Here is a 117,051-nt window from a genome sequence, read left to right as displayed (position 1 = left end):
TTTTCCTAGGAGACGATTCATAAATGTTGAATTTTATTGATTCCTGCCTGACTTCCACCGACTCTTTGGTAGGCGGGTTAATTAATAGCATGTTCAGGAAACAGTTTCTACCATGGAAACATAATTCTTAATTTTGCTTAGTCAGTTTTTTTCAATTGCTTTGATTCTGACATCTGACCTACTGGAGGCATTAGGAAAGGCAGTAGATTTGTTGACTACCTATCTGCAACAGAAAGGGTGGACCATAAACCCACAGAAGGCATGAGGACCAGGCCTATCGGTGAAATTCCTGGGTGCATTTTGGTCAGGAAAGACCAACATACTACCCTGTGCAATAACAGGCAAAGTTTAAGCATTCCCAATCCCTACTGTGCCAGGGCGGCAGCAAGAATTTTGGGGCATATAGGGATACTGGTGTTCCTTTATACTTCACTTAGCGCAGTGGCTGAGGCCTTCATACTGACTCCAAGGAAGGCCAAAAGTGGGACTGGGACTGGGGAAGAACAGAACAAGAGGCCTTCTAGAAAGCAAAACTAGCTGTTAAACAGGCCCAGGCACCCTTCCAGCCAAACTAAATCTCCATGTGCCTCAGGACAAGTTAGGCTGGGGCCTACAGAAGTGCTAGAATTCCATTCGAACCCCAGTTGGGTTCTGGTCTCAGGTCTGGCCGGAGCAGAAAAGAGGTATAATATGATTGAAAAGAGTTACTGGCTGCCTACCGTGCATTACAGACAGTAGAGCCAGTAACCCAAGCAGATGAAGTTACAGTTAAGACAACCTTGCCAGTTCGGAGGTGGGTGAAAGGTCTGACCCATGTTGGTAATACAGGGGTGACCCAAGCACAGTGACATGATGGGTTGCCTGTCACAGCCAGAGGAGTAGCCTGTCTTCATCACTGTTGATGGAAGAGTTTCAGAAGATCCTGTCTCAAAACTTGCTGTTGGGCAACTTCAACAGATGGACAGATCCATCTGGACAGAAGTCTTCAGTCTGAAGACATGAAGGCCGGGGACAAAGAGAGATAAGCACCTACTAGATATAAGCAGCTTCTGAATGGCCGATGGGCAGCCTTTTGAGGGCACATTTCTAGAGAGAGAACCAGCCAGAGAACCTGCATGCCCACGCAGGCACTGTTTGTGACTTGTGTCTCAGTCGTATTCCAGGTATAGCGAAGGATCTCCCTTCTCTGATAATGGAAATGAGACAGCCCTGCTAGGGGCTCCAGGTGGGCCACATCTTGTGGGGCTGAGGGGTGCCCTGGGTGCTATGGGCCCTTCTCTTTGTGGGGCACCGGGGCTCCCCAGCTGTGCTTTTCCTGCCTCAGCTGAGGCCCTGCTCAGAGGGAACAAATGCCTCCTCTCCCCACTTCTAGGTCTGGGTACAGTGGGGAGCTTGCCAGCACCCCCACCGAGGGCTCCACTGGATGTGCCGGGGAGCTCCTCCACATCCGTACCATGCGGTGCTGGGGCCAAAAGTCCCCTGGTGGGTGGCAGTGGGACTGAACAGAGCTGTGGGGCCACCCTCCTGTTTGTGGCAGCACTGGGGTCTTCAAGGCCCAGCAGCCTCCAGGCCTCCCGGCCACACAGTCTCCAGGTGGCTTCGATGACGATGTCAGTGAATGGTGATGGATCCCAGCACACCCTAAGATCTGCACCAGGGCATCCCTGACCAGCCCAGTGTGGCACAGGTGTAACACTAACTAACGTGTACTGCAGCCAGTTGATTTGGCACCAGTGCAGCACCTGGATGTTGGACAATTTCTGCAGCCAGAGCAGCACCGAGTCGAGGATGTCTTGTCTTTCCCTGAAAAGCGCTGCCCGCTCCTCTGGCAGGAGGCCACCACTCTCTCCGTCTCTGCAGCCATCAGCTCAGGGGATGGTAATGGAGTGTGTGCAAAAGATTCTTCAGCACTGTCAGGGTCAGTGGCAGTGGTGGTGGCAAAGCCAACGGGCACTATCAATGCAGGTGGGGAGATGAGGCACTCCATGTACTCGTCGCCTCCCTGCACACAGACCCGGATGGTCTGCGTGGCCGTCCTGCACAGCTCACAGCTGTCCCTCAGCCTTGCCCACCGCTGGATGCAGCCAAGGCAGAACGTGATTGCATGGAATCACGTAGGTGACGTCGTGTCGCACATGGCGGCAGATGGAACATGTCCATGCCTCTTCTGCAGCCATGGTCTTCTCACTGCAGGGACAGGGAGAACTGAGGATGAGTTGTTCTCCTTCACTGGAACTGCAGTAGCGGTATTTCACTCTGCGAGAGGAGGAGAGGTCATGTCAGCACCCAGTCGCTCAGTCTTCCCAATGAGCTCTTCGGCTTTCTTATATCAGAATGGTAGCCAAAGCTTTGCTCGACCTCCAAGCCTCACACACACACAATGTCACCCGGTGATGTCACAGCCCATTGCTTGGTGACACCATATGGATTGGGAAAGACCTCTGAAGTCATCAAGGACAACCTTTAATGTAGTGCTGCTGGGTGTACCACCAAAACAGCTGTGTTGTTGATCCTGCTGCCTGTGGGCTGCATTCAGCCCAGGACAGCTAGTAGCACAGCCCCACTTGTTCATAAACTTTCAACAATATCATGTGATTCTTGGGAGTATTTTTCAGGAGTTGACTGCATGCAGCTCTAACACTGACTGCACATGTGGCAACAGAACACTGCAGAGGATAAGGCATTTAACACTGCCACTGGGCAAGGGAATGTGTTGTCCCCTCTGCTCTGCGCTATGAAGCTTCACCTCTTGCACAATGTAAGAGGGGCATGAAGTTATTTAGTAGCATCCGAAGGGCAAGACATACTAGAGTCTGTAGTCCCTGGGTGTGTGCTCAGTGCAGAGGAGCTGAGGGGAGCCATCATGGCGGCTGCAGCTCCTCACAGGGAGTGGAGGGCAGCACTGAGCTCTGCTCTGTGTGACGGCGACAGGGCCCGAGGGAATGGCATGGAGCTGTGCCAGGGGGGGGGCAGCTGGTGATGGGGTCTGCACCAGAGGGCGGTGGGCATGGAACGGGCTGCACCAGGGGCACCAAAGGGCTGGAGCACCTCTCCTGTGAGGAACAGTTGAGGGAAATGGAGAAGAGAAGGCTCTGGGGAAACCTCATTGTGGTCTTCCAGTACTTGAAGGGAGCGTTTAAACAGGAGGGGGAACGCCTGTTTATGAGGGTGGATAGTGATAGAAGGGGGAATGGTTTTAAACTAAGATAGGGGAGGTTTAGGTTAGAGATTAGGAAGAAGTTTTTCACACAGAGGGTGGTGACACACTGGAACAGGCTGCCCAGGGAGGTTGTGGATGCCCCATCCCTGGTGGCACTCAAGGCCAGGCTGGATGTGGCTCTGGGCAGCCTGCTCTGGTGGATGGTGACCCTGCGTATGGCGGGGGGGTTGCAAATGGATGACCATTGTGGTCCTTTTCAACCCAGGCCATTCTATGATTCTGTGATTCTATGAATTAAATTTCTGTTTGAACCGTTAGAAAAGCTCAGTGGTTTAAAATCCAAAGTCAGCCTTGCTGCTCTGCAAAGATAACATTGTTCCCCATTCAATTTAAGAGCCATCCTAAGGAAAAAAGGAACAAAACAACAATTTTCCATCTTTCATTAGAAACTTTATTATGTCAACCTACAAATATGTGAAGTGAAATAAATGGTAGTGAAGGGCAAAATGATGAACATCAGTCATCTTTGGAAAATAGATATATTTTAACAACAAAACACTTCTTTTGTTGTTGTTGTTACAACTAAGAAAAAGAAGCCAGACATACTCAATAGGTATTCTTTAAAAATATATTACAGTTCAGTCTTCTCAAAGTGAAGTCTTGTGGGCTAAAAAACTGAAAATAGAAGAGTTAGGATCAGTGCTCTAGCACTACTTTAAATGTACCAAAAACGGAAAGATTTTCTATACAGTAATTAAGAAACATGCACACATTTGTTTTCAGTCATTTAAACTACTATATATACAATCTTTAATATAAAGCATTTTTGTCAAAATTAGCTCTGTATTCGTCAGTCTGGATTTTAGAGCTTCAGTGTAAGAATTACAATTTGGAAATACCTAATTAAAATATCCAGTTATGTTCACAGTACTTTGATAATTCGATGTATTTTGAGTAGTGCATCCCCACTTCTAATTTTTTACTTAATTTCAGTATGAACTTGATTTTGCAGATTGTCTCAGCAGAAAGTACAACAATATCTTTGTTCCTCTGTAATCTGCATATGCATTTCCAATTAAAACTAATGAGAATTCTCTGGGTAGAGAAAGATGAGGACAACATTTGTGTGTAACAGTGTGTTGAGACTAAAAGTTTTTGATGAAGTAAAAAGCCATTGAGGTTCACTGTGTTTCTAAGTGACTAGAATTAACACACCTATACTACTTAAAACCTAATGTTTATACTTCTACACGCTTTAAAATCAGCTGTTAACCTTGTGCGGAACTTTGCGCATTATTCAACCAGTAAATCAGTTTGTAGAGATGAGCTACCTCCATTTTCAGTGCTGTAGTTCTCACTCTTACAATGTGAACATGTAGAGATAACGCATCTCTTTCCAATCTTACCTGTGGTTGAAGCCAATTCTCTGTGTAGTCAGTATTTGCAAAATTATTATATCAACTTCCTCATTGAGTTCCCACCAGAATACAGTATAGGTGTTGAAATGCATTTAGGTTTTTTAAAGAGTGCAGCTGAGTCTGAAAAAGGGACCATGATAATCAGAAGGACTGAGTTGTGAATCCCCATTACATTGACAGCAGCATGCACTCTGGAGCAAGCCTCCCTAACACTAATAAAGGAGACAGGACTGTTAACATAAGTTGCATGCGTTTCCTTGTGTTTTTTTTGTTTTTGTTTTCCTTTCAAATGAATGCTATATAGATAGCAACTTAGTAGAAATGTATTACCCTTGCTGGTAATTCACTTTTCTGCATCTGCCAAGTGTCATCTGATGAATTAAATTAATGAGTCATTTACCTGATCTAAAGTCACTGCAAATACAGCTCCATCAGCTTAAGCTGATGCCACAGCAGGAGTTTTACCTGCATACAGAAAGGCTGATTTTGACTATGTGTATATTTAGAACATACACCAATGCCAGTATTAGCAGAAAATCATCTCTTCTCATGAATGTTTGGCTCAATATATCACTTGGGGATATGTGACATACTGGAAATTTTCAAACATCAAAAAACATGTATTGAGCTATCCACTGTTGCGCATGAAGAAAACTAACTGTTTATATGATGAGGATTTATTTATCTAGGGGTCTCCAAATTATTACACAGAGTAAGAAAATTAATTTTTGTGAGCTCACAGTCGCCAAATACAGAATTTTCTATTCATGGCTTCAAAATCATTCTATTTTAAAGTCTGTTTCCAACAGTACAAACACGTGTATGTACCAGTAGTGCCACACGTGCTGACATGCACACAAATCCAGTCAATATGGAGGGATTAAATGTTGACTGGCTTTTGAAACCTTTCATTTAATCTTTGTGCTGGCAAAGACTAGCAATGTGCAAGGAGTTGAAAACAGTGCTTACAGTCAGTAAGAAGCAGAACCATTAAGGGGCACTGCAAACAGGCATATACTTTCTCAGTCTGGAGAACACTTGCAACATCTTGAATGCAGAGTTTTCAATTATCAATACTTTGATGACTGACAACAAATACAAGGACTGGTGAGATAAAAGAATAAAAGAAATGTTTTTTCCACTTCAAGTCTGGGGGTCTTTTTAAAAAAATATTTCCAAAAGTTGTTTTTGCTCTTAATCTATCAACTCCTGTTCACATCACAGGTCTCACATGCCAAAATGTGGCCCCAGTGCAGAAAGAAGACTAGAAGGACTTTATGCTTCCCACTGTATGTCATATGATGCAACCACCTACATCCTTCCCCCAAGGGAAGCACCAATCCATGGAGAAAAATTCTTACAACAAACTGCAGAACTGCAGAAGCAAGGGAGGGTGGAGACTGCTGGGGTTATGTGACCAGCACATTAGCTGATGGTATCACTGCAAACTAGAAAATAATACTGGCTAGAAATAATACTGCTATGGCTGAGAATATGATTTTTAGGTTTCTAAAGCTATCTTTCCACTGAAAGAAAATGTCTAGTCTGTATCAACCATTTTATTTTCAAGCTGCCTAAAAATGTTAAGAGTTTTTGTTTCAGTGGATGGATACACTGGCAAATCTGATGAATTGTGTAGGTCACAGAGAAAGGAGTCTTCTGGAAGGTTGGCCTCCATCCACATAGTCAACAGAATAATCTAAACTTCAAAGAGAGAAGTCTGATTTTTCACTTTTTTTGCATTCTTATAATTATCCCCAATGAAAGCACCTTGATATTTTATTTTTCCAATGAAATCAATTCTTAATCTATTACATAATTGCTAACTGCCTCTTGGAGTATCAGCATGACATTATCCTTACTTTATCCTCTTTCTCTGCCCAGAGGACTCTTTAACCAGACAAAATAAAGGCCACTTGGCAAAAATGCGAGAAAAAAAAAAAAAAAAGAATGGACACACAGTAGAATACTTTTGGAATTACAAGCTAGATCACTAGGAACACATACATACAGCTTAAAAATAGAGACAGAAGTTAATGAAGAATGAGGGTACATGTGTCATGTTATTAGCGATGCAAAAGACCAGCTTAAGCATGTTTTTTCCGTACATCAGCTATAAAAAAAAGGTGCCTTTTAACAAGTATGCACAGAGATTGCTTAGTTATTTCTAAGAAAGAAAAAAAAAATCACAACATTTTACTGTTTTTACCCTACTATATTACAGTAATTATTACTACCTGTTTATAAAACGTAAACCTTTCCTTGCAAGTCAGGTTTACATAAATCATCACCTTTTTCCACTCCTTACACACTCAGTCCACACTGACAAAAATAAACTGATTTAATTTACATATTTTATGAAATAATTTCTGATATGTTATGGATTATTAATTGTGTTTGGCAGAAATAGTGGTCAGAACAGCGACATATGGAGATGAAGTGTAGCAAATATTTTTTGAGGACTGGTGCTGGGTCTGGAGTACCCAGTGATCTTGAGGCATTATATAATATTGATGTATGCAATGCTCTTATCATCTTGAAAGCTTCAAACAAGGTATTCCCACCAACATTAATGGACAAAAAAGTCCAATGATGGACTTCCCAAACAACTGCAGCGTTGTGCTTTCTTTTTCTGGTCTCGTTTCTTAATATCTATGTCTTGACTAAAGAGCAGAATGAAAGGTAGAATTTGGCAATATGGTTTTTGTTCCACATAACTAATAACCTGTATGAAGTGGCATCTGGTAAATTATGCTGTCCTAGGAGTATTTGAAACATAACAAATATGAAGTCCGCATTCAAAGTAGCTGAAGTGGGATCTGTTATCAAAACTGATCTACAAACTAAGATTTTCACGCCTGTGTATTACAGTATAAATGTGTTGCATACTTGTTTCTGTAAAATTAACTGCCACCAAAAGAAGAACAATCAGGGTCTCCCAAGTGTGGCATCTGTCCATGTGCCACTTCTATACGCGATACAAACCTCATGTTGAGATTCCTTTTTGATGTACGGCAATTTTCTGCTGGACAGATTAGGAACCAAATATGTTTGTAAACTAAGGAAGGAGCACAACTATACCACTTGTCCCACTGAGAGTCCCACTGTGCTACACTTCAGCATTTGGAGTCATTCACTGCTAACCTCCTTTGTAGAGGACGTGGGGCTGTCTCGAACTGGTAGCAAGTCATAGTGACACGGAATGTGGCTGTTTTTTGGAAGGTCGTAGGGATCCTGGCTGAAACGCCCACTGCTGCTGAATGCTCCTTGGACAACACTCACTGTTGGTTCTGTGATAAAAGAGAGCACACATGCACAGTGTGAGAAATGGCAAACAGAAGGCACTGCACTTCATTTTAGGTTGTGTTACTAAATGCTCTCTTCTCTCTGCTTCAGTGTAAAGATTCCTTGTCATGCTGTGTGCTGAACTGAAGGTACAAAAACAAAAGTTGGTATTAAAATTGTTTAGGTTTGCACTAAACATCTCCAAGCTTGCATCACAGCCCTACTATGAGTATATTTACGACTACATCTGATATTTGTGTACAGACAAACTAAAAAACAAAACCAAAATACAGGGATTATAATCCAGATGTTATAAAAAATCCTTATCAGTGCAGTGCAGATGTTGCTGGATTTCAGAGTAATTTCTAGCTGGGGACAGAAATGGTCAGTGGTGTCTTGTAGTTTGTGACATACACATTGTTCCAGTTGCAAGGTCATTATAATAACAACTGTTTCACAAAACTCCAAAATTTTCTTTAGCATCAGTAACACAGCAACTACCTGGAATCCATATTAGTAAAATACCACTTCTGTGGATGAATACACTTTATTTTTCTTACCAAGAGCATGAAACAGACCTTTTCCTCCCTCCCTTACGCTTAACCAAGCTGTATTCAGTATTTACCAGCCTAATCCAGGGCTGAATTATATTGCAGTTAAATGCTAAGCGTATGTTTTGCTGTTCTTTACAGAAAGGCGTTCAAACTAAGAAAAATCAGATGTAGCTCTAGGTCATAGAACAGAGCTGAAGATACTTCAAATGGTGGTCATGTGAATTACATCACTTACGAGTTTGTTGTTACAGCTTTGGAGCAGAAAACAGAATTGGATAGCCATATTTTTTTTTGTGTGTTTTCTCATATGTCTCCCTTAAGCTCACTGGAAGGAAAAGTGTCCTGTGCTCCCTATTTTAAACCTTCAGAATCTGAAAGCAGATTTTCTACTTACCAACTTCATAAACGTTCTTATTGGCTGAAGCAGAGCTGGCGATCTCAGCATACGGGGAGTCCCTGCGCGCTGGTGACTTCATTTCAACGTATCCACATTCTGAACTTTTTGGTACAAGAGCTGGTGGGTCTTTTATAGTAGCATATGGGTTTTCAGAGCTACTTAAGGAGCAATTGCTTAAATTGTATTCTGAATTCTTAACTAGATCTGAAAGAAGAAAAACATACTATACTCACAAACGCTCTACATGGGATAGATTTTGCTGTTAAGCAGAGCAAAATGCATTTTCACTGTTACACAGATCTGCCACTGTACAGATGTTCTTCAATTCTGAGTTTTAAAAAGTTACTTATAAACAAGTATTTAAATTGAAACCAGACAGAACACTCTAAAATCTTTATAAAGCAATTAGAGAAAATATCTCTACGGTTCCACTCTTTCATGGACTTAATCTTGCTATCAGCAAAATGTCTGAGCAACTTCAATATAAAGCTAAGCCTGTCAGATGATATGTGCTCTTTAACTTGTGCCTCATTTACGTGAAGTTAAATTTGGCTTCCCTGAGTCCTGCAAAACAACAGAATATGTGTAACATCTGTATATCACAACAATGTTTAATAAAGCACTCCTTGAGCTTATTTGTCCTGTAAGATGCTCTTTTCTGCATGTTTATTTGGTTACACTTTTTTCCTTGTTTGGATATCTAGTCACTCTTGTCACATCTTAACCATGTAACAAGAAGTGATGCAAACTAATATATTCCCACTTAAAATCTGAAGAGAAAACTGGATAACTTGAAAGATGAAAATAATAATTATAGTTCTGCATTTACTAAGCTTTTAATTCCCCTCTGTGCTGTGCTTTGATAAGCTTTCCAAATGCCTGCAGTAAGCATGAAGACTATGGTACTGCAGACTTGTAGCCAAAGACAATTTAGAAGAGTTAACTGAATATCAATGACATTTCATCTAAAAGCATCAGAAAAAAACCTCACCTTTCAGAGATTTTCCCAAATACCCCCTGTCAAGTCCAAAAGCACCTGGGGAAAATGATATAAAAAACATAACAGATTTAACGTAAAATAAAAGTGATTATATAACAGCTTCTACAGCTTTAAAATTAGCTTGGAGATTAATTTCTATTTTAACAGAAATATTCTCTTACAAGCACTGTGAAAGTGCCCAGTCATAGGGTTACAAAAGCTTTGTTACAAAGCATGCTTGCATGCTTTCAGTAGTTCCCTGAATAAGGAAGGTCATAAGAGATGTTTAAATTATTTACTCTGACATCACGTATGACACAGACCATGACATTTTGTGCAGCTACTCCTCAGTGAACCTAATAATTACTTTTTGATTAAAGCTTATCTTTTGTCTTGGTATACCATATCTACTGCAGTTAACACTTAATCTTGACCTGAAACCCTCAGAGCATAGAAGTTCTTAGTATTGTGCATCCAGCTGTTAGTATTGTGATTCCAAGGTCCACTGCATTGTCCAAGGTCACCTTGCTACAGTTCCTTGACCTGTGGGAATGGCCTGAACTTGTAGTGTCTAGGTCTGGACCTGACAACCAGTTGTTAATCCATTCAGAGACTTCTGAATGAAGTTCACACGTACCAAATCACTTACAGAGTATCTCTATAAGCAAAACTAATAATTTTGAAGAATGGAATTACACTGTTTGAGAAATCTTTAAACCACAAATTGTATTTCTATCCCATATTTTACTAACTAGTTCTCATTTTAGCTGTTTTTGCTAAGACTAATGTTCTACATCAAAGGAAATTTCTGCTTTCTATCTCATACCAACATTTTCTCTTCTTTTTTTTTTTTTTCTTACCAAGTTCATTGAGGTAGCCACCGTGTTTCCAGTCAGCAGGCAGTGTACCAGTATAGTCCATGACGGTGCCTCGCTTTCCAGGTTCCACATTTTTAAGGTTCACAAAGAGCTGATTGTTTTTCGCCTATTTCAAAGAAAGATAGATGATGGAACCTGAAACTAACATGAGGGATGCTGAATCCCACCAGGTGATAATCAAAGAAAGCAAAATAAATCCAATGAGAGACAGAAGAAATACAGTAACATAATTGAGAGACTAACCTACAAAGAAGCATTTAGATTTTTCTGCTTTACCTTTGCCAGGGTCAGCCTGTCCATGTTGTTGACATGAGGTGGTGTAGTGCACTGTGTTAGAGTATGATAACTGGGGTTAGAGAAATAGTGACTGTTAGCATTTCCACCATTGCTATGAGGGATGGTTTCTGAAAAGGAAAAGAAAGAAAAATGAACAACTTAAAATAACGCATCATAACTTTCTTCTTTTTCATTGGCATGCCTGCCAATTTCCTTTACAGTTGTTTGCAAAAGACAGCACTGCCTGCATTTTCATTTGCCTATTTAATGCCAACTTACATGGATTTTGATAGCTTGAAAACAACTGCTCTGTTTCAGAAGCATTGCTCCTTCCCTTCATCTGTCTCGAACTTGAGTATTCTGTTCTCTGCCTCTCTAGAGAACCACAGCTAGCTACAGCAGTCTTTCCATATTTCTAGCTGTTGGCATCAAATTTAATGTATTAGCAGAAACCATGTTTTGCCACACCTTCCAAGGCAGTTAAAATCTATGCACAGAGAAGCAGTAAAAACTAGACAGAGGCAAAAGCCTATTTCAAATTTCACTTACCTGAAATGGTGTAATCTGCATTGATGACCCTCATCGCAGGAGTATAAGTCACAGCAGGCATGTTTGTTTCTTTCCCTTTTTGCTTCTGTCTGTAAATGATGAACAGCACTAGCAGGAACAGCACAATCAGGACAAGAATGATGATGCCTGCGATAGCCCCAATCTGGTAAGAGTCAGCAGGGATGGCAGTACTGGTACGGCTTAAACTGTTCAGGTTTCCCACTATAATTACGCCAGCTGAAATACAAAAAGAAATGAAAATATATTGCATAAATTCGGAGGGTTACGTGTCAGGAGCAGAAGATGGTATTTCACTTCTGTATCTGATAATTTTAACTGCATTTTGTAATGCCAAAGAACCACATCCAAAAACAATGCAGAAGCAACCTTAGCCTTCAGGAAAAGCATTAATCTTCTTTTTGGAGAGGATCCAGAGGAGGACCACAGAGATGATCCAAGGGTGGGAATACCTATCCTTTGAAGACAGGGCGAATGAACTGGGCTTTTTCAGCCTAGAGAAGTTTGTGGGGAGATTTTATTTTAGCCTTCAAATACTTAAAGGGAGTTTATAAACATGAGGGAAGTCAGCTTTTTACATGGGTTGATACTGATAGGACAAGGGGGAATGGTTTTAAACTAAAGGAAGGGAGGATTAGATCAGATATCAGGGAGAAGTTTATTACTGAGAGAGTGGTGTGGTGCTGGAACAGGCTGTCCAGACAGGCTGGGGATGCCCCATCCCTGGAAATGTTTAAGGCCAGGTTGGATGGGGCCCAGGTCAGCCTTGTCTAGTAGATGATACAGCAGCTGTCAATCCTGCCTATGACAGAGGAGCTGGAACTCAAGGATCCTTGAGATCCCATCCAACCCAAGTCATTGCTATAACTGATTCATACAGAGAGCTGAAAAAGTGAGAGCATCTAGTAGGCAAAGGTACAGAGTAAATATATGTTCTATCAGCAGCTTTGGACAGTGCAGCACTGTAAAACATTTCATGCAATCTGCACCTGAGTGCTTTGATCCAATAAACTAGCACTGAGGCACCTAATACAAATCTATTGAATACACATATCATTCAATAGCAGGCTATATATTAAACACATATAAATAATTTAATGGCTGATACATAAATGACATGTAATAAGTTGACTATGTTTTACAACAAACACTTATAGTAATTTGACTTCATCTAGGCTCTACCTTGATCACACCGGGCCCCTTTCCAGCCTGGGCTACAATAACACGTTCCTGTGATGTGGTCGCAGGTTGAGTTGTTCAGACAGTCACATATCTGCCGACATCCATACCCGTAGGTACCTTGAGGGCATTCTGTACAAAAGGAGACAACACAAGTGAAAAGAAGAAGCAGATGTAGTTAGTGCTTCTGAAATGTTTCAGTATCACAGACCTACAGCACCATACCTGCTACCGATTGCTTCTGTCTGACCATGTATGTTTGTGTACGTGGCCAGCAGATGGCAATGTCTTATTATTTAGTATATGTGGTACACATACACTAAAACGATTTTCTTAAGAGGACCTGTCTGCATATCTGAGGGCATGTGTACATATGCACACATTTAGCGGGAGAAGGAAACTGCATTTAAATTATCTTACACTGGTAATGATTACTTCTGCCCATCTCTGTTATAGGGCAGACTGTTGTATTAGTGTAGTACTGATGGTTTGAGGAAGGTGGTATTCTTCCTCCTGAGAAGCAGGAGTCTCTCAGGAATCTTTTAAATGCATTAATTCATTTGTCTTTTTAAGACAATCTAACTCATCTTTTACGTATTACTGGTTTATAATAATTCATGGGGATAACATGCCAGATAACCATCTTGCAGTCTTGATAAAGGCAGATAAAAGTGTAATTTCATGTTCAACATACCTCTTCTTTCACTTGGTTACATTCCAAAAAACAAGAGTAGAACTTCACCTATCAAAAAGCCCTGTGCACAGTGCTGATGCCAAGCACAAGTTTAAACCTTCGAAACAGTAATTAAGTGTATGTAGGACCTTGTGTTGAATGTGTTGCTTTTCACTGCAGTAATGCATGTAATATGGGAGCACCACTCACCCTGTATCATTTGCTAGAGTTAGACTGATAGAGTTCTGTGCTTATGAGCTCAATAATTCTTTCAATGTTGCATGACATTATACCACCACTAATGTCAGCGGTGTTACTCTTAATTTTCTCAGGTAAAGAATCACACATGTAAGAAAATAAACCACCATTTATTATGCTTTTATAATCCATTTGAGTGTAAAAACACAGTGCAGAGATTAATTGTATCCACTAGGATTGATGCGGTACTACTTATCTTTTGTTTTCTATCTAATAATTTTCATTGTGCTTCACGCTAATAACTGTTAATCACATTCATGTGTTATTTTTACATTCAGAACCGTGGGGTTTTTTAAGCATTATGTCCAATGCACTGAAAATGTAGTACAAATACCTCTCAAATACTGCTACAAATTGAAGGAAACAAGCACCACTATCATATTCAGTCTTCATAGTTACCAGTTCTGTGGGTATTTATCTATTTGGAAAAAGCCTTGGTCTGACTCCTGAAGCTCCTGCCCAGTTAAAATGCCCACTGAAGCCAAACGACTGCATCACAACACCAGCAAAACAACAGAAGTTCAGCTGCAGGGTTTGGTATTTTTTATCAAGACAACCAGGGCTCCTACTCACTCTGCTCACAGTGCTTCCCCATGAATCCTGTGCGGCAGGTACACTGCCCACTGATGTGGTCGCAGTCAGCTCCATTCTTACACTGGCATGTCAGTGCACAGTCCTTCCCATAAAATCCAAGGGGACATCCTGCAATACAAGGAGAGGAGAGAAAAAAGGAGTGATAGGCGCTCCAGAAATAAAATTTAAATATTCTGATTAATTATATTATTGAAAAGTCATTTCAATGTGACACTCTGTCAGCACAACAGATGATGACCTACCCTGTTATAAGGGATTTGGAATACTAGTTGGGCAGCAAGTACATTAAAATGAGATTGTTTATTGTAAAAATAGCAGACAATCAGAAAAGGTAGCATGAAGGACTTCATGCTTTAAGGAGAAAGAGGGCACTCTGTCAGGGAGTCTGTTTAGCGATGGATGAACCTTTGGACGTGTTATCCAATGTTCACAGCTGATGCTGAAGCATACAAGAATAAAAATAATAACATATTGTAACACAGCTCCTCACAAAGATATCATTTCAATGTGACAAAGACATATCACTGTAAAGAGATCATAATTCACCAGCAGGAAGCAAAATAACCACGATAGCTGACAACAGAACCAAGACTGAATGTCTTCCAGAGCTGCATCCCCATGGCGCTGTAATGTATGTGTTACTTCCTGCCACTGTGAAATTATTCTGCAGAAAAAGGTAAGTTCTGATTTAATGAAAAACATGCATTTAGACACTAAATGGAAAACAGTCCCTAGCTTAAAAATGATGGTTTTGCCTAGATTGCAGAAAGTTGGGGTACCTGTATTGAAGATAAATCCAACTGAAGCCATACATATAACTATTAATGATAAAGAAACTGAGTTTAGTGATATCTAATGTTTCGCTCTCAAATACCAGACAGATAGTCTGTGCCACTCACCTGGGCTCAGTGACTGCACTGCTTCTAACTGGAATCAGCAGACACCTATCACAGCCACAGATAAGCCAGAAGCTAATCTCATGGCTTCTGCCAGCAATTGTGCTATGTTAGTATGTTAACTGCCGTGTCTCAATAGTCAAAATATTTATTAGGGAGGTTATGGAGAGGGAAACGATTAACACAGCACCATCACCCTGCATGATGAGGAACACCTGTATAGCTAACACTAACCATGCTATGGTCTGCAGCCATAACCATGTATATGCAGTGGTAGCACCTGAATGTCAGCCATTCATTCTGCATGTGCACATGACAGACAATTCCACTGGGATATCTGCCTGTGGCCAAATACTGTTTCCTCTGAAGAAGGCTCTAAAGGGAGCCCAAATGCAATGGCACTCTGCCAGTGCTTTTACAGGGGCTTCCCCTGCAACTGCAGAGATTATGTCTTGCATTTCTGGATGAAAAAGGTTCAGCAGGTAGAGAAAATGAGGAACAAAGTATGAAAGTACCGAAGGAAAATTCTGCCACTGATTTGTAGCCCTGTAAGACTGTGAACAGACAATTAGGATCACTTACGTTGTGTACAGTAAAGGCCAGTCCATCCTGGGGTACATTTGCACTCTCCATCGTAGGCACTGCAGTAAGCTCCATTATGGCAGTTGCAAGTGTGGATGCAGTTTGGTCCCCAGTGAGAAGGTGGGCATGCTGAAAAAACACAGAGCAAGTAATCAGTCTCAAGTGACAATAATCTTTGGTACTCATGGCTGGAGAGCTGCTTATATATTTCCATCAACCAATACAGGTTTACTGGTTGTTTTGAAAATGTTATGATGAATGAATTTTATATCAGATGCTGCCATTAAAACAGTGAAGTGTCTAAAAAATGCTAAGGACTATTGAGATGGCAGAGAAGAAAATGGAGAATGTTTAGTTATTTAACAACGTAGCTCAATGAAGAATAAGAAAATTAGGGCCCAGCCATTCTTTTCAAGTAGGTAACTAAGTCTTCACTGATTTTACCATAACAAGACTATATCCGGATAGAGACAAATAGAACTACACTAGAAATGCCTATGTGTTATGCTGGAAGAGACCTCTGGCACCACCTAGTCCAATATCATACTCTAACAACTTTCAGCAATAAGAATTTCACAGCCTCGTCCAGGGTGAGAACTTTGGAGACTCTCTGGGCAGTTGCTGTGTTTAACCACTCAAACCAAGGAATTTTCTTCACAAATCCAGTTAGAGTTGCCCTTGCTACAACCTGCGAGCATTGCCACTTTTCACAGTGCCTTTCTGAGACAATTCTGGTATATTTTTTCTACAGCTCCTCTTTGGGCAGTGGAAGGCAGCAAGTGGATTCTCCAGTTGCATGCAAATGGAATGTAGAAAACTTCAGGATCTCTTCCTAATACACCATGGAGCCCTAATTTCTGGCTTACACAGTATCTGTTTACCAACAAATAGAGAACTTACACAGATAAACCATTAATTAATTTACACAGATAAACCTTTAATTAAAAATAAAGAAAAAAAATGCTGATCCTTACGCTGAGAGCAGTCACTACCAATCCACCCAGGATAACACTGACAGGATCTGTCGATAGGATTGCATGTTCCATTATTGGTGCAGGTGCATATTCCAATGCAGTTCTTGCCAAATCTGCCACTAGGACATACTAAGAACAAATTTCAGTATTAGAATTCCTTAATAATCAACATAATATATTTTTTATTAGTTCAAGAATAATCAATTTATACTTGGATTAAGAAAAGTTATTCTTAGTATAACAGAACAGTGACACATAATGAATTCTGATAAGCCCATTACATGTACTTGTTATTCAAGTACTGTATATAAGAATATGGTAGTGTTCTGGAGAAAGGTATTTTTTTGTACTTAAGGATCAAATTTTAAAGAGCTTAGAAACTTCTTAAGATTCTACATTTATAAACAGAATTAGAATTATTACAGTGCTTGGTCTCTGCATCCCACAGAGTCTTTACTATAGCTTGTACCTTCATTACACAGGGCTCCAGTAAATCCAGGTAAACAGTCACATAATCCAGTAATATGGTGGCAGGGGCCACTGCTGTGTACACATTGTGGACATGTCTGGCTGCACCGGTGTCCATAAAACCCAGGGGAACAAACTGGAATCAGAAAGGACAAACTATCATTGATTCCTGCGTTTTCTACAGGAGTTCTTCAGTGCATTTGTTCCTAACTACCAATTAGCTCTGCTTCCTAAATATGCAAGGGTTGCAACAGTGGTTGTTAGTATTCACACAGCTCAGCGCTGTGCCCTCATGTAAGATTTTCTCATCTTTCTCAGGAGCTTACTGTGCTCTACTCAGTGACTACGTATTTGACATTCTGTAACTTGTCAGGCCACATTTCACTTGTGTTATGTTTGCAATGCATGTATATTTCATATATTATACATATCTGGCCATATGTGATATGTTCTCTACATACATGAACGTGAATATCCTTTAATGTGTATTCTAAGAACAGTACCTTAAAAACATATTTCAACAGATGAGTACAATCAAATTAAACCCTGACTTCCACATTTCCTAACTTGAAAGACAAATTGCCATCACTTCACTGAGAACAATGTACAAATGTTTTCTGGTCATCGTTTCACTTAGTCATTCATTGTACTCATTACAGGGTACATACAAACTCCACATCAGCTAATTCTAATAGAGCTTGATATTAGAAATACAGAGTTCTATTAATTCTCTAGCCAAAAGCAGTCTAAAAAATACTTTTAAAAAAGAAAAATAAAACAACTTTTACATGAAATTGTTTCCTCTGTTTCCCTCCTTTTCACCTTTTTTTTTTTTTTTTTTTTTCCCTGGTAAATTATATTATTATGTGATGCAACAAGAGAAATAATTGTCTCACAGCAGCAATCAGCACTGACAAAAACTCACTCAGAATCTTTTCAGTATTTCAGATTCATTGAAGTCTTTCAGTTGCACACTTGGTACAACTTATGTGGCCAGATCTCTCCAGAGAGGCTAACTTTTCCAAATGAACCAGAGCCAAAAGGTCTTCCTGTTTACTGAAAAGGCACTTTCTGATTGGAGTCCAAATTATTCATATGACCTTTGTCTTCCCAGCCTCCAGACCATGCATCAGAGAAGGGCTCTGGAAGCCCCTGGCATGGAAGCTGTTTGTCCTGGTTTTAGGCGTAGTTCCAAAACACAAGGAATACTTTTACAAGTAATCTTATATTTACCTTTGGGTTATCCGATTAACTGTAAGGTCTCTACAGATTAGATAGTGAGAATAATTACTGAGCTTACTTAGAAATGCTTAAGGAATACTAATGCTCTACTGATGTGGGATTTGGTAGTAAAAGAGGCAAACACATTCTTCAGCATGAAATCTTTCCATTTGTGGACTGTTCATCTTCTGGTTTTCCTAACTTTTGGTAATAGAATCGTAGAGTTACCCAGGTTGGAAAAGACCTCAAAGATCACCAAGTCCAACCACAGCGTAACCATAGTACCCTAATTCTTAACAACCTTCTGCTAAATCATATCTCTGTGAACACAATCCCCCACTACCACAAATGATGCAGTCGAGTTTCCCACATCTGAGGAAATGGCAGGGGTCAGCACACCCAGAGTGCAGGGGATGAGCCTCGCCCTGGGAAAACCACCTGCCTGGTCATGGTGTCTCACCTGCCAGGTAAGTATAATACTAACTTATTACATAATATAACTTATTTAAAAGTACTTATTATTGCTTACATATTTATACTTAATACATCTTATTACGTAAAATAACTTACGTAATATATAATACTAACTTCATGACACCTTCTGTCTTTTCCAGCTCTTTTGGAGAGGACCTCGTAGCATCACTGCTTGGCCTTATTTCCCCCACTTCTTGACCATGTGAAAGTAGGGCTATCTCCATTTACAGAGGATTTGCATTTCTCTGCTCTGAGCACCTCTGACACAGAACTACAACTATGTAAACTGAAGAAAAGCTAAGCTGCTAGAAAACTGTCACAGATTTTCTTGTTTGTAGATACTTGTATGTCATATTTTTGCCTCCCTGTTTCTGGTATGTATTGCCTCATTATATCTGCATCTCTTCTCTTGGAGCATTTAAATTCTATAGGAGCATATTTTTTCAAATGCAAATATGCATTCCTATGATGCTATGATCTTTACTTATGCTTGATGCTATTGGCTATTTACCACTGCTTCAAATGGAAGCTTAAAAAAAGCAGTAGTTAAGCTAATGATTCCTACCAGATTAAGTGGGAAGATAAAGTTTTGTGCTTTTGAAATTCATAGATGTTTTATTTACCTGCCAAAATATGCATTATAAAATTAATAACTGAAAATCACATTTGAAATTGCTGACCTTAGAACTGAGGCTCCTACCTTGTTTGTTTCTCAAAAAGTCATGCACATAACAAAATGTGAATAAAAGTAAATTTATCGCAGAATCACATAATTCTAAGTGTTGGTAGGGACCTCTGGAGATCATCAGGTCCAGTCCCCTAATAGAGCAGGCTCCCTGCAGCAGGCTACACAGGAAAGCATCCAGGCAGGTCTTGAATTTCTTCAGAGAAGGAGAAATACCTCCCTGGGCAGCCTGTTCCAGTGCTCTGTCACCCTCACAGGAAAGAAGTTCTTCCATGTTTGTATGAAACCTCTTATGTTCCAGTAAGTACCTATTTCCCCTTGTTCTATTTTCTCACTTCACTGAAAAGAGCTTGGCCCCATCCACTTGACAACTGCCCATCATATATATATATAAATCGATATATTCCCTTTCAGCGCTCTCCAGGCTGAACAGCCACAGGGCTCTCAGCCTTTCCTCATATGGGAGATGCATCAAGCCCATACCCATCTTTGTGGCCCTCCACTGAATTCTCTCTAGAATTTTCCTGTCTGTCTTGAACTGAGGAGCCCAGAACTGGACACAGCACTCCAGATTTGGCCTCACCAGGGCAGAGCATCATCATCTCCCCACCAGGAGAAGGATCATCTCCCTTGACCTGCTGGCCATGCTCTTTTTAATGTAGCCCAGGATACCATCAACCTTCTTGGCTACAAAGGCACATTGCTGGCTCATGACCAACTTGTAATACATCAAGGTCCTCTTGAACAGAACACTTTTTCAGCAGGTCAGACCTGAGTCAATACAGATGTGTGAGGTTATTCATCCACATGTGCAGGACCCCACACTTGCTCTTGATGAACCTCCTCAGGCTCCTGTCTGCCTAACTGTCCAGATTTTGTTAAATGGCAGCACAGTCTTCTGGTATGTCAGTTATACCAAAAAACAAAGAGTGCTACTAATTGGAATGATTTGTTTATTTCAGATAACCCTTCTGTTCATTCATACACTTTTCCAACTGAAAGATCCCATTGAGGACTGTTGTATTTCCTAGTGCAATTAACAAAGCTAATGAGGTATTATATCTTACTTATTCCACGTGAGAGAGAAAGAAACAGAAGTTGCAATGCAGTTTTAGTTATAGAAAGTTTTACTTTGTCCTTACTTCTCTGACAGGTGGTGCCTCGGTATCCTGGTGCACACTCGCAGATTCCATCATCTGGAGAGCATGACGCCCCGTTTTTGCAGTAACAAGACAGTGAGCAATTTGGTCCCCACTGTCCCTCAGCACAAACGCTGTCACAGTGTATACCTGCAACCATAAGCAAGATTGTCAGCACGTAAATATAAAGAGCTTTTCTGCACAGTTATGTTAAACTTTTGGATCTCCGATGACTCATTTTCCAAAATACTGATAACAAAAACCGTTTATGAAAATATCACCAACATCAGGAGAATAGAACAAAAACAAGGAAAACCTGCATCTCTGTGCCTGCATTCCCAGGCCCCTGAGTAGTGAGTTTCTTTTATATTCTAGTAGTAGTGCATTCTAGATGTACTTAGAAGCTGATCCTGAGCTCTGTAACAAGTACTTCCGTAGCCAATTCACATGGAACATAAGAGCTCCATGGGATGCTACCTTCAGGCTTCCTTCCCACTAGCACTTTAAGATCTATTACAAAGACAAATGCAAATCCCTTGGTATTATAAAGAGCTCCATCATTTTCTGGGATAAGAATTCTTTTTTTTCCCCTCACTTTCACCAATTGTATCAATAAAGAGAAATGAAAGTAGAAAGTAATTTAAATGCAACAAAATAATGGCTTTTGCTTCCTCCATAATGGCTGCTCTAAAACAGCAAATTCTTATTTTCAAATTTAATGTTAGGGAAATACACAACAAAAGGCACTGCAGCAGCTTTTCCCCCTGAATGTAAAAATTCTTAGGGTCTGAGATAATTTGGTGTAATAATGCAGCGCAGAACACAGAATGATTTCTAATTAGTAGTGAGCTGATTACCGCTAAGCCTCATACCAAATGGAAAAGAGTTTCAAAACACAACACATGAGCATTCCAAAATGCTTAGCTGCAGCTTTGTTAAGGATGCTGGTCAGTCAGTTTTGTCTAACCATTTCTGGCATAAAATTGATCAGAAGTGGTGAACCCCCATACATAAGCTGTAACGCAAACATCTCATTATAATCACACTTCATCACATGTTTGGTGTTTTTTTTTTCTGTTGCAGCACAGAAACATTAAGTATAACTTTCCTAGTTCCTTTTAATGCTATTGGCCTTCAGAAAGCAAGCTGCACGCTACATGCCAGCAGGCACCACCGCCGTGGGACTCAGACTGTATTGTGTCTACAGTACTTTGCATTAACAATTAAGTATTATTGTAGCCCCTCTACTGAACAAACCCTTTGCTAAGGAAAAAGTGGACGGCATCCAACCACAAGTATGTCTTGCTTTGTAAGTATTTCCAGAAAAATATGTCACAGGTTTGTGGGCTGCCAGAGTTCTAATAAAGCAAAGCAGTTTCACATGTGACAAGAAAAAATCTGAAGAGCAAACTGCAGTGTTCATAGCAACACTGAAAAATAATTACAGTGTTTGTTTATGTACAGATCAGACACAGAGGTAATTCCCCAACCCCCATGGCATGGGCTGGGTAACACTGCCTACATCCAAAGACCAACTCTCTAATTGAAGGAAAGGTGAAACTGCAGGTGCTTAAATTGTTTCTTTGCAAGACAATCAATAGTCTGGATAATCAAATCTGTGGTTCAACAGATTGCACCAACTACCAACTACCAACTAGCAGGAGAGAAAACACCTGATTTTTAGAAACTAATCACCATGAGACAGCACACCAGCACCTGAGAGCCCAATGATCATTTGGTGAGTACCCGCCTGACAAATGAAAGGAACCCCCCGAAATGAAAGCCTTCTTCCACCACGACTAACTATTTCGTTTTTGCTTGCACAAGCAATGCCATTCTGCTGGTTTTATCTACTACATTTGAGAGGCAGAGAGCATAAGCTGACTTCTCAGCATCTGGGTCAACTTTTTCATAAAGTCTCTACTTGTGCGTGAACAGATATAAAAGAGGGGCTTGATTCTGAGGGATGCTGATGCACACAAGCAGGATGAGATCACTGCATTTTTTAGAAACAAGCCCACTTATTTCAGGCGCTTCGGACTTCTCTGCTTGAGGCTCCGAAATCTGAAAAGTTGGGTTTGTGTCTGTGAAAGCACAAGCAGACACATGCAGGGGCTTTCAGCACTGAGCTTGACATTCTGTTCACTTGAGTGTTATCTGTCATATCATACAGAGCTCTGCTCAGCAAACCCCGATACAGAAAAGACATTTTTCACAGAGTCTTAATGGGTTTCAGTGGTGTTCAGTATACAATGCTCACTGTTAACAAGTCAGTGGTTGCCAAGAGTTACCACAGTGCATTATGTGCGGTTATGTAGACCAGTGACATACAATAACACCACGCTCAATTATATCGTCTTGATCGGTGCACAGAGGATGCTTTATGACAGCATGGTGTCAAAGGGTGATACTGGACATACTGGGACAGAAAAGAGGAGGGACACATACAACACAGATCCACCAGATGTACAAGAGCAAAGCAGCACAATTAAAAATAAAAAAGAAACAAGTTCCTCCAGTGCACATCAGGGAAAACGATCTATTTGGGAAATGAAAATTTACTCATTGTTCCTTCTTTTCAGCACATACAAGAAGGTGGTCGGAATGATATCCCCCCTACTCAGCAAAAGGAGATCACTGAATAATAGTTATGACAATTTAATGTACTGAAAGTGCTGATTATGACATCTGTTTCACTATAAAAGCAATTTTATTGTATTTGCTGCTGATCAGAAACAAAATCAATTGCACTTCTGTGTCTGAGAGTGTTAAGAATGACTGCAGCAGAGAAGAAATAGAAATTGATTCACTGACTTACTACCCCTCTGTTAGTAAAAATATTTTTAAGCCTTTCTCAATAGCTCATAATTAGGTAAGAAAGATAAATGAGAAACTGAGCTTCAAATTATTACAAAATTAAATATACATATTTCTGAGAAAGAAAAGGAAAATAAGAATTTCACAACATCTGATGCTTTCTGTGCTATGCTCTTATAGAAAAGCTAGAAATGAAGGAGAAGAAAACAACACTTTTGCTAGAAGCTGGAAACATGACTACCCTCAGTTTTCACAACATTGGTATCAGCAGGCTTACAATTGCTGCAAACTTAAGTGAGCATTACCTTCGTATGCAACAAAATTGGTTTTGATCAGTTTTTGTGCTGATCTTAATACTGATAAGGATATCTGTGAGGAAATGTTTTTGCCAGAACAACGGACAAAGAACTCTTTGATGGCCTTCACAAGTTGCTAGGCAATAGCTGAATGGTCATGATAAACTTCAGCTAAGCTGCTCTGAAGAAATGCTCATGCATTTTATATCCAGTGCTTTATGTCGGGGGCCCCACATTTAAATCAGCACTCCCCCAGCATTTGTAATTGCATGAATAAAGAAAACAATTATTTAAGGATAGGAATGTTTCTGCCCATGCTAGCAGTGTGTTTACATACTCTCCATACTGTACTTTTAATATTCTGAAACTCGATGATCCATCCAGATCAGTTCAACATAGAACACAGAGTTTATTTGTTTTACCACTTAAAGGGGAAAATTCCAACAATTATTTCTTATGATCTTTCAAGGTAAAGTAATTATTGGACTAAGCACTTTTTCTCAGCTTATTTTGTTTCAATTAGTCTGATAAAAGTTTTCCAAATATTAATAAGTAACTATACAGTTTATCATTACAACAAGTGGAATTTTCAAGCATAGGCTCAGAATTAAACCTTATTTGGATGGTCTTTACTTTCCATTGTTCAGAACTAAGCTTAAAGTACAGTATAAACAGGACTGAGCTTTCAAAATGTCAGGAAATCTTGGTTCTATCAAGGCTAATGATAAACTTTCATTATGGTGCAAAATATCACCTTTCATATTTAATTATTTGAGAAAACCTGTTAAATTACTGCTGTTTAAGCAATCTGAGACTTACGATGTGAGAAAACTGGGTCAGAATTGCTGCCCTGCTTCTCTGTCAAATGGATGTGCAGCCCAAACAAGGAAGCAACAACACAGGAAAATGATGGAAAATTTCAGAGACACTGCTTAGAGGTGCCCTCATTGTCCCTAATAGAAAGGAAGGCCTTGATCAATAGCCGAAGGAAGTGCCTCCTTAAGCAGCTATGGAAAGGATTACAGATTTTTCTCTAGAAGTTACTACTGCTTCTTCACAGAAGTTTGTGACTGGGAGTTCTGGTAGGAAGCCAGGTACAAAAGCTTCTGTACAGCAGTTCTGTATCAAACTGAAAGCAAATACCAGTAACTGTAATTTTTAGTGGAAGAACCGCTTCCGAGATAACCCTGGTATCTTTCTCAAACCCATATTGTTGCTGCACTATGTCACCCAACCTAGTGATGCTTCTCTTGTCTTCCACAGCATTTTTGGTAGCCACAGGAAAGTAACAGAAAACATCACTTCTCCCTTTGTGACCATCTCAGCAGGTAGTAAATGAATGTACTAAATGTACTGATCTAAAGTTCTTCTTTTAAAATAGTGATATTTATTTCATACAACAACTCACTGCAGTGCAGATGCAAAAGAGATGCAGGCACAATGACACAATTAGGGTGGGACTAATCCCTTAACTGAGGTTTGGAGAGTACAGTACACTGTTTGTCATGACATCATGCACACATACAACTTCAGTTTGTGCTGCACAGAATATTTGCAACAACAGACGCTTGCACTTCAGAATCAGAGAGAAGTTGGCCGGTATGGAGGAAAAACTGTCTTGGAAGAGGCTCCTGGCTGGGGTGCACCAGGGCGCCAGCACTACACACACTCCCAGTAGCATCTCATTTCTCAGTCTGAATGTGAGAAAGGGCTATGACAGTACTCTTTTATATCTTTTTCTTCTATGCAGTAGAAAAAATTAAACTCTGTACACACTTAAAGCTAAGGAGCACGGGAGAGGTCTAGCTGATGCTTCCCTGGGGACCTAGTTATTTGCATCAGTGAAGAGGGTGTCAGATGACAACCCTGTCTGCTCTAATCCAGGAACAAATGTGCCTCTTAATAGCAACATCGCGAGCACATGGAAAAGACACAGCACTTCCTCACAGCAACAACACATCTGGTGATGGACAATCTGACTAGCGTCAGCAGGTGTCCAGCACAGCAAAGTCACCAATATCCTATCTGACACAGCATGTGAATAAACACCAGGCATGCTGGTAGAATGTAGGCTGATATTTCTGCATCTGTCTTTTCCATAAACCCATGCTATTGTTTTGGTTCAGATAGCAGACTACTGGTATTGCACAATCCCTGGCACAACACAGTCTTCAAACTGATTTTTAAAACAACAACTGTGGTATGAGTATGACACGACATTTCTTCAAAAACAGAGAGGTCCACGAGAACTACATCCAGAGAGCACAACAGCAGTGCTTTGCGACTGACACCCACACTGTACTGCTGTAACCAGACTGTCTGGAAGAAAACCTTAGCCTCTTTTATAAACCTCTAATGAAAAAATTCAGTTTGCAAGAAAACGGATTATTTTAGGCAATTGGGAACATCTGTGTTCTTGGCAACGGCTTGTAAGACAGGTTAATTTTAAAGAATGAAATTAACAGGCACCATGGTGCTTGCTGGATTGTGCGGTTATTCAGGGAAGTGGTAGAAGTGGCTTTTTCACAGAAGTTAACTTTGGGATTTGGTATAAATTATTAGGCGGCTCAATGATCATTACCTGTTGAGGAGGTATGTTTTCTTTGTCTTTACCTTTTGGCTTTTTATTTTAACGCTTCTTACCCTTTTCCCCTGTCTAGCTATTGCACTCTCTCCAGATGAAGGAAGGTTATTTATAAGTCACAGTGAAAATGTCAAGGGATGAGAGTGTTTGGGGCAGACATCATCTTCAGTGTGGGCGGATGTTTCTCATTTGTACCATCATGTCATGTGGCTCCTGGAATGTGAGGGAATGGCAAGAGTGCCTGGAAAAAAACATCACCCTTAACTCTTGCTTCTCTCAACAGAATTAATCTGCTATAGACCAAGCACTTAAGCAGTGCAATCTCTTACAGGAGTCCTATGTAGAAAGGGACTTTTGTTTAGAACTCAAAATCTATCAGCAAAGATAAAAGAAATTAAAAACATAACGATTATTTAAACGATTTCAATTATTTCTAGAGTTTTGCCACAACTCCTGACACTGCAGTAGTCAAAAACAGAACTCACTGATTCACTCATAGCTACCATTTCCAGATTATACAACAGGCGTGTTCAAAAATAAAGCTTATTCAAGAAACTAAGCTATCTAGCATCTTACGGCTGACAGAATGCTCAGCTACAGTTCTGTCTTGGGACCAAAGCACAGGAAGCATGTGAGCAAGACTGCCCTGGCTGTCCAAGGTGCATGCATCCCACAGTGTCTCTGACTGTCTCCAGGGCAGTGCGCTTCCTCTGCCCCAGTGCTATGGCACAACTGTGTCATCCAGCAAGGGAAAAATCTTCCAGCCCTGATTTGTTTCTGCAGAGTTATATAAACTCTTTTCTCTTTCCCTGGGGAAACTGTAGAAAAATGCTCTGTTTGGAGGGATGGGAAAAAGAGTGCACTTAAAGTATCTTCTCTGAAGCTTTACATAAATTTGGAGGCATCAGAACATTCTCAGAAATTTGACTTGGATTCATTGATTTATTAAAAAAAAAGATAATTAATGAAAAAACAACTTATTTCATATTCATAAGCTTGTTTAAATGTGCTTTTTTAACACTCCCCTCAATGTTTGTTCAACAGCAATAACCATCATTTGTTTTACCATCAGACTGATCCCAATTTGGTTTCCTGTTTGAGTTTTGGGTTGCTTTTGTTGGTGGTGGTGGTTTTGTTTTTCTGTTTTTCTTTTTTTTTTTACAAATTCTCCACCTGTTTCTTCACCTATTACGCACATATGTATACAACAACCCTTCTTAATCCTGAGGTCTAATGCTACTCCCTGCAATGTAACACGACATTACAGCTGAGAACCTTTTTCTAAAACATTCTCTCCTTTTTTTAATTATGCTAAATATAAATGTCTACACAAAGAACAGATTCCTTCTGGGTACAGCTCTAACATGTGAAGTGTGGGAGGAGGATTTTTCCAGACACTGAGTATGAAGCAAGCTATCCCATTTATGTCATGTTGTATGTCTAGACATCACCAACTTGTTGAAACTAGTCTTACACACACTACTGAGATGACATCATCCAGGGATGGATACCCAGTTATATCTACAATCACGCATGAAATCTAACTGTGCAGAAGCAGCAAGTTTTTTCTGAAGGCAAAAACATTTTGTCCTTTTCAGTACTTGAATTCCAGCACTGTTAAGATTTGTATTGTGCTTGAAGTTCTTGCCACTTCCTAGGTTGGTTATATCCCACTGATTGTTATTTATTATTTTTTAAAATTTGTTAAAGAAAGTTATGATTTTTGCTACAGCCTTTCAGGACTACTAGTTCTAACTTGGCTTTATTCATTTACATACTTTTGGTCTCTGATGATTTAAAAACCTCCTAACACTTAATTTGGATGGTACGCCCAGAGATTGTGAATATTTCTACCTGTCCGCTCTGAAGTCATTCAAGATCTGCAACTGTTCGTATATCTTTCAGTGTCTGTATGCTTTTGTAGATTTATTAACATACCATATTTTGAACAGTTCAAATAAGTTTTGAGAAAGAATATTCAAAGACATAAATGCAATTCTGAGGCTAATCTGCAAATAAGAACATCAGAGGCTATTAATATAACCCATAACACAAAGCAGCATCTCTAGAAATAAACGGAGTGATATTTGTTTGTTCGTATTGGGTTGGGTTGTCTTTTTTGTTTTGTTTTTTTGTTTGTATCCTTCCTTGCTTGTTTTGTTTGTTTAATTTGTGGTTTTTGTTTTAACAGCCCCCTCAAATCACTTCTGTTGTTTTTGCATTCTTGTGGTAGTCATTTCCCAGGGGTATCTGAGTGGCTGACAGCAAGTTACACTGCAGCTTGTGGGAGAATAAATTCAGTGAAAGCCGAGCACAAAGGTAAGGGCTGGCTCTGGAAACCTGTGTCTTTCACACTGAAACCAGTTGCAGGACAGTACAATAAGGAAAAAGCCTCTCCAAAGAACTTGGCAGAAGCCTTCAGACAAATTGCACAAATAAGTGGGTAAGCTGTACTCAACTGCAACTAATCAACCTGAACCACAGACAGAGACTTTTGCATAAAATGGCTGTGATCCACCTACAGAGCTGAAAGAAATAAACAAGCATAAAATTTGGGAGAAAAATGAACAGAGATTGTATCTGAGAGGTCATACACTCTACACAAACTTTTATGAGCAGAATTATTTGCTAACCATTTCAAATCTCTTACTTGTTGCAGATTACCCAGTCACCTCCATCTAGTATGCCTAGAAGCACCAGAGAAAAAGACAACTGTATAATGGTCAAGTAGGAAAAATATTAACTTATGAATGGGTGAGGTGATATTAAACAATACTATACTACATCTGAAATCACAACAGCAGAAGTTAAAAGGTATGTTTTTCTTGATAGCTTTTCATTATAAAGTGGATTGAGTCCATACTTGAAATCAGATCCTTGCAATGCAGCAGCAGTGAGTATCTCACAGTGAGACACAAAATGCAAGACATTCTGCAAGACAAACTCATGCCAACTAATCATAATTGAAGATGAATGAGCTTTTCCAACATTTACAGCATAAAGATCTGTGTGAGAAATAAATCTCATAAAGGAAACATTAATTTCATGATGGTTTAACTTTCTCCATAGTTTCATCCTGTTTTCAAATACCCTGCTTTCCATAAACAACAGAAACAACAGTTGACAATACATGAAACACAGTTCTGATGAATAATTATATATTTTCCCTAACGCCACAACAACAAAGATAAAGGAAAAAAAAACACAAAAACAAACAATAAAAAAGTGCTACTCTTTTAACTCAGGACAAAACATATACAGAGAACCTGTTTTGTTTTGTTTTTTCCCCCAAAGTATGAGAAACTCCACTGGCAATACAGCTTCTGCACAACTTATATCAAAACTGCTAGCACAAGGTCAACAGCTGTTAACCAGTTTTATGAGGAGTCATAGTGTGGAGCTACACATGTTCTAAGATTCAATCTTCTATTCCCAGTTTTCTTAAAAACCACAGCCAACCAAGTTTCCATGCCTGTGAATCACAGGAAGGGACACAGCAGCCACAGAACTAGCCCCTGATCCTTCCAAGCCCACATACATTAAAAAAAGACCAACTCTCTTCATACAGGAAACACTCAGTGTATTTTGTAATGGTCTCTTTTGTACCTGACCATCCTGGTAGACAGCGGCAGTAACCCGTGGTAGGATGACAACCATCTGCATGGCTGCAGTCACAGCGTTCAGCACAATCCATGCCATATGTGCCATCCTGTGGCCAGGAAAACAAAACAAAACAGAGATGATGAGAACTGAGAGTTAGACAAGAACAAGTTCTGGTCAGTCCTGCCTCAGAAAAAAAAGGAAACCTCAGATCTCTTCTAAGCCTGTAATCAGCTTGCTTAGTATAAAATGCTTTTGGCTTTTGGAAAATGTTGATGTTCTACATTTCCATTCTTTTATTTGAGTGGGGAAGAGAAAGCATTAAACAGTCTGGATAAATACTCAGAAGCATACCCTATGAGTGGTAGCAATGGAAGTTTCTTGTACTGTCCCTTTAATTTCTCTTATAGCTGAGTCCCTTGTCTAGGACCCAGGAATCCTGGAGATGGGGAATTAATTCAGTTTCCTTCATGTCTCAGACCTTATTTTCATGTATTTGTCCAAATAAATAAATAAATAAATAAAAATTAAAAAAAAAAGATGCCATTTACACAATTTCTAAAGAAAAGAATCAAATAGGAGTGAAACACTGTATTAATATACGTTTGTTGTAAAGTTTATTTCATAAACAGTGCATGCTGTATCACTTTGTTTCAACTGATAATGTTTTCCTCTGCATAACAGCACAGAATATATTAGAAAGGAAGCCTTCTGGCTATTACACATTACACAAAGTTCTGCATTGGCTGTTGAACATTTTTGAACCAACAAATAAGGTTATCAAAAGGTTAACATTACAAGTTGAATAACCTTCTCAGTGTGTTCAACTGTGCCAAAAAGACACAGCTGATTTTCATGGAACCATGTCAGAATATGTGAATTTTGACTTCCTGTTTCTTTGGTAGAAGGTGGCACGTACTTTTAGACAGTAATTTCATATAAGGCCAAATAATATTTTTACAATGGCTTCCTCAAAAGAAGGTTAAAATACATCAGCAAATAGGAAATGTGGATACAGCATCAAAAACAAGGAAAAAGAAATGATAATTTTAAGTAATACTTCTACCTTCACACCAAAGGAAATTAAATAAACATATGTCAGGTTTAAAAGACAGTCATTTACACTCAAGCTTAAAAATTAGTCAAAGTTACGTTAAAAACTGGAATAAAACATATATCAGAATTCATCTGGTTGTTTTTTGTTTGTTTGTTTTTCTGTAGTTTCACAGGAAATGGATATTTAATTCCCAGTCTTTCAAGTCTGAAGTAGAAAAAATGACGCATTACTTGAGAATAAGGAGTGTTTTGCTTATCTTAAGAATCCATTTTTATTGAGAGAAAAGGAAAAAAATAAGGCACTTCCTTTGCATGTAATCAGATTTGGATATAAAGGAAATTCTAAAATATATTGCTGAAAAAAGGATAATTTTAGTCTGCTCTGTGTTTTGTCCAGACTTCATTCAATTCTGATTAACATTCTGAACAGTGGCATTGATTTTCTCAATCTAATGAAGAAAAAGAAAAAAAAAAAAAGAAAAGAAATTCACTGATAAGTATTTGCATATGGAAATGATTCTGGACAGTATTTGACACAGAAGTAAAAGGAGGTGTGTGGAGAGTGACACAGTACATGGCTGTAAGTTGGTTGGGAACTGTAAATTTGAGAATTGCTCTTGAGCACTTTACTTGCTATATTTGAAACAATGGAGCAAATGGCATGGAACAGTACTGGTCTTTTTTAATTAGTCACTTTTAGAAGTGCTGATGGAACTTAGGAGATACTTAGCAACATCTTTCAGAATTAGACAGTAAGTGATAAGCAAAGCTTCTTCAGAAAAGCAAAAATGAGTCTTCTTATTGAGATGCATTTGTTGGAAATGTTGCATAAACACACAAAGGAAGCACTCTAATCAGCTTTCCAGGATATTTTAGAATTCATGTGTCACTTTATTTACTATCTTGAATCCGGGTAAATATGGGATGACTGTTAGATGCAGTGCTTCTTAAGGATTTATTTCCATGAAGTGAGAAGAATTATAGCAGTGTGCCCCTGCCTGACATTAACACAATGCCATATTAAGCAAAATGATTGAACTACCTGGCAAGGGAGTTCACACTTTTCTCCTCTCCAGCCCGGGGCGCAGGTACAGGTTCCATCCAGAGCATTGCAAGCCCCTCCATTAAGACACTGGCAAGTTAAGTTACAGCCAAGTCCCCAGGTACCGCTGGGACAATTGATTGAACAGTCTACACCATGCCAACCTACCATAAACAAGAATTAAAAGGAGAAATTAGTCAGGTTTTCCTCCAACTCATCACAGAGCATGCATTTCCCTCCACCTCCCATCTGCAATCTCTGAGATGCAAAAAATTGCTATAGGATGGTATTACTACTTTAGCTGAGAATTTGTCTGGATTTGAACAAAGACGAAGAAGGGCACCTTGTAACATCTGTGCTCAACATACACTTTGCAGGCAGTGCCAACATACAGGAGCTATTGATGAGAGATTTGAAAGGAAAATACAGACACCTTGAAATTTTGCTGAGAAGCACCAACTATATTGAACGTTCTAAGGGATACCCTGTAAAAAAAAAATCATAATCTTTTCTCTTAAGCTGCTGCTTTCACAGTTCTTACACCAAAACTAAATACAGATAGTTCTGCAATGCGGTTTTAACAGAAATCTTGGATTCTCCTCCTGAATGCACCTCCTCTTTCACCGCCTCCCCCAAGAAAAAGAAAAAGTAGAGAAAGCACAGCAGTAAAGTAGTGCAAAAGTTGGATTTCTCCACAGATACACAGAAGACCTTGTAGATGATTTCTGCACTTCAAACACAAAACAGAGTGTAATGGAAAGTGCCTCTGAAATGCAGCATTCACCACTGATTATGTCTGATAGCAATGATTCAGATTGTGCACTGGGTAAACAGAAATGTACATAGGTTTTCAAAAATGTGATCAACTATTGGGTATGACAGAAACCGAGTGAGCCAGTCATATGTTATCATCAGCAATGACACAAGCCAAGTTTCTAATTTTGTACCTTGTTTACAGTAAGTGAAGGGAAAAATAATTCAGCAGAGAGTACAATCAATAGACTATGCAAAACAAATGTATTGAAATAGAGCTGCCTCGTGCCCTTGATTGTTAACTTCAGAGTTTAGGGGTCATTTCAGGAAAAAAATGTTACACTGTAATAGCCAGAAAATTGAGACCCTTTCTCTCTAGTGATTTTCAAGGCTTTTTATAGTTTCCTTCTCTGTCTCCTTAAAGAGCTTCCCATAGCACAAGCACAGTTAAAAGTGGCAAATAATGTCAGATTTGGAATCTTTCAATGGCAGACAGGTTACATTTTCCAAATGCATGCTGATCCACCCACACGAACCTTCTTTCCTCAGAGCTACAGAGCTGCCTCGTTTCTAAACATCATGACTGGAAAGAAACATGACTACTAATTCAAAAAGTAGAAGAATTCTCATAGAATGAGCAAAGCAGGGAAGTTGTATGTGAAAACTGGAAGGTATTCTCATTTCATTGAAATCTATGGGATTTTCATCATTTTCTTGTCTCAAACCAGACTCCAAAGCAATGGGCACTTGAGTTATGAAACTTGTAAAAAATGTCTTCAGTTAAAAGGGAAAGGATGTTAAGAGACTTGATCAGAAATCTGGAGCACCTCTCCAGAAAAGAGGTGGAGGGAGCTGGCCTTGTTCAGCCTGGGGAACGCCCTGGGGAGACCTCATAATGTCCTTCCAGCACTTAAAGGAGGCTTAAAAATAGAGACGAGAGTGACTTTTAAGACAGTATGATAGCAATGGGAAAGGAGTTAGGCAAAGTTTTCTAAGGGAGATGCTGAGAAAAATAACATTCCAATGAAAAACTTACTGGGAAATACCAAGATCCGTGTTAAAAAGGCAGAAAAATAATTGTGTCTCTGTGGTGCAAAGAGTTTGGTGCTCATCCAGATGGAGCAAAAATAGGGCTGCACATAAACTGCATACCAGGAGTCATTCTAGCAAATCTTAGCCCTGCTATAAAGTGACAAGTGGCAACTCATCATAAATATCAGTATCACAATATCCGGATCTTTCAGATGAATACAAAGTATGTGTCCTCTTCTCTGAGAAGATGCTCTCCCATTTTTCACCTTCTACTGCAGCAGAAGCACAGAGAATAAAATATATGCCCTTACAGTTGTTCTACAGTTTATTAAATACATCGCTTCGTCTCAGCTTCAAAAACTCAACTTGATTTTATCGACTATAGAATATTAATCTGAAGACACACTTACCTGCTTTGCAGGTACAAGAACCATCTACTGGTGAACAGATGGCTTCATTTTTACAGTTGCAGACAGAAGAACAATTTACTCCGTATGTACCCGGAAGACAAGGAGTTCCACAATCAGCACCCTGAAAAATCAGAAACAGAGTCTAAAATCTCTTACAGAAAGTTCAGACAATACAACTGTACCTGAAACAAACTACCTGGACATGGAATTGCCTGATTCTGATGACTGAATCAGGTGCCACACAAGTCAGAGAACACACAAGCCATGACTTCTTGTCACTAATTTATTCTGAGTGTAAGAGGAAAGGAATCTTTTGCACTGAGTTTTTTATGAGTTTTAGGTCTACAATAAGCATTAGTTTTCTATTAGTTGCAATGAGGGCTCATGTCACATAGCTAATGAACAAGCACATGGTGAGATCAATAGATGGTGTTTTTAGTAACAAAGAAGTCCTTTGCAAAACCAAAACACAGTCAGATAGTAGTTTAATGGAAAATACTGTGGATATGTAAAATATTCTTTTAAGAATTAATTTAGTTGAAACGTTACTCCTAGAACAGTCATACTGTAAAAAGTTTTCTATGTTAGATTATTAACATCCAGTGCACAAAGAACAGCAAATGTGTAAAAGCTACTGAATAATGTACCTTAAACTGTAAAAACAAATGTCTTTGTCTAGAGTTTATCTGAATGGAGCACAAGGAATCAATACAGTAAGATAACAACTGAAGCCCATAGTTAATTCCTTCATTTACATCTCAGGAGTACTTCCTCATTTGTATATCAATGTCTTATGAAGAAGTGAACTTTTCTTTCTTAAAATGGTTACAATCCAGTACTTAGAGCTAATCACAAGTTCTGTCTTTCCAGGGTCTTATTCTGAAACGCACCCTGTGATAGCCGAATATTCTTACCTCTCATTTATATGGTAGAGATAGGGCACTCTGGCATCTTTAACCTTTGTGTACTTCAATAAGAAAGTGAAACTTACTTACCTTAAATCCAGAGGCACAGCTGCATTTTCCAGTCACGCTGTCGCAGTCAGCACCATTTTGGCAGCTGCAAATCTGCTGACAAGACTTGCCATAGAACCCCGGAGAACATGTCTCGTTGCAGTAGAGCCCAGACCAGCCAGGCTTGCAGGAGCATTCTCCAGACATAGGGTGACAGCTGCCAAGAGGGGATGAAAGGATAAATAATTCAGGGCTAAATGTGACACCAGTTTGTTTTTTTTTTTCAGAGAACAAAATGCTGTTATAGATAGGTTGTTTAAAACATCTTGCATTCTACACATAGAGATGGGTTTCCTAACCAAACCACAGAGCAAAGGGCTCTGTCTCTACTTGTATAAATGCATGCCAATTAAGATAAGAAAAATTATATATCACATATATCACATATATATCACATTGATATTTTCAGAGGACATGAAGAGAAAAGAAGATGCATCATTTTTCTGCGTCTTGCTGAAGACAAACTTCTCTCCTAAAACATAGTTTTTACTATTAAATAAATATCAATGGTTACAGATATTAAAGTAATGAAAGCATTAAAATCACCAAAATTTATCAGTCGATGTTTGTTTTAACTAGAATAGGATCCTTTTCATAAGGCTGACCAAATTCAGCAGCAATTTGTCTGAGAAATGATGCTACACTAAAATACAACAACTAAACCTAAACAGTAACAAAACACTGAATGAGTCACAGCCATGCTCTTTTCAAACCTCTGGTTTAAAAGAGAACAACAGGCATCTTTCCAGGAATGCTACAAAATCATTTGCATTGAGCAGAAGTCAGATATACCACCAGATCAGGAATCTTTTGGAGAATATCTCCCCTGTGTTGGCCATACCTGGTGGCAGACCATCTGTCCCTACCTGGAACAGCAGTTCCATTGAAGAGCCAGTCAGACAGCTGTTGCCTCATAACAAATGGACATCATCAGCTGTGCTAAGATGTATGTGCTGGAAAAGTGGACACAATGGGGTACTCTGTAGGACTCTGGCAGACAAAGCACTTGCTTAATTCTCACCAAAAAGAAAGCCTTAAAGTCCAAATCCAATATATTTACAATGGGAAGACTGTTTAAAGATATTTGTTTGCCTCTGATTGAACTTATTTTAAGTGTGCTGGAAAAATGTGCCTTTGTCCAGGCACATTAAATTACCCATGACAAGAGACTGATTCTGCGAGATTTGCTGACAATTTGTGTGGGGGTGTATGAAATAAAGTATTTTCCTAACCACCGGAAAGTTTAAAAAAACACCTACTACACTTTTAAGTACTATAACATAGGTAATAATCGTGTTCTTTGAAAAAGTTGCGTAACAAGGAAAAGGGGTATTAATTGTTCTTAGTCTCAAGATACATTCTTTCAAAACATAAGTTTCCTAATGCAAAACAGAATGTCGTGCCATTCAAGGAAAGAATGAATTGTAAAGGCAGTCAGTTCTGTATATACAGTTGTATTCACTGTAACACTGCAAGAATTTGAGGGTCATAAAGAATTAAAATCTCTTTTTAAAAGTATTAAGCTGGCTTACATACAGCCAAGAGGAAAAGTTGTTTTAGTTAAATGATGCATGCAAAATTGATTCAAATTCATGTTATTCATAGTTAACACTTCCGGTTATTTATTCAGTTATAAGTATACTTACCAATGAAATTATTTGGAACAGAACTATTCTCATGGAAAACAAAATGCTAGACTAAGAAAACACATGATGGGAGAACCAGATTTGCACCCTATTCTTAACTCTTTCCTGTAGGCTCCCAGTGGCATTTTGGATCCAGTTCCCAGGTTTATTACCCAGGACAGGGAATATGGAAGGGTTGTTTTGTCCATAACTGAATAGCCATTAAAATATGAATTAGAATATTTTAAATGTAAAATTAATAATACTGTCATTTTAAGACATATGAGTAAATTTTAGCTTTATTTGTTGTTGGTTCTTTTCCTTTCAGAAGAGAGGGAGACTACATGCATGAGCAAGCATTAGGTATGAAGCAGAGGCATCGATATTCTGTGCCCCCTAGTGAGTGTTACAAGGCACACTTGCACATATATTGATTGACACCAAAATTAGTATTCCATAATTTGTAATTAGATGTAGGAAGCTAGATCTGTTCTAAAGCTTTTTGATGGGTCCTCATGCAGTTAGCTTAATTGCCAGTAAGATTTATGTTAAGATTGGGAAATAAAGAGATGTTGAGAAATGCTGCAAGTACAGTCACTCTTATTTGCAGTCTTTTGTTCACACTTTCAAGAACTACAACCTTACACTGACATAAAATATATCTGTGATAATATATATTATAGCAATTTAGATGAATGTCTTGATTTTCAGCCAGCTGACTCACTCTGGATTTATCCTTGGCGATCTACTAAAAAGGGGTATATTGATAGTGTCACTTAATCAGGGAACGGAAATCTGTGTCTGATTTTCACTCTCATACCTATGAAAACATGTAACAGGGAAGAACCATCACTTGACTGAAGAACGTTGTTATCTGCTGCCGTCCAAATAGAACAAAACGTCTGCAATACATCCATATCTAACCCTGTATAGAGTGTATGGCTATTTTGGCTGCTACTGTTCATAGCTACAACAATGTGCGTGCCTTTCACACTCAGAAGCTCCATTAACCAACAGCAGCAGTGAAATACCTTTAGCTAAGCCTACCCCACATGTACATTTATTTCATCAAATAAATAAATAAATAAAAGGAGTTATTGGAAAAGTTGTTTTGATGCAATTTCCTCATTCATAATATAGCAATAGAAATGAGTAAACGAAATTTTTAAACTATAACACATCACAGTGTTGTTTTTTTTTTTATCTTTAAGCATTTGAAGGAGGCTAGATACCTTCTTATATATTGCAACTTACCTACAAATCACAAATACTCATATGTAAAAAGAAGCATTCAATTGGCTGATTTTCTGTTTTTTCATGGTTATTTTTAACCTTTTTAACCTCCACATGACAAATTGATAGGGACTCTACAGCACTGTAGGGTTGGGAGCATGTTTGCAAGAGCATAACAACCAATGAGGAAAACATAAATATTCAAGACTTCACAATTTTTCACACTTAGGTGAAAACTTAAGTTTCATCTGAGATCAGGAATATTATTTTTTTTTCTGCTGAATACTTATTTTAATTAACCTTTAGTTCATTTTCTTATCTGTGAATGCGAGAATGTAAATAATTACATGGAGCTCAGGGCCTACCGCCAACTACTCTTTGACAAATCTGTATCAGTGGCCACACATAAATGAAAGATCCCTGGAAGTCCCCTCAAAATCCTAGATACAGAGACACACAGAGTTTATTCAAATAGGAGATACATCATTTTTTTAGTGCCCTGGGATTGCTGGCTGATTTGCTGCTGTTAAATGGGTTAACGCTATTAAGATCCATTGGCAACAAGACCAAATATTACTTGTGGTAACAAAGTATGAAATGAGGATATTCCCTAATATGTTAAGAAAGTCGTATTCCGGATAGCTGATATTTATTTGTCTCCTGGATGACTGGCTTCTCAAAAAATTGCCAAAAGTGTAAGGAAACATGTCAGCAGGGGAGTTCTCACTTCTGAACTATTTGTTTCAGTATTTATTTGGAGCTTAGTCTGGAGGAAGACCAATGCAGGCAGACAGTCACAAGAAAAAGGGAAAGACTTTAAAGTAAAAGAGGGGAAATAAGGTTTGATATTAGGAATAAAATCTTTACTCAGAGGGCAATGAGGCCCTGACACGGCTGCCCAGAGAAGCTGTGGTGCCCCATTCCTGGAGGTACTAAAGGTCAGGCTGGATGGGGCCCTGGGCAGCCTGAGCTGGTGGGGGCAGCCCTGCCATGGCATGGGGTTGGGGCTGGGTGGGCTTTGATTTGTCTTTCAACCCAATCCCTTCCAATGATTACTCAAATAGCCTTTTAGCCTTTGATTTCTGTTATTTGGTGGTATTATACACCTCCTGATCTCAAGGGATGAAACCTAAGAATGACTAATACACATTGAAAGTCATGAAAATTTTTATTTTCCTCACTGGTTACTATGCCCTTGCAAATATGCTCCCACACCTACAATGCTATAGTCTTCTTATTTGTCATGTGGAGGTGAAAATGTTCAAAAGACCAGTCAACCATATGTTACTGTTTACATGTGAACATTTGTGATCTGAATTGACGACAAGCTGTCCTGTACAGTATAAATGAAGAAGCAGCTGTTGTTGAACATGAACCAGAAATAATCCCTGTAATATCAGAAACACTACACACTGTAATACATTCCTGTCAAACAAAGCTCCTGCAACAGTCTACAGACAAATCTGCAGGAAAGTAGCTAGCATAATTCATAATGCAATAGTATGGGGTCTCCTAACATAATCTTGAGAGCTAAACAGGTCAGCATTATGATTTCACTTACTTTTGAATGCATTGCCCAAAGTGGCTTGATTTTATGTCAAAAACACAGTAGTTTTTTTCAAAAGACATCTCAAGTAAATGGGATAAACAGAAGTGCAAGTACATGACTGTGCAAGCACATGAATGGAAGGTAAATTCAGCTTGCTGTCACACTGCTTGCCAATGAATGGTATGTTCCACAACTCAGGCAATCCGCAAAACTATTTTTCACAGAGCTCTAACAGGTCATTTCCACGTAAGTGCTTGAGTGCTTTAACATCTCTTCTAAATTCTGACTAAAGGCCTTTTTTTTCTTTTTCTTTTTAAAATCTGTATACAAAATACAACAGCATAATAATTTATCCATATTTCTCTGACTACAGTTTTCAACAGCTAAATTCATCATATACTCACAAAAGTTATATAAGATACCGTAACTACTAACAAAGGTACATGTAAGTAAATGCACACCAACCAAAGTATTTCATCAAAATAACAGTTTTGTAATATGAACTATTGTCTAAATACACTGACTTGCTCCAGCTGACATTCCTCCTTCACAGCTGATAGACTGTCTCCAAATAGTTAAGCCTACAGATTTTCATAACAATTATGTTCGGAGAGGAGCCCACAAAGACAAACAAAACTCAAAGAATAAGACTATGTCTGAAAAAGGAGAGATGGGAAAAGGTAAGACAAGTGAAAATCTGCTTTTAGTTGATTTATAGGGATAAGATTTTAAGAGCTCTCTGGTGTTTAAGTGACAATTAAAAGAAAAAAGAAATCTAGATTTACGATTGGTAGGGCTTCAGAAATTTTGGATTAGAATACTCACCTGCTCTAATTCTTATATAAATACAGAGGGGAGGGTGAGGAGAGAGAAGAGAGAAAAATGGATTTGCCTCTCTTTCCAGACTCAAGACTATATATCCATTGATTTCAATTGGGTTCACATTTAAGTATCCCATAGAATGGCCTTCATGCAGAGGGGAATATAAAGATTTACTCATGTGGTAAATATAGTAATAGTTCACACTTTGTCATAACATTTATATCATGTATCAGTGACTGAATGTAGAGGTTAATATTAAGAATAAATACATATACAAGTACTAACAATAAGAAGCTCTCTAGAGTTAGCACTTTCTTTCTTCTTATGGCTAGAAAGTGTTAAATACTCCCAGAAATCTTTAGTTGCTTCCATCTGCATGAAAGTATATCAGAAAGTCCTTCTGTATCAGTAATTATTTCTTTTCTGATTATATTCTGATTTCTATGCCCTACACAGAAAAAGAGAACAGGCTATAGGGTGTAAAGCCTACCTCCAGGTATTATGCACATGGCAGGGACACTTTCTGTCACATTTGAGACCATAAACTCCCTCAGGGCAAAGCCTTGTTTCACAGTGCTCTCCAGTATATCCTGGTTCACAGAGGCAAGCACCACTGATATGGTAGCATTTCCCACCATTCATACACTGGCAGGTCTCAGCACACCGTACTCCGTAAGTGCCCACTGGACACTCGTCTTGACATCTGTGAGAAAAACAAAGGAGAAAGCCATTAGTTTTACTTTACGTAAAATACAGCTATTGGGGGCTTTGATGAAAGTACTATTTATGAGGAATCTCTGCCTCAGGTCTTAAATTTGCCATAAGGAGACCAAGAATTTATGTACCCATATATTTAAAAATGCCTCTCTCTCTCTGGATTCTTTTGCTAACAAGGCAGGCTTAAAAACACTGCAGATTCCTCTGGAAAAGGTCTCTCCACTCCAACAGAGAAGACAACATGCATACACTGATCACTGCATTTCACATTCAACAACCAGAACAGAAATGAATCCTCTTAAATCAGAAGTTAGGGATGAAAAGCAATAAATTTGCAAGAATTTTGTTTCAAAAGATGTTCATCCATAATTTTCATCAGTTAGTTTTGGTTTGCGATCTGGATACTTCACTTAGCAATACTGTGAACTGCCAGCAGACATCTGTGCCACTGCAGACACTGAGGCAGAAGATGCTTTGCAATTGCTCTCAGCTCACTCCAGAGAGAGAATGTTCTAATTATGTTTCCAAACATATGTTGTTTTTACAATGACTTTATTAACTGAATTTCATTCTGAACTTTCTATTGATTTCTTTACCCTTAGTAGATTCATAATAATGACCTAGGAAAATCATCAAGAATCCCAGACTCTTTATTTAATCTGACTTTGTCATCTTGTTTTGTATTCATGTGTTAGAGAAGACTAGAGTTGAACCCATATGGGGATATATAGCAATAACTATATATTGTTTGTTGCTCCATAAGGAGAATGTCTCCTAAAATTATAGCTTATCATCGAAGTCTTCCCTTTCATTTGCAGAGTGTTTAGAAGATAACTGATGCAAATTTGCATAGATCATTCCAAAAGTAACGCCTCCTATTTATTCCAATGGAATCTACAGCAGATACAAGTAGTAAAATAACGTTATTTGATGGAGCAAATTCTCAGTTAGAAAACACTCTTTTTCAACGAAGTCAACACTATTAGCTATGCATTTTTGCCAGTGATTAACTAAGAGCATGCAAAAAGTTGCACCAGCAGAGGTGACCCACTCTTTCGCAGCTCCATGGCACAAGCTTTCATAGAATCACAGAATAGCTTGAGTTGGAAGCAACCTCAAGAATCATCGTGCTCCAACTCCCATGCCACAGGTAGGGTTGCCAGCCACTAGATTAAGTATTAGATCTGGCTGCCCAGGCCCCCATCCAACCTGGCCTTGAACGCCTCCAGGGACAGGGCATCCACAACCTCTCTGGACAATCTGTTTCTGCACCTTACCACCTTCTCAGAGGAAATTTCCCCCCTGACATCTAAATCTTCCATCCTTTAGTTTAAAACCACACTCCCTTGTCCTATCACTATCTACCCATGTGAAAAGTTAATTTCCCTCATGTCTTTAATCTCCCTTTCAATACTGGAAGGCCACAGTGATGTTTGCTCATAGCCTTCTCTTCTCCAAACTGAACCATCCCAGTACATCTGTATAGTAGAGGTGCTCCTACCCTTGGATCACCTTCATGGCTCTCCTCCAGACCCTCTCCAAAAGCTTGACATCCTTCCTGTATTTGTCCCAGACACAGACACAGCACTTCAGCTGGGGCCTCACCAGGGCAGAATAGAGAAGGGACAATCACCCCCTTTGCCCTATCAGCCACACCTCTATTGTGCAGCCCAGGATACTTCTGGCCTTCTAGGCTGCAAGCACACATTGCTGGCTCATGTTAAGTTTTCATCAACCAGGGCCACTAAGTCTTCTCAACAGGGCTACTCTAAAGAAATTCTGTGCCAAAATAATAAAATAGGAGGTATTTCTTTCAGAGCAGCCCTCATAATATTTGCAGGCAAATGGCTCTGAACTAACTGTGCCCATTCTTCATATCTTTTTTTTCCCCCTAATGCCTGACACAGCTTTCTCTATGTCCTGTGAAGCTTGTGTGGGAAGAGCATATGGTTATAATACTTACTATTGTTGGCAGAGATCCCCTGTACTGACCACAGTGATTAAGACACTGCTGACTTCAGCAATTGAGTTGTGTGCTGTTTAGAATGTATGCAGGAAAGCATTTCTTTCACCACTTTACCCTGCCTCAAAATTTGACATTTTCTTTCCTCTGAAATCTACCAAGGAAAAATTTTTTTACAACAAATTAAAAAATGCCAAATTTTCACTTCTTTGTTTGAATGGAATACTTTAGGAGACAACTCCCCGACCCCCACACTTTGAAGAGGAGCTGGTGGAGCCTTCTTTGCTACAGCCACTGCCAAACATCTGGAGAAAACCAAGTACTTCTCTCCTTACCCCACAGCTCTATCTACATCATTCTGTGCAGCACACAAATGAAGACCAACACAACACTGGCAGTGTGTGGGCCACAGCATAAAAATCCTGAAACCAAGCAACTCTTCAGAGAATAGTGATCACTTTTAACTTGAGATTCAATATCAGATAAGTGACATGGAAAACACAGAATTTTTATTGATATCATGGGCATTCTCTTTTCATTATGGTTTTTCTATCACTTCTCTACTTTCTCTGTTGTAGTAGATCTCTCACAGGTTCAGCAGTCTGGCAAAAATATTTTTTTTCTTACCTTTCCCCTGTGTATCCTGGGCTGCAATTGCATTGACCAGTGGCTGCGTCGCAGATCCCTCCATTGTGGCACTGACACTCCTGGGAACAGTTTTTCCCATAACGACCCTCAGGACAAGGCTGACCACAGACCATGCCCTGTGTATGCAGGAAAAAAAAGTGATCTTACATTTTGATTTCAGATTGAATGGATAAGGAAGAAATGTTTGTAATGAAGATCAAGATCATGTCACTCATCTAGTGCAGATCCTGGAAATGAAAGGCTCATCTCCATCTCACACTCTATGCTTCAGCGGTAAATGGCAAACAGCCCTCCGGGAAAATACTACTTCTAAGCAACACTGAAAATTAAAAAACATTTAAGACTAATTGATGCCAAACTCTTCCCAATTTCTTTATCAGCAGTCATATATTTCAAGATGTCTAGAAAAGCCCTCTAGCGAGTCAGAGCACAGAAATACACAATTGCTGTAATGTCCCAATTATATAACAACTTCATGATCTCTTGCTGATATTTCTGATGAAAGGAAAAGTTCCTTAATTTCACTGAAAGCAGTGAAATACCTTAAAAAGCTTCTTTTCTACAGTATTTCAATATCTGCATTGCTAATTACATATTTGGAATTTACTGCAGTTATGCACTGACAGAAGTATCAGACCTTAAGACCTTCAAGAAGCCAATTCAAGAGGAGCAGATTTACAAGTATCTCACCAGGCAAAAGATACACAGGAATCTTAGCTAACCTGAGACACTTTAGTGGTTGTATTTGACAACTTTATGCCAACTTTACACAGAAAGAAAAAAAGGTTAACAAAACTGTGACACACAAAATTGAAAAATCTAAAACTAATATCAAATTATGCTTAAATAACTATTTGGAATGGATAATTAATCTAAAAGCTAAATAGTAAGTTATTAGTTAAGATACACACTAGCACAAACTTTTCACTACTTCATCATATATGTCTTTAGATTAGTGGCATTGAGGCCAATAGAGGATGTAAAGATGAAATGCAAACAATTGTATCCTGTGATCAATAATTTAAGCTCTTCCATCATAAAACAGAATAAATGTTAAAATTACCATAATCTAAGTTAGGTTGACAGGTGAGCAATGCTCACACAGTGAGACACCATTTCCTCACAGTGATGTACTCTACCTGGTGAAGAGCTCATGTGACCACTGAACTCCTCATGTATCATGAGATAATTAGAAGTTCAATTAATGTGGATTTTCACCCATCATGGGCATCGAAAAAAAACTGAATAAATATGATTGTAAATATTATCTACAGATGTTTTCTAAGGAAACTTTTGGGCTTTGATCACTTTCAATCCTTTTGATCACTTTCCCACTTCCTAACTCCACCATCCCTGGATGTGTTTAAGAGCCGTTTGGATGAGGTGCTCAGGGATATGATTTAGCAGAGGGTTGTTAGAGTTAGGGTACTATGGTTAGGCTGTGGTTGGACTTGATGATCTTCAAAGTCTTTTCCAACCTGGGTAATTCTATGATTCTAACTCAGAACTGGCAGTCTGGTAAGGGAGCCTACAAGTAAATGACGAATTTCATTTGTAGCTTCTTTCCCTACTCACTGACCAGAGGGCAGAAAGTCAAAAGATAATGGTCAAGTTCTGATGTCTTGTTTCTGTTAGCATCACTTAACAAAAACCTCAAAGTTTGGGCTTTATTTATTTATTTATTTATTTAAATGCATACTATAAATTTGAAAATAGATGCAAAGTCCTCCATGAAAAATACACAATGTCTCTCTAAGGAGGTATCAGCACCCTAGACTATTAATTTCTATCTGGAAATGAATGCTTTCTAGGCAAAATTTAAAGGATATTGCTTGTATAATTCACATCCTTTGCTTCCCAGGACCTTACATGGTTAAAACAGTAGTGCAGAACTGGAGGATTTTCAGCAACAGATGGTTTTTCAAGTATTTGATTCCAGTTCTTTATGCTGAAATACACTTCTTTTTACTCCTGGCTACAGGCTGACTGCATTTTATATTCTAATTCACTGCTCTTTTCTGATGCTGCCTGAAATCTAGAAATCTGGAAATTCTGCAGGGCACTGTTGATTTCAGAAAGTGTTTTTACCATCCATCCTGGTGGACATGCACACTCCCCAGTCACGTGGTGGCAGATGCCTCCATTCTGGCAGGGACATCTCTCCTCACACTGCGGTCCGTGCTTCCCCGGGGGGCAGAGATCCTCGCAGCTGCAGAGGTGGTACACAGTACACACAACTGTTACTTTGGCACAAAGCTCGCTCTCTGGCTACTGCTATGTTGCTAGTGCTATCATTTGTTTGTGGTCAAAAGTAGGCAACAGAAAGTAGTTGACAATAGAAACAAAATGAATTTTTTATAGCATCCATGCAACACACCTAAGGGAACAGACCTAGAAGGTAACAGAAGGTGACACACCTAAGGGAACAGACCAACAGAACCAACAGAAGTTAATCCAAACTTAATTTCCCCTGTTGGCACTCTTTTTCCTCTGCATTTCCCCCCTGTATACCACATGCCCTCTACTTACAAGGCTCCAGTGTAACCAGGAGGACATCTGCACTCTCCAGTTACATGGTCACAGGTGGCTCCATTCTGACACTGACATTTCTGATGGCAGTCATTTCCATACGTCCCTTGGTCACAGCGCTCCTCGCAGCGCCAGCCTTTGAAACCAGATGAACAGTGACAAGCTCCAGTGATGGGGTTGCACAAGGCTCCATTTTTGCACTGACAGCGGCTGCTGCAGTGAGGTCCCCAGTGGTCACTGTCACAAGCTGGAAAGGCAGAAGGAAAAATGTAAACCACTTTCAAAATAGCTCATGCTAGAGAACTGATGAAACTATGAGTCAATCGTAAGATAAAAGAAAGAAAAAGCTACACATCAAAGTTGTTATTGGGCACATCCTCAGTTCCTTAATATATTTAGAGGTAAAACATTACCTGGATGTAACAGATTTGGTTATACAGTGTGTCTTCACAATCACTCAAGTGAATCTTTTCTTGTTTGTGCCAATGTAGTCCATTAAAACCCCATAAGTAACCACTACGCATGTCTCAGAATCAAAAGAAAAAACCTACAGCTTAGGAGGAAATTTTTCTTAAGTGAGAAACATGGGAATTCTGTAAAGAGCCGGAAGGTTAAGGTCACTTAGAGTTCAACAGGAATGTGCTAATCATATGGTCAAATGACCTGGTTTTATTTTTGTGTTCTATCAGTAACAGCACTGCAACAGAAAAGCGTCAGTTGCAGCTACTAGAAGTCTGGGCTCCCCTCAGTGACTGACAACCATTGTTCTCTCAGTCTTCTCCTGGGGCAAAAAAGGCAGGCAGAGAACAGGCACACTTTCCTGAAGTACAGCAAAGTAATTCAGAACACATCCTCAGGGTAGGAATTGTTCTGCTATCGGAGCTGTTCACTTAGGCTACACAAATGAAAAGGGATTAGAGCCTTTTAAGATTTTTTTTCCCAATAAAGATCACAAGAACACTTACACACAGCAAAATGCAGAGCAACAGAAAATACTGTATGCATTAAAAATGCCTAGCAATACTGTCAAACTGACAGAATGACTACCCACCTTATTGTTACTGTGGCTTCCCCATTTATCTACTTGATGATGTTTATTTTCTGCTCAGGACTACACACACAGCACTGTACACATGGCCTATGGCATACAGCTCATCACAGGATGTCTTTAGCCATGGTAACACATATTCATTCTCAATTTCTACCTACTTATTTTCAGCACACTCACATGTAATCTGGTTACTGAGGAGGTGATTGTCCTCAGACAGCTAGATATTTTGGGATACATATATACATTATACATGTAAGACCAGCAGAACTTGTGAGACAGATGTAGTTATCTCATGACTGAACAGACACCTCTACACTTGTTTTTTATTCCCTTAACACATCAGTATGGATTCAGTGTAAACTCATTCTTCTGCTCCCAGATAAAATATACAATTTCAATTTCAGTTATTCCTCATGGAATAATAATTAAAACCAAAAAGAAGTTAGGGACATCTGATAAGCAGAAGAACCCAGAATGACCAACAGAACATGTCTGTTCCAGTGCAAAACTCAGTCAAGGATGAATATGGCCTAAACGCACCCTTAGATATAAAAACATGGCAGACTATGTTTGGTTCACAAGTTCCAGTTTGTACTCTTTTCCCATTAGCTGATAAGTGGTGTGCAACAACAATCATGCGCCTGCTTGGAGAACTCGTTTAATTAGTTTCAGAGCCATGAAGACCAAACCCGCACACCTCACATCTACCATTGCACAGACACCCAGGCACAGAGACTACGTTGCTACTCACTTGTGAAGCAGCAGAGCCTTGCACTCCCTCTGCTCCTTTTACAGACCCATTCCCAGTCTGCTGCCTCTCCCTGGGATGCATTTTGCTGACTCCTGGGGATTTACTGACGTATGGGATGAATGTGCTGTGCTGATGAACTTGAACCTTTCTAGACTATTTTACTGCAAGAGCATGCACTGAGTAGAACGAAATAATTTATTAGCTTCCTGACGTGATCTTCACATTATATTTGCAGGAAATCATTAAAAAGCAACATATGGCTGCTAATAGGATTTCCAGTCTCATGACCATTCTTCTGGCAGTGGCCAGGTAGGTAACAAATATTGAGTACGTGATTCTTCATTACAGCACAACAGTGAAGTATCCCACCAGGACAGTGATGGCTGTACTGTAGTATGGATGCACAGTCCATTATGCAAGGCCTGTCACCAGTGTAGCATCTAACTGTGAGTTATGGGCAAAGCTGTGGAGAAATCTGCAGAATTAATGGGAAAAAAAAACAACCTAATATTTTTAGAATGAGATATGTAAATAGTGTATTTTACCTCTACATCTAACGTCTGCTAATCAACAATATTCCTCATAGGAAATTAGAATGGTTTGTCAGAAACTGATACTCCATTTACCACTAAAGACATAAAAAGGCAAAGGGTAAAACTGTTTTCTATGGTGAGTTTATTTTTAATTAGCTTTGAAAGCTGAATTTACCAACTATTACATCAGTCTGCTTCTGAAGCTTCCTAGCATTCAGAAACTGAGAAAGCTGAGCTGGAAGTTGCACAGCTGCTGATCTGGTGGAATGGATACTCTTTGCATTAATAGCTACCGTCAGATTACAGACTGTCAGCTGGAGTTTAATCAGAATAGCTGCTCTGCTGTCCTGACTGCACCAAGGTCACAGACACATGCACATATGCTAACACTACATGTGCACACACACCAGAGTGCCAGCTACTGGCTGCTGAACAGAGCTGAGGTTGTACATCATCTGTCTCAGCAAAGGATGTGCATGAAAGAGAAGCAGAGAAACAAGAGTCCTGTGTTCAGAAAAAACGCAGTCTGTGCACAATTTTCTGTATTTATCATAAAGGAATAGACAAATACTGCTGTTGTTTTGGTTTTTTTTTGTATGTTTGTTTTGGTTTTTTAGCATATATATTGTATTCATCGCCAGTTGTTTGACTGTTTTATTTGTTTTAAGCAGACGTTATCTAACTGCACTGGAGAGCTCACTATCAGCTTTCATAAGAGACTCCTGAGGTCCTTCCTACTTTCATCTTACACTGCTGGGAAAAAAGAGATTTCAAAGGAAACACTTAACAACATGGCGGTGTTGATGTCCTATCTTGTTGCCATGTTTGCTTTTATACTTTTATACACACAATGCTACAAATATCAGGTGGGAAACTTATCTTTCAAAAACCTGCTTAGTGAAAGCAGAAGCCGCTGGGAAAAAGGGATAGCACATTGTATAAATGCTCAATTAAATGAGCAGGTATGCCACAAAACTCCAAGACAGTACAAGTCTACCAACACACCAAAATGCTCTGTGAAACTGAGTGCCGAATGTTGATTTTAGGAACATGCAGAATCTCAAGGCTTCAAGCGTGAAGAAAACACTTCCAAGAAAATAAATAAATAAATAAATAAAATAAAATAAAATAAAATAAAATAAAATAAAATAAAATAAAATAAAATAAAATAAAATAAAATAAATCCATGATGTAAATTGCCATCATTTTTTCTTTTTGGTTTTGATTTTTGGTTTTTTGGGGTTTTTTTTGGTCTTTTGCAGCATTTATCAAAGTTTAATGTACTGCATTTCCCATAGCTTCGATGCATACTGTCATTATGTGACTCTATATGTGTTTTTATGCTAATGGTTTTTTGAACAGCTGGTAGTTTGCAAACTGAAGCATAGGGAAACTTATATAGCACAAAATATTGATTTCTATAATGATTTAGAAGTCTTTTCGAAGGATTTGGTAACTTTTTTCTTATTCTGTATAAACAAATGTATTTTTTAACAAAATGACCTTGCTTATTTGGTGGGTTTATTTTTTGGGTTTTTTTTTTTTTTTTTTTTTTTTTTGGCTTTTTTTAGTTGATTATATTGAAAGGCAAAAAAAAAAAAAAAGTTTATTCTTGACAAACCCATCTTGATCACCTGCAATTCTATACTTCTGTAAAGAATGGCCTATAATGAGAACAAAATAAGGCTATCAAATCAGGTCAAAGAACATTTCAGCAAAATTATACTTAGAAACTCTGACAACTGCCTTGTAAGAATGCTACAGTTCACTTTATTCAAGACAGATGGTGATTTTTTGTGTGTGTGTATTTTTTTTTTATTATTGGTTGGTTGGTTTACTTTTTTAAGATCTGACTTCTTTCTCTTTCTGTGGCATGTGGAAGCAAAAAATCATGGCAAAACTAAGATTTACTATTTTTACCATTGTTATTTGAAGCTGTCCTCCATGCATCACCAAGATAACAGAATGGGATTTTATTTTGGCATGTCTTTCTGCCGTTTTATGTGAAAACACTGTTTTATAACTTCTGGAATTATATAACGTCACCAAAAGAGAGGATACTCTTATTGGAGTACTGGGCTATAGTACTGTTATGGATTTTTAAAACAACTGTGAACAAAATCTCCATCTCCAAAAAGCAGATAAAAGTGAAACACTTCCTCTGGAATGCATTATAAATAAACAGTAGCAAATACGCAGAATTCTTCTCAGTCTCTTCAAAACTTCAACATAATTTCCTTAGGTACGTCACAGCCAATATTAAGTGAAAGACAATTCTTTGCTCCAGCATGTAAAATAAATTGAAGCTGCTTGTAACTTCAGCATTAGCTCACATCATCCTTTCTTTGTTTCTAAGTTGTCATGTCAAGGATAACTCTAAATCTTTGCCCCTTCCTTGGCACCATTTCTTTGACTCTCAGATGTCTATTGGTTTGTCCTTACTTTCACGGCCTTCGTCTAGCCCTCATCTATCATTTCTCATTCTGTGTACAAATATCAACCATCACACTTACACTGTCCATGACATTAGGCCCCTTGTTATATTTTGAGACTGTCGTCTTCCTTGCTTCTCCTCAAGTAGCCCCTACAACCTGGCACAGCTCTCCAAACCACAAGCTATAAAATTGCCACATTGTCCTTCTCTATGCCTCTACCTTTCTGTGAAGTCTACAAAAAGTTAACACAAACTCTGTGGCAAATATACTGAAATCACTACCTGCCAGTATTGTTTGTTTCTTCCCTCATCTCTTACGTGTTTTGAACATTGTTTTTCTGTTGTTTGCCATCAATTATAGGCTCTCTAGGAAAGAGGCAACTTTCCATTCTATATTTTTACTTGCAGAAGGTCAACCATATCCCAGCCTGCAACATAAGTATTAACATCAGATTCAGGGAAGTGATTGTCATCCTCTACTCCACTTTCAATAGGACCTGGGATACTGAGTTCAGGCTCTTCAGCACAAGAAAAGCATAGAGCTATTGGATCAGGTCCAGAGCAGGGCCACGAAGATGCTCAGAGGGCTGGAGCACTCCTCCTATGAAGAAAGGTTGAGGGAGCTGTTTTGTTCAGTCTGAAAAAGAGAAGGCTCTGGGGAAACTGCACTGCAATCTTTAAGTTTTAAAGAGGGCATGTTGCAGGAAAGGAACATTTTATCGGGGAGTGTAGTGCTGGACAAGGTATCATGTCCTCAAACTGAAAGCGGGTAGATTTAGATTAGATATCAGGAAGAAATTCTTCACTCAGGGGGCAGTGAGGCCCTGGCACAGCTGCCCAGAGAAGCTGTGGTGCCCCATCTCTTGAGGCGTTCAAGGCCAGCCAGGCTGGATGGAGCTCTGGGTAACTGAGTTGGTAGGGTGAGCTTCTGTCCATAACAAAACAGATGGGACTAGCTGACTCCTAAGATCCCTTCCAATTCAAATAATTCTGTAATGCATGATTATCAGGGAACAACAACTACTAATAGCTAAGTAGAGCCAATGCTAGAAAATACTGAGAAAATACTAATTTATCCAAAGGAATAACCCACTAACAAGCTTGCTATGATAAAATGCCCTAAGGCTATCTGTATTTTAGAATTTGGATCTCTTCTCACAGCTCCAGAAGTCAGAAACCTGCCTAGAATGAATCCACACTAATAGAACTAGCATTTTAGATATCCAGTAGTAAGTAGACAAAACATACATCATGCTTCAGATCAAAATCTTATCAGAACATTGGATCAATATCCTTCTTGACAGGAAAGAGGATATTTCAGTTACATAACAAGAGTCACCTAGATCCCATTTTACATAAATGCATTATGTACATCAGTCTGTACAAAACTAAATGTGAATGTTACTTCATGGGTTCTCGGTTACTCTTTGCTGAGATGGGCAGGAAAAGTCATAGCCACACAGATGCTACTCTTAGTAATCCTAATTTCTAAGCTTGTCCCAGTTTAAAACATTTATTAATTCACTAAGAAAAGGCCATAATAAAAATACAGAACTTGTCACAAATCTAATTCCAGGTCATCCTTACACTGGAAAGTCTGCAGTTCTCTGATACTACAATATGGTTAGTTATTTGTCTAAATTCATGGCATTTGTTTCCCTTAAGATACTCCTGCAGGGTAGGGAACTGATAATTATTTTACGAAGTGACATTAAAACCAAGTAAAAGTCAAGTCCTTCAGATTCTGAAATTAATAAATACTCAGAATTTAACAAAAGGCATAAACCCCTACTGCTGTTGACCAGTGTGTCAGCCCAGATTTCAAGACAGTAAATGTGGAACAGAGCAAACAAAAAATTCAGAGATGGGTCTAAAAAGCCAGAAAACAATGAAAAAAAGAATTTATTTATTTATTTATTTATTCTAATGTATGTATTAGAATTAAAATATCCTTCAGGAAAAAAAAAAATCAGAACCTTATTTAATAAAAATGTGAGATTGTTCTCCATACACTGTTGAATATCGTTACCTTGAGATATTATGAAAATTCATGCACATACATAACAGAACACAAATCTTTTCCTGCAGACAGTAACTTGTGGTAATTATTAACTACCAGTGCATTTTAGTAAAAGACATTTCACCTACATCCCAGACACAGCAATGCACAGTGCTGGCTTCTTTTTTTTCCAAAATACACTTCTGTTCAGTCTGGATTTCCTTTGGATTTCCTTTGAGTCTGTTGCTTCTATCTGATTTCACTTGTTATACTGAAGGCTTTTTACCCTGTGGCATATTTTTCATTCTTGCTTTTTGTTTTGTGTAAAAGAAAGGGTTTTATTCAAAATGCTAAGCTTTAATTTAATTTAGGGATTTTTATTATTTATTTTTTTTTTCCAATTTTTACTTTGTAAAAGCTTTCTGACCCGTGAAGTGGAAGAACAATAAAAATGTGTTTTTCAGATCCTATGAAAGGCTGGAACTATATGCCTTTCACATGCCATAAATTTCAGAAGACTCTTTAAAGTGCTTTAGACACTGGAACACAAGGCTGGATAATTGCTAAGGAAAACACATACAGATGGCTCTTGGTGTTCAGTTTATCTTGGTACTAAGATAGAATGTGTTAAAAATAATCACTATTACTGGAAAAGTTATGAAATTATTACTATGTCTGATTGTATTTTTAAAAATTGACTGTTCTACACGATCTCCTTGCAGAATATTAGTTTTTATCCTTTCTTCTTTTTGTAATACTTTCTAACATCCTAAAGGTGACCTTAATTTTTGAATTAGTCAAAAACATCATCCCGTGTATTTAGCCAGAGACTAAATACATAAGACAGACTAAAACAAAACCAATACTGAAAACATGTTTGCATTGTTACTGGGGGAAAAGAAAAAGCAAGATTACACAGAGCTTATCCAACTGATCAACTTGGGTAACCACAAATACACTGAGCTCAATAAAATGATCAAAGACAAAAAATGATGTGTTTCTCTGATACAGAAAATTTTTGCAAAGAAATAAAATTACTACCATTAACGGCAATGCCTTCCTTCAGTAAATCTCAGCTTGAAATAAATTCTGCAACCGATAACTGAGTTTTGCAGAAAATATATTTATTTTTACTCATAATTTCCTGTAGTGACTACACTGACAATGAAGGTGATAGCAACTTCCAGTAATGTCTCTTGTCCCTCTTAGCACCTGATTTGATTTGTTATTGGGTTAGTTTCTGAGACCAAAGATACTAGTCTTTTTTGGGGTGAAAATAGATGTTCAGCTGGGTAAACTGGTAAGTGAGTCAGGAGAACCACAGACGTTCCAGCGAAGGACATGGGAGTGTTATGTGTAATAGGAAAAGTTTAAATTTAAACTGCTTATGGTGTGTAGTCACTTTTGCTAACAGGATTTATTTGCACATGTGGCCATTCGGAAGTTGGATAGAAAAGTTCTACATTACTTGAATGAGCTATTTCTCTATATCCCATAAAAGCAAACAGCTCTGTATCAAGACACTGCAGTTTCACTAGTGTGTTTAGCATTTTCTAAGTTCTGTGAATTAAACTTCTGCAGTTTGAGCATGTGTTTGAAGTCAGAATCTAAGACCGCTACAGCTTAGTAAACTTAAGCAAGAGCTAGTTCTTTGAGCATATCTTGTAAGCTCTCATTCAGAATGCTTTTGAGAAACAAAATCAGAAAGCAGTGCCAGCGTTTGAGATTCACAAGCTGTGCTATTGAACATATGAGATGCTCCTGGGCACCTCGCCAGGTGCCTGCACTTAAGGGGCTGTTTCGTTTGGGGTGCAAAGGTGCCTGCAGAAAACATTCATGCATCCACTTCATAAGGGTTAATGGATATTACAAGCTCCACTGAGAAACTGGCAGCGCCTGCAGCTCACGTGAGTGTCTCACACAAGCTGTGCCAAGTGATCCAGTTTCTGCCATATTCTGCATCTGCCAAGTATCATGAAGAAAACAGTGAGATTTGAAAACTTAACGAACCTCTGCAACAGTAAGTAAAATCTATCTGTAGCAGAGCTACTGTACCTTAGAAGTTTCCTTGACAAGTATATTTACAGGTTAAAAGACCATTTTCTGAGATTCTGGCTTTAAAAACACTGCTTGAAATATTAAAGAAAAAGTCAATGATTCTCTTCTTATGGTTTATAAAACCATGGAGCCAAATTATGCCTTAATGCCACTTGTCCCACCTCCATGCCCTTAGACTATAGTCCTAATGATTTACTCTTAATCACCATCAGAATTAAATTACAGGTGAAACTACAGCAATTCACACAAATCTGAGATTAAATAATCAAATACAAAGTGCCTATTCATGTTTCCACAGGCAGTTCTAGCATACTTATCATAAAGCTGAACAGAACACATGTCATTCCCTTTTTCCTTTATTACTTAGGCCAGCTGGGGACCAGGAATGCTATATCTTTTGCAGTCAAGCCAGTGTAATATTGATTTGGCCTTTTGCCCCTGCTACAAGCTTATGCAGAAACTGTCCTATTGATTCTGATGGATTTATTTGTGGACTACTAGGCAAGAGAAGAAAAACAAAGGGAATGTCCTGATTGTTTACTGGGGCCCACATTAGACTGCATGTGTACCTAAAAAAACTGACAATCAGGTCCATATTTTATGTTTTACAGCAAATTCTGTTCTATTGCTGAGAATAGAAAATGGGCAGAAAACGTGATTTACAAATGAAAAAGACAGTCTGATCAGCACTAGGCATCTAGATAGCCAGTTATCATTGTATACAGCAGCTTCTATAGAAGACTGCTTTATACACAGCCAGCTGTCAAAATGTTCTCACACAACAACCAGCTTGACACATGCAATTTAAAAATCTGATAGAAAAAAATAATCTAAAATAGGTGGGTTTGGTTGATTTGTTGGTTTGCTGTCATATTTTATTGATAAAATCTATTTGTTCACGTTTTTATCACACAAGCAAGGCTATCTGTACCACTTTATCCTTTCTAAAGTTTTCCCCTCTCCTCAGACTAGAATTAATTAACTTGTGCCCCTGAAGTTCATAAACATTTCTTCAAGGTGTTGCTGACAATGTGCAAGTTATGCTGACTTACTTGATCAATGGTACAGACAGGTTCAGCACGTCTTCTGCCCACTCATTTGTCATTCACCTACTGTGCTTACTACTCAATAAATTATTATTAGAATAACTTGTCTTGCATGAGCTTCGTTCTTTGTACTAGAATGGAAGGGTTCTGTAAACGAGTGACCACCCAATCCAACTCATTTTTCCCTTCAGATATATGCATGTTAGCATCATCTCCTTCATCATTTCCCACCAAAACTCACTGCAAGCAAACACTGAGTAATAGACTGCAGTACTTTTAACTAAAATGAAAAGGCCTGAAGAAAAATTACATTTCACACAGACAACATTCTCCGGGGAGATATTATTTAATGAGTCAAATTTGGAAAACACATCTCAGTTTTTACTCATAGAAGAAAACATCCATTCAAATTTTCCTCTCAAATAGGATGCATGGTTTTCAGAAAGGCAGAGAATGTGAACCAGGGAAAAGTTAAAGAGTTGGTTTAGAAATAGGCACTGAATAAGGACAGTCCCAGAGAAAGAATACTGTTTGAGTACTCTGCTTAAATCTTCATCCTTTTCCCCTCAATTGAAAGCAATCACTGACCTGGGCTATTAGGAAGTAATGGTTGCCACAAAAAGAAATGAGTCTCCTAGAAGTTTAGTCCCTGAAAAGGTGATTAGACCATGGCACACATTGGTATGCAAAGATCAGGAGGAAGCTTGCTTATTCAGCTTTTACTGTACAGTGCACCAATTAGTCCATGCAATCACTTTTAGAGAGAACATTAAAGTGTTAATTAACTGCAATTACCTCCCAGGAATCCACTGCACCAAGGAAGGCACAGCATATGGTTTAAAAAAATATTTTAAGCAATGTGGGTAAATAGAACTGGGAAACAACAGGTAAAATTAATTGTGGCATGTGTGGTTTGGCAGATGGACAGAAACTGCTACAGGCCTTAATGCTGTACTCAGATACTTACAGACGAAAAGACAGTGTAAGGAGAATAATCAAAACTAATAGAGAAAGGATTGTATTTTTGGGAGAGGGGAGGAGGATGGGGGAAGTTCAGGAGTTTAGTTCTGCAGTTCTATGAAAAGTTTCCTTGCAAATGTAGAACAGTTGCTTCCAGTGTATTTGTGTCCATGGAAATGAGTCAACAACTCCAGTCTGAGTGTTTGTTTCATACCACAAACCCTGAGAATAATCTACCCCTTTTTATCACAGTATCTTATTTGGTCATCAGTAAACAACTACATCCCTGAACATCTGCCCTACAAAAGTACTAACATGCCGTAATCATTATTCCTTCTCTATTATTCAGTTGAGTAGTCAAGTGTTTATATAATACATATAAACACACTATGGCAATTTGCATGAATTTTGCATTTAATTAATAACTTACTGTATCAAGGGAAATGATTATAAAAATAAAGTGGCTCTTTATGTTACCTTATTGTGCTTTTGTGTTACTAAAATTAATCAAGTCAAAGATCAGGCAAAAAATACAGTTACAAGCAAAATGTAAAAATCTCCTACATAGGACAAGCAACAAAATTCAGTGCCAGAGATCCAAAGACTTGCTCTCTTTCCAAGAGTACTCTCTGTTCTTCAAGCTGATGTGATCTGCACTGTAGCTCTCGGACACACAGACAAGGAAATTACACATGGCTCGCAACAAAGAGCAGCACTCAGAAGGACAATATAGTGAAACCAACATCTTACTTAAATTTGTCAATATGGAACAGGACAAATACCAAGCCAAATCTCCCAGCAACATATGAACAAAACCCTTTCATCTCATTAGAACTTCTTCTTGGGCTAAGCCAGCAATCTGAAATAAATATCTGCAGTTCCAGTTAGCATTAGTATACTGCAGAAGTCTTCAGAGGATCGCAAAACTCTCCAGAGATTGCACTGTTCAAAGGTGTGTGAAGGCTCTTTCAGTTTCAACCTGTTATGTATTCACATGAGAAACTGGTTTTGGTATTGAGACTGCCATGACCAGCAGTCAAAAGCAGTGAACTGATGCAAAAGCATGGGAAAATAGCTGTACGTGTATTCAAAATGAATTATAACAGGCAGGTAAGGGAAATGGACTCTAGCAAATCCTGAGAGAGAAAGAATTATTTCCAGAGAGAGATTTAGAGATTTCCAACTCACCTAAATTGCCTTTTCAGTGAGTTTCAGATTTGGAAATCTCAATAAAGAATGGTATCTCCTCATTCTATGTTGCGTAGCAATGCTCGCTTTTGTAAATCTCCGTAGTTACAGAGAATCTCAATTCATAAGGCTTAAAGTTAAAGGCATAAAGTTCACATGCAATAAGGTTATCATTTTTCAAGAATTTCCTTTGACAATTCTGCACACTAGATCAAGATCTGCGTACTGTGTTGCCAACTATTTTATGCCTGGAGCAAAATGGTGTTTCTTTGTTTATGAAAATAATAACTTGTGTTTACAAAGACAAAACACCAAATAATCTTACAATGACCAGTTACAACAAGTTCTTTTTCATGTAATTCATTAATTTTCTTTCTCACCCCGTATTTTACAAAATAAACTGCCTTCAAAACAAATCAGTTCTAGACAGAGTAGCATTAGCATCCTGCCTGAAAAGAGGAACGAAACACATTTCCCTATTTTTATTAAGTGGGGAAAAAAGGAGAGTGAAAATATATCCAAAATTGCTTTTGACTCACTTTAGATCCAGGTTTTTCCACACTTACTGTTTTCACAAGAATCTCCTACTAAGTAAACTCGTAGCATAATATCTTTGCAAGACATTAACACTGTTTTATAAATAAGATTTTCATGTCTGTGAAATTTAAATTATAAACATTTATTAATCTCTTATTAATGACTAAAACTATATGTTCCTTTCAAGTGGATAGTTAATAATAGTGACCTTCCTTGAACGTGTCTGTAATGAAGGAAATGGCTGTAGTGTCAGCCTGAACATGACATTTCCTAGCACCTTATAAAGGGAGAGGAAAGAAGGAATACATACCTACTATAATGAGTAAAAATCCAGAATTACTCTGAGAACCTCTGTTTTGGGTAAAGTGAAGGAAAAAACAAAATAATTCATGGTCTGCACAAATTATTGCCTTTGACAGAGGAAGAGACAGCACACAAAGATGCCACTCCTGCTGTGGAGGACTTTCTGTCTTCTGTCAGCACTCTGTCTTAATGCAGCCTGGCTCCTTGACTGCAGCACATGGCTTTACAGTCAGGGGGTACAGAAAGTGGTAGTGACTAAAAGGGTCATCAGATGCTATTACTTCAGTACTTTGTGGATTTGTTATTTTGCTGTATGTATTATCAAATATGTGACAGTCTCTACCTTCATAACTTTGTATTAAGAATGACCACCAGCTGATTGGTGTGTGCCCTGCTAGGCAGGGGGGTTGGAACTACATGATCCTTGAGGTCCCTTCCAACCCGGGTAATTCTGTGATTCTGTGATTCTGTGATTCTGTGTGAGTACAGTCATATACCAAGCAATGATGGTGCTGCTCTGCCTTCCTCCCATATGTGTCCCTGATACTCTTTTGCTGCCCTTCTCTTCTGTACACACTCTTAAGGCAAAGGGGAAGAAGAAAAGAACTGGAGAAGGATCACTGAAGTGAGAAAAATGGAAAGAGACTGAGCAAACAGGGTGGATCTATTAATGCAAGAGGGGAACACAGCTTGGTTTAAAAAGCTGTGGTTTAAAAGCTCAGAGCTTTTGAATGTGACCTTGCCCCATCATTCTTCATTCCTCAAGAAAATTTAAAAAATGGAGACTTTATCATTCAAATATCATGTTATTTACCTACTGCAAAAACTAAATTCTATACTATTTGGCATATTTCTGAGCATTAAATATCCAGTGACATTTAGTGTTGATAGAGGGAAAAGTCTGAAAGTAAACGGAGAAATATCAGACTGCACATAGTAACTTGATAGCTCAAAACAAACACCCTGACCAGAAAGCAGGAAACCAAGCACAGGATCAGTGATAATCTGCCCCAAAGAGGGGACAATACAGTGAAAAGAACACAAGATAGGCAGAAGCAGGTGAAAACTCACCACTGGAGCAGTTGGGTCCTCCCCAGCCAGGCTCACACTGACAGGTGTTTGGAGCAATACAACGACCATGGACACATTTGTCAGCACAGTGAGCTGTCAGTGAAGGAAACAGAAAAATAATAATTATAAATTACAGCTCCTGGTACTAGGGAAAATATTCAAAACTTACCCCCAGTCAAGATGTTTTATGCCTCCAACATTGTTTAAAAGCAAAATAAATAATAACATATTAATGTTTGATGGACTCCCTTAAAAATACATTTCCTGACTTCTGTCTCTTCTATTTTTTCATGTTTTGAAGGCTCCAGCTAAACTATGTTGGTATCATTCAAATATGTCTACATGTAGAAAAGAGAAAATCCTCCATATCTAGTCAAAAAAATAGTTATATCATAACACAGGTTGGAAAGCTGTCTGGCCATGGTAAAGGGCAGTTTGCTTTAAGTGTCTCTTCTTGAGCAGATTGTTGGATCAGAAGTACTGCCAATCTCAGCCCAATCTGTTATTTTGTGAACCCAGCTCTTATGCCAGGAGAGACAGAAACCTCTGCAAGCAAAAACAGTGTGGTTAAATATGATTTGCAGCATATCAAGATCTTAATATTGATTTTTAAAAATTGTTTCACAGTTCAAAACATGATGACAATTAAGGTAAGCCATAAGGTATATATTTTATGAATCACTGCAACCTTTATGATAAGTGCTAAGTGGAGCTGCTTGAAACTTTTCACTGTCATTACTCGTTATGGTTTGCAAGCACATATGTGTGTGTTTCTAGTTATGGCTTATTTTGAAATAAGGCTTTCCTTTGAAAATTAAACAAAACTTGAAATGGCTCCAATACCCAGCACACCAATATAACTCACTCAGAGTACAAGACACTAAAGAATTGGCAATCGGCAAGTTGCTGGCATCATACTTATAAAGAAATGCTCTCAGCTTTCCAAAGTATATACAGTGTAATAGCTTCCATCCAGTTCAAACAGCAATAAAACTTCAAAAATGTGCAAAGCATGAGAATTTTCTTATACCTTAATTTCCAGGAAATCTATGACCGGAATCTGACTGGTGTGCTGATGAATACAAAGTGAACAGTACAAAAGAACAAGGCGTTGGTGTTTACAAGAAGATTAATGAGATTAGATGCAAATTATTTACATTCTGAAAGGATTGAAAACACTACACAGTAACTAGGAAAAGTACCTGCAAAACGTTCTGTGATCTTTTTTTTTTCCCTAATTCAACATTATAAAGCAGGATATTCATATTTATATTTTTATATCACTAAAATAATTGGCTATTTGGGGTCCCAGACATTAACTACATACAACAACCTTTAAGTTTCCTTCTTAACCTGTATGCCTTACAAGCCACTTTTAGGATATGCATTAAAATGATCTTCACTAGAAATTAACAAGGTAAATATTTGTAACTGTACAGTAACATAAAGCACAAAACTATTTCATTGTTCTCTATCTATTATGGAAATAGTCACTAAATAATGCATCACACATTTCCATCTTTTACAACTAGACACGAATTCCATCTTTGAAGATTCTTGCATAATAAGTGCTGCCTTTGGCGCTGAAGATTTCTCAAAGCCAATTGTGTGAAAAATCTTCCCAGTAAACCATAAGACAGTATGAGGTACCACAGCAAACATATGTCTCTCTCTGTGAACATGTATGAAAATCTTTATGAATATCAACACACAAAACCCAACATCATTACTAATATGCACATTAGTCTGCTGACTCTAGGAATAAGAACATGTGGATAAGGAACACTGATGAACCTTATAAAATGTTGCTTCCAAACAAACTCAAAAACACTTGAAATACGTGGCATACAAATGCATGAACTTCATTTTCAAAGTAAAGTAGCATGTAATTCTTTACTTCGAAGAGGTTGAACTAAAGCCAAGAATGTCACAAACATGCTAAAAGCATATGTATTTTTAAAATCCTGGTTTTCTTTTTTAAGTTTCTTAATGCCAAAAAATATATCCAAACAAGGAACAATTTCCCTCTATATTCCAGACATACATAAAAACCTGTTCTGTAACCAAAAGTATTATTCTGTATATGCTAACTAGTCTAACTTATTCTTGTTAACAGAACTATAGATTACATTCCTAAAAGATTGTCTATACCACAATTTTTGCAATGAATATGGTGAAAAGAGAACTACAATTTACTGCATGATCTAAAAAACACGCAAGGTGCAAGCAATGGGAGGACTACTAGCAAACAAGCTGAAAAGGCCTAAACGACATCAGGAACAGAGAGAAATTTCTGATTCCTCTCACACAAGTTGTAAAAAAACACGTGCAAAAGCTAATGAAAAACTTCTTCTGAAATCTCTTTGATACTGAGCAGTGCAAAGAACCAAAAATTAACTGACAGCAGTAAATTGCCCAAGTCATACCTTATTCTTTTCTAAGCAAAAATCAGTTATCATATGAAAAGCAATCAGATTGCAGTTGCTTATTTGCCTTTTCATCTTATTTTCCCCATTCTTCTATGTCTTACTGTTTCCTTCAAAATCGTCCCTAAAATTTTGATTTTGTCCAACTCGTATCTATATTTCAGCAGATCACATCCTTGAATTTTCTTAAGCACAGGAGGAGGACTTGCTTTTCCTGACTATATAGTATCATCAGCCAACTTAAAGCATCCATAAAATATCCTGCCCAGTTCCCCAGACAGAGGGTCACCTGGCTTGTCAAGTTCTCTTCCTGACTCACTTGTGTTTCTGCCACCAGCCAAATAAAAGTGCTCTGTTGAGGAAACTCAGGAACATGAATCAAATTGGAAAGATTTGTCTTAAGTACAAAGACCATCAACATCACTATTACAGCAAGATGAAAATGAAATGAGGCGAGGGCTTCTCAAAAAACTCAAAAAAACCTCAAAAAACTCAAAAAACTTCTCAAAAAACTGCATCACCACAGTTTTGGAAGGGGGCCTTATACCAAGAGAGCTAATACTGATCACAAGGCTCAGACTGATACCAAAGAGAGGAGGGAGATAGTGTTCAGCTCAAGAGAAGACTGCAATTCAAACATCTACATATATGCTGATGGGCTCCAGCGTACAGCCTGCAGTGGAGATGCAGACTGCTCCTACTACTACTTAAGTGCCACAGCTAAGAGGAGTAACTCTGGTGTCTTGTACCACTTCTGAGTTGGAGCATATATGAAGAGTGGAACATAAAACTTCAAATTTATGAATAGCATTTTATGAATCTGTTCTCTATGATTAAGAAAGTGCTATGTAATTATTTAATCAAAAGTCACCACTGACAACATTTAGACAGCTGTGCATTGCATTACCTAATGTAAAAAGATAGAAAAGTATTTCCAAATAATAAGATGTGAAAAAGACTATTCTTGCCTTTAATTAAAGTTCATGTATGCATTTTTATATCTGTCATTTATTCCCTTTAAAAAGACAGATATAAATCAATTAAAATGAACAAAAGCTTGAAATATTTTGATTGCAGTTGTGCACATCAGTAAATGAGCAGGAGAATCCACTACAGCTCCCAGATTAGACTTCCAGCTTTTAAACAAATGAGTCATAATCAAATAAACAGTTCTCTGAAGTCATACCTGATTTCACAACTGAAATCTCCTATTAAGAGAAATTCTGATCAACTTCAAGGAGAATTAATGTTAGGACAAACAGAGTGATAATTGAGTGAGGTCTACTTTAGGTGTTAAGTACATCTGCATATTATTTATTTACAGAAATGATTTCCAACACAAGAAGCCATAACAAATGCATGACTCCATGCTTTGCCATTTCTGCTAATACCGTTCTAACTATATTTGGATACCTACAGTGTTCAGAAAGAATAATTTGAAGAGTTACATCCCATCTTTTGGGAGAAAATAAGCTTCTTTACCTGTTAAAGTTCTCAAAATTTTGGGAGTGATGTTTGAGTGCATAAATAATTTATACTCAAAATGGAAAAGAACTCTTAGATATTGCACAAAAATTAGCTTTGACTTCCTTTACCTTAATTAAAGTGTGGTCCCTCAGCACTTTCTGTGCAAGATGAAACACCTGTACCTTTTAAACTGCATTACAAATGTGCTTTTTCAAATGAAGTCTTCCCTTCTACACTGCATGCTGGAACATACCCTTTGGTCAACCCTTTTTTTCCTCTGCTTGATGTCTGCTTTTTTTGTTAAGGTAAGTGGCATTCAGCTACATACATCAAGATAGATTTTTTCTTAATTCTCCCCATTTTCCATATCCCAATGTGGAGCCCAGACTAGCATCCATATGACAAATCTCCTTGAGAGGGTGTAATATGAGGAAAAAAGCAACAGTAAATTATTTGGAATAAATAAAAGACAGTCTTTTCACTGCCTAGTATGGAGTTTTTAAGTCTAAGAGTGAATTGCTTTATAGAACTTAATAAAATGAATCTACCTTTGAATCTGCCTGCAGAGCTCAGATCACCTCAGGAAGTCCAATAGGTCTACCCATGAACTACTTTCATGCTATATCTGAAGGAAACTTATAAAAATATACTGAAAAATGCACTGCAATCATTAAGAGAAAATAAATAAACAAAGGGGGAGAAAAAAACAACAGTTGGCCTGCCCTTTTGCAGCTGTCAATAGTGAAGCCAGAAATCAGAAACTCCATCTCCTTTTTTAACAGAAGTTATGCAACGAGTTCACAGAGCAGTGTAACAGCAGAAGTACTGATATCCTCCTGCTCATAGACATTCTAGTACTGATGCCTAACACACTGCCAGAATTTAAGTAAAAATACTGGACTTCTATCCACCTGAAAGCACACTCAGGTGGCACAACTACTAAAGGGTGGCAAATTTTCTGTTCAGAATGACTGAATACTCATTGCTGTTATAATCTTAGTCTGTAAAAGGATCTCTCTACTGACCAAATGTTACGTAGAAAAATCACTGTTTTGTGACATTTGTTAACGTAATTTAGAATACTGAGCTTTCTCAAGAGGTTCCAAAAAAGCTTCCACAGGTTACAGATGGAGGTTGACTTTTGGCGTTACTTTACTGCTTCATAATAGTGTTGTGAATATCTTACCATTTCCACAAACTTGGAAACAACAGAAGAATGGGTATCTGAGCTGCTTACCAGACTTCAACCTAAGATTAATTCAACTTAATCTATTCAGTCTGGACTCAGAAAGAGTCTGAATATGTACATATAACACATAAAATTCAGACTGTTCTTTTGTCTGACTATTGGTCAGTCTTTTCCTATGTGAATACAACATCTAGAGCCTTCAGCAATGTAGACTACCACATTTTTATAATGGCTTTATACAGTGATAAGCAATTTTCTTCCCATAATAAGCAGCACAGTAGCACTGCCATTAGTAAGCAGTTACTCTAGGGGAATAGCAAATCATGGGTGTTCATGCTGTAAATTCCCAATTAGTATTTCTAAGAGGAAGTCACAGGATTTCAGTTCATCACTGTATGCAGTGAAGTGTTGACTAATACCCAAATCATCTACCAGTAGAATTTTCTAATTGAGCTTTTTAATTTGAGAAGTCAAATAAAGGAGCAAATACAGAACTATTTATCAACAGCACATTTTACCATTTTACAAATGCACCCTAAATCCTCACAAAGTAAAAAAATAATCCAAGCTATAGAAACAATTCTAACAGAGATCCTGTCTGCATTGTGGGACAGCAGTGACAGGAGATACTTACAACACTTGTGTCTTATTCTCTTTTGTCTTTACATACAAAAAAGAGAAGTGCGTGTGTGTTTTTCAATATGGTCATCATTTTCTTCTGGAGAAACAACTGATGTTGGTTTTTCGACAGTGATATTTCTGCTTCAGTGACACGGGAGAAGAATCCTCCTCATGTGACTACATGTTTTCCCTTACAGGCTGATTCCAGTTAGAAACACTGCGCGTATTTTCCAAGTTAAAATGAACAACTGGCCATATCACACTGTATACAGGTAACATCTAATCCAGAACATGCAAATGAAAAAAGCTAGTTGAAACAATGTAAAGCACAAAATGTTTGCCTTACTCTTTTAAATACTGAATTCCTCCATTTTCCCTGAGTTCTCACTCCAACTGGTGATCAAGAGGAGTGGAGGACCCTCATGCTTATTCATGGTCAATGATTGCAGAATCAAATAAATGCAAAGTTAGCTCCACAGGAGAATTTTAATTCTTATATAATTTTAAATATAAATCAGACAGAACAAATTAAGAAACTAACATTTATGTTGAATAAATAAATTCAGTGTACATACTGATAACTAATTTTCAGACTAAAGACTTATCTGCTGCACTGTGTTCTCCTAAGCTTGGTGGCAAAATCCAGTGGCAAAGACAAATCTCTCATCATCCATGATTTTGCAGGTTTTGCTGGAGGAGGCTTTGCTCCTCCAAACACTGGAGGAGGTTCACCACTGTCATTGTAGCAGTAAGTGAGATGACAAAGCAATGAACGAGTCTCCATTTCTCACAATTTCAAGATATAAGCACTAGATAAAGCAGCATAATGCAGGGGGTTAGGCTGGAGGTGATGGACACAGTGGTGACCTTGGCCAGGGCCTTGTTCAGGGCTGTGTAGGCCAGCCAGTCCAGGTCTTGGCAGGAGGAGGCGCTACTAGGAACAGCTGGAAACTAAGGAATGGAGTTAGCTGTTTTCCCATACAGTGCCTTCCCATTCTGTTCCCTAAGATAAACAGAAGTATAGGCACATACACAATATAGCAAATGACAGCTTTATTCACCAGACTGTCTCTGAATAACTGATGCTCTGATACCTCACCTCCAATAAGTCACCCACCAAATGGGAGCGAGCAAGGCAATAAACACACAGAATATCAAAGCAAATAAAAAAGTTAGACTTACGGACACACATTTCCCGGCTTTCATAAAATCCAGGGCAGCACTGGGATTTACGCCTGTACATTGTTTTTTCACCATGTCTGTAGGCAGTACGGTAACTGATTCTAAAAGAAAGAATGAATGGTTGTTGCATACATTTCAGTCTGAAAACTGAACAATTTATAGTGTTGTTTATCTTCGAAAATCTACAGCCTTTAGTAAAAGGAAAAGAAAAAAACCCTCTAAGTATTTACCTGCTGTTCAAGAGTCTTTGTGGTTTCCCAGAAAAACTTATTTCCATGGATGGCCAGACAACAGTTTTCTAGTAGCATTCTAGCTACTTAAGCAATGCACAAACAGTAGTATCACTACCTTCACTACTAGCATCCCCAAAGAAGATTAAAGACTAGCAAAGCAAATCCATTTGCTGTATCACTAACAGAATCAGTTCCCAAGGTAAAGACTTTTGGGGTTTGTCTTTACAAGAGTGAGTTGATTTCTACAGGGACAGAGAAATTGCGCTAGTTAAGTACAGGTTAATGCACTTTAAGGTATCTTGAATTGCTTCTTAGAGATATTCAAAAGCCATCAGGATGTAGTGCAGGACAACCTGTTCTAGGTGGCTCTGCTTGAGCAGAAGGATTGGGCCAGATAACTTCTAGGTATCATTGCATGATACTTTTACTTCCCTTTCAAGTAACATACATTTTCCCCAGAAAATAAGTTTCAAAGCAGCAAGGTGCCACAAGACATTTTGGAACAAATACATCTGGCAGGATCTGGAGAAATTAATTTAACGTACTGCATACTTCTTTTTTCTATCTGTTCTTTTTCTATTAGATATCTACGGGATGCTATACCCCGTCCTGCTAATAAAATTTATGTGACTTTGCTTGGACTAGGCATTTTCCAGTTGTCAGATACCTTATATATTACACGAATAAGTCACTATAGATAATATGTATATTAACTATATATATGTCATGCTTTATTTCAACAGACATATGATCTCTTCAAATACACACAATACCAACATTTTGACATATTAGCAATATTATACATCACCTGTGTCGTGTGCACTTAAACCAGTTTAGGATGTCAGTACAACTGGTGTAGTAAATTTGATCAAAAGGATGTGGATATGACTCTTGCACTGTAACTGAATAACTGTGGAGAGACAGAGAGAAGGCAGACATTATTGAGCAAGTGTTTTCCAGTACAGACTGATTTAATACTTTTATAAAGTCCTGACAAGTAGCTGTAAATAATAATTACTGAAACAGATAAAACAATTGTGCCAACCAAGTCTGTTCAGAAATTATATTTAAGTCCACAATTTTCGTTTGCTTGTTTTCTGTTTAATTTTGAACAGAGAAACTTTTTTTCAGAAGCATTATACTGGAGTTCTTGTACTGTTTTCTGCCAAACTGTGAGTGTGGTGTTTTACAAATGAATCTGTGCTCTGAAATCCAGACCCTCCAGAGCTGTCAGTGGGGCCAGAGGAAGAGACTTCTGCTGCAGAAGTGAAAAATATTGAATCACCCCAGAAAACTCTTGTGCAGACTGTTTGTGCTGGCAGCCTGTCAGTCCCTGGTTGCGTAAAAGGGTTAGAAAATATGGGAATGCGTGGTCTCTCCCTCTTGCAGCACTGGTTCCCAGGAGCAGTCAAAACACTTGCTGAGTGAACAGCCCATCTGGATTTCACTCACACCACCTTTGACCCCTCAGCACCTACTACAGGGTAACAACCGCAATCTCCTCCTACTGCTGTCATCACCTATACTGAGAGAAAACACATCCAGATCCATTCACTCCTCACTGCCCAGAACTTGCTCCCTGTTTTTGCTATGCCCTAAAAAGGCAAGCATCTCTAATTCGTCCAGCTGTAAGACAGAGCCTGACAAAACGTCTGTGCCTGCTTGTTGCTGAGCGCCACATCCAGCTCATCCATTCTTGGTGCGATCAGAGCTCATTTGTGAAGACTGTTTTAGAACAGGGCTGATAGATTTATTGCACTGCCAGTGACAGCAGCAGCAACAAACTTGCTGCAAAAATCTGGGGGCTTTACTCTGCTGTAGCTGTATTCATTCAAAAGCTGGATGTGCTTGATGGATATTTCTTCTTCTGCAGACTTTCATCATTTTAAAACATGTTATTCTCTGTAAACATTATTGGTTTTTGCCATTTTGTTTTCCCTATTATATATGTTCACTGAAAACCTCTTTTATGAATATAAGTAGAAAGTAAAGGAGTGGAGTAGCATCAAGTAACAACCTCAACTTGTGTCTGAATGCTGTAAACAGACATGATAACTGCTTCATAAACTAAATTTTGTATACACCAAATCTCATGCAAAGTATCTGCTCCTAACGTTGCTTAACACAAGCTGAGATTAATTGCTGAGTAAAGTCGTTAAGTGCATTTTTTTATATACAGACTTTATAAAAAATTAAATACAAGTTTCAACTTTCTCTGCAAAGATTTAGCCATATCACTTTGCACATAGATGTACAGTGGCTCGGCAGCATTTCCAGCATAAAAAACAACTTACTTCCAATGAAGACAATACTTATGTTTTGAAATGAACACTTGCACTATCTCAGGAAATAGCCGATCAGTCATGGCCTTAATAAAGTAATAGCAGTGAGACATTCAGGCCTGGTTTCACTACTATAATCTTCACTCAAGAAAAGTACAACAAATGCTTGCAGTTCAACCTCTCCTACCCACTGTGAGCATTCTACTTGCAATTAACGTGAAATTGGTGAACAAATTGATTAACTAAATGGATGAATTTATAGCTGTATGTTACAAATTTATGAACCTCATCAAAAAAATTAAACAACAAATCTTAATTTAGATTCCAAGAATGTTGAAAAGGAAAGAATCAGCATAATCAAATTTGGCCAAACTCCAATATGGCTAATTACATTTTGCATATGTAAAAGCTTCTTTTCACTTAAATCAAAGAAAGATTTTTCTTGATTCCTTTCTTGTCCCTGGATGGTTCTGTAATATTGCCTGTGCAACTGTCATGGTTTTAGCATTCAAACTACTACCACAAAGATGGCTGCATTTCACCCCAGCATGAAAGCCTTTTACTTACCCTGAACTTATTGGGCCCACGTGTTAGCATAAAATTTTATTCCGAGTTCATTATTTGATTGAAAGCTTTAAATCATTTAAAATGTGTTACATAAAAAACACTAGCATTATTAGAATCAGCATTTGTATCAAGTTTTCTGTTAAAGAAACTATTACCTTTCCCAGTGGCTACACACATTTGGATCTTCAAGATTCAAAGATGAAGTTGTCCCCAGCCAATGGTACAGGAGTATAACAGGGAATCCAAAAAAGGAGTTCAAATGAAGAACCATCTTTTCGAAAAAGTAGCCTGTAAAAATGTATACGTATTTATGATTTATGAAGAATATTGTAGAAATGAGAAAAGAGACAGAACTAATTATTCATTTTACTAGGAAATACATAATCAAGCCAATGTATGAACCAGTGGGTACTTCAAGACACATGTGATGCCTGCCCAGCAGCAGTAAATACATGTCCAATTTGGTAGAAGACAAATGGAGTAGTTTCTGCAAGTGGTTGGGCAACCAGCTGGCAAGCAGTACTAAGCCATCACCAGATTGCAGTCAGTGAGGCTCAGACCATTTCATGGTGGTTGTCCCTGCCAGATAACAGATACAGATAGCTGTAATTTAAAGGAAAGACTAGAGCCTCCTGAAGACCAAAAAATAAAAAAACCCTCATTAAAGGTTTGGCTGACAACATGTCTTCAAAAAGCCTAAACTTGACTTACTCAAAAAAGTGGCTATCCATTGATGGATAGCAGCACCAACCTTCTAAAAATCACAGATAAAGCACCTTAAGCAGCTTCAGTCAGTGTGACATTTCCTATTAAAACCATATCCCCAACATTATGAACCAGTTTCACAATACAGCTTCTCTAAGGATGCCTAAGCACTGAGAACCTGGGGGGAAGTGCCCAGTGTCTGCTCAAGAAAGTCTGCATCTCAATACCTGGTGATACTTTGATTTGGGCTCATCCACAAAACAACTCCACACAGGGCATAGGGAAAGGTGTCATATGTTTTTTTATTAGTTTTTCAAGATGTTAGACGACACTATGAATAAGTGCCATGTTAGTTCATGATTTGCAAAAAATATTACAGTGCCTTTTACTGACTAACCAACAGTGCCTATGCAAGCAAATTAATTAACCACAGGAAGAGGTTCAATCACTTTGCTTTAAATTATTAAAAGACAGCATCACATTTTATTCTAGTGTTACTGCATAGTCTGCATAAATATCCTCTTCATTACCAGTTGTACAGTTTCCAAATAGAAAAAGCATTCTGCTCAAAAATGAATTACCCTTATAACATAAAAACCTAAAAGATTATCCCAGTACTTTCACTGAGTCTATCTTAGATTTCAAGCAAGCAGTTTTAATTTGCATACCAAAACACTTAGAATTTCATTTACCTTGAATTCATAAATGACAGAATGAAAGCTGACAGAAGGTAATCTGTAGCAGCTCTAACTACCCTGCTTCCCCTTATGGGAAACATTTGACCTTACGCCTTAATTTCTGAACAAATTTTAACACTATATTGTGCCTGAGATCATACTAAATAAATAAATAAATAAATGAATAAATAAATAAATAAAAAGATATAATTGAGTCTATTGTGCAGGATAATAAAATAAGAAAGTAACTTCTGGTTGATGTACTTCTTTTCAAATATTACAGATACTACTAACAAAGTAAAATAATTGAAAATAGACAATTATTATTCTAAGTATCATGGAACAGGTAAGAGCAAAACGCACCAGTAACTTATGTTAAGAGAAAAAAAAGGCTACAAATCCATGAAAAAGGAGGAGATGAAATAGTCTTACTTTACAGGACCCTGTTCTGAAGTCAACACAAAAAAAAACTCACAGAAAGAAAATAATATATTTAAGATATTTGAGAAAACAGAGATGATCCCATTTTGCTAAACCTCTCTTGAAAAATCATGGCTGCTGAAGGGCATTTCATAGTCTACAACATAGACTATTAAACTACTTTCTCTACATAGCAGAGTAGCCAATGCGCAGTTGTTTAAGAAGGAATAAAAGCAGCTGTATTTTCAGTTAATAATTTCAACGAAGTGGTGATTTCCCTCATTAGAAATAGTCACTTTGATTATGCAGATTATAAACTGTATTTCTTTTATTTTATTTTTTCTTCTTCTCAACTTCAGTAATTTTCCTTTTGGATACATTTAACAAAATATAAAATTAATAAAATAAAATTTAAAAAAAAAAAAGAAAAAAATTTGCATGAACCCCCTAGTGTAAAACTTGATTGCATTCCCAATCTTTTGCTTAATTATTAAGGAAAATCAAAACAGAAAATCAGCACCACTGATTAGCATTGCTAAAGTGTTTATATTAGCAATAAAAAACGCAGATGACTGATTTAACTCTTGGTGTCTGCAGTCAGCACTGAGATGCCCTTTTCAGAAATTCACTTCTTACATTTTGCTTAAGCCATCTCACCCAATAATTCATCAGTGTGCTCACTATCCATATACAAAATACCTTGATTTAAGTAATAAAAATGTTCCTGCTGCAAGATGCCTTGACTCTGTAAATCACTGATTAGTAGAAGTGAGAGGGAAATAATAACAAACACTAAAACTGAAAGCTCCTCTGGCCTACTACATAATATTGTGTAATTCATGTCCCCAGACCATAAACACTTCCCACCAGGCATCTACTGAAAACTTTAAGATCTGATTATCCTAAAACTTGGAGTAAAAGCCAACTTCACTTGCATTTGAGAAGAATCTTTAAGGTAAGTTCTGTGCAATGAGGTCACAGTCTGTTTAGATCAGATATACCTCTGTTTCCATGGGCTTTAATACAATCACACAGTTTTAAAATGTGAACTAGAAAGCAAGGGAGCTGCATGAAGCATCCATAGATTACTCCTATATGTTTCTGTACTCCTATTAAATAAATAACTTTAAAATAAGTTTAGCTCATGATATGTCTACTATATCAAATCAAGATATTAACAGCCACCGGTAATAGTCATGTTAATGAATTGAACGTCACAAGGCATACTGTCACTTCTAACAAGGTCATTTTTAAGATGGAATAACAGGTGTATCTTAAAAATATACTCCCCAAAATTATAGATTCTCACCTGAAACACTTTTAATGTGAGCAACTACATGAACTACTTTAATCCCACCAGCAGGCAGATGAAAAAGCCTGTATACATATGGCATAACAAAGTTAACAAGTGCAGTCATCTGAGATATTTAGACACTTTCTCTGTGAATACCAGCAGTGTTGATACTTTGCACACATTCTGTTTTATTAATCTTTTTCCTATACAATCCAGGATCAAAAACAGAATAAGTAACAACAAAAAAAAAGAAAAACAAATTATTTTCTTCTGACTACTGAAAGCTGAGGTGTGATTTCAGATGAGTTTCTTTGTCTTCTCCAAGCAGAGCCACAAGCATAACACAGAGGACACAGTGATCCCTTAGACTGGTCTGCACGAAAGGTAAATGGGCAGAACTGGGGGAGAAGGGGAAGATAAAGCAGTGCAAAGCAAAAACTGAAGGTTGCTCAAGGCTGTTAACAAATTTTATATGGTCAGCAAAATCAAACACTGCTGGTGAATCAAGCAGGATTAGAACTGCATTGGCAACAAAGAATATGATGACACAGTTGCTAACATGACATAATGGATCCAAGACTGAGGGAAATGCTGAGGTAGCTTTCTCATTAGCGTTGCAAAAGCATTGTTACCACTGCAATATAAAAAATGCAATTTATTTAGTGGATGAACTTCAGGACATTAAGATCTTTCTATACTTTCTCATGATATCTGTAGAATTTTCCAACACATATTTCTGTCTTCACAGTGGCACAGAATGAGTATGTTAAACAGTGTTCTTGCACTTCAGTGTGTTGCTTTAAATTGCACTTACTCTGCATTATCCTGTGTGTACAGCAAATCCTATTTTGAAACATTTTCATTCTGTCCATCATAGATCAACTCTCAGACTGAATTTGTAAACTACACAGATTCTGTTGCTGATAGCTCTGTCCTTATGATCTCCGGGCCGTGAAAAAGCAAGAGGCCCATAACAGACTGCTACCAGCATGTAGCAATTGCATCTCCAAATGAGATAAATACATTTTGTAAAGACCCTCTTGTGAATTTTTTGGTTCTTCGGTTCCTACTTAGTGTTTCTGATACCCTTATGTTATTCTCACTCCCAAGTTTCAGATCCTCTATGAGATCCACAATTTGTTTATAAAGTCATCTCTTATACAACTGATGTCACGTGATGCAAAATCGAGCCTGACCTAATCTTGTCAATAATGATTAGTCTCATGTTAACTTCTATGAAGAAAATCTGATTGCTTTCATTGATTGCCTTAGAAAATTAATAGATGGAAGAGCAGAAAGCGGTTATCCTTTGGAAATCAGTTGGATAGTGTCACATGAAACCTCACTCATAAAATAAATACGAACTAACCTGAACAGCAACATTATCACATCAACCCTACATGGCTGGGAAAAGAAAACTTAAAGAAACAACACAACAATCCCACCATCTCACTCTAAGTGACCATTTCTTCTTGAATGCTCAAAATATGTCACTCCAAAGACATCATTGCTAGTTAGGGGAGCACAGAAGAAACCAAACTACCATTCATCTTCAAAGCTGAAATTTTTCTCGACAGTACATGTGGAATTCGGACACTTTGCTAAATGATAATTCAAGAAGGGCCTAAACTGAATGGCTCTTTCACACCCTGATGTTTAGAGATGACAAGGCCCTGTCTTGGTGCAGGTTAAAAAATATAACCCTCTCACCTTGTGCTTCTTTAAAATGTTAATGCACAGCCAAATGTGTTCTTCAAGCTACTTCAGCAATACACCAACTAACAACTTGCTTGCTGAATATGCCAAGTATATGAGGAGCTATAAAATGCAGTAATCCAATCACTAAGCTCACTCCACAAGAGAAGATATTAATTTTCTGATTTCACATCTTAGTACACCAATGCAACAGTCCCTCCAGGTTTCAACTTCATACTCATTTACTTATCTGCAAGCTCTTTCACAACAGAAGTCCCTCAGGATGGTAGTCATTTATGACAATTGCCTACAAGGCAATGAACAATATCCCATAGTTCTCTTTCAATGAAGAACAGGGTATCCTTAAGACATTTAAGGAAACCTATACCTCAGACAGACACTCGAACCTCAGTTAATATATTTAAGATTCAAAGTGAAAAAAAAACCTGAAAACTCTGAAGTGTCCAAGGCTTTTTTTAAGACAGATTGCGAGCAGTTAAATGAAAAAATGATGACTTCAGACTGATATCTGAGAAACATATTAAAAGCTGACTGTGCTGGAACAGGTCTCATTACAAGCATTTTGCTACTTTTTTCAAAGACTAAAAAAAATAAGGTTCTCTTTGGACCACCAAATTCACTTAAAATTATGCAGCATTTTCACTATACAGACAAAAGGACCACAAGAACTAAACTGTTAAGGATGACATATCCATTTATCAGTCCCCCTCTCCTCCCACATACCAGTGTTAAAAGGAGAGGAAAATAAAGTTCAGTGGAAGTCAAGTTTGCATGGGGCAAGGAGGCACAGAAAAGAACAAATGCCATCATGCCAGATCCTTTGCAGATGGACTCATTATTATTCCTATGGGGCAGGCTGCCAAACATCACAAGCATGGAGTCCTTTCACTGTATATCATTGTGCACTAAACTAGAGCACTGTTGACGTTAAAGTATTTTACATTATTTTCAGAAAGATAACAAATATAGACCTTGAACATGCAAGGCTGTGATCATTAAGGTTACCTGTTGCACCTGTCTGATTGGCATATGGAGCATGTCTGAAGATTATTCACACAGGAAGCAGCACAGATGAACTGTTAACAAATAAATCTCTCAGCTAAAAGTGCTATCCAGCTATTTTTCAACTAGATGAAAAAATACCCAATAAAGACAGTTGTCTTTATTAAGGCTGTCTAGAAATCAAGACAAAGTATCTGAAAAGTGCAACTTCAGAAGATGAACTGTAGCTAGAATATAAATCGTGACAGAACTTCTTTTAAACAAGAAGCATTAAGTGGACTATATAAAATGATGTCAAGAAGGTGTACTTCGTATCTAAGTGAAGGGCAAGCAGAAGCCTGGCTTTAGAAAGACTAGCTTCAATTGCCATATCTTTCTGCTACATTTTCTGTGGATATTCAGACATCACTGTTTCTGTGCAAGCTATTGCAGCTGTTTGTGGTCTGCACAGAGGTTCACGGTTGTCCTCCCTTCCAGTCCCTCTCCACAGCTGCTGACGGCCCCAGGGCTGGCCAGCTGCTCCTGGGGAAAGCCACCAGCCACATTTTGGAAGTAAACAGCGGCTGGACACAGGAATTTGCAAGAGCGAGGATCTAGCTGGTGCCTTCCCCCCAGCTGGGACAAGGCCACCAGCACAGGGAACCGTTGTGGTTTAGGGACAGACACCAGGCACAAGCCTGAAGGGCCATCAGGCACAGGGCTATGCACCAGTGGCTTTCGGTCTGTACGCAGATGGCACCTGTCAGCACTGGGCATCCTTCCCAGGATAGCTGCTGATGGATAGTAGTAATGAAAGCAGATACCATACTTTTAAAGAAAGGCAGTACAGTCCAGGACTTGATCTAGAAACCATATCCAGACTTTTCCCCTCCCTTTTCCTATTTTTTATCAAATAATGTAATCCTTACTGGACCATCAGTCTGTGTATTAATCCCAGCGTTGTTTAATTGTACAGGTGAAGGCTAGAGAGCTAAGATGCAAGTGTTTAGGGAAAATTATTTCTCAGGCTAAATGTTACTGTCATGTATGAAAGCTCTATTTTAACAGAAGAACTTGTTAAGAAATCTATACTGAATGTTTAGCACTGTCCCCTAATCAGATAACATCATCTGACATCTGATACTATTTTTTTTTTTCCTAAGGATGTTATATTCATGGATGCAACTGTGAAAACTTTGTGGTTGCTGACAAGTTGCCTGGGACAATCCTGTGGCTGCCTAAATAAACCAATTCCATGGTTCCACTTATGTGGAAACTCTCATTCATAGTTTTACCCTCTCTTGACCGTAGCTTTTGTGAACTTTATTTTCCTATTATCTCAAGCACCAGCCTTCCAGACACTGCATCCAGTATTTTGATAGTGCATAAAAGAGCACAACCACAGGACCCAGACAATTCCTTTGGCTTCCTATTCATTTAGGATCCATTTCAAATGTGTCTGCCCTTCTATAAAAGTCTTTCACTTTCTTGTATCAGCTCCCTTCAAAGACCTCCTCTGTTTTTTCCTTCCCCAATTACATGCACGTTCTCTTTTTCCACATACACTTCCACATACATTAGATTCTTCTCCTTCCCAGACACAGCCTCTGTCAGCACTGACAAAAATCTTCAGTCTGCAGTTCCCCACACTTCAGACAGCCTTTCACTGGACTCTTTCTTTATGAACATCATATGTATAAACATACTCATTTCTTGTTTCTAACAAGAAATTGTTGTAATTTGTGAACAGATATGCTGGTAACACTGCTTCAATATGTCTACCTTTAAAATGTCATTTTTAAGTAACATTCTACAGCAAATAAAATTGTTATTTCAGATGGCTCCTGATTCATGATTTAGACTGAACATTTCTTTAATTTTCAAAGACAGTCTTTAATTTTCAAAGAAAAACAAACAAATAAAGAAAAAACTGTCGCCATCTCATTTTAACAGTCTGAGTAGTAGTAGTCTATGATTCACTGCATAAGATCTCCCTTCTCACAACGATGCAAATCTAAAACATCCTGATAGAAGAATGGGGAACCCAGAAGTGTCTTAGCTCACATTTCATTCATTCATTCATTTCTTCTACCTTTTATTTTGGCTCTGCAATAGTTAGAATGGACACAGCACTCCTCCATTCTTTCCTCAAAGGGGAAAATTGAAGACTATAATGCAAACCAAAAGAGCCTAGATAATTCTGTTTAACAAAACCATAGTTAAAGGAGCAAATCACATTATCTTGAAGTCAATGGCAATTCTGCCCTAAAGAGCTTTCAGTGACACTACAGGATGAACTGCTGAGGCCAGTTTACAGAGCGAGGAACATGTTAAGATCAACAGTGTGAGCTCTTTTGGAGTTGCTACTGGATAGAATAAATGGAACAGACATATGCACGACCAGACCCATTTTCCCAACCAGTCATTTCACTTCTCACTTATTTTCCTCCACTATAGCTAATTTATTACATCTGAAGTCCCTAATGAAATGCTGTCAAGTGATCACATTATGCCCATTTATAGAGGCAGTTGCTCTACATCATTCCCGTTCTCCAGTTAAAAAAGCAGTTACAAAAACAGTGCTTGTATCTGTGAACTTTCTTTTAAATAATCTCTGTCCTTTTCTTACTAACTTATTTGATTTCCACTGTTCCTTGATGCTACAGGGTGACAACTTGGATTAGTGTCCCATCTATGGCACGTAATATCTGCAGACATATAAGCAAGCAGTTATGGAACAGCTGGGCATTCAAGACACTTAAACTCAACACTTCATTCTTAAAACAAACAAACAAAAAAAGCATTGCAATCTGACAAAAAAAAAAAAAAAAGAAAGAAAAGAAAGCATGTTTGCAGTTACATTGTTTTAGTGCTTAGTCTCCCAGATTGTCAAGAGAGAAGAAAATATATTCCTGGAGAGAAATACAGCTCCTCAGTGGTCTGAGGGCATAGAAGGGATCTCTCTTCTGTAAGTTTGAGTGTGCACACATTTGTGAACACTGGTGCCTGTGTGTACACACAGATAAATACACACAGACTCGCACAGATTCCCTATACTTCAAGCTATATAGTTGAAGCTGGAGAACAAGGTGCTGTTTATTAAAGAATAAATAACACCTTGAAGCAATTAAAATGCTACCAACAATAGTGATTGGTAGTAACAAAATATGTTCTTCCCCGAATGACAAAGTAAACAGCTGTGCACTTTATGCATAAAAACACTTTGATAATGAGTCATTTCATATCAAAAAGTTTCCAGTAGTGATTTATATCAATTTCAGTTTTCTCTCACCTCAATTTTGAAGATATCCCAAATCATTAAATTCTTAAATTCATTTATTTTAATGATGAACCAGACTCTCCTTTGAAAAGAGTGCCTGGTTCATCATTAAAAGAAACTAATGAAGGGAAGTGCCTTAGAAGCTCTAACAATCAAAAGAAGGCCTTTTTGATTTTAATTAATATTTTTTTCAAGATAATTTTTCTTATTAAAATATGTTAATTTACTTTGGTTCCAGGTTATCTGAAACCTTCCTAAAAATGTCTGCTGCTAATTCCAGCCAGAAGCAGTGTAATTTGAAGCTAGAAGAATCAAGACTGCATTTTTATTAACTTGACCACAAGGTCCTAAATCCCTCAAATTGTTCTCCTTTAGGACACATGCTGCATTCTTTAAATCTGTACCTCTTTACAGTATGGGTTTCAAAAGGACAACAGTAGCATAAGCACATATTTGTCATTACGAAAACGGTTTGCTGATAGCATTCTCTGATAAACCACCTTTAGTGACAAGGCATCCTATTCAGAGATCTAATTCTTGCAGAGATTTTTATGCCAAATTCAAAAAACCTCTGTGGTGGTGGGTTTAATGAGGTACTTTGTTATTCTCTGTAATAAAAATTAAAAGAGAGACAGAATTCTTCAGCTTAATTGCCACATCTGTTATTAGCCACTTTACTGTGATTGACTAGAGCGAATGTGCCAGAGATTGTGCCAGAAAACAAGCAAACTTTGTAAGTAGACTTATAAGTTATAGCCCAAGTGGTGTTAGCAGCATCTCTGTTACATCTCCTGCTGTCGCTCAGTTAAAATTACAGGAACACTGGCTTTGGTTCAGACATTCATCAGGAAAAAAAAAAGAGAGAGAGAGAAAGTTGTGTTTTGTTTTGTTTTGTTTTTTTAATGGAAATATAATGCATTGACAATGTTCAGAAAGAAATGTGATGGTCACCTGAATGCAGGAATATGTCATCTCCCATTAATTAATGAGATTTAAACAATCCATAGAACCAGACAGGCCAAAATTTCATACTAAGTAATATATATGCTTTTAAGTTTGCTAACAGATGAGCAGCCAGCTGATTGATAGAACAGTAAAAAACAGGGAGGAATTTGCAGAGGGATTGGACAGTCTGTCACAGACAGGGAGTTTCTGGGAAGAACTGCAATGACATGGACAGTGATTTTGATCAGTGTAGAAACTGGGGATGAAACCTGAATTAACTCTACTTGTTTCCTCTGAGATACTGACCAGCCCAACAGCTCAAAGCCACTGTCACATGCCAGGCCACTTCGATGGCTGCAGTAGGGAACACCCAGGCAGCTTAGCCAAGTGCTTTGTACAGGAGTAGCAAACCAGCCTGCAACTTCAGGTGGGGAAAACCAAAGCCCATTTAAGTGCAGGCAATGAGAGGAGACACACCAGTACTGCCCATGGAAATATAGTGCATAATGCTGAAATCTGGCTTCTGATGACTGAAGACTCAGATTCATGGTAATTACAACTGGAGAAAAACCCTAATGAAGTTGGAGCATGACCATTATTGCACTGTTTTTACTACAAGCTGATCTCCTGTTGGATCTAAAGTCCATGTGATTCAAATCAGTCTTGATGTAGTAGCAAAATGACTCTGAGCTTGTTAAGGCATATTCCCTTGACTAACTGTTCTTTTTCAACTTCACACCATTTTACTAAATGCACAGAAACAAATGTTGCTATTGTTAGCAAGGAAGACGGACAGCCCACCTGTCAAATTGCTTGAAATTACTTCTTTTATTCCACTTCATACAGAAAGGAGCAAAGGATCATTTGACTTTCCTTACTGATTTTTCTGTGCTGCTCTAGAGACCGAGAAGAAAGGTAGGAACACATGGAAGAATGAAAACTCTACTGATATCCATTGCATCCGCTCCTCAAAGGCAGAAGGATGTCCTTGTGTTAAAAGCTAAAGTAAAGCTGTCTACCATGAGCTGAGGCAAAAGATAGGCACTTTGTCCAACCCAATCTATCAGCTGCTTTGTGAACTAATCCATGAATAAATCTTTCTTCTCTCTGGAGAGCAGACTGAGATACTCAGATTCACTCCCTCCAGGAATGACCAGTTTTTGGACAGAGTACTCCCCGCCTGGTGAGATGAGCCAGGGCAGATGTTCTCTCACTATCTGAAGGTCTTTGCTGTGCTCTCAGAAGCCCAAGGCTGCTCCAGACTATCAGATGTTCTAGCAAGTTCCTCAATGGTTCCCTACCTTAGGAGTCTCTTAAATGACTCTTGCAAATAGTGCTGAAGTGCTATCTCCCTTAACATCTTTAATTTAACAAAAGGTGGGATTCCCTTTACTTAAGCACACTTACTCCTAGGTATATGCCATTAAATATCTCACATACTTTAATTTTTTCAAGATAACTCTCTTCAAGAGCTAGAACACCTTTTCTAATACTACAAGGTATTTTGTTCGTAAGGCTACTATCAAGAGCCACAGTGTATGTGTAAAGTGTTTAAATTCCTATCTAGATTTTGTATTTAATTTCATGACACAAATCAACAGGATAGTGGAAAATAGAAGGGTGTCCTTAACCATGTTGTCAGTGTACCCTTAGGATTCAATGCTTCCAGTTCAATATTTTGCCACATTGTGCTTACCTTAGCTGCAGCATCATTGTTATAATCATAAAAGAGATTCTGGAGTCTTAGATTTTCACAAAGTAATTCTCACACAGAGTCTCATGACAAATTTTTTTTTTTAATAGATTTGGGACATGTCTGTAAAAGCAGATAATGCCTTGCTATCTGTCTGTTTGTTCATTTATTTTTCCCATGGGCATTCTTTTTGTAAACTACCATGAAGAAAAACACACATACATGCCTAAGAAAAAAAGCTTCATGTACTAAAACTTAGGTATTTCTCAAGAGATAAGCAGTACACCAGAAGGCAATTTTTAGAAGTCTAGTAAGAGACTCCCACGGAAAAGGAAGAGGAAGCTTCAAGTACATCTTAAGATGCAGCCTCCAGAGATATTTCTGAATGCCACTAAGCATTCTAGAGTTACTGCAGTGGACTTCTACTTCATTCCAAAAAATTCCTACCGAATAACAAGAGGCAGAAAGCTACCAATTACATCTTCTGCCATTGCCAGAGGAGAAAGGGCATTTCCTCCCTGGATCCCAGTACTACTTTAGCAAACCAAACAAAACCAAACTTCATTTGCTGAAGTTGATTCACCATCAAAATAGAAGTCATCTTGTAAAAGGGTGGGGTTTACATAGAAAGCTTGACAATCTTCAAAGAAAAAGAAAATATTTTTACTATATATAACAACAAGGACACCAAATTGGGGTGTTTATTCAAGTCACTTCTTTTGAGGCTCACATACTACCTAGGATGCAATCACTGCATCCTTTGAGATTCAACTCCTGGATGTTGTTATACATACATGATGCAAATTGATGTAAACTATCATCAAGAAAGAAAGAATGGAGCACATCTTAAAAGTGCATTAAACTTGCAGAATGGTATCTTTTCAGACATGTAACCAGGTCTCCTGGCTCTCTGAAGTGGGTTATAGAGATGGAAAATGGAAAATTCTACAGACAACAACATGAATACTTATAGTGAAGAACTACGTACCCTTGCAATGATTTTGGTTTGCTTTACAATGCCTATTCAACGAATCTTTTTACTCAATAATTTAAAGTACATTCTTTTGTGAGTTCACAGTTTAGGTAGCTCACCCAGAACAAGTAAAATGCACTTCTATTCACAGCTATCTTGTCTTAAAGTGGTGAAGTTCCATAGCATACCTGTAGAGGAACATTTACAATACCTAGTGCTCTGGATCCAAAGTGACCCTGAAGCACAGGGGGCATTAACGATTCTATGCCTTCTCAGTAGAGTCCACCACTTACCTGTCAATTCATCTTTTCCCTAAAAGAAAAATTAGTAATCTGTTAATAGACTAGTTGTCCTGGGTGTAGAGGCAGCACTGGATCTCCATATGCTCACACACCGAGCAGCACATTACCCAAGCAAAGCAGGAGGATTTGTGCTTGCACACTTCACGTCTGCTACCCCTGCCTCCACTGATTTCATTTGAGCAATGGCTGTTTATTTGGGAACATCAGGCCCTCAGCCTCTGCTCTCAGGCCTTTTATTTGAGAAGAAGGGGAAACAAAATTCAAAACACATATGTTTGCAGATAGCATAATTTTTCATGACATCTACTCCTCAGTTTTGAATATGCACTTCAGACTCTCTGGCAGACACTCTTCAGTAACAGTTGTTATTTACAATATCAGTCTGGGGGAAAAAGGAAAAAAAAAAAAAAAAAAAAAGATTAAAAGATCAAGTTACTCTTCACTTCCAAACAAGCCTGGCCACAGCTGTACACCAGCTTCTGAGCAACTGCTCTGAAAACAGACAACAGGGCTTCTGTCTCCCCACAGGGTTTGCTCGGGTCACCCACCCTTATGCAGCGTGGGCCTGGGCAGTGCTATGGCACGGCAGGAAGTGCTGCGGGTGAAAGGGAGTTCTGGACCTACAGCCCCAGCGCTGCCCATGGCAAGGGTGCAGGGGCAGGGGGGACTGAGCAGGGCCACAGTTTGCAATACAGCCCTGCAGGCTGGGTGTCACTGATCAGTGCAGTGCCTGTACAGCCATCCGCTTCCAGCTCTGTGCAGAACTTTGTACAGGCTGAGCTGGCCAAGGGGGTTGAATTTTGGCTTCTAGCTCTGCTCGTAAACACAGCACTGGGAAACTGTAGTCTTCAGTGCTTTTTCTTTCTTTCAGTCCATGCCAGGAGGGCAACCCCAGGCACAGAGCAGCAGCAGCACCAATCTGGCCACAGGTGCCAAGGGCTTCATTGTGGCAGAAGAAACTATTTCTTAATTGGTACTTGGAACAACCATTTTGCTATCTGGCCTGCTTGATAACAACAATGATCATCACAACCAAGTATATCATAATAAGTACAATCATAGCAATATGTATTATTTGGTCATCTCTGAAGAGACTGATATTGCCCTCATATCTGTCTGCTTTTTCATTTCTTTATTTTTCTCAGTGATAATCTTGTCTTAAACTCTGACGAAGAAAAGCACACATAAGTGCCTAAGAGAATAGCTTGATGAACTAAAAGTTTGGCTTATTTACATATTATATATATTAGTTGATATAAAGAAAAAATTGTATTTTGTATGTATTGTATAATTTTATATCTATATATACTTATTTATATATATGTATATAATGAAATAAGAATCACCAAGTACAGTAATTTAGAGTCTTCCAGTGCAATAGAAAATACCAAAAGGATGAGTAGAACCTGATGGCATTGAGCAGAATCATGGCAGTTTATGCTGTGAGAAACAGAGACACCTATATTAAACTGTATGTGACAGGCAAGAATCATACAGCACCACTTCAGCATTATGCCATACTCATAATGTTTAAAATACATACTCAAATGTCTATCTTCTCTGGCCTCAAAATTAAACATGGTACAAGCAGATGTGATCTAAACATAAAAACATGCTTTGGACATGAGTTCATTTGTACAAATTCAAATGTTAGTATTTGGAAACAGTTTCCTCTCACTGACACTAAAGTCCATGTGAGAAAATGGATTTTGGTCTCTAAGAGGCTGCATGCTTTGCTGTCCTTTCCCTAAAGGACAATTTCCTGTTTCTTGTGATGCGCGCTCTTAAGACATTAGCAGTGACATTATAATTGAGGAGACTTTTATGCACAAAAAAAGTAATTATACGGATAATTAAAATGCACTGCAGTAAAATAGCTGTGGCCTACATCCTTTAGTGGCAGCACAGACAGACATCACAAGCATTATTTCCATAGTGCTTCCAGGAGACAAGGAAATCCCAGATCCTTTGCAGGCTGGCATACTCCTAAAAAGCTTATAAAAAATTGTGAAGCACTGATCTTGTTTCTTGAAAGGGGAAAAAAAAAAGAAAAAAGAAAACAAAAATATACATATTTGCATCCTGTCTAGCACAGCTTTACTCTCAAAAATAATTTATTCACTTGACTCACTCAGAGATCACTTATTCCAGAATTATTCTTTTATCAGTGGGAAGGACATCTTAGACCAGGAATTTGGACTCTCTTGAACACAGCTAGGCTGTATCCCCATTGTAATATTTTCTATTAAAAAAGATTTACTACAATGTACTACTTAAATACTGGTGGAAGAAGCTGGTCAGGAGACTAACTATGCCAACACTGCTCCCTCAAACAAACATTTCTTAGTATTTCACCAGGAGCAATTACACTCTTCAGTATCCTTCATACACACAAAAGTTTAAAGAAAGAAGCAGCAACCACCAGAAAACATCAAAGCATCAGGTCAAAATTAGCTGGGATTTTTATTCGCATACAAAATGCAGAGTAAATCATTAAGCTCTCTAATTTTGATCCTCAATCACAAGTAGCTTAGGGAAAAAATAATGTGTGAGCAAAAGTGCTGACTCCATACAGATCCTGCAAGAACTCCTGACAGTCATTGGTCTGGAGTGCACAGGGCGAGCACATGCTGAATGGATCCTCATTGGTGTAAGTGCAAGCAAAATCATCAGCTCCCCAGGCACTTATTCATTAGAATACAGCTATCGATACATCACGTTTTCTGATTTATCATTTGTACCCCAAACACAAAGTACAGCCTAAACCTCTTCAGCTTACTTCTGCTGACACAAAACTCTTAATACAGGCATAAGCAATTTTGCTAATAGCTTCTTCCAATTGAATAGACAAAAAATACTCCACAGAAAAACCTAATGACGGACCACTAAATAAAAAAGATGTATTATTTAGTGCAACTACATTACAAGTTGGGAAAAAAAAAAAAAAAAAAAAAAAGCTTTCTGTTTCTCTTAGCACTTCAAAAGCTTTTCTGAAGTAAAATATTCACTAGGAAAGTGGAAACAAAGTAGGAATGATGTGTCAGTCCAATCAAAACAAAACATCAGAGGACAGAATTTCTCTGTATTTTGAATTTCTGTATTCAAAAAATTTATTAGTCATAAATGAGAAACACATATTTGAAAGTTTCAGGAAATTAAAGATATCAAATTCATAGTGCTTTGGTTTTATACTGGTACCAATACACCAACGAACATGCAAAGACCACTCTATAAATCATGTTTCCCTTAAGGTAGGTGCCTAAGAGCAAGCATCAAAGACCAGTTTATTAGTAGAGTTCTCAATCAGAACTCAAAACAAAATGGTGATGTATGGCAGTACAAAGGGAATGAGGCAAAAGTACCTCTGCAAGGCATCTCCCCAGCCTCTCTGGCTGGCATCATGTTCCACCTTCTGTGTGCTGGAGAAGACAATCCAGACCTCAGGGCTCCACAGTCAGAACAGTTGTTTTTAAACAAACACAAGTCTAATTGAAGAGCTTTCCACACTGGCTGCTGTATCCTATTTTTTAAGTAGATTTACTATGGCTGAAGCAGGTATGCTGCCTCTGGGGCCAAGGCTGTTGCAGCTCACAAGTTGTCAAGCGCATTTCTTCATTTACCAACTATTCTGATTCTTGCTGCTGGTCTTGAACACTTTCTAGAGGATTTTTAAGTCACCAGACAAATGCTTCCCACAAACACAGATGAGCATTATTTATGCATAACTTCTACCAACCACAACATGTATGTGTTGACACAGACTAGAGCTGTGCAAAATTTTGCAAACAACTTCAGAGGAAGCTCAAACTCAATTATTCATGCTCAAAAGCGCACTGTAGTAAGCAACCTTGTAGCACAGGGCAAAGCAGCTGAAAGATCTGTTTGAGCTCTGGATTTTCTCTAATTCCCACCATGTTTGTTCTCAGTTCTACACCACTTTTTTTTTTTTCTTTTCTTTTTTTTCTTTTTTTCTGATTCCTGACAGCAAAAAAAAAACCAAAAATCAGTCATGTCATTTTGTAGTACAGTTTAACCAGACCTTGGCATGCACACGTACACACACACACACACACACATACATGTCTTTTTCATCTTTTTTAACATGCAACTGCTTCCAATATATTCACATTCTCAAGGCTACCAAGCTTAGTTTGACTATTGGCTTTGGGAGGATCTGATGCCAGCCAGCCATGCATAATGGCTTCTTTGTCTAGCTGTCACATGAACAGTGTTGTGTTACAATTATTGTCACTCTGGGCTTAAACTGCAAGGCATGCTTTCACACAAAACGTTCACTTTGGGTCTCTTTTTGGCAGAGCCTCGTGATGAAGACTCTTTCACTCCTGCAGTTAATCAGTTTAGCAATTCTGAAACTTTAAAAATAAGGATTCAAAAGCTCTCATCCAAATCAACTAAAACTTCCACGCATAAAGAAAGGGGCAAGTAACAAAAAAACAGCCATGACCTAAATCATTATGCATGAATCAAAACCAGGCTGAAGCAGCCAGTAAAAAACAGACTGTCATGGTGCAAAAAGTCTGAATGAGGCCAACAAAGTGAAAACATATGAATAAATTTGATTTAGTTCACCTTTGCAGTATGTGAGCTCCTATTATGCCACCACAGCAGTGGGATCCCCCTGAAACCCAGTTCAGGAGATGAGCACAGAGTCACAGCTGCAAATTCCTTCCCTTTGTTCCACCAGCTAACAACCTCATTGTTCCTGCCTGCATCTATGACACAAGGCAGATGCACCCTGTAGCCCTGATCTTCAGATATGAATTATGAACATGTCTCAACTGCACACCACAACAAGACTGCAGCATATGCCTTACTCGAGCACATGCTGTCACCCTGTGTGAAGTCCCAGCAAACAGACTGAACCAGGACTGAGAAGCTCTCAGATAGCTCTCACACCCTGGGCTAGTGCTGCAGCAGAGCACAGCCAGTGAACAGCATCACACTGCATAGAGATGCTGCAGTGTATAGGTAAGGATCTCATCATGACTTTACCTTACGCCCTTTTGTTAGATGACTGTTTTGTTTGAAATAACTGCCAGAGACAGGGAAAACTCCAAGTCACAGCTATCTCCTTTGGAATATTTTTCTCCCTTGCCTTTGAAAAATGCCCACAAGATAAAATATATATCAAATAACGCTACAAACTAAATCCGAGTAACTTAGGTGACAGTGTTACTACATGTTATATAAAACCCCTAGATTCCCTGAAAAATACATAAGCAAGATAACAGCATAAAAGAAACTTCAAAAGATGCTGTGAACATGCCAGACTCACTGAGACTGTACACAGCTGTTTTAGTTTTCATTCATGCAAAATCTTCTCACAGGGCTATCATGAAAATACTACAAACTACATCCTCCTTTCTTTGAAGAATTCTTTGCTGCACTTACTTGTTTCATACTGTTACAGAAAATAGTACTACTCGCTTTGAAGAGGGCTTATAGAATCTACCCCCGAAGGAGATAAGCAGAGCACAGCAATAACTCATAGCATAATGCTTGCAGTGTATGCAAAACTTTTAAAAAGCAATGGCTTCTTTCCAAAAGACGTGGGAGCATGCATGGAACAACAAACTACCAGCCTGCTTACTGTTTCCTGTCCAGTTCATTCTTCTTTCCTTTGGAGTCCTTTAAAGCAACATAACTGCTGCTAACTCTGGGTTTCATATTCCATCCCACTATTGCTCATAGATATGTCAGTCACCCTAAAGCCATATTATCACTCTTGTTCATGTTTCTTTCTTCAGATGCCTTGAGCAGGCCTCCCAGTTCTCAGCATTCTCCCTCACTGCTTCAAGCATAACCTCCCAGAACAGCAATGCCTTTGTTAGATACCAGTAGGTCAGGTACGGATCCTGCTATCAAACGCAGGCCTGAACAGCTTCACCTGCACTACAAAGCTCCGCTGGTCTTCTCCAGATCAGGCTGACATCTTCTGCCTCTCTCTGTAAAGTCATGACTCCTGAGCCACTATACAGTCTCCAGCTATTTTACTTATCATAACTTGTGAATCATCTTTGACATAAGTAATTCACTAAGTATTCTGATGCTCAGAACTTAAATTTCCTGGGTGAATCCTGCAAGTGTCCAAATTACAGCTCTCCATCCACACAAAAAATAGCATATATTCTGACATCCACTTGACCACTGCAGCCTCTTTTTAGTGGATCAGAAATCTGACTAATACTTTACCATACAACTTCAGTAACTTTCTACAATGAATATTTCCACATAAGAAGATGTTGTATGACTCACAGAAATGCTTTCTCAATTGCTTCTTGTTCTTAAAACTCATGCCTTCCCATGCCCATCAATTCTTGTGCTACATAAAATGCTGACCCCTTCTTTGGCACAACCATGGTACCAGCCTTCATGTTAATGCTCTGTTGCTTCAGATAAATAGTTTTGAGTGTTCTGCTGTTTGAAGATCTCCACTTAGAAGGAACTGCTACTTGAAAAAAACTAGCTTTAATCACTTTACACATTTTCATTACTTTTTGAATAATAATCTGACTGTGGCTTGATAGCTGTTCTCACGATTTCATTGTCCTTCCTTCGTTTTTGTTGTCTTTTGTCTTAGATCTCAGACTGTATAAGGCAATATCGCTTTTGCTATTGTTTTTGTGTTGTTGTACAGTCCCTGTTATTAGACCCATGTAACCCACAGCTGTTAGCAGTCCTAGTGTTTCAGCTTTAGATATAATTTCATATTGGGTCTTCATATTCAAGTAACTTTGCAAGTGTTAGCTTGCAATTCTGTATATCCAAAAATAATCTGACTGCCATAGAAGCAGTGATCTTTTGCAAGAGCAGGAAAAAAAAAAAAAAAGACTCAACATGTTCTCTGAGGTCATACATGTCAATGTCAAATTTAAAATTACACTTTTTAGTTCCCAATCTACATTCTTCCATTGTTTCGTATATTAAAAGGGCCCAGAATTAATACTTCATTCCTGACTATGGGCTAATTTCTCTGACAACCAGATACAAAACACAGATAAGACATAAAGAGCCGGCTGTCTATATTTTAATATAAACCTAATGTGTACATCCAGAGGAATGAACCACAAATCCTTACAGAAGCAAAACATCAATTAAAGATCAGACAGCTTAAATGGGTTAATTAACAAGAATGCTGACACAATCAATAAAGCTATTCTAGTAAAGGCAATCTCTGCCCAGAATACCCCTCCCACTTTTCTGACAGATGGCTTCAGATCATGCATGCCTTTTTCATAAGAAAACATTTGGAATAGGAAGATAGAGATTCTTGTAATAGATGAGAAAAATAATGCAGTAACACAGCTTCTATTTACTTGATTGCAGTGGCACAGGTGTCATTCATCAAGTAAGGCACTGCTTAATGGGAACAAGGGTGTGAGAACCTTGATTGTAACATCACTACTCCTCACCACCCCAAACCTAAAGAAAGACTCACACTGGATTTTTATTGTTCAGTACTAGATTCTGTTTTAAATAATAACAATGCATTGGATTACATCTGTGTCACAGCACTTTCCATGTAAGAATCAACCTACCCTAATTTTGACTAAAATTGTAGGAAGATAATCTGTCCACTTTTTTCCCTCCTCAAATGCCACTTACTTTCACTAATGAGAAGTAGAAGTGCTTAGACAACAAATAGGTATGTGGAGACATGGTGCAACTGCTGCCAAGTAATCTGAATATAAATTCAAGGGACCTTCACCAGCTGCAGTAAACACACTCCAAACTCCATTAGATGTTAATCAAACTTAAGTACGTTAATGGGTAGTTCCTGTGCTCTTTGCATAGCTGAGTTAACTGCTCCTGTTGAAGTGCCTTTGCTTCCCTGGGTGCATGCTCCCACATAGCACAATACATCCTTTTGTGGAAAACATGGTTATGAAGGCTGCTGGTGGACTGCTCATCAGCCAAACTTCTCTACTAGTCTGCAAGACAGGAGGCTGCTCACTCAACACTGAGACCCATGGGCACCTGAAGACACAAACCACACTCCCAGCTGCTGTTCAGGCACACATGTTAGCCACACATACTGCAGCTAAGGGCAAAACTTAGGGGGCACAAAGGGGTGAAACCACATCCCTAGTGCTAAGGCAGCATGGTTTCAGTATACTGGTGCTGCTTTGGAGAGTCAAAACTGGTAAGCACAGCTTTGCCTCTGGAGAACAGTGCAACTCTGGTAGGTGACTTCCAGGAAAATTAAACAGACACAACCAACTCATTGCACACAGGTCACTGAGCAGCAAGCAGCTGGGATTTATTTTATTTATTTTTTCTTCTGCAAGATTGTGATGTGAACTAGTGAGCAAGACACAGGAAACTCACTCCCAGCCCTGTGCTCATCTCCTACCAGAGACCTCTTTAAACTCATAACACTACAGACTAACAAATACATCATCCGAAGAAGTCAAATGCAAAGTTGTGCAGTCTGCACAGCATTATTAACAATCAATATTAACATGATGCAACTGATCTACCTCCTGTGGGTGCGATCTGCATTTAGATTTGTTTGTGTGACAAGGACATATGGTGATTGCAATTGCCTTTGCTAGAAAAAAATTAAATAGATTGTACAAGTTGAGGTTCTGTGTTCCAAAGCTGTACAGGCACATGAGTTAAATGAATAAACAAATAGGAACACAGGCCTAAATTGCATTGTTTGTCCAGATTATTAAAAACTCCTGAGCACACCTGCTCAGATGGTATTTCTGACATGATATTAGTTCTCATTTATCATTGCATTTCATCTGCAGGACCACAGAGTCTCAACCAACACCGTTTTTTTTCACTCATCCAGTCTGCCATTCTCCTAAGTTCTGACTTTGGTTTGGCCAGTTGCACCCTGCTGCATATCAAGGACACAGAGATAATCATGTATGCTTTCCTCCATTACTGTGCTATTGAGCACAAGTGCCATTTAGGGGTGTTGACAAGGAAACTGGATCCTGAAGCCAGCTTTCAGTTTCAGTCTCCTATCAGACATTCTGCTCAGTCTGAGAAAGCTCTCCAGCATCAGCCTGCAACTTATCTACTGGGAAATAAACTAACTCTCCAGACTTTTCTTTTTCCTTCTAAGTTTCTGGATAAAAACACTTTTCCTAAATAGAGTCATTATGTTAATCTGCTTTCTAAACTGCTGCTGCCAAAGCTTAGCTACAAACCTGAGAAAGCATATCCAAAACAGAGGCTTTAAATACTGTGTAATCAGAAGTTGGTACCCAATAAAAACTTCAGAGCTCTAAATGATACTGAGATTAAATGTCTGCTTTGACTACAGGAAACTACTCAGCGATTGGCTGCAACATTTAAGTAATTCCTAAGATTACAAATAAGGCTGCACTCCTGGCTCATTCTATGAAAAGCAGCTGTTTTGGGGTGGGTTTTTTTTTGTTGTTTTTCTCCTTAATTGACTTGTGCCTGTATTTCTAGATTGAGTCTGTTTCTTGGCTGAGACAAACAAACAAAACAGGATAAAAAAATGGAAATATTTACACTGCTATGAATGCAGCCAAAGGAAAATATGTACAGGACATCACACAACATTTTTTCTGGGCAGCTCGTGCTGAAAGACATATGCTGGAAAGAAGTCAAGCTGCTAAGCAGATGTGCACATTTCTACGTGCAGGTCATGCTTATTTACATACATAGACAAACACCTCTGTCTCTCAGTGGATGCCACAGTTCCAGTCCCTGTACAGGACAGTCAGAAACTTCCCACGAAGACTACAATGACCCTTACAAATCAAACACCCTTTCGCTCACATGAGCGTGTGCCTGAATTCTGAGAAGCGTTGTGTTCCTCTTACTAATTCGCACCGCACCCTGAAGCGTCCGCTCGGGAGAGAGACAGAACCCATCTCCAAGCCCCAGAGTCCTTCCACGTCCCGGCTCACCCCACAACGCACGGGATGCTGCCTGCTCCCGGCGCAAGTACGTGCCTCGGACAGTCTAACACCCGCACCGCCCCGCACCGCACCTGCGGGAGGGCCGGGTCGCCGCTTCCTACCTGTCCGCGGGCGCCCTCCCCGTCCGAGTGGGCGCTGGGTACCGCCGCTCCGCCGCCGGGTCCCCAATGCCGCTGTGCAGGGCGAGGGGCGGTGTGTGCGGCGGGGCGCAGCCCCTCCCTCCGTCTCTCTCCCTCTCCCTCCCTCCATCACGCCCTGATCCGCCCCCGGCCCCTCCGCCCGCGAGGGGGGCACCGTCCCAACAGCACCGACTGGAAGGATGGAGACCGGCAGGGTCCCCGTGCTGCTCCCCCCCCCCAGTAGCCCCTGCCTGGCCGCTCTCAAACGAAGTAAAACTCAGAGGGTGAGAGCTTACAGAGGATGGATGCTCTCCAAGCGAGTGATGGAGGGATTTAGTTGTCCCGGTTCCCCCGGAGCTCGCTCACGGGTCCCAGAAGCGACAGGCAGACGCCCGTGCCCCTCGCTAGCACTGCTCGGCACTACGACATCCTCACTTCTCTGAAGTTACGCATTATAACAGTAGAGATGGATGTTTCGGGTAACTCCCGCTTCGTAACTGAAGTTTCAGCTTGGAGCGATGGGAGGAAAATTCTGCCTGTAGCAGCGCAATCGCCGCTTGCAGAAGAGAGTTTCGGAAAGACTGACAAACGCTGTTCTCTCCCCCTCGCCCCCCGCCGCCTTCTCCTTGCGCGGCTTCTGTACGACAAACAAACGCTGATACGCTTTCAACATTAAAAATAATAATAATAAAATGGAATCTTAAATAGCGAGGAGAGCTGATAACCTGCCCAATTAGCTGATGCACAAGGAAGCCCTCCCGGATAAACAGAATGCTGCTCAAGGAGCGGCCGGTTTGGGCGCAGCGGGCGCGGCTGCTGAGGGCCGGGCTGCGCTTATTTCCCAGGGAGCAGCGACCCCTGCGGGCTGCCGAGGGGCTCCTCTCTGCGCCTATCATAGTCATAGTGTCACCAAGGTTGGAAAAGACATAAAAGATCACTCAGTCCAAAGAAAGTCCTTCTTTCTGCCAAAGAAGCTGATCTCATGAACAGAAGGAGGTTGTCAGTCTTGTTGCTTTGATTTTTTTAACTTCATTGCCCTTCGTGGAAGAATATATCCACTTGTTTCTTACCTGTGCATGTGCCTTAGGGCTGGTTGATTAGTGTTTTAAAACAGCACAATTTCTTCAAGTAATGGTAAGTCTGTAATTTAGCTGTATGGTGCTGTTCTCTGCTGTTGTGGTGTCAGGAAAAAATATAACTTCACATATTCATTCTCTGGCTTCAGCCAAAAAAAGAAATGTTACGCCATTTCTGTGTTACTTCTTGACACCTCTTACAAGCTGAAGAGGTTTCCTTTCATCGTTTGTTCACCCCAAATGAATGCATACGGCATAGTAAGAAAAGAGCTTTATATTCCTCATCCTCTTTTGCAGTGTGAAGCACACTCTTCTGTAGACTGTCTCATTTTCTTTAAGGGAAGTGGCAGAAGAATGAGGAACTGTGCTGTAAGAATATGGCCCTAAATGCTCATTTGAAGGCAGCTTCCTCTTTAGCATGTTTGTCATGAAAATGTGCATTCCAGGTAGAAAACAAACAAACTTAGCAGCAAGTGATGTGGTGATGTTCTACCAGGTAACTGCTTCTCCTTCTATCTCTCTCCTTCTGTTTTAGTTTGGTTTTGTATCACTTTGAACCAAAGTCTTCAAACAGCCTGAAGCCAATAACTATTTTGTATAATCAGGATTAAAGCTTTAGAGATGGACAACATAAATGCTGATCAGAGCCAGCATTATTTACTTTACAAGCCTGTTCTTGCTTCTTAGTCTAAAAGCCTGCACCACTTCATCGTCTTTTGGAGCATTACATTCACTCATTTCGAATGTAGAGCAATACCATGTTTTCATTTCCACCATCTGAACTTGACCTCCTTAATAAGACAAAGATTATAACACTGTTCACAGTTGATGTTCAAACTGACTGACACAGGGGAGGTTTAGGTTAGATATTAGGAGGATTTTTTTCACTCAGAGGGTGGTGACACACTGGAACAGGTTGCCCAAGGAGGTTGTGGATGCCCCATCCCTGGAGGTATTCAAGGCCAGGCTGGATGTGGCAGCCTGGTCTGGTGGTTGGCAACATTTCACATAGGAGGGGGGCTGAAACTGGATGATCATTATGGTCCTTTTCAACCTAGGCCATTCTATGATTTTATGACATGGTTTTATGATTCTGAGGAGACTTACTTTGTCTGCACCTTTCTGGTAGCACAAATGTTCTTCAACCAGTGAGGCTTAATTATAGAATACTTCAGTTATTTTTAAGTATTATATTGTGCGTGTGTGGCCCACATAATCTCTATATATGTATGTCTATTTCTCCACATAAGTATCTCTTCATAATGGCCAGCCTCATTCTATGACTGCCCAGGAAAAATTAATTGTATGATGTTTCTGATTCACATTCTTTTGAGTATGGAAAACTTTTAAGTTATTATTTGAAATGTCTGGATTGTAGGTCATGAGGTGAAATCAAAGGAGGGATTCTCTTCAACCATATCTCCTGATGTAGGACAAAACACCCACATAACACTGTGCAATAACAACAATAAATGGCAGACCCTGATATCTCTCCCCCTCTCAACCCATGAGGGATGCCAGAAGAGGTCTAGTCAAGGGCCAGAATTGCCCCTACAGTGGCAGCAAGGGTAGGAAATTGGAAGTAATTTCCTTGTAATTGGAGATGAAGGTGAAATATTAGGAAAACCTAAGTGGTTCAATGAGCAGCAAAACAAAGCAGTTACTTTCCTTATATGTTTTTATCATATTGACTGATGCTGTTGTTGGTACGAAAAGGGATGAGGGACTGAAAGAGTCAAGAGTGGTTCTTTCTCATTGGGCTCATTTTGGACAGTATTGTCTGAACAACAGAGAAGTTGACCCCAGATCTGTGGCTGTCACATTTTTGTATGATCTGTGGGCAAAGAGACCTGACCTGGATTTACGTGGACCTCTGTCTTGACACTTCAGAAATATTATTTGAATAACTGCTGCTTTCTACAAAGGACTGGTCTGGGGGCCTTGATACAGGTTTTGTTCTGTGTTTGTTTGTTTGTTTTTCTCCTTTTCTTCTTCTTATTTGTTTTGGTGTTAACCCTACCAAGTTATGTACATATTTGAGGTCCATTTCATGTCCTTTACTGGCTTTTGTCTCACAAGCAGTAATGCTTTGGCAGGTTTTTAATGTAACTTCACGGAAAAGAGAGCTTTTCAATTATTTGCTTTGGTTGTGCTCAATTCAAGTGCTGGTTACTGTGGTTTATTTTCCTTGGATATTTCATCCAGCTGTGCTTTCCTGAAGAACGTATGTCCTGATGAAGAGAAGTTTTGTTTTCCTTTCTCTGGAAAGAACTAAAGATCATACGCGGTCAAATAGGATGTTAGGCATGAACACAAAGACATGAGAGCCCCTTTGGTCCATTGAAAAGGAAGAGGGCAGGAAGGGAAGAGCTGAAGTGCCTTGCGGCATGTTGGGTCCACATACCTGAATGGTCTGCCTGTGAGCAATGCCATCACCTTCTGCCCAGTGCTGCACGGGCAGTGCTGTTCCTGACGAGGAAGTGGTGGGTGTTTCTCCTCCTATCCACAAGGAAACAGCTCAGCTGTGGTTGGCTCCGTGTTCCACACGCTTGGGTATTTTGAAGTGGGTGCATTTATAACATTTTCAGCTGTGTTCCCACCAGTTGGGAAATTATTTATAATGCTGAAATTTCCTTTCAAACACTCCTCTGCTTTCATGCCAGCCGTAACACTGGATTCCAGGACAGCTACTGTTCAGCAAAAGAAAATGCTGTATTGAGATTGAGTGGGTCTTATTCTGTGGGATACTTAGAAACTGTGATTTCTTCCATCACATGTTAAGCAGGAAGAGGAATTTTGGTCCATGCAGCTAACAGCATGTCCAGCAGTAGTTAGTAGGTGTGCCACATTAGGAGCCACCCCAGTGAAGCTCAGCTCTGAATCAAGAGCAGCTCTATCTGACCATCCTTCTGTGCTTTGGTTAGTGTTGAGGTATCTCAGGAACGAGCTTAGCTTCAAAGATAATGTAGGAAGTTTTGTTTGATTCACCTTTTTTAAGTCGTGCAGCTATTTTATGTTTCATTTCCATTTTATTTAAACTATTGGAATAGAAAATGAAACCTGTTTTGCATCTATTTCAGTTCAATTCCTTTGATCCTTTCAGTAGTATCAGATATTATTGAATTTGCAGATGGCCGTTCATTTGTATTAGATAAGAATTCAAGATTAGTATGGAATATGCATTTTAAAAGTGTTTGTTGGTCCAGAAATAGAGTCCTCATCACCTTTTAAGAAATACTTTTTCTGAAACTTGCTTTAAAAGATGTGGATTAATTGTACTATTGAGAGATGTGTTGTTAAATTGATCTGTATGAGCACATTGTATTTCAACTAATTTTCCTTTGTCCCCCATCAGCAGACATTTGACAAAGTAACACACCCACGGAAGTGGAAAAGGGGAGATGCAAGACCTCTTCCAAATCATTTTTATGACTTCAGTTTGGAGTACTATGACAATAATAGCAAGACCACAGCAAGAGGACTGTATTTCTCATTCATTATGTGTATGTTCATCACTTCTTCATTAAGTTCTGTAATGTATTGTCTGTGTGAGCGATGGTAAGGTCAGCTGGATGTGAGCTGGCTCTGGTTACTGCTGTTTGGGAGATGCTGTGAGAGAACGTAAGCACATTTTCATGCATGGCAGCACTGCAGAGCTCCCACATTAGCCTTGGAGCTCAGAATTCTGAACCTCCAAATCCATTTGGGTGACCAGTGCTTCAGAGCAACAGCACAGACCAGCAGGTCCTGATGGAGTTCCTCATATCTCAAAGGCTGGTTTTGGCCCTGAGCAGAAACTGCCCATACTCAATGAACCCAAACAGGGCTCATCCTGAAGTGCTGTTCAAACGCACAGGTGAAACATTTCTGCTGTCACTCCATGCTGAAATACAGGGTGGATAGACTGTTCTGTTTGGTTTTGGGAACAAAGAAAGTGTGTTCTCCTTCTGCTTCAGTGACCTGGTGGTTCTGCTCAGAAATAATAACTGAGTGCTTAAAGTTAGCAGTACCCCCAGCAATTATTCCCCGTCTGTAGAGCTGAAGGGGAGAGGAGAAGCCCTGCGGAAGGCTGTGCACAGCTCTTATTCACTATGATTCCTGCAGAGAGGACAAATGCCACAGCATTTGGAGATGGGAAAAGAGGGGAGTGGTAAGGCTGTTGATTGTTGGTTGTAGAGCTGTTTGAGTGTAAAACTCAACACACATTCTAGATAAATTCCTGAGGCTGCTATGGTGTGATTTAACGTTAATAAGAACATTGAAAATAAATAAATGAGGCAAAGCAATATGCAAATTACCTGTTAAGAATTCTTCTGTTTCTGCTTTTTTTTTTTTTTTTTTTTTTTTTTTTCAGTCTAGTACTTTCTGCATAAGTATTTCACAGGCTAGTCTGCTTTTGCGCAACATACCCTTATTAATCCCTACTTTCATCCATATATAAAAAAAAAATCACTCAAACTCAATCCAGCCATTATCTTTAGTACTTCTCTGGGTGGTTTACGTATACTTTACTGACCAAGAAATATATCTTATTGTTTATATTGCACGATTAATACCTGGATTTATAGGTATATATTGTGATTCTGGAACAAAATTCATTACTTCTGTTGTTTGAACCCCCTTAAGCACAGAAAAATTTGTATCTACTCATGATGATGTTTCCATTTCTTCACAAGTAAGAGTCTCAGTCTCTGGAGCGGTTATTAAGACTAGCACATCATTTTATCAGCTGTGAAGGAAGTGAAAGAAGCTGTAGTGATTTGAGGACTGGCTTACACAGAATAAGCAAAGCAGTAGGGCAAGAGAGTAAACAACTGCATCCTTTGTTGTGTCTCACATCAGTTAGTGAAACTTATTGCTTTTAAATAACTTTTCCAAGTTGGAGTCATATTCTTTCCCTAGAATATACTCTATCTCATATGCAGAGGATCAAGGTTTCTAAAAGGAAATCTAACTTAATGAGATATTTTAATATGTATTTAATAACAAACAGCATGTACCAGGCATAACTGTGGGCCTTGAAATAGTCAAGCAAAAAAAAGTCAATCAAGGTGCCACAAGGTGCCGCTCTTCTCACCATCAAACAGCCTAAATTTTTCTAATTTCTATTGCAGGACAAGAGGAAATACTGTAAATCGTACTTAGAAATGCAATTAGAAAACAAACAAACAAAAAAAACCCCACCAAATAATTGTTTTGTATCCTGATAACTCTCCTTGACGAATGATGAGCTGTGTTACGACTGCAATTAAAATCATTTAAAAGTAGAAGCGAAAGTCAGAATAAGTGAAGCAACAGAGGAGTGGAGTACAATGTAAGGAGTGTCCCAGGCAATTTCCAGGCTACTTTTTCTTCCTTTCACTCCATCAACAGCTCTGATGTGCATCACTGAGTGCTTTTCTTCAAGATGAACTGGTCTGCAGTAACTGGATTTAAATCAGTTTTTAAAATGTTTCAAATGAAATGGCTTTGGTGGGGAGCAGCTCCCTTTGATCAACAGAAATTACTGATTCATTTGCCTTTTAAGGAAATTTGCAGACACCTTGTTAAAAGAATTGTAATCTCTGATGTCATGAGCCAAAACAATCAAGCAGGTATCTTTACCTTCAAAGAAGCCCTCATAGTAGTACAAATTTAACTGCAAAGATGTTATGCCACAGAACTGGAGTTGTTACTGTACTGGCAGACAGGTTCAAGGTGTCACTAAAAGAAGGAGGGAATATAGATTTTCTATTAAATTTTCTTAGTACTTACTGCATAATATTCAATAGCGTTTATTATTTGGCCTTATAATGGCAAACTTTTTCAGTCTCTAGACTCATGATTTCAATTTTTAAATATCTTATGTGATGACTCTTACCAGTCATTTATCTCTTTATAAGGACTTATAAGGTCTTATTAGGTATTTTAGGAAACTGTGATTAGTTTTGAGTCCAGTTTGACAGTAGATCCATTCAGTGATCCACACAGCATCACAGAACTGAATTTTGGTTACCATCATTCCAAATTATTTTGTTGTCTGGCCAATAAAGATTGTACAACTCAACACAGTTTTGACAGCTAGTTTTGTATAGAGAATCAGATGCTTCCATTCCCTCCTAAGGAGTAAGATTCTAAGGCTTCTCTGGCAGCTGCACAACACCTTAGTAATATAGCTTGTACACATAGCTTTTATTACATGGTGAGAAGCTAAATGGGATTATCCAATGATTAAATAAGCACATATCAGATAAGTGGTTAGCCCTACTAGAGCTAAAGTGTTTTTAAATCAACAGAAAACACGTTACTGCAGACATTATATGACACAAAATACTTATCCAAAATATCCATGGCATCTGAGATAATGGGCCACAGCATGGATTATGCCAGCAGAGGGACAGTTACCACATGGCAAAGAAAGAGGGAGTACTGAGAAATAAAATGTCTCTGTTATATTAAAACAAACAAACAAACAACAACAACCAAAAAAGAAAACATGGGACGACATTTCTAGGGAAAAAGATAGGAACGTATAGGAGAAAAGCTAAATCTTCGCTTAATGCCAGACAACTGCTGCTTGTTCAGATGTCGTTTGTGTGTAATCAATGAAACAGTATGGCTTTTTAGTTAGGAAAACGACTGCTGAGACCATTACATAATTTACTGAGGACACATGGACCAAAACTACACAAATGTTACTTCAGTCCCCACTTATTCAGCTGTGCAGTCCTGGAAATGAGAGTGATGTGTCATTTACAACAGCCATTTATCACAGCAGCCTTACAATACATCGAAGACAAAGCTAGTGCTCATCCTAGATTTCATTAAAAAGAACATTCTACAAATACTACCCACAAATAGTTGTGTGAAGGAGATGTTACCACAAAAAAAAAAAAAAAAAACTTGTTAAACACAAGCAGGTTGAACTCTTCTTAGCACTCTAAGCTAATAACTGCACTTTTTTTCCAGTACCATTAAGCAAATGAATGGTCTGACCCAAAGCTCTGTGAAAAGGATGAAAAGAGCCATGCTGATTTCCAATGGGCTGTGGCATGGTCTGTAAACAGAGTGTCCTGGTGATGCTCAGTAAGCTTATGTGCAGAGATCACAGCAGTCATCACAGCACTGCTCCATTATGGATTATCAGATGTAAAGCTAAAGTCCAAGTGCTGTCCCAGCCACTCACAGGCAAAATGTATTTTATTTGTCGCTATACTTAATGTTTGGATGATCACTGGATTAACAGGTAGTGGAAGTTCATATGCAAGTAGACATTTAACCTTCACTTACATAGGCCGTAGAGGATCCAGGTCTCAGAACATACTTTATACCATGCTGCACAGCAACTCATCATATTCCTAAGCAAAGCAGCAGTGACTCACAGTCTACAGCGTTAAATTCTTCATCTGAAACATTTTTCTGCTCAAATGGCTTCAAACATTAAGGAGGCTATATAACAGGAGGCTATTAAGGAGGCTATATAACCCATAACCAACATATTAAAATCCAAAGTCACTTTGTGCTCAACAGTCCACAATGATGCATCAGAAATCTGCCAAAACTGGTCAGTCACAGCACCCTAATCCCAGTATCTCTTAGCACGGCCGCCAGCAGAGGGCCCCGCAGTGCTGCGGCTCACGCTGAGGCTGCGCGTCCTACATGGAGGCCGCACTAAGCTGGGCCGACCCTCGGTTCTGCCAGGTGGGATTGCACAGCCTCGGCCCGCTGGGTGACGGCGGCACGGGCTGCAGGAAGGCGTAGGGAGGCCTGTTGCCGCCGGGCAGCCCTGCTTGGGGCCGGAGAGGGGCAGGGAGCGGGGCAGGCCGCGGTGGACGTGGCGGGGGCGGAGTGTGGCTTGCTGGTGTTGGGAGGTGGGGCGGGTACGTGGTGCGGCTGTGAAGGAGATGGAAGGCCCAGGTCGTACAGGCCTTGCTCTGTGCGGTGTCACAGTGTTCTGTACAAGCATTCATGACTGATCAAACACATCTTGAGGTTCCAGAGTGAAATATTGCATCACTGTGCAGTGTGTACATGCCTGTCTGATCATAGTGATTTCATTTTCAGGGCTGTATATACATTCATGGAAAGAAAACAGTATGTAATGCATAATCTTATCTAAATGTGTATGTAGTTTTGTGTATAAAGTGACATGGCAAGAATCTGTCAGTGATGCAGAGCTGAGACTCAGAATAACGTCGTTGATAGTACAGAGTTAGGGAGAAACTCAGCCGTACTTATCTGTCAGTGACTGATGCTAAGGTAAAGTTTGTACAGCTAACTTATCTTGTCCAAATAATGGCTAGTTTTAGTCTCACACCTTGTTTTTCCAGCATCCCAGGATATAGGCTATAGGAAGTTGATTCAGCAGAGCACATCTGGAGCTTGGGCTGAGACTGGCATCATTTCATAAATCCCATTATTTCTTTGAGTCATTGTGCAGCTGGCATTACATCATGGCCTTAATGTCATTTTCCAGTTATGCATAATTTGGCAACCCAGATTATGCAGTCCTTAGATTGTTTATGAAAACATCCAGCCAAAGTCTGTAATCTCCTGCCAGGCTCTTTTAGTAGTAGTACTGGTTAATGAAGATTTGCTCCTGGAGCTGCACTACTTCAAACTGTTTCTGTTCTGCCACAGAGCATCCTGTTTTTCTGATTAAAATGCTGATCCTGTGGACATCCTGGGCAAACAGTTTGATCGTATATTTTAGAACTGCTACTGAAGAACTTAAGCTTAAAATTGAATTTCGTTACTTATAGCACAAAACAGTTAAATCATGTGTTTTATTTTTGCCTTAGCAGGACAATGATATTTTGTTTTCTGAGCAGAACAGTGCAACTAGCAAGTACCTCCAGTCTACTAGGAAGGCAGCTCTGTTCAGCTAGCACGAATAAGCCAGTGCTGACTCTGTTCACCAAGGTAAAAATAGTTTTCAGAATGAAGCATCAATGTACACAAATCCTAGATGAAATGGCTTGACCTTTTGTGTAGTTTTGTTCATTTGCTTTTAGGGTGTTTTTTACTCTTGACTTTACAGCACAGTCCTCTTACAAGCAAGCAGTTACAAGCAGCAAGTGGAGATTTCAGGGCTATTCAGTCTCAGTGACACCATGGTCCATTTTCTACTAGAAAATTTTCTCTAACTGTGTGTGTTTCATCCTGGAAATGGACATCAGCAATTAGTTTTCATATCTAATCTGCTCAAGACAAGCATAAACAGTCAAAATAGGCTCTTCAAAGCACTCACAGGAATAAAATGCAAATAAACCTTTGACTGGGGCACAGGCAGTTAGGATTCTTAAACACATGTAGAAAACTGGTGTGATGAGCAAGTATGGTCATCTGTGAGCTGCTGCCTTCCACAAATTGTTATTAAGGGCCTGCTTTATCTTCAGAGATCTCTCATATCCCTGGCAGTTGCAAAGCAGAAGACAGACTGCTTTAAAACTAATTGCTGCTCTTGTTTTATAGAATAAAAAGAAAAGAGGAAGAGAAAAATGCTGACTGAAAAATGTATGGTAATATAAGTAGACCATTTAAACAGATTTCAGTGTTAGTGGAGTTAGTTCATTGTGTGATTCCAAACCAGTGCCAGTCATATTAGTATTTTGCAGTATCAACACTTGCCATCTGAGCAGGAGCAAAAAATGTATTCTTTGCTAAGAATCAGTGTAGCTTTTTACATGCTTTTGTGTGACTGTTATAAAGCTTACCACAAACCTGGTAGACTGAGAACATCCTAATAACACTATAAAGTGGCTGTCTCTTTGAAATGGATGTGAAGGATTGATGTGAAGATGTGCAGGATTCTGGAGCCTTTCTATCAGTTACTGATATGCAATTTGGGGTCTGTAGTATATCTGTCTTTCCAGAAGCTACAAGCTAAAACTCAGACATGTTGATCTTTAGCACCTTGCATAGGTTTTCAGAGCATAAGAAAGCATCATGTCTGTGCATGAAAAACAGTTCAGATTGGATCTGAATTGAAAGTAGAATATTTAATCCAAATGAATGTACATATGGGAAGTAAGAAATAGCTACTTCAGATTAACTCTATGTTTAAAGAAGCCCTAGAAAGATTTTTAAGTGTGAAGGAAAGGAATAACAGCAAATGTATGTTTTTTGTGGGTGAAGCAAGAGTAATTTGTTTTTGTCCATGCTGCAAGGATAAAAATTTAGAAAGCCTTAAGACATGAGAGGAACGGGGAAGGGAAGCCACAGTTACAGTAATGATCACACCTGCCTGTTATGTACTTTACAGTTAATTTGTGTGTTTTACTTTGTGCTTTATGACAGTCTCATTTTTTCCCCTTTAGAAACCTTGCCCTCTTTGTGATGAAGCAAAAGAAGTGCTTGAGCCATATAAGAGAAGGGTAATGTATTGTAATACTGAACACATGTTATATAGAGAAAAAGTAGTTCATGAGGATTCTTTCTTTGAAGAAGAAAACTGCTTGGATTTATTTGCATCCATTATTCCTTCATGGGTGACCTCTTCAAGACAATTTCAGCACTAATTCCCATAAAATTCTTTATCCAGAAAACATTTTGAGACAGTGCAACTCAAATAAGTGCTGGCAAACTAAACCATCATAAATTGCAAAAGTTTTTAAAACCACCACACTTGTAAATTCTGTTTCCCTGTCTGAAAGGAGTTCACAGTTCTTATGGAGCAGGTGTTTAAGCACAGTTCTTAATGTTCTTTGCCTGGGAAAGAAATTGTTAATAGTAGCATTTGAAATGTATTGCACTGGATTGCTTGACACAAAGCTATTGTGTTGCCAGCTGCATGTTTGTTGTAACTAATATTCAGAGGGGGGGATTCTGCACAGGGGATCAGAAGTACCTTTCTGGACAAGAGTGAGTCCTTTGCAGATGGCTGAGGAACATGGCTGCATACATTGTGTTGACACAAAATGGACCATTTTGTGCAACACAGAAAAATAAATCCAAAAGCGTTTCAAAGTGAACCTTGTTTCATTTCTGAAAAAGAATCTAGATCAAAAGACAAGCCAGTTTCCTTTTCCACTGTCTGGTAAGTACTGACATATTTCTTTTCTGTCACAGTTTATTTTGCAGGAGGTGGATATTACCCTTCCAGAGAACTCAGCATGGTATAATAAATACAAATACGACATACCTGTTTTTCATTTAAATGGAAAGTTCCTAATGAAGCATCAAGTAGACATTCAAAAGTTTGAGGAACAGCTTATGAAGCTGGAGATGGGTAATGATGGAAACCATTGAAGAAAATACAGTTGTTTTTGAAGAAAGTTTCTGTGCCTCATTTTGTTTTCTTTTTGTTATTATTTCTGAACAAACAGAACAAAGTCTATCATTTATAATAACACTTGCATCCACTGAAGCTGCAGGAAGGCAGGCCTTTCCCATTATGCATCCTGGTCTCAGTTGCTCTAGGTCTCAGTTATTTAAAGAACAATACGGATGCACACAGGATTACACAACAGGGCTGAAACAGAGTTCAGGAGGAAAGAGTAGCTGATAGGCTGGGATCAGGAGGCATATCCAAAGGTATGCCACAGAGGACTGCCCCAACCCAGAAGATACTCAAGGTCAAGCTGTTTGGGGCTCTGAGCAACCTGACTGAGCAGTAGGTGTCCCTGTTCACTGCAGGTGGTTGGACTGGATAGAAGATCTTTAAAGATCCCTTCCAACTCAAACTATTATATGATTCTACAGTTTTACTGTTCTGTGCTCCTATACTTCTATGACTGTAGTAACTGGTTGGTAGCCTGGGCTGTGTGTGCCCTTCTGACATCTCATATGGCACAAGGTTCTTGTCTTCTGTTCCTAAATCATCGGATGGTTGCCAGATGATTGAAGTATGGATGTACCTATGTTCCAAATGATATAATCTAGGGCTACAAACACTGCTCAAATAATCACAGCTAAATCCACAACAGTAGTTTAACTGAAGCACAGTTCTTCTGTGTGGTACTTGTTCATCTGCAAAGGAGTTGTGCAAAATAGGGTTAACTTGAAGAGGGACATGTTTTGTATTGAGAACTACTGTAAAAAACAGATGGTCTTAAGAAGCAAGACAGAAGGCAAGAGCCTAAACTTCAGTGAGGGAAAGGTGTCTACCTTTTGTCCACCGACACCTAATAAAACAGCCTCAGCGCGGATTTTAAAACTACAGTGTTGCTGATGGAGATGGTCCTCCACTCTCCTTGGGTCTCTGCGGCTCCTCCTCTCAGACAAAGTCTGCATCTTTTATGTGTTAATGGTTTTGACATCGACCATTTGCCTCATTTTCATTTTAAGCGATGGGCAGAGTCTTCCTGCCTTTCTTCTCTGTTCTCCGAGTGCCGCACCCACTGTGAGCCGGCTCATCAGCCTGAAAGGTAAAGAGCGAAGCCGCGACCATGCTCGCTGCCGGCTGCCGGGGGTCGGCGTGGCGGGGAGCGTCGGGTGGGAACGTGCTGCGACCACCATCCCCCTCTCCTCTCCCTCCGCAGATGTGCGCCCGCGGTATGTCATGGATGTGGCGGCCAAGGACGGGCAGCTGCTCTGCTCCGTGGTGCCGACCCTCGCCACGCAGAGGTAGGGAACGCGGGGAGCGAGCGGCGGCTGCGGGCGGGGAGCGGGGTCCTGGGCTTCGGCGAGACGCGACCCGTCGCGCCGCTGTGGAGCTGCAAACTGGTGCTGCGTGAGTGACCCGGAGGCTCGAAAGGGCTGTTCCTTCCCCCTTTACTTGCAATAACTTTTTCAAAGCCCGTGGCTCTAAACGTTCCCGTGCCGCTGTGCTCCCTGAAAAGAGATTCTTCCCTATTGCAATTGGTTACGTTCGGAGTCTGTAGGTTTTCTCTAGAAGGAGCAGCACACTTTGCACACAGAATCACAGAATGGCTTAAGCTGAAAGGGACCTTTAAGCCCATCCAGTCGGCAGGGCTGCCACCCATCAGACGAGGCTGTCTGTTCCGTTCAACCTGGCCCCGAGTGCCTTCAGGGATGGGGCACCCACAGCTTCTCTGGGATGCCGAGAGAGAATGCAGGAGAAATGGCAGTGGGAGGAAAGTGGACACGGCACTCCATTCCCAGGCTGCTCTTATTTATTCTCAGGCAACAGGTGAGGGATTGTCCTGAGGAACAGGGAGTGTCTGTGCCCTCACTGAAGATGAAGCGGCTCCCTCATCCCTCAGGACTCTCTCACCTGCCAGCGCTGTATGTTTGTTTTTCTTCCTTCCTTAACCTCACAAGAGAGACACTGTGATTAAGTATATGCTGTACCGATGCACTGACCACAGAGCAAAGCATGCACCCTGCAGATATTTCCTGCGTTGTGAACTGGTGGCATCATATCTCATCACACGTCTGGGCAGATAGAAGAAGACCCCCGAGGGCATTGGTGCAGGATGAAGGGTGTGCCACCGACATACTGCTGGGAGGACTAATGGGGAGCCAGGGGCACACTGCGTCTGAGGAGCAGATAATAAGGCAAACAGAGGAAGCTTTAGTTCAGCATAAATTGACTTGATACGCTGCACATTGTCTGTACCTTCTCTCACAGCGCTACTCAGTCTCCTGCTCCAATAAGGGGGAAGTGAGCACAGGAGAATGGCAGAAACTGAAGAATAGTTCTGACACAGGAACAAGTGGCTGTTAAAAAGTTTAGGCTGTGTTTTTGAGTGGTTTCTATTTGCCAGAGAAAGGTCATGGAACAGATTTCTGAAGAGAGACTGGGATAAAAACCTTAATGGTCACACAACAGAACTTCTGCAATTCGTGATTGAGATCATAGAGCTTGATTGCTTGTACTTATACAGTGAATCAGATTTCCTTTGCCATGTTAACAAGGCCATCGTAAGTTTTTATGTAGGAAGACATAGAATCATCAAGGTTGGAAAAGACCGCCAAGATCATCCAGTCTAACCATTCAACTACCAGCAATATTGCCCACTAATTCATATCCCTCAGTATGACTTTTAAATGTTTCCTGAACACCTCCACAGTGACGTGCAGAATCAAACTCTATAACCAGAACTAGGTTATAAAGCAGGTATGTGTTTATTCAGTGCCGGGCACATGGGGGATCACTCCTCCTATCATGTGCATTGATAGACAGAAGCGTTGGGAAGTTACAGGGCAAGCATACACATGTTCAGAAGATTTCCAAAAGTTATTAACATATTTATTGTTATTTTTCCAGGAACTCATTTACATGCTGTCCCTCCTACTGACGTGTGCGCAGTCCATTTTCTTGCTGCTCTAATGAAATAGGACATGACAACGTATCTGAACAAGGGGGAGAATTTGGTGTGTTTATGTGGGGGAAGATGTAACAGTGAGCAAGTCACCAAAGAGGTTATCAGATTCTTTGATAGTCCCCATCATTGTGAAACCCTGGGAGACTGGAGTGTGAGACAAAGAGCAAGAAGTGTCTGTTCGCATCTGATGGTAGATAGGAGGTTCTTTTGATAAGCATTCTTAATCCTGTTACTTTTAAACCTTTCTTTACCATTGTTGTTTGGGAGAAGCTAGGACCAATTAAATGACTAGGAACTATTAGAGGAACAAGGAATTTCTGTTTGAAGTGGACAGTATATAAGATGTATGTTTAACACAATGAAGGAGAACCATTCTGATACAAGAAAGCAGGAGAGCTCCCTGGGTAGACTGAGCGACTGGGTGCTGACATGACCTCTCCTCCTCTTGCAGAGTGAGACACCGCTACTGCAGCTCCGGTGAAGGAGAACAACTCATCCTCAGTTCTCCCAGTCCTTGCAGTGAGAAGACCATGGCTGCAAAGAGGCATGGACATGTTCCATCTGCCGCCATGTGCGACAGGACGTCACCTACGTGATTCCATGCAATCACGTTCTGCCTTGGCTGCATCCAGCGGTGGGCGAGGCTGAGGGACAGCTGTGAGCTGTGCAGGACGGCCACGCAGACCATCCGGGTCTGTGTGCAGGGAGGCGACGAGTACATGGAGTGCATCATCTCCCCGCCTGCGTTGATAGTGCCCGTTGGCTTTGCCACCACCACTGCCACTGACCCTGACAGTGCTGAGGAATCTTTTGCACACACTCCATCATCATCCGCTGAGCTGATGGCTGCAGAGATGGAGAGGGTGGCGGCCTCCTGCCAGAGGAGCGGGCAGCGCTTTTCAGGGAAAGACAAGACATCCTCGACCCGGTGCTGCTCTGGCTGCAGAAATTGTCCAACATCCAGGTGCTGCACTGGTGCCAAATCAACTGGCTGCAGTACACGTTAGTGTTACACCTATGCCAGGTTGGGCTGGTCAGGGATGCCGTGGTGCAGATCTCAGGGTGTGCCGGGATCCATCACCATTCACTGACATCGTCATCGAAGCCACCCGCAGATTGTGTGGCCAGGAGGCCTGGAGGCTGCTGGGCCTTGAAGACCCCAGTGCTACCCACAAACAGGAGGACGGGCCCACAGCTCTGTTCAGTCCCACTACCACCCACCAGGGGACTTTCAGCCCCAGCACCGCATCCTCTGGCAGCTCTGCAGGTACGGATGTGGAGGAGCTCCCCGGCACATCCAGTGGAGCCCTCGGTGGGGGTACTGGCAAGCTCCCTGCTCAGGGAATTCTTATACACATGTATGAATACCTTATAGATGTATGGAATTAAAGGTTTATCTATGGTCTCCAGTAACAGTACTTTAGCAGGGGGGTTGATCTCAATTATCTCTTAGAGACCCTTTGAACCCCTCTAATTCCATGTTTCTGTGCATGTTTCAATGCACCCAAAAGAAATGAGAGAGGGAGTTAATGGTGTAATTCTTTTCCCTCAGGTTTAGATCTCCAGCAATTCTTCACACACCCATGGCAAAATAAAGATCTGTTAGCAGCTTTTTGAAAGAATTCCTGGCTATCTCTGGAGAACTGTTGTCAAATATCTTAAGACTGTCACAACTATGTTTACCCTGTCACAGACTTTCAGCATTACTACAGACATGCCAATTTATCCTCTTTTCCTTTCTTTTTCAAAAACTTTGTAATTTTTCCTACATTTTTTTTCACTGTTTTTCCTTAAAAGAAAATTTACAAACCTCTGAAGTTTTCCTAAACATATTCAAGTTCAGTGAGTTAGTTGAAAAGCATATTCATATTAGCATAGATTAGATTGAAAGCTTGTCAATAAAAGTAAAATGAAATGGATATATCTCTGTGCCTAAGTTCAGAATCACCTCCACACAGACATGTTCTATCATACTTATCCAATGGACAGGTGGCATAATGCATTTTAGGTGTACTCGTGTGTATTTGATAAATTAGTTTACATTCTGTACCATCAATATCTCAAAAACCACCCTTTGTTTTCTAGGTCATGTGTGCAGCTTTGTTAAACCACTCAGTTGTATCTTGTCCTGGCTGTAAGCTTTGCACATCAATATCAGACAGGTTTTAGACTCTCCCAGAGTCTGATGGTGCTTCAGAGGTTCCTCTTATTGAACTTTACAACACAGGAAAAAGCCTTGGCTTCATTTATTTCTCCCCCACTCACCGAGACTGCAGCCAGTCAGTTCTGCAAACACAGAGATCGGCTTAATTTCCAGTTGAAGTACATAGGTAGAAAATTGAATCAACACCCAAGCACTGTAACTTGCAAAAGGAGAAACAATTATAAGACAGCCTGTTGTAGAGATTACCCCTATAAAGAGGGTCAGAGTTATAATATAAATTGCTTGGGGAAAATGTCAAGCATGGTTTAAACTCTGGTGATTGGCTGTAAAAAAAAACAATCTTCTGGAAGAAACTAAAAAATCCAGTTTCACTAAAAAGTAATTTCTCCTTTGCCTCTCCTGGAAAGCACAAGCTTTGGGAAAGAAAGTTGTCTTGTATCCCTAGTCCTAACTAAATAAGGATTTCTTTTACAGATCTGTCTTCAGAGAGCATCAGAATCATCCAGTGCATTTTAGGATTTTGAATACAGGGAAAACTCAGAGCCCTTAAGAAATTTTCACTCACACATAATGCTGAAATACCTAAAGTCTGATTCTCTTCTTTAAATGAACAATTTCAGAAATAAAGCTTACAGGAGTCAAGCACCACTATTTCCTGGAGAAAACTATTTCATTACAACTTCCCAGGGCCCTGAGGTTATAAATGTGTTGTAACAACCCATCCAACCTTCTCTGTGATGCCCTGGGTGGGGAGCCCAGAGCCAGCCCTACTCCCTCCCTCCTGGTGACACCCCTGTCCTGTCAGCCCCCGTAAGGTTCCCATGGTTCCAGCCACCAGGCATCCTGGTACAGCCTGACTGACAAAATGACACATGAGCATAAACTGTCAGGATTCACTTTTCCTTAGAACTTTAATGATCTCTCCTGATAGTAGACTTCTTATATCCCGTAGGAACGAACACAGCAGGGGGGATGAAGAAGAAAGAAAGAACTGCATCTGGTTAGGGATGGTATTACACGGTGACATGAAATCACCACAGAGCTGTTCCTAGGTAGATGACTAGTACAGACAGTTGTGTAGGATGAGGGTTCTTACATAGACTTGAGATTAACTATGACAGTAAGATCTGAAATTATCTAGATCTCAACAATATAATTTTTCTTCTTGTTTCTCAAATGACCCAGATTGTGTCTTTCTCTTCCATATGCTTGAAAACATCCCTGAGTAGTAAGTAAGTCTGAATTTCATTTACACCAGCAACATCTGCTAATCCTGTACATGACACATTGAAATCAAATCAGACTTCCCTTTTTTGTTTCAAAAGAAGAACAGCCAAGCACCACAGATGACATGTGACTACAGATTTAGCTCCTATCAAATCAGTGCAAATCTCATTCAGAATTTAAGAAGTAAAGAAGTTTAAGTGCACATGAAGAAAAATTCATGTAGAGTGTTTTCTTTTAAAGCAAATGAAGGTTAAATGTAGAGTAAGTTTTCCTCCTCCTAATTTAGCCATAGCCCAAGATACAGTTCAGCTGAGCTTGATCAGTCCTGGGTGGGAGGAAATGCAAATACCTGCAGGCAAGTACTGCAGGAAGAAGCAATATTTTTCTTGGTTGTGGTCTCATTTATTTTTGTAAGATCTATATCAGCTGTAACAGTGCAATTATGCCTTCAGGAAAGTCCTGCTAGTATAGGCATGCACTCTTGGGAGGCCATGGGAGCTAATGCTGTTATGAATCCATGCATGATTTTCGTATGATAAACTGTATTAAATTCATTTTGCAAAACTGCATTTAGTGTTTGATATCAGGAAAAACATATGCATGAGAGTTTATCTAAGATGTGACAGATGGAACCTACCTTAATTTGACGTGAACAGAAACAGACAGGTCAACTGGCAGATGTTACATATTGCCCTATCACAGAATATATATCTGACTTGCTATGGTCAATGATGAATACTAAAATCATTGGTACATTTCAGGAACATCTGCATTTTTTCCAGACACACCATCAATCAGGCACAGGAGGCAAAGAAACAAGGCCTGTGTTGTGGTTTAGTGATTTTTATTGTCGGTGTTCACACCAGAACATCCTGCGGAACAGCGGCAGTTAAAGAGTTAATGTTCTGGTTCCGTGTCGCCGCCTTTCGGGTCATTTTGGGTTCCCGGAGGAGGGGCGGCATCCCCGGAGGACTCGGCCCGAGGAGGAAGGCGGGTGGGACTCCGGACCGGACCCAGCCGCTCTCTGCCTGCGGCCGTTCTCAGCTCGCCACGTCCTTCCCCCGCACTGTCCTAGTTCGAGTCCTACTTTGGGCACTCTCGTCTCTCTCATTTCCTTTGATTTGGTTGCACTTAGTCAATTCCCGTTCCTCCTCACATCGTTGCCGTTGTGTTTTCGTTAAAGCTGTCTGCTCGCTCTCTGCCCTTCCCCCTCTCCCGGAGCGAGTGTCCCGGGGCAGCCGGGGCCGGGGCCTTCCTTTTTTCCCTCGCTCTTTTGTCTCCATTTTTTCCTTTTCCCGAGGCCTGTGCCCCCCATCACGGACTGATATCTAGGGATAACGCTGTGACAGGGGTGGTAGACATCTCCACTTTCCATCCACCTATGAGGGCGTCTCATTGCTTTAGTGTATCTGTTCTAGAGCAATGCTTATAGTCCTCAAGACAGTGGGGCTCGGTGTGGTGTTGATCAGAGAGTTTTGGAAGTGGAGAGTCCTGTCTCATGAAACTGAGCATGCGTTGGAGAATGCACATTGAAGGTGCTTCGTGCTGGGACACCTTGCAGCAGCCCATTTGCCATGGCCAGTTGTGGTCCCCCTTTGCAGATGGCTGTGGAATTAATCACGCTCATCGGGGATCACCTGGGGCATGCAAGGGGCTTTGCGATGTTTCATGCTTGCCCTTGGTGCATCAGGCAGCCATCTTGCCCATGCAAGTGCACAGAGCTTCTTCAGCATGACCACACTTTCCTTCTGTGCATCCTAGAGTTTCTTTCTGGCCAGATGAGTGTGCCTGAGCTGAGATACAGAGGCAGCGTCAGCACTGCACCCTGGGGGGCCTTGCTGGGCTCCCCCGCCCATGCTGGGCCCAGATGTGGGGGGACTGTGAGGTGGGCGGGTCCCCAGAGCCCTCTGTGACACGGCAGGACGTCACAGTGGGGCTCAGCTCTGAGTCGCTCTCCCCAGCGTCCCCCAGCCACATTTCCCAGCGAGGCTTGGGAAGTGCCAGGGCTGTTCTTGTCAGCGCTGCTCTGCTCTGCTAGAGCTGCTCTGCCGGCAGGAGAAGGCCAGGGAAACCTTTGAGATAGTGTGAGAATCTGCTTGCCAAGAGGCAAGGAACAGGAGCAAGGGAGTGAGCACCGCTTGTCCAACTGCTGCTCAGCATGGAGGTGGTTGGGGTGTTCAGATACCTGCTCTTCGATCCCTTGGATCCCAATGAGCTTTCCTTACTCAAGGAGCTCACCACCTCGGGTAAGGCTTCGGGGACCCTTGGGGCAGCGCTGTGGTAGCAAAGACAGAGAGGAGACGAGGTGTGGAAAGCTGGGGGCTGGGCAGCTGGGGGAAGGGACCCAGGAGGGGCCTGGTGTGTGCGAGCAGAGCCATGCCCGGCTCAGGGATTGCTTTGGCAGCTCAGGCCTGCAGCCGGTGCCAGGACCCCCTTCCCCAGAGCGCATCCCTTCCCTCTCCAGGCCCGCCCCGGGCGCAGTGTGCACTTCCCGCTCGCTGGGCACGGTCAGGAGCTGTGCTGGGAAGCTACAGCAGCGCGAGTAGCTTCTGCTGAGGGCAAGGGAGAGCTTGGTGACAATCCGCTCTCTCCTCTGTTGGGGAAGGGGTTTCAGAGTGGTTGGGCATTGCCAGCTCCAAGCGTGATGGATCCTTTTGCTTTCCAGAAATCTGCAGAGTGTGGGACGCCACATCCAAGTATGTTTGCGGACAGCTGCAGGAGAAGAAGGTGAGCCTTACCTCCTACTCGTTGCCCAGCTCGTCCCTCTGCACACAAGCAGCGGGCAGGTCACACAGCACCATGCCCAGGGCCAGCAGGTCACCCAGCATCTTCCCCACCTCCAACCCAGCACTGCCATGGTTCCCTCTTCTTGTTTGACTTCTCAGGCGGTGGATATCGGGATTGGGAGCTTTGCAGTTGTGCCAGCTCGTGCCGCCGCTGGAAAGGATGGGGTTCTGGATGTGGATAAGCCCATTTTCCAGATGAGCTTTCACATCCAGAGATTTTACAAGCTGAAGAAGCCTAAGGCCAAAATTCCTCGTAAGAAAAATTTTGCTTTGCTTTACTCTGCTGAAAAATGCCCCAGCATTTTGCTCCATGCTGAAATCCCTGTGACATGGCAAGAGCAAAGTCTCTTGCAGCCTGGAGAGTGCTGGGGGATGGTGCACACGCAGCATCCCAGCAGCCTGCCCCTCCCCTGGGCACCAGCCCTATTTGCCCAGCTCTCCCCAGCCCATAGCCACTGGGAGCAGGTGGCAAAGCTTCCCTGCCTTTCCTGCAGGGAGTGATGTGGTTGGTCCGGGTTTGTTTTGCAGTTGAGATGTTCGAGTATCCACTCGACTTTGAGGAGATTGCTGAAAGCATCCACTTCCGTGCACCAATCGTAGAGCAGTGCATCCATGAGACCCTGCTCGTCTTTGCTGAGGCGCTCCGAGGGAAGAAGGAAGTTGACTTCTTCTTCAGCAGCCTTGGCATTCTTTCTGTGAGAGGGCCGGAGGTCATCATGAACTTCTTTGACAGCTGTGCACTGCAGGTGGATGCAACGGGCAACATGCTGCCTGCTCTTCTTGGGGTGAGCTTGCAAACCTCCAGGGCTCCCTGCAATGCTCCCAGATGAGGTTTGCCACTCGGGAGCAACAGACACGTGTCTGTGGTCTCTGCTCACTTCTGTCTGTCCCAATGCAGGACCCCAAGATGATGAACATGATTGCATTCAGAGGCAAAAACAAATTTACTCGACGCAGTGAGGATGGCTGCGTCATGCTGCCAAGGTGAGCACTACTACTCCTGCAGCAGCTGGATGGCCAAGGGTGCAGCTGCTCAGCTCATGCTCTGGGGCAGCTTCTTGCTCAGGCCCCTTTCCTTGCATGGCTCTTAGGCAAGAGCAGCACTTTACTGGGAGAGCTTCCATTCAGCCTGTGGCTCAGTCCACCCAGACAGAGCATTCCAATGGGCCAGTCCATGGGCCGTGGGCCCTGGGTGAGAGAGGCGGGAGGAGGGTGTGTGGGGGCAGCGAGGAGGGTCCTGCAATTTGGGGGTGGCATGAAGGTGACAGAAGCTCAGAGGCAGAAGTTGATGGAGACTGGAGGACCTCTCAGCTCCCACAGAGAGTCCTCCAAGGGCTCAGCACTGGCACCCAAAGAGCCCTGCCAGCAGGTTCTCAGTGTCAGGCATTGAGGGAGCTTGGTGCCCCTTTTGCCCATCAGAGTCTTCTTGTTTCCAGGATTGAAGTTCAGGAACCAAAGACTTTCAGACGACTTAGTTCCCTCAAGCCCCGAAGAGATTCACAGCCATGGGGCGGGGGTGCCCGAAGAGGTACGTGAATGCGCCTCAGTTGGATGAGGAATCCTTTTCTCTGCTGGGGAAGTAACCCCCAGTCAGTAAGCCCTGGAGTTCCCAAGCATCTCCCCATTTGTCCCTCCTACTGGGAGGGGGGTGAGACAGAGCACGATAGGCTCAGGAGGAATGCAGATCTGGGCTGAGACCGACGTCCAGCAGGGGCAAAGAGCCTCTGAAATGGTGTCTCTGCTCCCAAGGTGTCAATATGTGGGAGAGCACAGCCAAGCAGCTCTGCCACTGCTGCTTATCTGCACTGTCACAAAGATGACGTGATGTTCTCTTGCTTCCCACATGCAGTGAGCATTTATGATCCAGTGGTGCTGGCTCGGCGCAGGGTATCTCAGGTTTTGAGGGTATTGAGAAGATTCAAGGAGCTGGAGCAGCAAATGCAAAAGGATAATGCCAGGTGAGCCTCGTGGAGCAGTACAGTGGCAGGGGGTAGGGGACGCACTGGCTTGTGTCAGGGAGGTGTTTCGCTCAGCCTTGGGGCCCTCGCCAAAAGGCCCTGGAAATGGCAAGGTGACAACCTCCACAATTCCTTTTTCTTATGGAGAAGAGCTGTGGGCTGCAAGACAAGTGGGGAGAAACTGCTTCAGCCTGTGTTCCCACCAGCTCAGCCTGCTGTCTCTCTTTAGGTTCCTGCCACCGATTGAGGAGGAGCATGCTGAAGAGGTGGAACAACCAAAACCTCCAGATGAGCCGGAGCCCTCTGCCAGTGCCAAGCAGTCCTCCAGAGTGGTATGTCAGAGGCATTGATC

At 39.8% G+C, this 117,051-nt stretch overlaps 4 protein-coding genes and 1 non-coding gene across 10 annotated transcripts in view; 3 read left to right on the top strand and 2 right to left on the bottom strand.

Moving 5' to 3' along the window:
* Positions 1-3,588: 3,588 nt before the first annotated feature.
* On the bottom strand, positions 3,589-94,031 carry MEGF10 (multiple EGF like domains 10). 2 transcript variants are annotated; one of them, XM_015849712.3, is made up of 25 exons: positions 93,575-94,031; positions 70,400-70,532; positions 68,204-68,305; positions 67,163-67,263; positions 60,278-60,370; positions 46,347-46,593; positions 45,906-46,026; positions 43,797-43,933; positions 40,980-41,192; positions 35,243-35,417; positions 34,248-34,368; positions 32,053-32,216; positions 29,961-30,063; positions 20,661-20,807; positions 17,140-17,274; positions 16,671-16,799; positions 15,697-15,825; positions 14,198-14,326; positions 12,697-12,825; positions 11,497-11,733; positions 10,948-11,075; positions 10,654-10,777; positions 9,806-9,850; positions 8,812-9,018; positions 3,589-7,868 (listed from the first exon to the last, which is right to left on the bottom strand). In XM_015849712.3, the coding sequence occupies exons 2-25, from the start codon at positions 70,513-70,515 to the stop codon at positions 7,708-7,710; spliced, it is 3,393 nt and encodes a 1,130-aa protein (XP_015705198.1). In that variant the 5' UTR covers positions 70,516-70,532; positions 93,575-94,031; the 3' UTR covers positions 3,589-7,707. The 2 variants fall into 2 exon arrangements, with proteins under 2 accessions (XP_015705198.1, XP_015705197.1); XM_015849711.3 differs by lacking the exon at positions 93,575-94,031 and adding an exon at positions 93,261-93,407.
* Positions 18,671-18,834, bottom strand: LOC116652578 (U1 spliceosomal RNA). Its single transcript, XR_004305738.1, has one exon. It is a non-coding gene; the product is annotated as a U1 spliceosomal RNA (small nuclear RNA).
* Positions 94,032-101,955: 7,924 nt separating the features above from the next.
* On the top strand, positions 101,956-105,609 carry CZH5orf63 (chromosome Z C5orf63 homolog). Of its 2 annotated transcripts, none has more exons than XM_015849715.3 (4): positions 101,956-102,034; positions 103,138-103,255; positions 104,653-104,709; positions 105,404-105,609. In XM_015849715.3, the coding sequence occupies exons 2-4, from the start codon at positions 103,142-103,144 to the stop codon at positions 105,581-105,583; spliced, it is 351 nt and encodes a 116-aa protein (XP_015705201.1). In that variant the 5' UTR covers positions 101,956-102,034; positions 103,138-103,141; the 3' UTR covers positions 105,584-105,609. The 2 variants fall into 2 exon arrangements, with proteins under 2 accessions (XP_015705201.1, XP_015705202.1); XM_015849716.3 differs by having other exon boundaries at positions 103,135-103,255.
* Positions 105,610-105,754: 145 nt separating this feature from the next.
* On the top strand, positions 105,755-110,483 carry MARCHF3 (membrane associated ring-CH-type finger 3). Of its 4 annotated transcripts, XM_032441505.2 has the most exons (3): positions 105,755-106,701; positions 106,816-106,900; positions 109,016-110,483. In XM_032441505.2, exons 1-3 carry the CDS (start codon positions 106,581-106,583, stop codon positions 109,158-109,160), a joined length of 351 nt encoding a protein of 116 aa, XP_032297396.2. In that variant the 5' UTR covers positions 105,755-106,580; the 3' UTR covers positions 109,161-110,483. The 4 variants fall into 4 exon arrangements, 1 of the variants encoding a protein (XP_032297396.2); XR_014939385.1 differs by lacking the exon at positions 105,755-106,701 and having other exon boundaries at positions 106,708-106,900; positions 108,507-110,483; XR_014939386.1 differs by lacking the exons at positions 105,755-106,701; positions 106,816-106,900 and adding an exon at positions 106,908-108,356 and having other exon boundaries at positions 108,507-110,483.
* Positions 110,484-114,113: 3,630 nt separating this feature from the next.
* Positions 114,114-117,051, top strand: part of LOC107306546 (uncharacterized) — a 4,313-nt gene continuing 1,375 nt past the window's right edge. The window contains exons 1-8 of the mRNA XM_085528841.1: positions 114,114-114,201; positions 114,621-114,682; positions 114,841-114,994; positions 115,270-115,526; positions 115,640-115,725; positions 116,178-116,269; positions 116,591-116,699; positions 116,929-117,031. Coding sequence (XP_085384967.1) covers positions 114,114-114,201; positions 114,621-114,682; positions 114,841-114,994; positions 115,270-115,526; positions 115,640-115,725; positions 116,178-116,269; positions 116,591-116,699; positions 116,929-117,031 — 951 coding nt within the window. The remainder of the gene's footprint in view (positions 114,202-114,620; positions 114,683-114,840; positions 114,995-115,269; positions 115,527-115,639; positions 115,726-116,177; positions 116,270-116,590; positions 116,700-116,928; positions 117,032-117,051) is intronic.

This window comes from Coturnix japonica, chromosome Z (genome assembly GCF_054131305.1).
Source record: "Coturnix japonica strain WE chromosome Z, WE-NBRP24, whole genome shotgun sequence".
NCBI classification, from domain to species: Eukaryota; Metazoa; Chordata; class Aves; order Galliformes; family Phasianidae; genus Coturnix; species Coturnix japonica.
This window is presented reverse-complemented; position numbering and strand designations above follow the sequence as displayed.

Bases quoted from the DNA above. Each gene is read 5' to 3' on its own strand.
- MEGF10 (XM_015849712.3), bottom strand. From the start codon at position 70,515: ATGGTTCTTCATTTGAACTCCTTTTTTGGATTCCCTGTTATACTCCTG. The intron at 32,217-34,247 runs GTAAGTGTGTCT...TGTTTATGGTAG, and splicing joins TTCTTGTACCTGCAAAGCAG to GTTGGCATGGTGTAGACTGT. The intron at 20,808-29,960 runs GTACAAAAGAGA...TTATGGTTGCAG, and splicing joins CTGTCTACCAGGATGGTCAG to GTATACACTGTGACAGCGTT.
- CZH5orf63 (XM_015849715.3), top strand. From the start codon at position 103,142: ATGATATTTTGTTTTCTGAGCAGAACAGTGCAACTAGCAAGTACCTCC. The intron at 103,256-104,652 runs GTAAAAATAGTT...TTTCCCCTTTAG, and splicing joins TGCTGACTCTGTTCACCAAG to AAACCTTGCCCTCTTTGTGA. The intron at 104,710-105,403 runs GTAATGTATTGT...TTTCTGTCACAG, and splicing joins TTGAGCCATATAAGAGAAGG to TTTATTTTGCAGGAGGTGGA.
- MARCHF3 (XM_032441505.2), top strand. From the start codon at position 106,581: ATGGTTTTGACATCGACCATTTGCCTCATTTTCATTTTAAGCGATGGG. The intron at 106,702-106,815 runs GTAAAGAGCGAA...CTCCCTCCGCAG, and splicing joins CCGGCTCATCAGCCTGAAAG to ATGTGCGCCCGCGGTATGTC. The intron at 106,901-109,015 runs GTAGGGAACGCG...CTCCTCTTGCAG, and splicing joins CCGACCCTCGCCACGCAGAG to AGTGAGACACCGCTACTGCA.